General features: G+C 47.3%; 32 protein-coding genes across 32 annotated transcripts in view; 18 read left to right on the top strand and 14 right to left on the bottom strand.

Moving 5' to 3' along the window:
* The window catches only part of RPS9 (40S ribosomal protein), a gene marked incomplete at both ends in the record, with an annotated part of 831 nt that extends 575 nt beyond the window's left edge, over positions 1 to 256 (bottom strand). The window contains 2 exons of the mRNA XM_031147077.1: positions 46 to 64; positions 211 to 256. Coding sequence (XP_031007668.1) covers positions 46 to 64; positions 211 to 256 — 65 coding nt within the window. The remainder of the gene's footprint in view (positions 1 to 45; positions 65 to 210) is intronic.
* An 861-nt stretch (positions 257 to 1,117) lies between these two features.
* RPL21A (60S ribosomal protein) lies at positions 1,118 to 1,818 on the top strand (the record flags this gene model as incomplete). The annotated part of the gene is made up of 4 exons (XM_031147076.1): positions 1,118 to 1,153; positions 1,264 to 1,331; positions 1,386 to 1,433; positions 1,488 to 1,818. The coding sequence occupies 4 exons, from the start codon at positions 1,118 to 1,120 to the stop codon at positions 1,816 to 1,818; spliced, it is 483 nt and encodes a 160-aa protein (XP_031007669.1).
* Positions 1,819 to 2,468: 650 nt separating this feature from the next.
* Positions 2,469 to 3,845, bottom strand: LHYA1_G002097 (uncharacterized protein; the record flags this gene model as incomplete). Its single annotated transcript, XM_031147075.1, has 2 exons — positions 2,469 to 3,374; positions 3,423 to 3,845. 2 exons carry the CDS (start codon positions 3,843 to 3,845, stop codon positions 2,469 to 2,471), a joined length of 1,329 nt encoding a protein of 442 aa, XP_031007666.1.
* Positions 3,846 to 8,109: 4,264 nt separating this feature from the next.
* On the top strand, positions 8,110 to 10,347 carry sec2 (Rab guanine nucleotide exchange factor; the record flags this gene model as incomplete). Its single annotated transcript, XM_031147074.1, has 2 exons — positions 8,110 to 8,796; positions 8,845 to 10,347. 2 exons carry the CDS (start codon positions 8,110 to 8,112, stop codon positions 10,345 to 10,347), a joined length of 2,190 nt encoding a protein of 729 aa, XP_031007667.1.
* Positions 10,348 to 10,981: 634 nt separating this feature from the next.
* SF3A1 (Splicing factor 3A subunit) lies at positions 10,982 to 12,731 on the top strand (the record flags this gene model as incomplete). The annotated part of the gene is given in 5 exon segments (XM_031147073.1): positions 10,982 to 11,075; positions 11,127 to 11,814; positions 11,825 to 11,916; positions 11,965 to 12,342; positions 12,424 to 12,731. The coding sequence occupies 5 exon segments, from the start codon at positions 10,982 to 10,984 to the stop codon at positions 12,729 to 12,731; spliced, it is 1,560 nt and encodes a 519-aa protein (XP_031007664.1).
* Positions 12,732 to 13,683: 952 nt separating this feature from the next.
* On the top strand, positions 13,684 to 16,402 carry LHYA1_G002094 (uncharacterized protein; the record flags this gene model as incomplete). Its single annotated transcript, XM_031147072.1, has 6 exons — positions 13,684 to 14,149; positions 14,272 to 14,942; positions 14,993 to 15,116; positions 15,168 to 15,598; positions 15,645 to 16,236; positions 16,284 to 16,402. 6 exons carry the CDS (start codon positions 13,684 to 13,686, stop codon positions 16,400 to 16,402), a joined length of 2,403 nt encoding a protein of 800 aa, XP_031007665.1.
* An 8,890-nt stretch (positions 16,403 to 25,292) lies between these two features.
* PDAT9_1 (Pisatin demethylase) lies at positions 25,293 to 26,813 on the top strand (the record flags this gene model as incomplete). Its single annotated transcript, XM_031147071.1, has 2 exons — positions 25,293 to 26,251; positions 26,300 to 26,813. 2 exons carry the CDS (start codon positions 25,293 to 25,295, stop codon positions 26,811 to 26,813), a joined length of 1,473 nt encoding a protein of 490 aa, XP_031007662.1.
* A 661-nt stretch (positions 26,814 to 27,474) lies between these two features.
* Positions 27,475 to 28,041, top strand: LHYA1_G002092 (uncharacterized protein; the record flags this gene model as incomplete). The annotated part of the gene is made up of 2 exons (XM_031147070.1): positions 27,475 to 27,777; positions 27,868 to 28,041. The coding sequence occupies 2 exons, from the start codon at positions 27,475 to 27,477 to the stop codon at positions 28,039 to 28,041; spliced, it is 477 nt and encodes a 158-aa protein (XP_031007663.1).
* Positions 28,042 to 32,148: 4,107 nt separating this feature from the next.
* Positions 32,149 to 32,911, bottom strand: LHYA1_G002091 (uncharacterized protein; the record flags this gene model as incomplete). Its single annotated transcript, XM_031147069.1, has 2 exons — positions 32,149 to 32,632; positions 32,688 to 32,911. The coding sequence occupies 2 exons, from the start codon at positions 32,909 to 32,911 to the stop codon at positions 32,149 to 32,151; spliced, it is 708 nt and encodes a 235-aa protein (XP_031007660.1).
* A 3,652-nt stretch (positions 32,912 to 36,563) lies between these two features.
* On the top strand, positions 36,564 to 38,723 carry het-6_4 (Heterokaryon incompatibility protein 6,OR allele; the record flags this gene model as incomplete). Its single annotated transcript, XM_031147068.1, has 2 exons — positions 36,564 to 37,418; positions 37,476 to 38,723. The coding sequence occupies 2 exons, from the start codon at positions 36,564 to 36,566 to the stop codon at positions 38,721 to 38,723; spliced, it is 2,103 nt and encodes a 700-aa protein (XP_031007661.1).
* A 6,849-nt stretch (positions 38,724 to 45,572) lies between these two features.
* Positions 45,573 to 47,693, top strand: trm1 (tRNA (guanine(26)-N(2))-dimethyltransferase; the record flags this gene model as incomplete). Its single annotated transcript, XM_031147067.1, has 1 exon — positions 45,573 to 47,693. The coding sequence occupies one exon, from the start codon at positions 45,573 to 45,575 to the stop codon at positions 47,691 to 47,693; it is 2,121 nt and encodes a 706-aa protein (XP_031007631.1).
* Positions 47,694 to 48,423: 730 nt separating this feature from the next.
* chiB (Endochitinase B) lies at positions 48,424 to 49,848 on the bottom strand (the record flags this gene model as incomplete). The annotated part of the gene is made up of 3 exons (XM_031147066.1): positions 48,424 to 48,739; positions 48,806 to 49,714; positions 49,763 to 49,848. The coding sequence occupies 3 exons, from the start codon at positions 49,846 to 49,848 to the stop codon at positions 48,424 to 48,426; spliced, it is 1,311 nt and encodes a 436-aa protein (XP_031007630.1).
* A 1,211-nt stretch (positions 49,849 to 51,059) lies between these two features.
* Positions 51,060 to 52,438, bottom strand: GCS1 (ADP-ribosylation factor GTPase-activating protein; the record flags this gene model as incomplete). The annotated part of the gene is made up of 5 exons (XM_031147065.1): positions 51,060 to 51,392; positions 51,485 to 51,799; positions 51,850 to 51,952; positions 52,053 to 52,321; positions 52,388 to 52,438. The coding sequence occupies 5 exons, from the start codon at positions 52,436 to 52,438 to the stop codon at positions 51,060 to 51,062; spliced, it is 1,071 nt and encodes a 356-aa protein (XP_031007627.1).
* Positions 52,439 to 53,256: 818 nt separating this feature from the next.
* tcg1 (Single-stranded TG1-3 DNA-binding protein) lies at positions 53,257 to 54,619 on the bottom strand (the record flags this gene model as incomplete). The annotated part of the gene is made up of 4 exons (XM_031147064.1): positions 53,257 to 53,574; positions 53,627 to 53,851; positions 53,900 to 54,194; positions 54,375 to 54,619. 4 exons carry the CDS (start codon positions 54,617 to 54,619, stop codon positions 53,257 to 53,259), a joined length of 1,083 nt encoding a protein of 360 aa, XP_031007626.1.
* A 1,050-nt stretch (positions 54,620 to 55,669) lies between these two features.
* On the top strand, positions 55,670 to 58,006 carry tah18 (NADPH-dependent diflavin oxidoreductase; the record flags this gene model as incomplete). Its single annotated transcript, XM_031147063.1, has 4 exons — positions 55,670 to 55,828; positions 55,903 to 56,078; positions 56,128 to 56,226; positions 56,302 to 58,006. The coding sequence occupies 4 exons, from the start codon at positions 55,670 to 55,672 to the stop codon at positions 58,004 to 58,006; spliced, it is 2,139 nt and encodes a 712-aa protein (XP_031007629.1).
* A 1,322-nt stretch (positions 58,007 to 59,328) lies between these two features.
* On the top strand, positions 59,329 to 61,171 carry CYP72C1 (Cytochrome P450; the record flags this gene model as incomplete). The annotated part of the gene is made up of 3 exons (XM_031147062.1): positions 59,329 to 59,811; positions 59,916 to 60,623; positions 60,677 to 61,171. The coding sequence occupies 3 exons, from the start codon at positions 59,329 to 59,331 to the stop codon at positions 61,169 to 61,171; spliced, it is 1,686 nt and encodes a 561-aa protein (XP_031007628.1).
* A 3,376-nt stretch (positions 61,172 to 64,547) lies between these two features.
* LHYA1_G002083 (uncharacterized protein) lies at positions 64,548 to 64,956 on the bottom strand (the record flags this gene model as incomplete). The annotated part of the gene is made up of 3 exons (XM_031147061.1): positions 64,548 to 64,605; positions 64,687 to 64,754; positions 64,864 to 64,956. 3 exons carry the CDS (start codon positions 64,954 to 64,956, stop codon positions 64,548 to 64,550), a joined length of 219 nt encoding a protein of 72 aa, XP_031007623.1.
* A 2,462-nt stretch (positions 64,957 to 67,418) lies between these two features.
* Positions 67,419 to 69,572, bottom strand: pnbA_0 (Para-nitrobenzyl esterase; the record flags this gene model as incomplete). The annotated part of the gene is made up of 3 exons (XM_031147060.1): positions 67,419 to 68,830; positions 69,146 to 69,400; positions 69,458 to 69,572. The coding sequence occupies 3 exons, from the start codon at positions 69,570 to 69,572 to the stop codon at positions 67,419 to 67,421; spliced, it is 1,782 nt and encodes a 593-aa protein (XP_031007622.1).
* Positions 69,573 to 71,649: 2,077 nt separating this feature from the next.
* On the top strand, positions 71,650 to 72,125 carry LHYA1_G002081 (uncharacterized protein; the record flags this gene model as incomplete). Its single annotated transcript, XM_031147059.1, has 2 exons — positions 71,650 to 72,043; positions 72,091 to 72,125. The coding sequence occupies 2 exons, from the start codon at positions 71,650 to 71,652 to the stop codon at positions 72,123 to 72,125; spliced, it is 429 nt and encodes a 142-aa protein (XP_031007625.1).
* A 160-nt stretch (positions 72,126 to 72,285) lies between these two features.
* LHYA1_G002080 (uncharacterized protein) lies at positions 72,286 to 73,850 on the top strand (the record flags this gene model as incomplete). The annotated part of the gene is made up of 2 exons (XM_031147058.1): positions 72,286 to 73,541; positions 73,586 to 73,850. The coding sequence occupies 2 exons, from the start codon at positions 72,286 to 72,288 to the stop codon at positions 73,848 to 73,850; spliced, it is 1,521 nt and encodes a 506-aa protein (XP_031007624.1).
* Positions 73,851 to 77,568: 3,718 nt separating this feature from the next.
* Positions 77,569 to 78,668, top strand: bacC (Dihydroanticapsin 7-dehydrogenase; the record flags this gene model as incomplete). The annotated part of the gene is made up of 5 exons (XM_031147057.1): positions 77,569 to 77,620; positions 77,699 to 78,059; positions 78,154 to 78,266; positions 78,322 to 78,344; positions 78,423 to 78,668. 5 exons carry the CDS (start codon positions 77,569 to 77,571, stop codon positions 78,666 to 78,668), a joined length of 795 nt encoding a protein of 264 aa, XP_031007678.1.
* A 1,690-nt stretch (positions 78,669 to 80,358) lies between these two features.
* Positions 80,359 to 81,582, bottom strand: sirQ (Short chain dehydrogenase; the record flags this gene model as incomplete). The annotated part of the gene is made up of 2 exons (XM_031147056.1): positions 80,359 to 81,260; positions 81,309 to 81,582. 2 exons carry the CDS (start codon positions 81,580 to 81,582, stop codon positions 80,359 to 80,361), a joined length of 1,176 nt encoding a protein of 391 aa, XP_031007679.1.
* A 3,764-nt stretch (positions 81,583 to 85,346) lies between these two features.
* On the top strand, positions 85,347 to 86,865 carry aldA_1 (Aldehyde dehydrogenase; the record flags this gene model as incomplete). The annotated part of the gene is made up of 2 exons (XM_031147055.1): positions 85,347 to 85,403; positions 85,456 to 86,865. The coding sequence occupies 2 exons, from the start codon at positions 85,347 to 85,349 to the stop codon at positions 86,863 to 86,865; spliced, it is 1,467 nt and encodes a 488-aa protein (XP_031007674.1).
* A 3,189-nt stretch (positions 86,866 to 90,054) lies between these two features.
* Positions 90,055 to 91,296, bottom strand: fsr4_3 (Trans-enoyl reductase; the record flags this gene model as incomplete). Its single annotated transcript, XM_031147054.1, has 3 exons — positions 90,055 to 90,235; positions 90,287 to 91,059; positions 91,117 to 91,296. 3 exons carry the CDS (start codon positions 91,294 to 91,296, stop codon positions 90,055 to 90,057), a joined length of 1,134 nt encoding a protein of 377 aa, XP_031007675.1.
* Positions 91,297 to 95,835: 4,539 nt separating this feature from the next.
* LHYA1_G002075 (uncharacterized protein) lies at positions 95,836 to 96,525 on the bottom strand (the record flags this gene model as incomplete). The annotated part of the gene is given in 2 exon segments (XM_031147053.1): positions 95,836 to 96,448; positions 96,464 to 96,525. The coding sequence occupies 2 exon segments, from the start codon at positions 96,523 to 96,525 to the stop codon at positions 95,836 to 95,838; spliced, it is 675 nt and encodes a 224-aa protein (XP_031007676.1).
* A 2,923-nt stretch (positions 96,526 to 99,448) lies between these two features.
* Positions 99,449 to 100,678, top strand: orsE_1 (Dehydrogenase; the record flags this gene model as incomplete). Its single annotated transcript, XM_031147052.1, has 4 exons — positions 99,449 to 99,598; positions 99,655 to 100,037; positions 100,124 to 100,407; positions 100,464 to 100,678. 4 exons carry the CDS (start codon positions 99,449 to 99,451, stop codon positions 100,676 to 100,678), a joined length of 1,032 nt encoding a protein of 343 aa, XP_031007677.1.
* A 10,731-nt stretch (positions 100,679 to 111,409) lies between these two features.
* On the top strand, positions 111,410 to 112,580 carry TRI4 (Cytochrome P450 monooxygenase; the record flags this gene model as incomplete). The annotated part of the gene is made up of 4 exons (XM_031147051.1): positions 111,410 to 111,626; positions 111,682 to 112,015; positions 112,068 to 112,281; positions 112,371 to 112,580. The coding sequence occupies 4 exons, from the start codon at positions 111,410 to 111,412 to the stop codon at positions 112,578 to 112,580; spliced, it is 975 nt and encodes a 324-aa protein (XP_031007670.1).
* Positions 112,581 to 120,176: 7,596 nt separating this feature from the next.
* On the bottom strand, positions 120,177 to 122,237 carry SED2_0 (Tripeptidyl-peptidase SED2; the record flags this gene model as incomplete). Its single annotated transcript, XM_031147050.1, has 3 exons — positions 120,177 to 120,281; positions 120,314 to 121,911; positions 122,021 to 122,237. The coding sequence occupies 3 exons, from the start codon at positions 122,235 to 122,237 to the stop codon at positions 120,177 to 120,179; spliced, it is 1,920 nt and encodes a 639-aa protein (XP_031007671.1).
* Positions 122,238 to 124,958: 2,721 nt separating this feature from the next.
* YSL4 (putative metal-nicotianamine transporter) lies at positions 124,959 to 126,813 on the top strand (the record flags this gene model as incomplete). Its single annotated transcript, XM_031147049.1, has 7 exons — positions 124,959 to 124,996; positions 125,052 to 125,328; positions 125,388 to 125,649; positions 125,730 to 125,941; positions 125,994 to 126,163; positions 126,216 to 126,394; positions 126,446 to 126,813. The coding sequence occupies 7 exons, from the start codon at positions 124,959 to 124,961 to the stop codon at positions 126,811 to 126,813; spliced, it is 1,506 nt and encodes a 501-aa protein (XP_031007672.1).
* A 1,721-nt stretch (positions 126,814 to 128,534) lies between these two features.
* Positions 128,535 to 129,689, bottom strand: cctO_0 (Cyclochlorotine biosynthesis protein O; the record flags this gene model as incomplete). Its single annotated transcript, XM_031147048.1, has 5 exons — positions 128,535 to 128,812; positions 128,884 to 128,968; positions 129,023 to 129,147; positions 129,206 to 129,334; positions 129,401 to 129,689. 5 exons carry the CDS (start codon positions 129,687 to 129,689, stop codon positions 128,535 to 128,537), a joined length of 906 nt encoding a protein of 301 aa, XP_031007673.1.
* Positions 129,690 to 130,591: 902 nt separating this feature from the next.
* sed3_0 (Tripeptidyl-peptidase sed3) lies at positions 130,592 to 132,710 on the top strand (the record flags this gene model as incomplete). The annotated part of the gene is made up of 3 exons (XM_031147047.1): positions 130,592 to 130,802; positions 130,889 to 132,552; positions 132,633 to 132,710. 3 exons carry the CDS (start codon positions 130,592 to 130,594, stop codon positions 132,708 to 132,710), a joined length of 1,953 nt encoding a protein of 650 aa, XP_031007659.1.
* A 462-nt stretch (positions 132,711 to 133,172) lies between these two features.
* On the bottom strand, positions 133,173 to 134,848 carry vrtL_4 (Efflux pump; the record flags this gene model as incomplete). Its single annotated transcript, XM_031147046.1, has 3 exons — positions 133,173 to 134,168; positions 134,225 to 134,629; positions 134,669 to 134,848. 3 exons carry the CDS (start codon positions 134,846 to 134,848, stop codon positions 133,173 to 133,175), a joined length of 1,581 nt encoding a protein of 526 aa, XP_031007658.1.
* Between the last annotated feature and the right edge of the window lie 3,841 nt (positions 134,849 to 138,689).

The raw sequence follows: 138,689 nt of genomic DNA, 5'->3' as shown, positions 1-138,689 counted from the left end.
ATCAGTGACTTATTCAGAGCGCACTCTGAACATTGGCCAACTTACAGACGAGCAGACTCGAATGCTATAAGGAGTTAGCAAAATGCGCATACAATATGGTCGAGGTCGCAGGCGCGTTGAATTATCTCGAGATCTAGCAGATCTCTTGACAAGCGGAGAACACGGCGCAAAAGCTGAAATCGAGAGCATGATGATTATGGTGATACTTACGTCTTCTAGGGACCTTGTAGGTCTTGGAGTAGGAGCGAGGCGCCATTTTTGCGTTTCGCTTTCGAAGTTGTTGTCGATGAGGTTGGACTGGGCGTGGATTTCTTCAAGTTCCAATTGTGCGGGCTAAGCGATTCTTTTTAGTGCGGAAGTTTTTGAATCACGTGCAATCCCACTTCCTAGCGGCAAGTCCTAGACCAATTATATCTCGACTTCATTCCTTTCTATGTTTCTTATACCTCCAACTTCCTCCACCTCTTATGGAAATCACATCACATCTCAGCATTATTACAACCTGTAATCTAATTGAAATTAATAAAGCCCAGGAAAAGTTTACGGATTTGGGAACAGAAGCTTGTATTTCCCCATCGCAAGTTGGAGTCATGCAATTGATCCTGCACCTATCCCTCACAATCCCATCACCACACAATGACTTTACTATGGTGCTTTTCACCCTGTATACCCTAAGATAATTTCGAATTTGTGTAGAAGATGATTCTTCGCCTGTGAAATTATCAAACTTTTTCCATCACAACCTTTTTAATTCTGTAGTACTTAGAGCAAATGAAGTTCGTGAGGGTGAGTAGCATGCTCAATCTTCAAAGACCTATCTATGCCTGGAAAGGCTGGACAATTTTGGAGTTTTGGATGCACATCAATTTTGTCGCAGCATATAACCCATTTTCAACGCTTTCAAAAATAGAACGAATCGTTTCATCGACTAGTTATCTCAAAATCAAAAACTCAAGCATGTACTAACTGTCCCCAGACACGTGATATTTTGTTCCCTCAGGCATCAATAAAATTCCTTAGCGAGAACTAAGAACTAAATCGCACAGTCAAGCCTCAAAATTTTAGAACATCTCGACAATCGCAAATCTCCCCGTCGACACCAAACCACACCGTCAAAATGGGTCATCCAGCAGGTCTCAGAGCCGGTACTCGGGTACGTTACAATTGCGAATCCCCTCGCGTTGAGCGCATGCTCGTAGCCCTTCTTGCGCCTCCGCTACTCGAAACGATCAGGGACATTGCTAATTGCCAACCCTCTTATAGTATGCCTTCTCACGGCAGTTCCGCCAAAAGGGTATGATCAAGTTGTCTACCTACTTACGCCAATACAAGTGAGCAAAATCCAGCTGGGACGGGTGGTGGAACGAATCCTAACGAATTGATAGAGTCGGAGACATCGTTGATATCAAGGCCAACGGAGCTGTCCAGAAGGGGTCAGTAATACAACCGGAGAATCGTAGGAGTTGAATTGACGTTTGGAATTGTAGAATGCCCCACAAGGTTTACCACGGAAAGACTGGTGTCGTCTACAACGTTACGAAGAGCGCAGTCGGTGTCATCATCTACAAGAAGGTGAAGCACCGTTACATCGAGAAGCGCGTCAACCTCCGAGTCGAGCATGTCTCCCTTTCCCGCTCCCGAGAAGAGTTCGTCCGCCGAGTCAAGCAGAACGCAGAGTTGAAGAAGAAGTCGAAGGCTGAGGGTACCCACGTGCATTTGAAGAGACAACCGTTGATGCCACGCGAGGCGAGAACCATTTCGATGAAGGATAACGTACCGGAGACTGTCTTCCCAATCGCTTACGAGACAACTATCTAAGTGTGCGGACTGCTGGCTTTTGCTTGGGTTTCTTTGCGGGTGGGAATGATGGTCGGAGATTTCAGCGTTGCATGATATATGGTCATTATGCAGTATCTCAGGGAAATGGGAGCTAAATTCTTCGCCAAATCGTCTGTATCGGTGACTGTGACATTTTCAGATAAGAAGGGGTGTCGTGGTCTCTTCAGGCCCTCGCATACAGTTATCTCTCCATTTTGCATCAAGAGCGCCCTCCAAGCGTCCACTACACCATTTCCTTCATGAAGCTTCGAAGAAAAGCTGGCCAAGGGGTAGAAACTTGAGCATTTGGGAATAACCTGCAAGCAGGTTGCATTGCATTTTCTACATCCTTGCTCCAACTTTACCCCCCACTGCATTGCACTTTCTAAACATGATGTTCTAGTATGCTTCCCTCGTTCCAAAAAGCGTCACTTTCTTTGATTTGCATGTGGAAAATTGAGCTGAAATAACTACTAACTTTCTATTTTTCGATATCTATTTGATTATAAAGTTTCAAATGCCCATTGTCATCCTTTCAAGGCCTAGGAGCCCAGTCCCCCTTGACTTTCATATATGCAACAGCAAACAGGCCCCAAGTCTACCACTCAGAAGAAAAACACTATATACAACTCTTTCATCTAATCTACCCCCTACATGGTAGCCATCCCCTGCACAGTATCCGTGACTCCCTGGGGAGCGAAATTCTGAATCACCTTGGCAGCACCCTTCCCCCCACTCACATCGAACACAGTCACTGTTGCAGCCGTACCCCCGGTGGTATTTCCAGGAGCCAGCGCGTAAATGAAGTTGCCTTTGCCCTCGAGATCAATCATTCCCAGACTCCCAGTAGCGCCTGCAGTCGCCGTGACAATGGCCCCAGTAGCAGGATCAATCTCCACCAAATGGTTCACAAGCACGTCAGTCACAAACGCAGTTCCGGTTGCTTCACTAAATGTCGCCCAGCATGTAGCCATCTGCCCATCGATCTTTGTGGAAGCGTCCGTGGAGCCGGTCAGGCCTGCGGAAAGGGAGACGGTCACGGCACCGAACGATGCGTCTGTCATGAATATCTTGTCGTTGCTGCCTGGGAGTAGTGTGACGCCGAAGAGCACGGCTGTTCCGTTGGGCGAGGAGCGCGTCTCTTGTGGGCTCACGCAACCGTTTTGCACGGGGAAAGCGGAAATGAAACCGGTGTTGTTCACCATGGGGTTTCCCTTGACGGTTGTCAGGAGTGCGGTGTTGTCGGCGTTGAAGAAGGTTTGTGAGATGGTGTTGAGGGGTCCGGAGGGAGGAGTAGTTTGTCCGAGTGGGATTGAACGGAGGGCTTTGTCGAGGGGCTTTAGGCCATTGGCAGTGATCGACAGGCAGGCTACCCCGGACTTGGCACCTGAGTTTGCGACGCATGCGATGGCTAGCTTCTGGGAGATAGTGACTGAGACGGGAAACTCGCCCAGGGTTGAGGCTGGAGTACCGATCATGGTAAGTTTTGTTGGGTCCCATGGGTTAATGGAGAACATGGATACGGTGTTGGAACCCGGGTTGACTGCGAGCAGGGTCTGCAGTTGTTAGTGGGGTATGAGAGGGAGAGCAACAGAGAGACTTACGTTTCCTGCGATCTTCAAAGAACCTTGGGAGAACAGTCCATCTGCTCCAGCTGGGTTTCCTGTCGAATCAACACCGGACATTCCTGCTCCTCCCGTGGCAGTTATCGACCCATCGGACAGAGTCCCATCAGCTGCGACTTTCAAGGCAACGACCGAGTTGTTTGCAGCGTTGGAGATAAAGTAGATTGCTTTTGCGCTTGGCATTGGTCCTGGTTGGCCGCCCCAGGGACCCTTTCCAGGTTTGCATCCAGTGTTCCTCTTGAATGCTTGTCTCAAATCAATGCTTCGACCGTCAAGGGAAGCTGTCGTGCCGTCTTCGCTGATCGAGAGCGATCTCCCTGTTGCTCCGAGCGCAACATTTGTAGGTGCCGCTGCGGCGAATTGCAACGCTGCAAGTCCTGCTAGCAAAGATGATAGTTGCATATTGAATTTGGTTGGGGCTGATGTATTAAGTAGATATGAATTAAGTGAAAGATTGGCTTGATGATGCTTTGAGTGTGTAATAGATCGTTGAGTATGCAGAAGATCAACAGAGCGGAATTCCTCCTACCTTTATATAAAACCACCATCTTTGTTGAGGCTATTGACGTGGAACGCCGCGGCAAAATGTCATGTTCCACTTCTTGATAGAGAAGCAAGTGATTCCATCTTGCAATTTTAGCTTACTGTGCCGCACAGAGCATTCACGATGTCGGGTTCCAGATCTGACAGTGGATGAAGCGTCCAGGGGAAAGGATCAGACGAAGCGAGAAGAATCAGATCTGACCAATCGGAGAATTGAGTGAACCCGCAGTTTGGAATCAGAGGAATAGAAAACAGTTAGCGTGGGTTTCATAGTGGGGGATTTTGCCAATAATTGATATATGGAATCATTCGAAATCAAGGAGCCTCTTCAGCGTTTTGGGTTCGTCCCGAATGTCCTTCCGACTTCAAAGGTTGGATCCGCCTTATCACGTGGAGGAGTCTCCAGGTGAAACTACTCAGAAGACTTTGCTATGTGTATCGGCCGATTATTCATCCAAGACTGTTTTTGTCAATGCGCTAGGCGTCAACTGAGCTGAGCCCCTGAGCTTTCTCGGTTACACGCAACTTCCAACAACTAGTACCAGTCCCAGTACCTCCCTTAGGTAGACATCACAACCCTTAACAAAAAAATCCTTCTCTTACTACTATCAATACTTTTGTTCACATAGGAAACATCCCCCACCTACGGTGTTCTCGATCGCTTTACGGAGTGTAACAGAAATATCTCCTCTGTTCCTTCGTGTCAGATCTATCAACCCCCATGAAAATCTGCTTCTCTTCGTCTCTAAGAACAACCAGCTATGAATTTCAATCTCAGCATTCCACCTAAATCTATATCTCACTAACCCCGCCGACACGGAGTTGATTATCGCAGCATGTTCAGCTCGTTTCAATCACCACGGGAACCCCCAACCATACCATCCACATCCCGACATCACATCATTCATCGCTTATGTAGGAAACGACTGCAAAGATACGGGGGGCTTTATTATGATACTGCAAAATAAGAATTCTGTCATAAGAGGTTGTTAGTGGAATAGGATGACTATGCCTCTCTCTTTCCCTCTGTTTGCTTAAAGCCGGCGATCTCATGTATGTAAATACCGCACTTCAGATTTCTATAAAGCGTACTGTGGAAATACAAATAGTAAGATGAGGGTCCGTTATGCCGATGCGATGATGCCGAATATGAAAATGAGTGGAGGGGAAGAAATTCGAGGACTGAGCAAAAGTAGAGCGTCGTGCACTTTAGCCCATATGGAGAATCGACACGCTCACCACGGTATTGAGGGGCCCTACGCGCTTCGTCCTTTTAATTGCTCGTAACAACCATTGCCATATCGATACATTGTAATAAAAATGTGAATTGTTATCTTGATGATGGTATTTAGAGGACGGTAATAACTGGAAAGTCATATTTCTGGGATAAATAGTATAATTTCTAAGATGTTAACATTTTAAGAAATATTTTGCAATTTGATTAGGATAAAAATAATCAAATTGTAAATAAAGCTTTATGCTAGCTTATATAATTGAAAGTGTTTACAAGGCCAGCTAGAAGAAGTTCTTGCTGCCAGAACGCTCTACTAACTTAAAGGCTTCAGAGAGCTCCTGAACCACACCTTTCCCCCACTTGAAAAGCTAGCGTAGGACATATTTTGCCTCCTTACGTATTACAACCATCTGTAGCAGGGCTCAAATCTCACGCTTGCTTCTTACATGCTGTCGAAAATCTGGGTAATCGCCGTTGGCGTATGATCTTCGCATGAGGTCCCCGCCTTTATTTAGGGGCTGGCATCCTTGCAGAGATCGCACCCTTTTGAAGCTGATATATCAGTCTCAAAATGCAGTTTTTCAAGTCATACAGAATGATATGGCTCATCCGATAGGTTACTCAGCGAGCTATCCATCCCACTGGTGCACAAGGACCAGCCTGGAATGAAAGAGACGTTACCCCGCACATCTCTCCCGCATCTTGTCTCGGAATTCGTCTCCAAGAACAGGACATAAGAGACTGAAATCATCTAAAACAGCTTCCTGTGCTCGCAAGCAAAGCTGGCCTGCATCCCATCCATTCCCATCATGCAGAACACACGCAGTGGCGGAAACTTAAGTTAATCGTGACTATTTTCCCTTCCACGCTTTGTATGCCATCAAAGCTTTTCCTCACAAAAAAAGCTACAGAGAAGTGAGTCTGAACTTTCTTCTCTCCACTGACCAGGACTTTATTAATACAGAGAACCAAAACGCATTGGCGGCAGAGATGGTGATAACGGTGGCCCTTTGACAAACTAAGCCAGGAATAAGGGGATACGTGATGTGAGTTCCGCGTCCTCTTTTTTGCGAAGTTTGAAAAATCTAACAATTGGAGTACTTAGGATGATTATAGGAAGGATACAGTACGATAAGTACTAACGGGGAAACAATCAGTTTCTTATCTGGATTCTGTGGGTTGTTAGTGACAGGGAATAGCGAAATGGGAAGAACAATCTGGGAATACGGAGAATTTTGGGATATAAACCCAACTTAACGAAAAGAAATTAAATACATAAGCTGTATACACTATCCGAAGAAGTACATCTGTCTTTGAACTTTCTCGAAACTGTACAAGAATCCGGGGAAATCTTCGCGCTCGCTCAATATTCGAGTAGAAGGTTCAAGGAGAAGGCCCGCATTGGATTTTATGACCATGTGAAACGCAGAAGATGGCCCGAACATATCGCATTCTTGTTACAAACATGGGGATGTAAAAAGATGAGGATGATCCCTTCAAGATCTCTCCAAACTTCCAAAGACACTTACCAGCATGAACGCATTGACAAGCAGCGTGTCCCAGAATAAGGTCGAAAGGCTCGAACACCGGAATGTGTACGAAAATTTGGAGAGTCCTTGACAGCGCGCTCCTCAGATACGAATCTCCCTCTTCTTCCATAGTAGTATCGAGGCAGAATACGAGAATACCGTATCTTTACGAGGGGATATCGAATACGATGCCTTTATTGGAAACTCACTAGTGCTGCAGATACGTAGCCTGATTATCTTGTTTGCGCCTCTTGCCTTATTATTATTCGATAGGGAAGAAAGTGAAGAAAACTATCGTCGGTTTCATCGATGCCGGTACTCTTCTGAAAATACTTTCCCCATGAATGAGAGAAGCTCAACCAGGTTGGCATTCGCCACAACGGTTTTGGCCCCCGCAGCGGATCGCGGCGCCGGTCTAAGTTTACGCGCCGCGAAGCTGCTGTCAAAGCGGGAGATGATGCTCTTCACACAGGCCGATTAGAAGATGGAGCTAGGAAGGAATCATGGATGCACCAATTTGTATCCAGCCTCCTTTCTCAATCAATCAATCTCAGTAATAATAGGCAGGGGAAACTTGGAAGTTGAAAAGTGATAACTCGAAATTAACAGTGAAGGAGGAAGAAGTGAGTGAGAGCGATAAGCCTTCCGTATCCTGGCCTGGGCATGCAGCTTATAGTATTACCGATAGATATCCCTTGCCTCATTGGGAACCGCGGATCTGCGAGATTGTCTTTCTCTCTGTCTTTAATATTGTTTCTCTCTTTATCAGTGCACATGATCTCTCCTCTAAGATCAGTCATTAACCAAACCGCATAGGCGTTCAATTGGTTCAATCTACTGCTCACCTGCTCTTCCGGTCATTCATCAAGTTCAAAGTCCGTGGCGTGGTGTGGCCTGCAGCCGCAGCACTTGGTCCGTATCCTTGTACACCTGGGCACTAGACTAACCCTTTTCACGCCAACTTCTCATCTCAAGCCCATGAGCACGACCACCAGCACCACCAGCCTTAATCCAACTTCAACTTCCCTTCACCAACCCGCCACTGCTGGACGCGGTCAATTCGCAATACTATCCTTCTTCAACGCACTCACCATATCGCGACCGTGACATGATAATGTCTGCTACGCGCTTGTCTTGACTTTTCTAGAGTCGTCCACTCCTTCCGATCAGGCCGTCGTCTTTTTGAAGCCCTTATACCCCATTCTCGTGCCCAGACCCGACTTCATCCAACACCTCCAGGTCTCACTCGTCCCAAGTGAATCGCAGGGAGCATAGAACACAATACACAACAGACCTAGAGTCGATGTCTAGCATGTCCGAGTATGTCCAGCATTCGTATCCGCCTGGCCTTGGTTGAGCCATGGTATATTCAATATGCGCTGACCTGCTCAATTTTAGCTTCATCCAAGTCGCTGGTTGGACACAACACAACCACTCCACCGTCCAACGCTCCTTTCCACAATTACGATCTCATTCGTCCTCGAACAACGTGGCCAAGAGTATACCAAAGTCAGCGAAGCTCGTGCCGAGGTCTATATCTACCGGAAATCTGAAATCAATGGCTGCTGTGGCCAACGCGCCCGGCCTTCCTCCATCGCGAGTTTTAAGCCCTTTTCATGACGACGATGGAACCATGAGTACTCTACCAGACCCTCGAAGCCGCACAATGTCTCCTGCAAACGACCATGGCTCATCCACCCCCACACAACATCCTGATCTAAGTAACGAGGTTGCCACACTCAGCAACAAACTTATAAATGCTATCAATCACCAAACAAACCTAGACGATAGCCTCTCCGAGACCCGAATTCAGCTTGAAGCATCCCAAAAGCGTGTCAGGCAGCTTGAGCTAGAAAATCAGGAGCACGCTGATTTCCTAGCCCGCGGAGTCCTGGTCAGGAGGTCTATTGCAGACGCGGAAAAGAATAAGCTGCTTATACTCCTAGCTGAGGAGAGACGGCAGCGGGCGGAAATTGAAAAAGATAAGAAAGGCATTGAACAGGAACTCGAAAATCTAACTACGGCATTGTTTGAGGAAGCAAATAAGGTAATTGATCCTTTCCCGCAGCCCCCAATCCATTGTTGACATTTTCAGATGGTGATAACTGCTCGAGAGGAGGCACAAAAAGAACACGATTTTTTGCAACACAGAAATGACCAACTCAAGGCTCAATTGACAGACACAGAAGGACTCTTAACATCGCACCAGGAGCAACTCTCTTCACTAAAGCAGGTTATGGAGCAAATGACCGAGGAAGAGGACCAACATACAAATCCGACAGCACCTTCCACACCCGGCTTAAGTAAATTTGACAGCAAGGAAGATATCTCTCGCGAGGCAGACACAGCACAATCGTCTGTCCCCGATGCTGTAGCCCCATCTTATCCGACGAGCTTCACCCATCTCTTACACCCAGTTCTCCGAACCGACCTCTCAGCCTACGAAGACTTCACCTCCTTATTACGAATGTCTAAGAACGTTGTTGGCAGCCGAGCTTCTAGTGGATCCTACGGCAGCATGGGCTTGGGCTTAGGTTTGGGAGCTTATTCTGGGGGGTTGCCAGCAAGTGGCTCCACGCCGTCAATTTCGACTGCTGCTACTCTGGGGTCCTCGCCCGCAACTCCAACGACACCTTCATCTATCATTAGTAACGGCTCCACTAATGGACCGAATTCTTTGACTCCACTAAAAGACACCAAATTCTATAAAAGGACGCTGCCCGAAGATATTGAGCCAACTCTGAGACTAGATACAGCGCCAGGTCTCTCATGGCTAGCTCGACGAACCGTACTGAATGCTATTTGTGAAGGCTCGCTTGTTGTGGAGCCTATGCCAACTTCTACGAGACCGTACGCTTTTGCATGCGCGCTTTGCGGCGAGACCCGCAAAGATCCCACGCATATTAGGAGCCATCGATTCAGAACCAGTGAAAACGAAAACGCCCAGAAATATCCTTTGTGCAAGTATTGCCATGGCCGTTTACGCTCGACATGCGATCTTCTGGGCTTTTTACGGATCATAAAAGACGGCCATTGGAGAGCAGATGACGAGGACGCGGAGAAAGCAGCTTGGGAAGAGTGTGTACGATTAAGAGAGCAAATGTTTTGGTGTCGGATGGGTGGCGGAGTTATTCCTACTCAACATATGCACCAAGAACCACGAAGCCCTCGACGCAGTGGAGACTCCAGAATCGAACAGGAGAAGGAACTGAAAGATGAGGTTGTACGGACAGGCGAGATTCAACCCCGAGACATCACACCTGTGACGGACCAACATCCTGCCAGTTTGGAAAAGTCTACTTTTCAGAGAACCAGCAAGCCTGTTGTCCTGGAGGATAATGCCGAAGGCCTATGGCAAGCTGCGCAGGAAGATGCAGCCGCCCCTACGCTAGTTGTGGAAGCCTCTGTGGAACCGGAACCGGAATCTGTCAAAGAGACAATCAATGATGTGGATGATGAGGCGCCCGCTGAAAAGCATGACGCTATCAGAGATTCGATCAAGTCAACAGCTACGTTGGAAATAACAGACGAACACCTGAAAGAAGGTGTTCAGAGGCTCTCCATCACTATCCCTGGATCCTTCACAGATGAAGCTTAGTCGATTTCAGTCCATTTGTAAGAGTGGGAAGCAACGTGGTCGAAAAAGGAGTTTGATGATTTGTTTATACAAGACCGGTGTGTCTGATTAGTGATGGGGATGGCGTTTGGTGGGATACCTTAGTGGATATAATTACGGCATGGCTGGGGACGGTCGCTCACGCAAAGCTGGGGCACGGAAGGCATAGATTATACAGTGTGTTACGAAGGGGTAACGCGATAATGGATAATTCAGTCCACAACTATCATGCTTCTTGCATGAAGATGGCAGTGATGCAAGTCGGTCGGCATCAACGTAGTGTATAAACATAATACCCGGTTGAAATATAAGATAGTTTGCAAAGAATTTGAAGATGACCATGTCAAAGTGAAGATTATCTACGAGGTTTAAGAGAGCCGTTGATCAAGTGAATGTAACTCTGAAACGGTTTCAATTACCTCCTTTTCGGATGGGACAGTTGAGAGCCATTCACCATTCAGGGGGGCGAAATGACTGACCGAGGCGAGGCGCGGGCCGTGATTGGTTGTATCCGTAAGGCTGGGATGTTAGCTTTTATCGCTGGATATCTTGAAATCGCAACACCACGGCCAGCAACATACTCGAGCTCGAGTCTTCAACCGCCTCTCCACTCAACATGGCCCCATCAGCTACGAATGGCGATCATGTTGCGGCACTCGATGAAATCAAAGCTCCGCCGGGTGTTGTCCTGCCTCCCAAGGAAATCAAAGGTGCGCCACTAATTCATCCATCAATCTGGTATCTGCTAACATCCTCGTCAGCTATTCTCGAAAAGACAGCAGGCTACGTAGCGCGGAATGGAGGAGTCTTCGAAGGCATGTCTTTTGCTTCTGTTTTAGTGAGAACAATTCAGCTAACAACCATAGACCGCATTCGCGAAAAGGAAAAGCACAACCCGAAATTCTCCTTCCTCAGCAACAACGATGCCTACAACGCATTTTACCAATGGCGACTCAGCGAGATAAAGGCCGGACGAACGACTGCTGTTGCAGCTGGACGAGCTGGAGAGGCACCTGCTGAGGCAGAGAAGCCCAAAGGACCCCCTCAACCACCAGATTTCCACTTCTCAGCACGGATGCCAAATATCAACGCGCAAGATTTAGAGGTTGTGAGATTGATGGCATTGTTCGTGGCGAAGAATGGACGGCAGTTTATGACGACTATCTCGCAGAGAGAAGCCGGAAACTATCAATTCGATTTCTTGCGCCCACAGCACAGTCTACACAACTTCTTCCAAAAACTGATCGATCAATATACTGCATTACTACGAGCTGGAGGCATCGATGGCGAGGGTGGGAAGCTACAGCAGGAGAGGATCAAGGAGCTACAAGCGAACGTAAACGACAAGTTTAACGTCCTAGGCCGGGCGAAACAGCGCGCAGAATGGTTCAAGTTCCAAGATGAGGAGAAGGCTAAGAAGGAGGAGGAGATTGAGAATGAGAAGATGTCGTATGCGCAGATTGACTGGCACGATTTCGTCGTCGTCGAAACCGTCGAGTTCACCGAAGCAGACGAGCAACAGAACCTACCACCACCAACCTCGCTCTCAGAGTTGCAATTCGCATCGCTGGACCAGAAAGCCATGATGTCGATCAACAGTCACAACATGCGCATCGAAGAAGCCTTCCCCGGCGAAGACACCGACTACTACAACAATGCCGCCCCCCCCCTCGCAGCCCACACAAATGGGTCCTCCGCCCATCCCCTCGCCGCAGCCGCAATACCAACAAGACGTCCGTATGCAGAACACCGACGACGACGATGACGAGGAAAAACAACGGATCCGCGAACGTACGGAAGCAACACAGCGCGCTCAGCAAGCCAGGGCAGATGCAAAGACCGGGTCGACGCAAATGAAGATCAAGGAGAACTACGAGCCTAGAGCGGCATTGAGGGCTAGGAACAAGCAGAATATGGTCATCTGCCCGAACTGTAGGCAGCAGATGCCGGTTAATGAGTTGGATGAGCACATGCGAAGTACGTATTCCCCATATCTACATGCTGGTAATATATTTCCCCTGGCAGAACAATAACTAACATACCCCTCCCACCTTGTAGTCGAGCTCCTAGACCCCCGCTGGAAGGAGCAAAAAGCCAAAGCCGACTCGCGCTACAGCACGACCAACCTCTCTACGCAAGACGTAGCCAACAACCTCAAGCGGCTAGCATCGCAGCGCAGCGACTTGTTCGACGGCGTAACCGGTCAGCCCGTTTCGGAGGAGGAACAGGCGCGGCGGAAGAGGGCTGAGAAGAGCTATGACGGGACGCCCGTGGAGAAGGGGGATCAGAGGCTGAATATGATGCAGAATGTTAATGTGGAGGAGCAGATTCGGGCTATCCATCAGAAGTTTGGGGATAAGAAGTAGTGAGTGAGTGAGTGACACGGAGGTATTGCATGGCTGGCCTGGCGTTTATTTGGAAGCGAGGGAGGAGTGAATGGAAAACTGTATTTGTATTTTCATAACGGACCATACCTCAGGGGATATATTCAGTGACTATGAATTTGATTTGGGTACCTTTGAGATGTCCAAACCCCGCAATTATGCCCAACCATGAACCCAGTGAAAAGAAACCACGAACACCCTCAATCATCAATTGCCTCACAATCTTTCTTCAAGGCAACCAGATCGTGTCCTCGTCCTTCCTTGTCCTTGTTCGATGGCGTAACCAGACTCCCAGACTCACTCTCAGTCTCAGCAGGACGATTGCGGGGCTTGTCCACCATCACGCATCTAATCACCCGTGCAGAACCCCCCTGCACCTAATCATCCCACAATACTCGCATGCCCTCATCCCATTCGCCCACTCCCACCAGATCCGATAGTCGGTCGCTCAAAACAGCCAAGCGTCCAGCCACCAACTGTACTCGGTGACGGCCCCCGCCAATGAGACGAGTCTAGGTGCGGCTCTGCATCTGTAATGCCAACGAAGCCGAGTACTGCGCCCCGCGAACGAGAACACCGGGCAATAATCGATATGATAAAGAAGTGCGCTCGCTAGATGCCTCACTTTTTTCCTGGTTCTTGCTTCACGTTTACCATCTGATCGAATCTACCAGGTCACGCCTTGCTTGTTTGTTGCCCGCCGTGTGTGCGTGAGTGAGTGCGGGAATTGGATGATTCATAAGGAACGGGCGTGCGATTGCGAGGAAAGATGATGCTCGAGACGACAAGCCGGAGTGCGGGGGTGTGGCCATCCTCGTCGTCTTCCTCGACGCGGAGGAATAGGAAAAGGGACTCCAAAATTGTGTTTCACGCCCAGAACTCGCGGTGCTCTCCCCCACGCAATGTGAGGCCGGGTTCTTCGTCGGCGCAGCAGATGGATTTCTTCAACCCGTCGTCGAATAATGCTGGAAATTTTGGGTACAATCCTCCTATTGTTCACCAAGGGGGTGGAAGTAGAAGCCAGAATGGGTCCGGAAACTCAAATTCGTGGCAGCAATCATCTTCCTTGATCTCTTATACGTTAGCCTCTCATAATGGGGCGAATTCCCCAACTCAAATGTTCGATGGGGCGAATGCGCAATCTCCTCAGAGCGGCTTCTTCCTGCAGCTGTCCGACAGCGATCTTGGCTCCTCGTGGACTGGAGTTACTCATGCGAATGGCGACTTGGAGGATATTCCTACGCTGGATATCCCGTATGAAAGCTATGATGACAGCCTGGGTCTGTCTTCGCCAACTACGGCAGGAACTTCGAGCTCGGAGGGGTTTGTCTTCCCGGTGATAGACTCTACCCTTGGAACGTCGCCTAGTGCGAATCAATTGTTCGATTTGGATCTCTCAGGTAGATAAGCCCGAATTTTTCAGACTCTGTAACTTTCTTTTTGGGTTTGAATGAACCATATATCGTGTCAGGATAAAGAGAATTGTGCACCCGCGCGTTGCTGATTCACCATGTATGTTCAGATGAGTATTTCCAGATTGGACAGCCGTTGAATCCCAATCTTGTTGTACCGGAATCGAATTCCCCGCTGTACGACGAGAACTTTTTCTTCGACAACAATGGGCTCCAGGTTTCCATGGATATGACTATGTATACGCCGGCAGATGCGCAGTGGTCTGCCTCCACGGTGACACAGCCCAAGCAACACAGTGCTTCACCAATCGAATCCTCCGTATTGTCCAACATGCCATGGAACCCCCAACAGGTGGAACGGAGCAAATATCAAGCGGATGTAAATACAGGCAATGGTACTTTTGGGCCACCGCGCGCAACTCCATACGATACATATAGGTCCCGAGAAGAATATCTAGAGACTGGTCCGTCATCGCAAGGATCCGTTGGTCTGGAGCCAGTCAGCCCGCTTGGGGATAGTGACAGTGAAAGCTGGGTGATTACTTCCACTCGAAGCAATTATACTCCATCGCATAGTTCCCCGCGCTCGCATGGGTCGCCTCAATCACACACCTCGTCGCCGCGACACCACTCACATGTTTTTAGCTCCATGCCTGGTATTAGCAAGTCCAAGGTTACGAAAGGTGGTCGCACGCGCGGCCTCACTACACTTGAGAAGAAACAAGCAAGAGAGGTTCGGGATGCCAAGGCATGTTGGGCTTGCCATATATCGAAGACCAAGGTAATTAGATTCGTGGTTTGGATGCTTAACCGTCGTAACTAACGTTCTAGTGCTCCCCATGCTCTCCTGGTAGTCCTTGTGTACAGTGTGCTAGACTTGTCGGAAAGAGGAGATTCTGCAAATTCACTTGTTTTAATGAACCACTTGAGTCGTTATATATCTTCCTTGTCCCTGGTATGAGCTCACTGACTTCAAGCTGTATAATAAAGATACTGACAAAAACAGTGTACCTTAACGGCCACTTGAATCGAACTGACATCGAGGCTTTCGTAGATAGAAATGCAGAGAGCTGGGGAACTAGAAGCATGTTCGTGAGGATGGACTGGGGATATCGCAAACTGCTGACTGCCGAGGTCGTTGCTCTTGAGTTGCGTCAAAACGCGCCAGACATGGGGTTCCATCATACCACGGAGGAATCCACGAGTCCCGACGGGAAGGCGAAATTAGTCCGGAGGCAAAGTCCACCTCTTGGGATCCCACTTACTGCCATGGATGACATGCAACACGAGTACTCTCGATACGTTCAGGATATCGTTCAAAGTGATCTTAAATATTACGTTCCGGAGGCCTACTTTCCTGATGACTCCAAGCTCTTAACGCGCCTCTTAGGTGTCGTATGCGATTTCTATTCCGTGGGTTTGGAAGCTGATGACGAAGTATGTTAAACAACTGACAGGAAAGTGTACTTACTAACAGTTTTAGTGTGAACTTCTCCGTAGCGCCCTTGAAATGCATATAACCACTTCGATAATGGAACGAACTCTCAACCTGGATCCTGATTCCATTGGCAGAGTTCAAAATCAGCTGCAACAGCAATATCCCGAAAAGACTACCGCAAAGTGTGTACAGAAGCAAATCAAATACGCATTTTATCTAGGCCAACAGATACGCATCAACAAAGTGCTGAAGGACTGGGGAAATATGATGTGGACGATCCACAACACGGTTAACAATGACAAGAAATGGGCTACCAGTTTTTGTGTATTCCTAATCCTCACTTTGACGATAGGTAAGATCAACGGCCAGATGTACTATTTCTGCGAAGGTAGAATCGAACACTTTGGGGCCAATCCAAAGTCGGAAAGGGCAAAATGCAACCAGCTTATGCATTTGACGGAGAAGGAGCTGTTCGACCGGTGTAAGGAGATTTTCCATTGGAAATTCAAGACTAGAAAGGGAGGCAAAGAAGCGTGCAATCCAATTCGAGATGGTGTAGATTCATTTCGAACTAAGCCCGTCGATAGCGCGATCAGAAACTTGACTTATGGGTTGCAAAGCGTGGTTCGGGAATATGGTAAGTTAACTTCTGTTGTATACTGATCCTGAGCTCATCCGTTATAGCACCTCAGATAAGATCGCATTGCTCAGTAAAGCCCGAATACCAGGCGGGTCTACTATCACCTTATATGGACCTTGGACGCTTAGCTTGCATCTTCTTGGACGACTTCTTGGATCACTGAAGAGGGATAGTGCATCGTGGTGTATCTGGGCCAGGCGACAAGATCAATGACAACATCGGAGGAATCCGCCGGAAGGGACAGAGGTTTCCGTACCAAAATCCAGTATATCCAGTATGTTTTGAAGACAGACGACCTACTTCCGAGATTGTTCTTAGGATGGCGACGATAGAGGGGGGGAACGAGAGCGAAGAGCAGGTTGGATGGGGGACGCGGCCTGCTCAACAGGAAAATTGCGCCTAAAGCAAGCCTGATCGTGATCGAGAAGCGCACAAAGGCATACTGGGAACAGCCTGGTGCGAGCAGTGCGAGATAAAGACCAATCGGAAAGACTGCGCGGACTTCTTGTTGAGATCCCAGGACGAAAATTTGTCCCGTCTTAATGACCATCCAGGAATTGACAATGTCATCTTCTTGAGGGACCGAACATCTTCGTCTTCACCGCCAAGTAGTACAAATCGGTGAAGAAAGTAGAGGTTGTGGTTGGGTACTGATGCATTCACAGCCTCGCGGCCTCATTCGTGGCGCGGTATTTTGAATTGGTAACAGCGGGCAATGCTTGTGTATCGATGGCAGCCTCGTTTGGGGGAAATCAAAACATACCCCAGTGGTTACTCCCCCCGCTGGAATAAACCCAACAGAACCCAACACCTATCAATTCTACTCGTATGCACCTCCAAGAATACGTCAATTTCGTCGTCTCCGCAGAGCCTCATGATCGCCAAGTCTTTGATCTTCTTTTGACTTGAGGGAGAATATGCGTGGACAGTGAGGCTTATGAGACGCGACTCGCAAGTTGTACCTAATGATAGGAGAGCTTCGCGATGTGGTTTGAGAAGAACTTGCATTCCAATATCTTCGAGGGAATGCGCAGCCGAGGTGTGGTAAGAAAACGGAATTCGCGACGTCAGCTCCTAAAATGGACGGGGTTTCGAAATTCGGCTCTGGAAACAATACGATAACGCTTCTTAGCAGCTCGATTTACTCGCGTTTGGGGAGGCTATCGAGTGGCTTTGTGGCGGGCACTAATAAGCCTTCTAAGTCGTGTCAGACAACGCGGCAATGCTGGCAGCTATACAGAACCGTATGGCTACAGTGAAGTCTCAGAACTTCGGGTGGCTTTGATAGACTCGCAGTATTCGGCATCTCCGTCTTTAGGACCCCAATCCTGATGGGAAGCTGACAGAACACAAGAAACAAGGATAAACTGGCTGTATGTAGCGGATGTGCTGGGCACGAGAAGCCCCCAAGTACTTGCGCAATTTCATGGGGGTTTAGTTGATTTCCCAGAGGAGAGACGTTCCTGCTCAAACCGGAAAAGCGAACCACGGCCCATGAGTCGGGGCTCGATCATTCAACAGAACTGGAAATTTATTGCGATGGTTGTTGGACGGCAAGGCGACTCTAATAATGTTGGGCAACTCATGTCCTGTTCCCTTTGGGACAGTGTTACGGCCTAATGATTGAAATGATGTGATGTGATGTATTGTGAAAGACGACCTTACGAATGCATGACTTGATGAGTCGACGTTTTGTCCTAGGCGGATTTGTCTGGATATTTTCATTAGCAAAGATCTGTACTTAGAAAGAGAGAAAATACATACTATACATGAATGATGAAAGAAGTCAGCCCGATGAAAGTTGGAGTTCAATTTGTGATAAGACGAAATGGCCGCGACCTAGTGGCAGTGTGACGGAAAGGTCTTCAACGGTGGACCACACCAACTACCTAGATACTGTGTTAAGCGCCGAGCAGAGTCGGGGCCTAAAAATGATCTTGTGATTTTTCTTGCATGCGTGTTGGTATGTGAAAGGGTTGTAGGTAATACAGTTAGTGCATCCAAAGTGTAAGCAAGTACGAGTACCTTTAGTAATCAACTCAGGCCTTTGGCTGGAGGACATGGCTCCAAGTCACCACCCTTTTCGTTGGCAGTATCAATACAACAGGACTAGCTATTATTTATTTGGGTCTGGAAGGCGTGGAAGAGAGATCTATGGTAAGGGGTTCGGATGACGACGGAACTGATCGATCTCATGACCGCGGACCGGGGAAGGGGAAGAGACGAACATGTACCGGCGTACCTCTAGGTAGGTACAAGCCAGTAAAGACAGTAACCCAGGTTGGCGGATTGATTGCCGTGCACCGCACCACGATTGAGCGGGTCTCATCGTGTCCAGTGCAGACGTTATCTGCAGGTACAACATGTACGATACAGTAGTTTTCCAACCAACCGGATCTTGCATTGGAGGCTGGGCAGGGTTCGCACAGCCACATTGGCTGGGGATAGCGAACAGGACTCAACAGCTGCGGTTGTGGTTGGTAATTGGTTTCAGGACTTAGTGGAGAGAGAGATGTATGAGTCAAAACCAGCTTTGTATGTGTCTGTATGAGGTCTTTTGGTCTTTTGATCTTTCCTAATATCGTAATAGTAAGTAGTGTAGTGTGCTGGGCGTCGATCGGAAGTAGGAGGGAGGCAAGGCCCGTCGACAGGGCGGACGCTGAATAAAGCCCACGCCCGCTGCACACACACCCAAAGGCGTTGCAACCAAACGGGATTCAGAGAATGGTCCACTCTGAGTCTCCGAAGCCCGACTATTATGATGGTCCGGCGTCAGTGAAACTTATGACATCCCTCCGGCCTGCAAAGGAACAGCTTCCAGTTGGCTCTTTAGCCGTGTTGACGCGGAGACACGCTGTGTGTTGGCCAAAGATTCATCTCGACGTTTGCTGATCAGGTACTTCGTAGTATGCCACGCCCACGCCCGTGACATTCGTTAATACTCCCGTGCCTCCGCACCAGGGAAGACCTTGCTGTTGCCAATGCTCCAATCGTTTGAAGCCTTACCTTTTCCCGCAATTCCTTTGAAATGATTGGCGATGGTGTTGTTGTCCAAGTGTGGCGTCCGTCCGCCTCAGCTAGGTCGATGACCGGATGGGGAAACTTTCCAGAAGCCCGCTAGAACAAAGACAACCAGGACCCATGTTTCCTCTCACACCCACTTCCCAGCGCCAACGCCCAGGTTGAAACGCAGGGGGCGTGGCTTCAAGGTAGGTGATGGGACCGACATAGCTACTGTACAGTATGACTGGAGTGGATGTTGGTTCTAGGCTGGAGGGCTCACCAAACAATACTAGGAAAGCTCCCCCAGGTTCCTGCGTTCGCCTACTGCTGGCCCCTCTAAAGATGTAATGTGGCGAGGCACTTTTTGAGGCTGCTTGAATCAAGCGCTCCACCATTAAGTTCATGACCTTGCCCATCTACAGAAGACCTTGCTTGTATAGCCACTGTTGCTGGTTGCCCGGGCTCTTTCATGACGCTTGGCTCACCGGCACATAGATATGTCTCTATAAGTTACAAAAAGGATGCTTCATCCATCTCTGAAGACCTTTCTCTCTCTATCATACATACCATACACACACACACACACATACGCATACACATACACAGCATATCGTTCCAACTTACCATCTTACCATCTTACCATCTTACCTCACTTCACAAAACACACCCATACAAACAACCCGCATTTCCAACTCCATCCACATCATGTCCACATACACCACCAACACCATCAAGCGCGCTTCGGCTGTCGCCGGTGATTCTGGTCGCGACACTGGTAAGTTTGAACTTTCACATCCTTTCCCATCATTCCCTCAATACTTCTCAGCCTTTCGAATACCTGCTAATAGATCCTCGCAGGCAATGGCCGGACTGCAACTCTCCGATGAACGAGGCAATGGTATGTTCCATCAAGCAAACACCACCCTCGGATGTACGCTGATAGGAATAGCCTCCGGTATCTGAAATCTAATATCATGGTACCGGTCTGTCAGGAATGTCAACCTTGTAAGGTACGTTGTCGAATTTTGTGTTGTTTGTTCCTGCCTGAACAGGGGCGGAGTCGACACTTGTGGTTTCTGGAGGTCGGCAAGGCGGCAGTCCTTTATCTGGTTGATTAGTAATCCCCAGCAGCCTATCTCCACGTGAAATTGGAGCCCCTATCTGCTGTTGCCTTGTTCTGGCATCGCCTGACTTTGTTTTTAGAACCTCTTGGCTAACTCTCTCAAAATAGATTCTTGGAACATGCAACAAATATAGCTCATCGAGTATACACACCGATGACGAACGACCTCGATCCACCTTCGAGATGTCTGCTGTCAGTCTTGCGTACGTCTGCCTAGACCCTACGAACAAACATACTTCGGGGGCCATCACTTGTCTTTGCTCGGGATCATGAACTCGACCTCTGCTGTGGTGGTTTTCGTTGCGGGTGCTGTCATCCCAGTACATCACCAACATCACCTTGTTGCTGTACTGCCCCCCAGCACATACTCACCTTCGGTTGTTATCCTCTGGAAAGGAAACGCCCGACGTGCACCAGGGGTGAGCATATTTTGAAAGTCTTACGGACGGCGAGGAGGAACCGTTTTGTTTTCTGCGAATCATAGATTTTGGGGTTATAGATTGAAATGGTCGACGCAAGTCTGGAGCTTTGTTTTCATTATGGGTTTATGGGTTTACGATAGGATGTTTACCTTTCTTTGGCCTGATTAATCGATTCATTTTCAGACTTGTTTATTTGACATTCTTCTGTTGCTATATTTACAGTATGTATTCGTATTTGAGGGTTCGGAGCAGAGAGGAAGCTTAGCAGAATCAGATTTTGATTATTGTCTTTGTACTATACAATACTGTACCTTATGCTATCTAAATTCTTTCCACCACACCAAGTTTTCTCAGACCTAGACCTTCTCCATCTAAGATATGGAAATAGTTTGTCACATGCCATCTAGAACAGTTTTGAATCTGGCACCGGATGTAGACTACTCTAAAGGTCGCTGGAAGCAGAGGCTTCAGGGCGTTCATCTTTCTGTAAATGGAGCTTCGTCATGAATGAGTACTGTACCGATATTGCCATTGCCTATATTACCAGCGCTTACCCCGCCATCACACAGGGACAGGACAGAGGGCCTTGGTTGAGCTCTGTACTATCGATCCACTTGAAGATCTGCATGGAGGGGGAGGCACGTTCCACCAAAAAAGACGACGGCAGTCGCGACTTCTTTGTCAATTTCTCATGCAATGCGCTTGCTAACTTGCATCTAATGTATCAATGGGCTTCAATATATCATTTGCACCATACCATATAGATGCTACTCATACCAACCACTTCTGCAAACAACCCTTCTATACGTACAGTAAGTACCAGTCACTTCCACCTCTTATATATACAGACCCGATGGTTTTCAAGGAATAAATTGTCGTGAAAACAAAATCCCGTATGACCTTGCTTAGATTTACAATATCATTTTCTTGGTCAACGATTGACTTTATCCCTCCTTCTCGCGATGGCCAAGATCCACCTAGCAAAGAAACAGTTGCCACTTCGGAAACCGAGAGGAAGCAGGAAATCATGGCAGATGGGCTCTCGAAATTGGAGCGGGCATTTTCGAGGCAGGTGCTGTATGTTATTAGGAAAGAACAGATGAAAATTGGGGCTGGGACGTATTTGTGGAGAATGGGGCTATTGAGTGCGTTTCTTTGGATTAAGGACAAGACTAAGATGAAGATTGCGAATTTGAGGGTTCCAACTGATCGGGTGGTTGAGGTTGGGTTCGGCAAGGAGTTTTAGATGTTTTGTTCTTGAGGTAAACTGTTTGTGGGGTATCTTTGGGCAGGTCTTTGGATGATCAGGTGTAAAAGATGTTAGATTTACATATATTTCCATGACATCTGACGCCCCTACCTCATTGGATACCGCACACTGCACATCTCAATCATCACGTAACATTCCTCATCCTGGGGGTATTTCGCGCAACTCAGCAACGCGGTAAGCCATGAGGCAGTGGAGGCAACCGGGGTACAGTATGCAGCTCCTGCCATTGCCTCCTCTCATCGAGCGAAATAGCAATGCACTGATCTAGCTTCTCTAAGATCTGCCGATCCTTCGGATACGTATACTCGACACAACACGTCCTACCTTCGGTCTCATGGCGCTCCAAAAACAAGCGCGTGAAGAACTGCAAGCCTGCTTCCGCATCCTCGTTCTCATTCACATTGACCTCGTCGTCGTCGAATTGCGGGAAGGTGTGCCGGATGGGAGACGTGCCGGAGCGGATCTTGCGCCGGAATTCATCGACGTTTGTGAAGAAGAGGACGAGTTCGCAGGCTTGGAAGAAGCGCGAGTGGGCGACGGATTCGAAGAGGTGGAGAGATTCGCGGAGACGGACCTGGGAGGGGGTTAGCTGGTTTAGCAGGGGGGAGTGAAGGAATGACACGGGATGGCTTAGATGGGAAGGGCAGAGATGGGGTGGCATGGGGTTGGATGGGAAGATGGTTTGGCACGTGAATTGGAATTATACTTGCGATGGATGCATCCTCTTCTAACATTTCGTCGTAGAGGCTGATGTCTGCAAGGAAGAGAACCGCCGCCACGTTATCTAAGAGGTGAATTACTTTTTTCCGTTCGCCTCTAGGTTGGATGTCGATGAGGCGGTAAGGTATAGAGTTGGTTTTGAGCACGAGTTCGCTGACCGTGTGGTGGTGAGGTATGCTGTCGAACTGGAGAATGTCGTCGTTCTTAGGCATATAGTCTTCCCTGATGATTCGGTGCAAATCTTGGAAGAAACTTGATTTGAGTGAGCAGAGCACACACGGTAAAGAAAGGCAGATCGGATATGAATATGGACTACGTGAGTGACGTGACATACTACTCGAAAGTCTTAAAGACGCTTTGTGAATGCTCTTGTAAAGCCTCTTTTACCTCCTCGTCGTTCCAGAGGTTGGTGAAGGTTGGTAAAAGGTGCGTCGGGATGTGGTCTCCGGGCTGCAGTTCGTCCTGCGTGCATAGCAGTACAGCCCATACCTGCTGATGGTTATTTAGGAATTCTGAGACACGCGACATAATAGTAGATTCTTACGTTCGTTTTGACGTTGTGGTATTCCTCCCACTGCTTTTTATCTAGTTTTCGAATCACAAGCTCCAGCTCACGCAGTAGATGGTTCAGTACTGTGTAACGAAATTCCTTTCTAGGCGAAGTGTTGGGATCCAGTTCATAGGCCTTCTTCATCTGCTTGAACGTGTTCTGAATACTTTCCCGGCCACCTCCTTGGGACATTAGAACATGATAAATTTCTCAGGGAAGTCACTACTTACCGAAAAGCACAACCTTTCGCTCTCTCGCATCTCTCTCATGCCACATTTCCAGATTGTTTTCCACTTTTCGATTGACACGAGCCTGGATCTGAGGATCCGTTGGCCAGCTCCGTGGAGGACTATTTTGGTCTGAAGGTACCCCAAGAAATCTCGAATGAGGCAAACAGGTTGTAGCAGTGAACGTCTGGAACGGGGACAAACTAGTAGATGGGTTTTCCCTCAAGGGATATCCATGATAATCAAGAGTATACCAACTTTTGTTGAAGATTTTGGACCGTTTAGTTGGAAGTGGTCGTCGAGAAAAGGATACAAGATCAGTGAGTACGGGTTTCCGAATCCGTGTTGACTGAAAAGTTGGTAGCTCTGTTACTGCACAATCCACTTCTTGTATTGCTGGGCTTTCCACTGTGTTAGCTTTCAAAGCAGGTGTGATTTTCAGTACAGGTAGGTGCCTGCTTACCTTCCCATTTCTACCAAGACAAAATTCAGCAACAAGGAGTATTGCTGTAGGCCCGCTAATATGTTTTCCATTGGACGACCTTCGAAAGCTCTTCGATCATGTATCATTTGGGACTTTTCTTCCTCTCTCGCAACAAAGTGTCGCCTTTCAAAATGCGAATAGGTATCGACACACCGCGTTAAAGCGGCAACAAGTATATCTTGATGGATTAACACTTCGCGAGAGGGGCCGCCTGTTGAGGCTGCCAATAATTGTTTCTGCAAGAGCAACAATGAAGCTGTGATGCAGACGATTTCATCACGAATGGCAACGGCTGTCTTTGGTACATCCTGTTCGCCAAATATCCGTTCTCTAACTGCAGGTGCTTGGCCATTTCGTTGATGGCCCGAAGGTATCGCTTCATAGATCGGGTAGCCGTAACTCGTCACGAACACCAAGAACGGGATAGCGCTATTCCCAAAAGCAATCAGGCCAGCTACGCAGGCATCCACTGTCAAGGTATCCTGAGAGTCCATAGTGGATGTCGACGGGAAAGAGTTATGGGGGTGAAGGACATTGGAGGTTTACACGGTTTCAGTGCAGTGCAGAGCTTCAGGTGACGATACGGTGAAGAGATACTGTATGTAGGTTTGCGGCCTTCCAAAATGAGATTTTGCCTGTTAATGATGCGGCGGCGCCGCCTCACTACCGTACTGTGATCCCTGCATGCGGCGTTACCTTTATTGACGAACACAAAGTGACCAAGAGCCTCGAAAGTATCATATTGAATACTTAGTAAACATCTATTAGAAAAATGATAGTAGCACAATTGCTTATGGTTTTATTGTGCAAAAGCATTGCTTACCTAGGTACTTACTGTAGACCTTGGCACATTCTCTGAGTGGTATAGAACTATAGTTGGCGGAGGTCAAAAGCCACCAATCACCCAGAACAACAATTTGTATATAGACTGCCATTAATTGACATGACATTCCTACGTACACTACCTACCTAGGTACCCATATAGATTCCAACCTCGAAATATAAATACTTAACAAATCATAGATTGATTCAGGGGGCTCGGGTAGCGATAGGGGCTGATAAGATAAGCCCTCCGCAAAACTTCGCATTGAGTCATTACCACTAAAAATGGCTTTCACCCCATTGCCGACACAACAGTCGGTCCTCCCGACTATCGACCATGTCCTACCGACTATTCAATATAAAGCTCATTTCATATACTGTTGAATAAACCTACCACATCAACTGAGCCCATCGTTCCGTCGACTCATCACCATGGGTCTCTTGGATCTCATAATAAGCAGCACGCTCGCTCACCCATTATTGACCTTTCCCATCATAGCAGCCACGCTCCTCTTGTCCCTAGGCATCTACCGTATCTATTTACACCCCATTTCCCCTATACCAGGGCCATTATTGCCCAAAGTCACCTCATTATGGCTTTGGTACCACTCTTACATCGGCGATGAAGCGTCCATCATTCACGCGCTGCACACAAAATATGGCCCTTTGCTGCGCGTCTCACCCAACGAGGTCGATATCAGCGACCACGAAGCTATTCCCGCAATCTACGTCACCAAAGGCGGCTTCCCTAAAGCCGCATGCTATTCTAATTTCGATATTGATGGACACAAGACCATTTTCTCAACTACAGATATGGATTACCGTACGCCGAGAGCGAAGGCTGTTGTCCCACTGTTCTCAACCAAGAGCATCAGGGAAAACGAGGCGGCGCTGTATGGGTGTGTCGATCGTATGGTCGCAAGGATGAAGGAAGAGAAAGAAGCTCGAGGGATTGTGAATGTGTTGAATCTGGCAAGGAGTCTGGCGGTGGATGCTGTGTCGACTCATCTGTTCCGCGAGAACTACAACGGGACTTCCGAGAAGAGTAGCAAGTTGAGCGCAAGTGCATTTGTAGATGCTTTTGTTGCGGTAGGCAGGTTTTTCTACCTTCCAAACTTACTTTTTACGTGGGTGGAGTGGGCGAGCGAGAAGTTTTTCCCAGACGAACATACAAATGAGAGTATGGCGGTGGTTGATCGATTTGTAGAAGGCTTGGTTAATAACACCCCAGCTAAAGGTTCGCTGAATTATCCAGGAAGGCTGATGGAACTGAGACTTTTGGAGCAAACAGAGCTGAAGGCGCAGTGCAAGGATCTTCTTTTTGCTGGAACGGATTCCTCTGGAATGAATTTGGCGACAATCTTCAGGCAGTTAGTTTTGCATCCTGAGGTGTAAGTTTCTCTTTTCTCTTTCAGTGGTTTTATCTGACAATTGGTCAGGTACGAAAGTTTGCGGAAAGAAGTTCTTGACAATACTGGCCCTCAGAGACAAGAAATTCAATCACTTCCATTACTTTCTGCTGTAGTCAGAGAAGGTCTCCGAATCAGCATGGCAAACCCCACTCGCCTCCCGCACGTCGTTCCCGCGGGTGATTGGACCTTCAAAGGAGCCTATTTTCCCGCTGGCACGATTGTTGGCTGCTCAGCAACCGAGCTTCACTTTAACTCAATCATATTCCCAAATCCGCGCTCATTCCAGCCCGAGAGATGGTTCAATGCCACGCAAGAAGCTCAAAAGTCATTCTTTGCCTTTGGAGCCGGTTCAAGATCTTGCATTGCCAAGAATCTTGCAATGACTGAATTATATATGGCAACTGAGCGGCTGGTACTGAGTGACGTGTTGAAAGGAGCGAGAGTTGTGCAAGAGGAAATTGAAATCTACGAATGGTTCAATTCAAAAGTGGAGGGGGAGGAGATCGAACTAGTGTGGGAGAAAAAAGCAGAAAGATCCTGATGAATGAAGAGAGGGATTATGCCCTTACCCTACGCCTGGATGGGCTTGGAGTTAGAGACGTTTCTGGTCCTGCCCGGCTGTGCCTCTTTTCAAAGCGTACCACATGAAGTGAAAGATCTAGGATATCGGAAGGCTTATATAGTATGGTACGTACCCACTTGCGAAAAAGTATCCAGGAGGGAGTCTATTAGCAGCTGAAGATCCTTCTGTGTAGACCTCGAACAACTTTCCAACCCGTCCATCTCATTATTTTTGACTTGTTGTGAGTGAAGATTCTATTCACATATGCCTTCGCTGTATAATTCAGTTATGGTTACATACCTAGGCACGTTAGTCTAGCTTGTCGTACAACCCATCAAGCTATAGCTAGACTAGCGACAACTCATCCCTACCTAGGTACATCCCTGCTGCTCCCAACTTGCAGTTGACTCGCGTAGGGCATCAAACACTTCTCACGTAGTACAACAGGTTCTACTTACACACAATGAAAAACCACACAGCAACAAAACTACACCAGTACCCTCTCTACGAGAAGAGTAACCCTGATCCAAACTTCTCTTTCATCACCTCAATTGCAAAAGAGCAAGACGAAAAATCATCTCTACATACAATCACAAACTAAGTCGACAACCACGCCCTCCCTATCTTGAGCACCTCAAACATGTTTCTCCAAATCCCACTCGCCCTCGCCCTAGCCGCTACCTTTCTCAGTCTGACCATCGCTGCCACCCTCCCCTCATATCTCGTCATCTCCGTCGTCAACTCAACCGGTGTAACCATTGGCAGTCTCACGGGCTACGGAAACTTCTCCCACCCCGGACCCAGCTATCCCTTCCGCAGCGCCCCAAGCAATACCACTGCAGACTATGCATCTCTTCACGGATATTACAGCTGCGATGCCGCAGCAGGCGGGATATTAGCCTGTGGTGATTCATCTGGAGGAGCATCTGAGAGCTTTTTCTCCGTAAGTACCTCCTCATGCTGCGAATGTGAATTTGAATATGAATCCCTTGTTCTCGGTATCGATATAGCTGCTAATTCTCCAATCAACTAGTCTGACAATGGGAACTTGGCCCTCGAAGGTACAGATGGAACATGGTCTGTTTCAGCCCCGGACGATTCTGGGGTTGGCACCGACCAGTTCGGCCATGTCATTGGGATTCCAGTCTACGTTGGTAGCACGGCAGCTATACCCGTCAGCCTTTCAATCAAGGCGGCTACTGGATGATTGATTGGGCAGCACCACCCGTACAATGCTCGCCTAGTAAAGTAAAGGAAGCATTTACAAGTTGTTCTGTTCCTGCATCACATCCCATTCTACTTCTCAGACAATACCTCTGGTTACTAGATAAAATATGGCAGGCACAACACATCTGGGTTACGGAACGGAGTTAGGAGGCTTTACATAAAAACTAAAAGTTCAATGTTTTACTGCAATCGAGAATAAAACACCTTCATTATTGTTATCTACAAAATATCCCACAGCCTCGAGGAATCCTAAGGTCGCTCACCTAGGGCAGACCGAGTGCACTGCGTCAACCCCAGCAAAGTTCTCGGAAGCTCATATCATGCATGCATCGAGAACAGCTGCATAGTGTGACAACTGCATAGTGTCATACCTATAATTCTCCTGAAAGTGCCCAGTAGCTGAGAACGACGGCTCCGATTGCAAGGATCTACTTAGCGACACAGGTACTCACGGGCAACTAGAAAGCATAAGGGGCGAGCCAGTCGTCGTTGAGATTTCAACATCCTTATGCCACTCATTCATTACTGCCGCATAATCGCGCTAGCTGTGTTGTGTCCCCAAACTTGCAGCCATTTAGTTAATAGGCCATCTCGATCCGGACCAATGATAAGCTCCAGTAATAACATGGCGATGGCTATATGGATAGGTAGTCATACCGGGGTCTAGGAAGCAGTGGAACCTAATCTTGATATCTAGTATACTCCACTCCGCACACTCGCAGCCAAGCATTGCCTCTTCCCGGGGATTATCCTTTCTGCACGCTTATTACACTGCATTGCCTTGACTCGGGACCTACGAGCGACGAAATTAAAGAGTCGATATTCAAGCTACGAGAAACGGTAAATTGGTATCACTATTGTAAAACAATCTAGCTACCGAAAAACAGTGCAAAATTAACTAACCCCCACCCCACTCAAGCCCTCTTCTGTTTCTTCTTCCTGGGTGTCCTTTCCTCCAATACACATTTTCTCTTCCTCGCCTCTGCTATCTGGCTCTGCCACCATTTCCGATCCAGCGCCGCCTGCTGACTATCCCACTGCAGCCGCGAGCTATCCCAGAACGCCTGGCGCTTTGCTCGGAATGCTTGCTTCAGCTGTGGAACCAGGGTTTGGGCTAGGGTTGTGTTGTCTGTGGCGTGGGGGTAGGGGACGTCGAGTTTTGCGGCGGCGTGTTGCTGTGGTGGGGTTTGTTAGTATGGGGTGAGTGGGTTGAGGAAGGGAATGGAGGGGAAGGGAAGGGAGGGGAAGAAGGGACATACGAGTTCGATTTCCGACCACGAGTTGAACTTGGGACACCAGCCACCCATGAAAGTATAATCTGGGTCTATATATCTCTCTCGCTTCCTCTTCAAGTTGCCATTTAGGTATGGCTTTAGATCTTCGGGGATCTGGAAATTGGGAACCGTTGGGGAGGAGGGGAGGGAAGGTGGTAGTCGGCTGACTGGCTTTGAAGCGCCCTCAGGCACAGGGTCATACGTGATCTCGAGCCACGCGACCTCCTGAAGCTGGCTATCTGTGGGGATGGGGATGTGTGGGTGCGGTACGAGGGGTTTGGGAACTCCTACATCCTCGAAATCCATTCGATAGGGATGGAAGAAAGGGTTGTTCTTTTTTGGCGGGTCCTTAGAGCGTCCCTCTGCATCTGCGGCCGTGTCCCAGTCGATTTTGATTGTGATGTTGACGTTGGGAACTGCGGGTTTCCCTTTCGAAAAGGGGAGTAGGGGGGAGTATATGCGGTTACTTCCTAAGAGGAGAGCGATGTTGCTTCTGCTAGGATCTCCGCGGCCTAGGACACCCTCGTGGAAATTTCCGTCGTCTTTCAAAATGTAGAGGATCAGGAAGATGGAGTAAAGATCAGCAGTGACTTGAAGCATGAAGTGGTTGACGAATTGGTGTTGAACTAGTAGCTGCTGAGAGATGTTTGAGCGAATCATTGGCTTGGTCGGACGCTTAATTCCATTAATCGTCGAGATATATCCAGTATGAAGCCACTTTTATTAGGCCTCCCAGTCAGCATTACTCATTTGAAAGAACAAACTAGACTACATAAAAATTTGGCTTAGGACATTCAATACTTACTTCAGATATATCCTTTGGGATATGGCGTATTTGGCTATTAAGTCGCATGTAAAGATCGTGGCGAGGATGCTTCGGTATCTTCTTTCCATTTTCATACCGTTTCGTGCCATTCCCTGAAATGACATCTCGGATGAACACCAAGTGCTGTGCCTTTACCCAAGGCCACTAAGAGCCGTCTCCATAGATGTGACACGCAACTGTCTCTATTCTTAGCAGTCAATCTTGATTTGGCAACACCATTGCATCCAAGAGCAATGTCGAACTTACGAGCAATCCAATATGTGTCTGCTTGGTGCCACAGGTCCCGAATGGCATCAGACACCTCGGTGTCAAAGCTGTATTTCGAATGCCCAATCTTCCATGCAATACCTGGGGCACACGGGAGACCTGTTATAAACTCATGCACCTGACCTCTATTCCGATTGCTGTCCAGCTTCCACTTTTCCCCTTTCGACCACGTCGGCGCCTTGGGGAGCTCTGGCAAGAAGTGCTTGTTGATTATATGTCTGGATTCTGCTGGTCTCGTAGACCGCATGTAGTCGACGTTGCTAAACTGCAAACTATCGTTGAATGGAAGAGGTACCTGTGGATAGGGCTGCAGATGGGACGACGATTTTTGGGAGAGTGGGGTAGGGATTTCAAGATCCCAGATCCCATCCGAGTACTTTGGTGGAATCTTGGAGGTTTGGTTTCCGAGCTGGAATGTACCGAGAAAGGATGCCTGGAAAATCTAGGTGAAAATATGGAGTTGATAGATCAAGTCCACAATTTTGGTATTCGTGCCTCTAAAGAAAACTAAAGACAAAGAGAACTCGTTCGATTGAGATGCATAAAGGCCAGAAAAGTAAAGACATGCTGTTTTAAGACTTGATTCAACTGAAAGATTCAAAACCCGGAAAACGTCTGCAAACGGACAAATGTAGATTTCTTTTTATCAAAATAAACAACTTGAATAATCCAAAGCTCCCACCAAACCAGACCGTAATCACGAACATATTATAAGAAAAGAAATTCGACAGATCAAGAACTTCGGTTATTCCATAGCCTTAAAACCAGCGACAAGGAAAACACACTACCCTACACCACACTGCACCGAATCCAGCACTTAGCACCCAGAAACCGCATGAAAACAGCTACACTACCGTAATCTTACATCCGGCGCATTCTCTGCATATACGTCTAGTACCTACCATATCTAGGATATCGCCTGCGTTTTTTTTTCTCTCGTAATTTGTTCATGAAGATACCCGGGAGCCGGGGTTAGAAAACAGAGGTGAGTGGAGGGATATGCCACGACACTAACCCCAAAGACCAAGTCACGTGATAGTGCTCCTGCGTGCAGGGAGATGCCGGGCTGCAGAGTCAAGGTCAAGATAGTGAAGGGATACGGAGGATGGATGAATGGAACCTTGTGGAGAATGAAAGGTCTGGGGGTATAGGAAATATTAGTATGACTTGCTTGAAGTTGATCTGATAATGTCACGTGTAGACTACGTCTCACTCAGCAGAGGCGAAGCAAGTCACTTGAGCAATGCTCGCGTTATCAAGTCACTCGTACCATACTCGCGGTGGACTGGAAGATCACCGGATTATTGGGTGTCAAGCGGAAACAGACATCAAAGTTGTTCTCAAGAGTGTCGCTTTGTGCACTTAGCATGAGGAATGTCACCAGGAGCTCGGTATTCTGGATAACTATTAATAATAATCATCCTTGCGTATGCGCGTCTGGATATCTAAGTGCTGTACTCCTTGGTGAGCCATCCTTCCCGCACTGGGTAGGCTATGCCATGCAACCTAACACCAAAACCGTCCGTCCCTGTATGTCTACACCTGCAAGAGAAGAGAAAGAAAAAGGTAAGCTATCCTTCCCATACCAGGGTAAGCTATTACCGGGCAACGCCTCCGAACACCTTAAGCAAAACCTTGAAAAGAAGGCACCTTCAAGGTAGCTCATGCTCAATACAAATGGTGTCATCCAACCACCAACCACATCCAATCAGCCCATAGCTTAAATGAGCTCAAAGCCATCGTCCTCAATGGCGTCCTGGGCTTGGATCTTGGAAGCCTTCTGCTTTGGGCTCCTCTTTCTTCCCTTGAGAACGGTAGTCTCTCCCTCCCCATCCAAAACCTCATACTCGCCATTCACGATTCGCTCGGTTTGCTCGCTCATCCACTTCTTCTCTGCTATCTCAACTAGATTGCCAAGTGCTACAGAGCCGCTAGGACTGGCCTTGTTGTCAAAGCTGTAGATGACGCCAGCATCGCCGCTCACGTCACGAAGAGCAGTTTGAATGGATGTGTTGGTGTTGTTGGCATGCTGGGGCAAGAGATCGATGAGGGACTTGGAGAGTGTAGAAGTCGTGTAATCGTTGACTTCGAGGGAGGCGTCGACTTTGCGGTCGAGACGGCCAGAGGCAGCGCCAAAGACATATGTAGCATGTGAGGTCGTCCTAGGGTTCTTGTTCGCGTGGCTCTTGTAGTTGCCGTTCGAGCTGGAGAGGAGTTCAATTAGCTTTCTTTCACTGCATGGAGAGAATGGAAACATACTTTTGAGACCATTGTTTATGTGGTCGGACTTTCTCAGACTGGGCCTCACTTCCACTGACCAGCTCGTCGTTGTAAAGGTTCTTGAAGGACACGCCGGCTCCAGGTCGGATGCCGTTGGCCCACTTCGTATTGGCGTCCTTGTCGCGCTTGAATCCTTGAGCAGCAGATCGGATGTCGCGGTGTTGGATAGGAGATGTAGAGTCGGTGGCGGAAGTGGTAGACATATTGGTTGGAGTTGAATCGTAAATTTGTGCGGAATAGAGGATGGATGTTGAGTTGGTAAGAAGCTGTTTGCAGTGGGAGCTCTATTGATATACTCTTCTCTTTGATTTGATGTGAGTCAACGAATGCTCCAATCCGTGAATCTTCTCTGTTTCCGGCGATTCAAAAAGGAATCCAGCCAACTAGTAAGGCGTGTGATAAATTGTGATTGCAATTTCGTGCTTTGGGTATGATTCTATGAAGAGTAGAAGTAGGAGGGAAGTTGTTAATAAGAGACCGAATATCGAAACGAGGGAAGTAGCAAGTTTCGCCGAATGACTCGATTCGCGGGAAATGAGGAAGGCGCAGACCAACACAATCAAGTGGTGGTGAATGGGAAGGTATGGTATGGTAAGAGACGAGCGTGCAGATGCAAGACAAAGAGATATGAAGGTACGAGAGGGAGATGACTGCGTTGGATGGACCCGGCGAATGAGTCGAATGAGTCAGGCGAGGCTGAAGATAAAGAGAGTCGTTTGGGTAATTAGCAAGTGAATGCAATTATCCGTCTATTAAAACAAAGAGAGAGAGAGTATATTGAGGGCTGTTTATGGATGATGCTTTCTCTGGTGTTGTATTACTTGATATGATATGATAGATGGGGAAGAGAAAGGGAAAGGGGAGGGAGGGGACGCGTTGGTTCTTATTTACATAGGTCGGATAACCAGGAACAAGGCAAGGCAGGTTGATACAACCACCAACCGCTTGCGCCCGTGAGCAAGGCCACCAGCCAAGCGGTAATCACACAGCCATTCCCATGGCGGGATTGCCCATGACCTCGGTCATCAGGTCAGATATAAGTAACTAACCTATGAGGCGGGGCACGAGTTTGGTGTGGGAGGGGACGGGAGGGGAAGGGATAGGAGGAAGAGAAGGAGGAAGAGGGAGGGAGATTGCGAGTTAACCGCGGGGATTTGTAGGAAGGGAAGGGAAGGGAAGGGAAGGAAGAGCAAGCACGGGAGAGAGCTTGCGCCGATAAAGCTATGTGATGATGGCGTGCATAACACATGCAGGAGGATAAGAGGAGTGGGTGGCGTGGGGTGGGGTGCCAAGGATTGCGACGCGTGCCTGGCCTGGGTCTGGATTACCAACAGAGATCAACTCAGGATCCAAATCTTGATGGCGCACATACCTAGGTAGGGTATACAGAAACATTACCTTATGGATAACTATTCTCTCAGAAGTTAAGACACATTCCGGATGAAAACAGTCGTCATCACGTGATGATATTATATTCTATTCTAAGACCCCGCTTTGTTTCTTATCGGATAAGCCCTTGCTGGCCGCGCCGGGTCTTGTACTGTATGATTGCTTCAGCTCCTCCCATCATTGCTAACTCAGGCTAGGTTGTTTGGGCGAGCTCAACATGCCGAGTTTATAGAGGTTCCAGAAACAGGACTTTGCATAGATGTTCCAGCTCTCCCGCCAATAACATGTACCCTTAAGCTGGCCCAAGGCATATCCGTAACGTCAGCTCTCAGAATACCGAGTAGTGAAGCGGGCATTACAAGTATGTTGCCGGTACGAAGTAATCAGATAGTTCTGAACGCCGTCCAACTACATCATCTTCTATGAGTGGCTCTTCATCAGTGACAGTAATGGCACGTATGTGGCTTACTTTCACTCGTCGTCTGCCAGGTGTTGGAAATGCATAATGCCGGTTTGAAAAGGGATCTGGGTTCCTCCTAGATTATGCCTGTCTGTTATGTTTTGTATACGTCACATTTGTCACCGAGTACATTGCGGAATACCGGAGAGCGATGAAACCAGTGTTTCTTATGAGATTGCCCGCGGAATCTGTGGAGCTCCGCGTACACGTGACCATATTCACGTATTTGATTTGATATCCTACAGAAGTACTGTAGAAGGAAGGGAACGTTGCGGACTTCGGAGATGAGAACAAAAGCGAACCACTAACAATAGCAAAAGTCGTACTGGCAAAACCTAATTGAACGGGACTGCTTTAGGGAGTCGGCAAGTCACGAGGACCTCCTACACTTGACTTGCACCCCGCCGCCAGACCGAACGCAAAATCTATCTCCAAATGTATCACACCTAAATAGGCAAATAATTACAATCTTGTAGGGTACACCATGAGAATATGATCATGACTACTCGTCGCATAGACCGACCAGGCAACAGCAGCCACCGATGGCACCCCGCATTCAGTGCCATTCACCCTAGTGCTCGCAGCTCTAAATTCATCTTTTACAAACATTTTGCTTTCTTAAATTCTTTGATCTTGAAAGAACCTTTCAAACAACTTTCTAAAGATGACTGACACGGAATTGAAGACCTACTACGGGAATTGCCATTGCGCAGCCTTCAAGTTCAGCATCAAGGTCCCAGAACTGAAGAGTGTTAGAACATGCAACTGTAGTATTTGCTCCCGGGTATGTCTCTCTCTTGCGAGATGAAAGAATGGAATTGACTGACATAAAAAAAAAGAATGCTTACGCATGGATCTTCCCTATCGCCAATGAGAACCTCGTCATCGAAAAGGGAAGCATTGAAGATCTAAGCGTGTATGAATTTGGAGGCAAGGATATGAGTCACTTCGTATGTTTTCCGCTCTATATGCTTTATATATCCTCCACAACATGCATGCTAATGAACTCGCATATATAGTTCTGCAAAAGATGCGGCTCCTCTGTCCTAGGAAAGCGGAAAGCCGCACCCGCTGGCCGCGCACTCGGCATCAACGTACATTCCCAGAAACCAATCTCAATTCCAAGATCTAAAGCTAAATCTATCCCAGGCGCGAATGTTAAGAAACGTGACGGTCTCTTCTCTAGAAGACAACCCCTTCCCAGGAGGTGATCTCGACCCGCCATACACCCTACCCAAATTTCCAGCACACCCCGATCCTGAGCCAGGAGCGCGAATGTACGACGGGAATTGCCATTGTGGGGCGGTGACGATATCAGTGGAGTTCAAACTACTCGCTGACCTCGAAGTTATGTCTTGCAATTGCTCGTTATGCTCACGTGTATGTCCCTCCCCTTTCATCTTCTTCACCTACTCGAAACTAACGCGGCACAGAATGGTGAACTGTACATCTACCCCAACACAAGCAAAGTCACAATCCACACTGGCGCCGACAAACTAATAGAGTATGACTTTTTGAGTAAAGAGAGCTTGCACACCTTTTGTAGTATCTGTGGGGTTAGTGTGTTGGTGCGCGTGTTGGAAGAGGGGGATCCGGTGTGTCCAGTGAATGTGAGGACATTTCACGGAGTTGAGTTGGCGGCGCTGAAGAGGAAACATTATGATGGCTGGGCTCAGGGGAAGGAGTATGTTGTCATGTAGTGGGTGGAGGGAGTTGGGGGAGTGCTGGAGTTGGGGAATTACAAATGATGTTTTCTTTTCGCGAGAACTACAGTAATCCACTCTAATCTTTGATCATCCTGTGCCAATATCAGACCAAGCAACTGAGAATGAATTCCGAAAATGGGTGACTGCTCAGGATTTACACTACACGTGACGGGAGCGGAAAGGGGGCGGGGTATTTACTGTAGCCTAATCTTTCTGCCTCGTCGGGCGATTTCCTTTACTTTTGCTTCTTAACCGCGACATTGATTCTCTTGCAATCGTCTCTATCTAGAAATCATCAATATGAGTACGATACCTCTCTACGAAGACGCTGTCTTCTATGAGCTGGCTGCAGAAATAACTGGAGTGTGTGAGGCAGTCTCTAGAACCTCATCACCAGCCACAGCTGATGCCTTGTTGAGGCACATTATTGGCGCGCCAGATCAACAAAATCTCACCGAGGAAGACACAATACAAGATCCAATACTTCTTGAACTCGAAAATCTCATGATACGAGAGTTTTTCAGCTCGCCTTTCATATACCGACCCCTAAATGGACAAGGTGCCATTCGCCTTCTCACTCTCCACCCTGGAAGCCCGTGTGAACCGCTAAGAGGCACGCTTCAGCATACCATCATCCAAGAAAAGGGGTTTGAAGCAATCTCATACACCTGGGGAGGGGATTCTAAGCCTTGCTTCATCCTTTTAGATGGATGTCAAATGCCAATAACTCAGTCTTTATCCAATGCTTTGATTCGTCTAAGATACCCAGACCGGATTCGAAAGCTCTGGGCAGATGGCGTCTGCATTAACCAAACAGACAACAAGGAGAAGGGTATACAAGTAGCGCTTATGCCCACGATTTACACCTATGCGCGGAAAGTCCTGGTGGACCTTGGAGTAGAAGCAGACGGTAGTGAGATGCTACCAGAATTACTAAAAAGTCTCGGGAAAGTAGATCTTGCTTGCATTCGGGAGATGAAAAAGTCGCCGGAAAACTTCCTCTCTAACGGGCTACCTCAACCCTACGCCGCAGAATGGAGTGCTTTGGTAGCTTTCCTTTGCCGGCCATGGTTCTTGAGAATTTGGGTCATTCAAGAGGTTGTTTACGCCCGTGATATAAGATTTTTCTGTGGCGAGTGGGAGTCAAGATGGGGGGTACTTGCCGACATGGCAGAAAAATTTGATTCTCTTTTAAATACCAATCGTTATCAGTCCTGGACCTTTGATTTCGATAAGGCTCGACATGCGGCCATGAGTCTAATTCTCAAGCTGGGCTTACGTCTAACCCGGTCGGTGGTTGCAGAGAGGTTGGAATTCCTCAGGAGAGATATTGAATTCGCACCCCTGGACGCCCCGAAAGAAAGCCACATCGAATGTCTTGCCCTTGACCTAGTTGCTAAACGAGACTTCATAGTGAAGTCCTGCCGGAAGCACCGAAATTTGTACCCAGCATTGGAACGAACGATTTTTGCTCTTGATGGGGTCAAGTCATCGACAACACCGATCATGAAGCTATTGGGACTGTTCGTTCATAACGAAGCAACCAAGCCACAAGATCGGCTTTATGCATTGATTGGCCTTGCAGAAGATATCAACCTCGAGGAGTTTCCCCCCGATTACGAGGAGACTTCGTACCAGACAAATCTAAGATTCGGCAGAAAACTGGTGGAGAAAGGACAAGGCATGGATCTCCTCTTCCATGCTACCAAAATATCTTTGGAAGTTCAAAACCTAGCTCTTCCTTCTTGGGTACCGGACTGGACTCTACAGCGGTCACTAGGAAGCCATTGGCTGAAGCTCGGGTGGGCGTATAACCAATATTCTGGCGGCTTTGAGAGCCGAGTCGACTCGAAATCCTACGTTTCACTGGTCGACGGAGCGAATAACGTGCTCAAGGTCACAGGATTCCGTGTAGATAAGTTGGAAGCTGTTGTGAAGCTTTATGATGATATCCTCGAGTTTAATCTCTCTAGTTTCCCTGCCGCATCCAACACGTACTTCCAACGAACCGAGGCAATCACGAACGGCGATGTATACTTTACAGGCCAATCATGGCCTGAAGTCCAATGCAGAACGCTCATTGCCGATCATCTCAACAGGACAAAGACTTCTATCCCTGATGCAATACAACAATACAAAGAAGCAAAGAGCATGTTAAACAACGCTACCAATGATCAGAAACTCTCGAGTTTGAACTCGTGGATGGATGTCTGGATCGGTCTGATGCCCGAATATGCGTTCTGCAAAACCACACAAGGTTATGTTGGCCTCGTTCCGCACGCGTCTTCTGATATGGATGAGGTGTTTATGTTTCAGGGATCGGACCTCCCATTTGTGCTACGGCCAATTGGCCCAATCCCAGGATTTTACCGTTTCGTTGGTGGTTGCTACTTGCATGGGTTGATGAAGGATGAGGCATGGAAACTTGAACATACTTTATCAGATATCTTTCTCTTCTAAGCTGGACTAAATGTTGAGAGGGTAACAGCTGCTTCCCGCTTTAAAAAGATGCGGTATACACAGAGCGCTTGGTAGCTCGTCACAAGATGTTCAGCGTTGCTTGCCAGGAGGACCGCCAGTAACAAGTAACGTTACATCGGTACATTGGATTGATTTTTGAAAGCTTTAACTCTACGCCAGCAGGAATCATGATGTGGTCGAGTCCCGAAGAAATGTAGAGTCTGGTATTTTTTAATAACCAATCCCGTCGAAGGCTTCTTAAGAAACGCAATACGAAGTTTCAGACATAAGCCCTTGAGATCAAGGTCTATTATAGTAACCTGTACCCTCCTTGATAAATAAGCACGGCAAGCCCCCCACACCATCGATCCTCCACACTTAACAGCTCAAAACGCTAATCTTGCGTGAGGTCGTGGAGACAGTACTCGCCTGCGTGTAAAACTCAGGTCTGTAAGACCCATCAAGGATTGCAGCTTTCATGGCCCCATCCCCGCTTAATTCCGCAAAAGCCTCATGCACAACTGGAAGCGCTTGCCAAAGACTCGCCGGAGTAAAATTCGCCGGAACAGCGCCGTCTGCAGGCGCCAACGTATAAATGACAGCCTTGGTAAAAGCGAGCTCGTTGATCCCGGCTATGGTTTCGGCACTCGAAGACGCTATCACGTTGAATGCTCCACGGCCGCTGTACGAGTCCGGAATTGCCTCTGTTGTCGAAGGCAGGAAGCTGGCAGCATGACAGGCGTCGATGAGCTGGAAAGTGTCGACACCTGTCCCAGCTATGATGTTGGTGTCGATGCTTTTCCAGTCCACCGAGAAACTCCCATCATCATTAGATCTAGAAAAGGTCAGATCTGGATCTCAAAAGCATTGATCTGTGAAGCGAAAAACTTGGCTTCCGAATAAAGCCGTCAGATATTGGATCATATGACTTACGCTGTCCATGTGCCGCCTCTATTACCATGCCCTCCGTATATAATAATGGCGAGTGATCCAGGCCCACTCAAACCTTGGAACAGTGATGTTATCTGGCTTTCGACAAACGACTGGGCGTTTGAACCTTTGGGGATCGAGATGTCACGAACTGAAGCGCCGTACTGCAGGAAGATGTGTTGCATGGCCGACAATTCAGCCTTCACTTGAGGTACATCTCTATCAGATTCATTGTATTCGTAGTGGATAGTAGCGACCTTGATGGTGTCGTAAGATGGAAGAGCGTCGATGTCGAGACCTGTTAGGGATCCCTTCGGGCGAGGAGGATCGTTGGCCATGACGGACCTTTTTTCTGTGATGTCGGCCCCAAGTACATGATCAAGTACAAATATCGAACATAACAGCAAAGAATACGAAAATAAATGCATGATGATAAGGCTACAGGCGCGATCAGTTCAAAGAATGATCAGGGAAAGATTGAGCAGAAGATGGAAGAGCTACTAGGGGTGGAGGCACAATGGAACTTATATCTTTAAGATATACAGTCTAGTCATCGTCATGCAACGGTACAAGGACACCATCAATCTAATAATACCTCAAGATTGGGGCCGAATTCTTCCCGTGTATAAGGTCCTGGAAAGGAAACCGTCTCGATTCTAATTCGAAGCTGACTGTCTCTCCTAGGATGTCATATTTCCGAATCCTTCCCGAATCGCTTTCCCAAATTCAACAATCACAGACGTGCAAGCTAAGTAACTGCAGAAGATCATTCTTAGAACCGCTGCCGTATGATGACGATCCTTCATGGCTCGAATATGTGGGCTGACCTTACCTACAGCAAAAACATTGCGCTTGTGGCAGAGGAGGGCGAAGCAGCCCGTGTCACTTGCAGTTTATAGCGCCAAAATAAGGTACGACATTGAGAACTTCTCCCGGCGGTGTCCTAGCTAAGAATTCTTAAATCTTAAAATAACCGCAAATCTTATTCAGGCCAACGAACACCCTTTTAGGAGCGATCTTTTGCATTTCCCCTGACTACCCGGACAGATGCTACGGTTTCAGCCTTACGGTTGCACGACCTTGTAATAACGTATTTGCTGGACTATTCCTACTCGGGAGCAAGGCTCGACACTACTGTCGTGCCAACACGGGATAGGAGTGCGTTGAAAATCCTTGATTTATTATTGCTCGAGACCATTGCCTTTTTATATCTCCAAATTCACAAGAGTTATACGTGGGTTATAATTTGAAGAAGCTGATTGATGGAAAGCTCCTCGTACTTGATCGGTGTCCACGAAAGGATTTAGAGAATGGACATTGAAAGCACAAAAAGTGCAAAACAAGATACGAGCTGACTCAGGCAAAAGGACTGCTAATAGCCGAGGATTCAAGTGATACTATCAAGCTTCAATTGCTTTCGGCTCATATTTATAAATTTGGACTCTAATTATAACTGTCGTGTTGAGCAACTTACTACATGTATCTACCACCCCGCTGATGTTTTTATAGAACATACATCTTCCCTACAATTTCTTTTCATTTTCTTGCAGTCGTTTTTGAGCAGTCTTTCAGTCGTTGATCGATACTTTGTCATCTTCCAACAATCATGAAGCTATTACATAGCGGTCGCGTCCTTCTTGGCCTGGTTTACTTCACGAAATTGACCACTTCTGCCGTCATACAAACTTCAAGTTCTTCGCCAAGTCAAAGTACCTCCTCTGAAAGTGGTAAAGTTTCTTCTGAGGCTACCTCTTCCAGCGGTCCCCACACCAAAAAGACACAAACGTCAAGTACATTTTCGGAGAGTACTAAAGCCTCTTCTTCTGGACATGTTTCTTCAAGCAAATCCCACACCGGAAAAGCGACAACAACGGCCAGCTACGAGACAATCACTCTAGCCTCCGGAATTGTAGCCATAGGCGATGATGCGATCTTATTCTTTGGAAGCACGTCGATCACTCCAGGAACGGCACAGCATACAATCGGATCACATACTGTATCATTTGGATCTAGTGGAGCCTTGGATGTGGATGGAACGACTACTGTATTACCGCCGACTGGAGGTTTAAGAAGCAGCTCATCGGCTTTAAGGAGTGGGACCAGCAACACCGCCCCCTCAAGCTCTGACAGCAAGAGCTCTGCTAGCTCGAGAACCTCTCAAATCTCTGCCACAGTCTCGGTCTCCTCTACTTTCTCTACGTCTGTGGGCAAGTGCTTCTCTTCTAGCACGGATGGTGCCAATACGAAATCCGCCACTGTAACAGGAACAAACACAGAGTCTCATTCAACATCTAGCGGCAAGGCTTCAGACACGGAAACTTCCACATCAAATACAGAATCCCAGGCAAGCTCTTATGGAACAGGCTATACTCAATCTGCACCATCTGGAGCAAAGAGCTCGAGTTCCACCCTTCTTCCCGGCGGCGGCTCACTCAGTACCCCCACTCAAACGCCAACACCCTCCGTGGTCATTGCCACAATCAGCGGAGTAACGGAAACGGCATCATTCATCCCTACAATCCTTCCCGCATATACGTCTGTTACAGCGCAGACGACGATTACTACCAGTGACGGTAGCCACGGCCTCATTCCTCTGATTATATTTGCCGGCGGAGCGGCGTGGTTCCCATTCGGGCTCACTCCCCATTTTCCAGTTCCTGCTCCTATTTCGCCGCCGCTGATAGTACCAATTGTACCGCTTCCTATCGGGGGAGGCGGGAGTACTAAGGCTGGTGCTTCTTCTGGTGCCTCTGAGAGTCCGGCTTCTAGCGCAAGTTCGACTTCTAGTTCGACTTCGAGTTCGAGCTCGAGTGCTCTTTGTGCTATAAGAACAGTGCTCAGTATTGCTGCGCCCCCACCGACAGATGCTTCTACCTCGTCGGGGGTCACGACTGGCTCACAAACGGGTCCGAGTACGAACTCTGCGTCCTCACAATCCGTTTCAGGCTCAAAAACGAGCTCAAACCTTCCTACCTCGTCGCAGGTATCAGCAATTTCACAAACGGGCTCGAGGACATCTTCAAGTAATACAGGTCTCAAGACTCAGAGCGCATATCCCATCGCCTCGCCTTCTTGCCAGAAAAATACCGTGTCCAATTATGCAACAGATAAGAAATACGTCCTCAACGAAACGACAACGACGGATATCAACACGCTCCTTTTGCAGTTGCGACAAATGAGCTGTATGAACCAATGCTCCCTGCCCCCTGGACTTCCTGAAGGCGTAGCAGTCGCGACAGTCACCGACTCTGGTTCGGGATGTGAAATGGCAGTCGCCCTCCCCTTCCAAGCAGAAGCCTACCTGTACCGCGCAACCCCAGCGACCGACGTCGAACAACAAGAGTGCTGGGACTCAACACTGAACATTGTGCAAGACTGCGTTCAGAACGGTCCTAACGCCGGGTTCTGGAATGGCGACCACGTCTTCCAATTCTACCAAGCAGGACTGCATCCCATTAACGGCAATGGTGCCAAACACTCCTCACTAAACCCAACATCGACCCTCTTTCCAGCGCCATCAGGCACCGGTATCGGGCTGCCACCCATAATATCCTCTAGTAGCTCCACTTCTGCCCCCACGCCTACCGGTACAGCAGACTCCGTAAAGTGCAAAACGGATATCGGGGTCAAGAACTCCTTCACAGTACGAAAGATGCAGCTCCTCCTTGCCAACAACCAACCCACAGATATCACCGGCCTTTTGAGCATCCTATCCACCGCGCTCTGTGCCTCACAACAAACCGGATCTTGCCAATTACCCTCTTCCATCCCCTCCGGCTCCGGATCAGCACAGTTATCAGACGAGGATTGTTTCCTGACTGTCATGCTCCCAGATGGACTGATTGCGCAAGTGAACGACAACGGCAACCAACAACAGGGCCAATGCCAGCCAGATCTAAATGCCATCATTGAGCAATGTATTGAGCCTGATATTGGAACGGGGGCTCAGAGCTGGTTTTGGGGTACTGCAGATGCAGGGACTAGTTTCGAAATTTATAGTGCAGCTTTGGGACAGGCAGATAGCACAGCTTTATGGCCTGAGGGTAAATCTGTTTCGTTGACGCCTTTGTCAGAGCAGACCTGAGGGTTTTGTTTGTAGGAAATAGGTATTCGTGGCTTATTGAAATGTACATCCGTGTCATTGTCTAAGATTTCTTCATGTCTAAACACCTTTCCTTGGCACGCTCGGTAGAAGAGGCCATTTCAGGATCTCATAAAGATTTTCATTTGTGCAGGCTACATTCAAGGTATCAGGGTGCGCGGAAAAATATACATTTATATAAATTTTAATTGCGTCTTTTTGTAATTTCAGCCCTAAACATGCCATGACAACGAACTTGCGCCAGGGCAGCATATCGCCAAGATCACCAATCAATTTCGCAAAACAAGAGGAATACGAGTAGAACGTCCAGGGAGATGATAGGAATGCTATTTAAGGAAGAGACATCGACCGCAAATAAAAATCTGGGATTGTAAGAGTGACCAAGGCCCTACAAGCATGAGCTCCCAACAATCACTTTGATTCACAAGGCACCAAACTCTTGGTACGTGGTTCCTGTTTCAAAAGTTTGGTTCTTGTCAACGTTTCTTCCATAGCAATATGACTGAGTTTCTGACTCTCCTTAGTGTAAGCATCAGACCTCTGTTTTGTCCTAGCAATCATAATCAGCTTATATAACTGTCGATATTGTTGCTTCCCACTCTACTTTCTAGCCATCAACCCTACGAATCGACAGCCGCAGAAGGAGTAACAAGCCTCCATCTCCCTACCCGATACAAATCATGCCATCTAGCAATAACCAGCTGCGACTAGCACGTCTACTGCGCAACTGGCTACAGGAAGACCTGCGAGGCATTCAACCAAGCAACACCAATATTTTCGGTCCTCTAAACGCAGCAGGACCGAAGCTTCTCGACACGCTAGTTCTCGGCCCTTCTTCAGGGCGCGCTGCGGAGTTTGGTATCGTAGCGGGTAACCCCCCAATATCCTCTATCGAGCTTAATATCACATCCTATAAGAGCCTCGCGACCCGAGACCCTGCTACCTTTAGATACAGCATCGCAGGCGGTGTCTCAACGGTAGCTGATGGCAATGAAACCCTCGGGCCTATGATCTGCGTGGACTGGATCACGAGTGCTTCGGAGGACTTGACATCATTCAGTGAGGCGTTACAGAAACTGAGAGAGGGTACAATCACCTACCGTAACTAATTGGGTGATTAAAGGACGGAGGAGGGAAAAGCTGCTTTGGTTGGAGTTGGAGTGAAAGCTTGCTGTGCCATATAATTGAGAACTTTTCAAGTCACAAACGGCTCTGGGAGCCATTCAACTAGCACTTTAATTGCTAAATCTATGTGAGACTTTCTACTCAGACCTACAAGATGAGAATCAGGCTAGTCTAGCAGGCAAATATGATGCATTTCAAGCTTTCAGGTGTTATAACGTTTAGGAGAGGCAGATGACAGATGTCGGTTTGGGCGTATTTCTCTTGCACATTAAGGTCACGTTCCTCGGCCGAGGAGCATGTTCCAGATGGTAAAACATCTTGAGGTCACGAAAATGCTAGATTGATAATTGCCAGTATCATACGCCTTATATTTCAATGACAAGGATGAGTTAAAACTCTCCTAGGGAATGGAAATGTTGCGTTTGCAGAGAAGTTAGAAGAGCCCATGGAAACAAATCAAGAGATTCAAAAGGGGCTGAAGCGAGGCCGGAGAAGATGTTTTCCCGCTCCGGAGGGTTTATCCAAAAAATATTCAGCCTCGCACCAAAAATGTTAATCTCCAAATCTTCAAAGGAGTCCAACGACGTATGAAACTATTCTCAGCAACCGTCTGTAGGGCTTTTCGAAGACATGTAGTTGTGGCCACGAATTCCTTTCAACTCCACAGGGCTCATTGCATTTCCTCACACACAATGGCCTCGAACCCGCTTCCAGATATCACTGCCACCCCAGCTGCTGATCAGCACATCCTTCATGATGGCAATGAATATTCAACGATCAAGGAAGGACTGGCACACATCCTCATACCTGCGTCTGCGGCGAAAACCCCTCAGACCTCTCCTAAGGGAGAAAACCAAGCTCAATCGGTCTTTTACAATCCCATCCAACAATTCAATCGAGATCTAAGCGTTCTGGCAATCAAGGCATACGGCGAGGAGGTTATTGAGAGGAAGCAGAAGACTGCACAGAAATCTCGACAGAAGCTGCTTGCGAAAAAGAAAGAGAAGCAAGAGAAAAAGCGAAAGCGTGGGGAAGATGGTGTTGGCGAAGCTCCGCGAAAAGCTGGAAAACTCGACGAAACGAATCAAACCCCGAATATCGAATCCGCAAACACGAAAGTAGTAGCCCCACATGAAGTCGATGGCGAGTCGAGTGTCCAGGTCGAAGAGGAACAAAAGGCTATTGAACATCAGTTGTTTGTTGAAGATCCAGCCCAGACGACGCCCCAGGTACCAGATGCTTCAAATACAGCTGAACCTGAGCTGAAAACCCATACTCCTGTTCCAGATACTACGGGTATGACCGAAGAACGTCCCGCCAATACTTCCAAGGCGGCATTCACAATCCTCGATGCGCTTTCAGCGACTGGTCTGCGAGCCCTGAGATATTCTCAAGAGATCCCTTTTACCACTTTGGTTACAGCGAATGACTTATTACCGGATGCTACGAAAATGATCAAGATTAATGCGAAGCACAACAAGTTGGAAGACAAAATCGAAGCTGTGACTGGCAATGCGTTGTCCCACATGTACAATGTGGCACATGGAGAATCGAAGGAGGGAAACAGCCTAGCAAACCCACGGACAAAGTACGATGTGATCGACCTCGATCCATACGGCACAGCTGCACCATTCTTAGACGCTGCGGTTCAGTCTGTCCGGGAAGATGGAGGACTTTTATGTGTTACATGCACGGATGCTGGAGTCTGGGCTTCGAATGGTTATCCTGAGAAAGCCTTTTCTTTATATGGAGGTATCCCTATCAAGGGCATGCAGTCTCACGAAGGTGGACTTCGCCTCATTTTACACGCCATTGCTTCTTCTGCCGCCCGGTATGGTCTAGCCATGGAACCGCTCCTCTCCCTCTCTATCGACTTTTATGCTCGAGTGTTTGTCAGAATCCACAAATCACCAGCAGATGTCAAATTTCTAGCTGGCAAGACCATGGTGGTATATAATTGTGATAGTGGCTGCGGAGCATGGACGACGCAAATGCTGGGCAAGAACAAACTCGCGCCAAACAAGAGCGGCAAAGGTCATTTCTGGAAGCACGTATTTGGAATGGCGCCTGTTGCGAATGAGAATTGCAGTCATTGTGGTATGAAGACTCATATGGCAGGACCTATGTACGCTGGTCCACTCCACTCTCCAGCATTTATTAAGAAGATCTTGGACGGACTACCTAGCGTTTCCAAAGACACATATCAAACTTACGACCGAATCGAAGGTATGCTTACTGTTGCGCTTGAAGAGGATCTCCCAACATTGGATGAAGACCCGAACTCCCCAACGGCAACCGCAAAGACCAACAGATACGACCCTGCGGCTATTGATCACTTCCCGTTTTTCTTCATTCCGTCCGCCCTTGCAAAGGTCATCCATTGTGTTACACCTCATGAGAATGCACTTCGGGGAGCACTAAGACACCTTGGATATCGAGTCACGAGAAGTCATACCAAGGGTGGAACTATCAAAACTGATGCACCGTGGGATGTGATCTGGGAAGTCATGAGAGAGTGGGAAAAGCAGAAGGCACCGATCAAGGAAGGCGCTGTCAGGAAAGAAACTGCCGGCTACAAGATTCTGAAGCTTGGCGAATCAAAGGATACACAGGGGACCGAAAATGGAGGAGCTAATCTTGGCGGAGCGAACAAAGAGCAAGATGAACAGGACTCTTCGAGCTCGAAAAAGAAGCTCGAAGTTGTGTTTGACGAAACGCTAGGGAAGGAGAAAGATGCAAAAAAGGTAGTCAGATATCAGCTGAATCCACGGGAGAATTGGGGGCCAATGAATCGTGCAAAGGGCAAGGGATAAGCAAGAACGAATCTCATGAAGCATTGTCCACAATTTGAACCCTCGATTCTCATGCTGTATGATATGTAGAATCTACTCGTTTAATTCCGACATACTCATCAACACCTGATATTTGAGCAAATAAAACAAGGCACATGGTTAAATAAACACCAGTCTAGGGTCTGATTTGTGAGATGCCCTGCAACTAATTTCTTCATCAACCACCACCACTACCACCACTACCCCAAACCCCGTTATACTGCACAAACACTAGATATCCGTTCCCAATAATCGTACACGTGACAATAGCCCTTGAATCTTACAGCGGAACACACTTCGTTGTGCACATTACTGCAGAGAAAACTGGAACGCTGGAAATGGAAGTGGAGGAAGGTTTGGTATACAAGATAGTGACGAGCGGGACTGGGTTTGACAAAGCAGCATATATAGGTAAAGAAGGCCAGTAGTTACTTATCATATGAAGTCACAACGAGCAACGAGCAACGAGGAACGAGCAACGGGGGAAAGAATTGGATAGCATAGATTGAAGTGAGGTGTTTAGCCTGCTGAGGCGGGGTTGCAGGGACAAGCTAAGATTCATCTCTAGGAAATGTGATTGATGTTCCTTATTTAAATAATATACAATGGCAGAATCCTTGCTAGGTACCTTTACAGAGTCCTTGCATTTCACTTACTATAGAGCTACTTTGCCCAAACTAACTGCAATTTCTTCCTTCTACGCCTGCACCTTCTAATAGGTATCCGCAACCCCTTTCTGCAACGCAAGTACATGGCTCCAATCATGACCATCCTCCCCCGCAGACCACGCCATCACACCACCCAAGCACTTCGCCTTCACAATTTCCGTAAACTTCCTCGCAATCAGCGCAGGCGTATCCCACGTCCAGAACACGTTGTTCTCCCCGTCATAATAATATTCACCTCCCGCTTCTTCGTCCGTGATGCCGTTCGCCATGGCGGTTTTGAATGTGGAGGTGGCGGGGATGCCGGTACAGTTTCCGTAGTCAAGGAGGCAGTTGGGTCCACAGTACTCTGCAGTTGTTCCGCTGTTTTTTCCCTTTGGATTAGTTCTCATGTAATGATTGATGGCTGGGAGACAATGGGCTACTTACCAATATCCGTAAGTGCTGCAACAGGCCCCAGCTGGGCACTTCTGTGACACACTCGCGCCACATAAGCCATCCGTCCCCTCAGTCAAGTTCGTGGGCGCGCTTGCAAAGTTCAAGGACTCGAATGTCATGGTGCCGCTCATACCCAAATCACTACCATCGGTGGCGTTTTCTAAAAGGACGGTTTTGCAGCCGAGACCGTTGGTGCAGTTGAATGCGGGGTCGATCTTCGCATATTTGGCGTAGAATGGGAATCCCAGGTTCGCTTTCTCGGCTGGTAGGGAGAGGACATCAAGATAGTGGGTGATGGTGGCTAGTGAGGTCTTGACGTCTGTGTGATGCTTGGCGACGGTATCACGGCGGTTGAAGAGATCATAAGTCATCACGTTGACGAAGTCAACAGATTCCCATACCGAGGGCGCATGAGAGGGTGTCAAGGCAATCATATCGCGCTCAAGACCTGGCACGGCAATAGAAAGTAGTTTGTCTTCGCCAATAGCGTTTCTGATTGCCGCAAGGAGAAGAGGATAGGTTTCGATTTCGGAAACTTTCCGGTCATTCGTGGTGCCGTTTAGCTTGTAATCTGCTCCATTTCCAGCTGGGTATTCCCAGTCGATATCACATCCATCAAAGCCCCAAGTATTGATCATCGCGGCAACGTTCTTTGCGTATAACCAGCGAGAAGAGTTAGAAGCAGCACCTGCTGAGAAACCCGCTGTGTCTCCCCACCCGCCGAGAGCAACCATAATTTTAACGCCCTCGTCGAATCGAGCTCTCATTGTATCCAGAGGCTCAAAGGGGGTGTAGTTTCCTGCCGGGGAAGTAGTGAAGAGGGAAGAGTTGGCGAAAGCCATGATGACAGTATCAATGCCCGCGGTGACTGTTTTGTTTGGAAGTTCGGCAAGATGATATCTAATTCCTTCAGTCTCTGCATTAAAGTATTATAGGAGGGCAACTTACTGGTCCACATACATCACATATCTGGCACTGGCCAGCTGCAATGTCGAAAGCCCCAAGGTGAGGCTAGAAATAAAGGAGATCTTCATGATGGAAGTAATGTAATATGTATAAACAAATGGTTAAAGTGAGTAAAAGCTAAACGAACGACGGCGAGTAGGGAAAGAACGACGATGAGTAGAGAAAGAACGACTATGAGTAGGGAACGAACGATGGTGAGCAGAGAAATAAAAGTACTTATAAGGAAAGCGTCACCAGCTAGAGCAAATAAAAATAAAGTTTATATCCCAAAACAATTACACAGCGCCCAGAAAGTTTGCAGGACCAGGCCAGGGCCCACTTCCCCCCAAGCGTGAAAGTTTAATCATCCTGACAGTGAAACAACAGATGAAAACTTTTCCCAGAAAGGAGCATAATCGCTTCATCTTTGCCCCGAGTAGCTTCCATGAAGTAGGATGCAAAAGGCTGCGGGGAAGTCGAGCCTCAAACCAACGATCATTGCTACTGTAAACCAAGTGCGCTCTCACGCCTACATGCAAAGACAATCAATCTGTGAGCTACAGCCTACTGTACAAGATACTATTTCCAACGTCAGCTCAAGGGATCTCCTAACCACTCACTGTACCACGCGGTTTAAACCCCTGCTTCTGATATGGACACTGCGCTGCACTGCATGGGTGTCTGGCTTACTCCGTAGATCACCCGACAAGGCAAACAAGCAAACAAACAATCTCCGGCTTCCATGCAGTAAGTTGCTCAGAGTCAGACACACAGCCGGGAATTCCTTAAAACTTAAAAATGCCAAGATACCAAGGATGGGATGAAGATGAAATAAGGTTTCTACGGAGTATTCGGTACCTAAAAGCCGCCGAACGCCTTGCACTACGGACTGAAATATACGAGCGGTCCGAATACAAGAAGCGCCGATACATGCTATACAGATTCTTGACGATTCGGCCTTCCCTGCCGAGACACAGATAAAAGTATAATTAAGTCTACCTCTACCTCCGTACTCAAGATGCGTATATGAAAGGAGCCTATGGATAGAGACCAGCGTTTGTTGCTTACGGATACTGTAGGCCAAGGGAGGCCATATACTTGAATACTGAATAGCAGCTGATTGAAACACTTCTGTATAATTGCATTTACCAAGGCCCGGCCCGCTTCGCTTTCATATACATACTTCGTATAATGTTTATTCCATCCAACTCACGTTTCCATTGCTTATAATACAACGCCCCATCCCAGTCAGTACCCATCAGCATGGGCGTAAAGTCAAAATGCAGTCTCCGTCTACTCCTCACCACTTATCCCAATCATCATCCTTCTTTCCAGGAGGTCCTCCAGGCCCACCATTCCCCTTCTTAACAGCACTCGTCCCAATCGCACTAGGTTTACTCTCTCTTGTGGCCCCAGCGTCGGCAAAACTATCCCAAAAATCCTTCTTGCTCTCATCTAACGGTGCTTGTCTATATTTCCCTCTCCCACCCGCACCAGCACCCGCACCCCCAATATCATTGCCCTCGACAAAGCGATTGAAACCATCTGCTGCCGATTTGGCGCCTGTCTGTGCGCCTCTAGCGACGTTCGCGGCTGTGATGCGTGCTTGGGCTGCTAGATCCGTTTCTGCGATCTAGATATACATAAATTAGTTGCGACTTTTAAAAAAGGTGGGGTAGTGAACGGGAAATGGATTGGGGTTTTGGGAGGGGAAGAGAGAATTACCTTCGCAGCAGTAGGTTGTATATACCCCTCATTAACACTCTTAGCCGTCTTCCCAACCGTCGTCGTAAACCACCCAAAGCCCTTTGTCAGCGCGGCCACAGGATCATTCTGCAGATCATCGAAACCAGGCATCTTGTTTTGCTGCACAGGCTCAGGGGGCGCGCTTCCGAAACCAGAGTATTTCCCTCCTTGGCTGGGATGTAAATCTGCCGGTCTCGAAGCATTGGCTGCGCCGAGCCCAGCGAAGTATTTGTCGTCTACTTTTGCTTTGCCTGATCGTGCGGGTGATTGGGTTCTGCGCCTTGGGGGGTTTGGCTGCCAGAGGAGGCAGAGGAGAAGGTTGTAGAAGATGGAGCGGGTTTGACCGAGGGAACGTAGGGTTTATTTTCTGCTTTTGCTGTGAGCCGGTCTTTGTATTCGTCGCCCACATCGCCGGAGTAGCGCTCTGCGATTGTTGTGTCGTCCCAACTAATTTCATGTCAGCACAATGTCTCTATACTTCTCTCTTGATTCCCAATTGTAATATAGCAATCATGGTATGTAGTAAGCGCATTCAGGGAGCACGAACCTTATCCCAGCCATCTTATTGGTTTCCGCATCATCAAAGAAGTCCCTCCATGTCTTATTCCCACCCTCCCTCATTCGATCTATCTCCTGCGCCTTAAAAGCATCCATCGTAATACTCCGCACAAAACTAATATGCACACCTAATCCTCGATGAACGCCCGCGCAGGAAAGGCAGATGAAGACGCCGAATTTGGGGGATGCCCATTGTGGGGAGGGCGCGCCGCAGTCACAGCAGCGGTCGTTTGAGGATGTCTTTTGGATCTCAAGGAGCTGGAGGTTTTGTTAGTAAAGAGAAGAGGGTATTGGGAGGGATATAGGGAGGCAGAGGAATGGTACTTTTGATCGCGTCTCCGGATCCACCTCCCACATGGCTTTGCTGCTGGCCATACTTATGTTATCCTTCTTTCTCTGTTCCACGTTGGAATAATGGATTGCAGGTTTAGAATTGGGGCAATGTCAAGTTAATTAGGTGAGTGTGTGTCAAGAGGCTGAGGCTACGAAAGGAGGGGGAGTCGTTGTCCTTTGTGGGGCTCTGGCGGGCGGGCGAGGCAATTAAAGTTAAAAGGAGGTTTGAAGTTGCTGACCTTTGACCAATGACGTGCACAGCTACGAACACAGTACTGTACAAGGCTGCACACCATACAGTAACGGTAGGTGGGTAGGCGAGTATCAGATAGATATTTCTTTTTGACTATCTAATACTCTTGGAGCACCTATATTATCACATGCGAAATTCAACCGCAGTCTGTTTGGGGTTCAATGCCAGACTTTTGTAGAGTGCAGTCAATATTATTGCATTTTTCTATCAAAGACAGAATGGTATCACGAATCAAATAACTTTTCCATTCCATTCCCATCCCAAGAGAGCACATCAAGAAAATCTAGTGTACAGCCCGGAGAATGCGCAAGATATGGTAATGAGACATTGGTTTTTGTGAAAAGAGTCATCGAGAACTATGAACCCAGGTTGAAAAGTCTGTCTGTTAAGAAGAGTTCCACCACCGAGCCCATATATTCCACCTAAAAGAAAGTCGTTGAAAGTTGGGCCACTTGCATTGAAAGATCAAAGCAGATCCAGCCTCCATCCCAGAGTGTATCCATATAGCGCCAGACAAGGGTCCAAAAGCAACGTGTTAAAGTAATGCATCTGTGATTGTCTTGCGAAATGTAGCACTCTCATCGTACAAAGGTAATACACACTACACTTAAGCAGTAGTAGTCTCAGCGGCGCCATTGGTACCCTCGACAGCGCCTTCAGCAGCTGGCGCATTGGCATCATCGTCGGTCTTGTCAGGGCTGTCAATTGCGACCTTAACAGCAATTTCGCGGCCCTCAATCTCCTTTCCGTTCATCTCGTTGACAGCCTTCTGCTGCTGCTCCTCGGAAGAAAGAGTAACAAAACCAAAGCCACGGCCTTTACGTGGCTCGTTGCGGGCCTGGAGCTTCTTAACCATGAAGCGGGGAATTGGGCGAAGGGCAATCTTGGCAGAGGATGGTTCGTAAGCTTCGAAGAGTTCCTTGAGCTGTGATCGGGTATCAGTAGTGCATATTGAGGTCTAGAACAGGGGGGTTTACCTTCTCCTCAGAAAGATCATATGGGAGGTTTGCCACCATGACCTTGTTCTTGGATGGGATACCATCAGCAGGTGGGCCACGCTCGCGACGCTCACGTGGAGGACGAGCACCCTTGTTGTCCTTATCGGCCTTCTCTGTGCCCTCCTTGGTGGTGGTATCGGTCAAAGGAAGAACTTCACCGGTGGCTGTGGTACCTGGAAGCTCAGCGCCTTCCTCACCCTTGGACTGAATAAAGTTAGCAGGTGCGACTAAGATCGTGATATAAGCACTTACACCACGAGCAGCGCGTCCTCCACGACCACCCTTTCCACGGCCTCGGCCACGTCCACGGCCAGATTGTCGGCGACGGCCCTCACCGCCAGAAGCATCTCCTCCGCTGGTTGCCTCACCCTTCTCACCGGCTGGCTCAGGCTTGCGAGCAAGTTGGACTGAGACCTTGCGTTCAAGAATCTCGCGGCCTGAAAGCTCAGCGATGGCACGCTCAGCCTCACCTGGGGAGGAGAGGTCAACGAAAGCGTATCCAACGGGGCGGTCGGTGCGTGGGTTCTTAGGGATTGAGGTGGATTCACTGCAGGGACGTAAAATGTCAGCAGCTGTAGACCCAGTCCATGTAAACTGAGATTTGAACACTCGAATGCAATGATATATTACTGGCAGGAGACAATAATAGAGGATTGCAATGTTAAAATGTTCACATGTGATAAGGGGTGGAACTCGAGGTGGTCGAAAGGAAATTGGAGTAACTTACATGAGGTATCCCTTGAAGAATTCGGTCAACTCCCCCTCGGTCGTCGCATACGCGAGGTTACCGATATACAGTCTGCGACCCTCTGCAGCGCTGGCCAGGACTGCTTCATTGTGAGCAGCATTGGTAGACTTGCTGTCGCCACCAGTGGTGGTTTCGGCCGGCTTGTCAGAAGTGAGCGATGTGTTGCCAAGAGCGGCAGTAACGTCGTTGACAGTGTCAGTAACTTTTTCCACGACGGAAGACATGGTTGATGGATTGAGTGGGTGGTTGTTTGACTGAAGGACTTGAGAATGTGTGGAGATTGTCGACGTTTGGCTGAGAGTGTAGTTGGTTGATTGACTCTTGCACAAGTTGGGGGAGTGTGTAAGGGTAGCTTGGTGCCCTAGAGGTCTGGGGGGATTGTTGAGTAGGTTGGGAAGTTGGATGAACTCGATCGGATCTTGTTGTTGATGTGAAGTCGAAGGGAAGGGAAAGGAGGGAAAGGGCTGCGCGCGAAATATTATAATTCCCTTCCTGACAGGGCAGGCACGACAAGGTGTCTAAGCGAGATTAAATAGGTCTAGCTTGACGAGGTCGTGGTTGTGGTTGTGGTCGTGGCGGGCAAAACACGGGAAATGGGGAAATGGGAAATGCCAACTGGAATCCCCGATGAAAAATGTAGAGAAAAGGGGCAAATAATAGAGAAGCACTCGGATATAACACATCGATATAATAGTTAGAGGTAAATAACCATATATTATAATTATTTACATGTATATACAGCATCTAAAGAAGATTCATGAACAAACAATGTTGCCTAGGTAGCCCCTTAACAAGCTTCTACTCCAGCATGAAATTTGGTAACTGACTAACTGCTATACCTGGGGCTATATCACACTAATGTGATGCTTGCTTGCTTGCTTACCTACCTATAAAGGTACTCCGGCTGCAGCCATCCGCCACTCTTGTTCCAGAACCCCTTTTGCTGGAACAAACAGAGTCATTCGCCGGCAAGGCTGTGATTCACAGATTATGGCCTTGTGGGGCATTGCTCATTCAGGGCGAACGAACAATAGGTTGGTATGCAGTTTTCAACCGCCTCACCGTACTTATAATAGCAAACGCAATATTGAAATAGAACCCGGGATAGATAATCCAATATATACTCATTCATTGTTCGTACTGCAAGGTCCTTCCTAGAACTTTCAACAGTTCAACTTACGTGGTAGTCACGTGATGTGGCTGTGGAAAATTGTTGTGATGTCGAGCAGTGATGATGGCGATAAAATCCTTCAAAACACAGCTTTCTGTCAAACATGACGGTCGATGTCCAAGGTCAACGACATAATAGAAAGGCGCTCATACTGTATGGGTCCGAGACTGGCAACAGTCAGGATGTGGCCGAGGAGTTGGGGCGCATGGCAGAGAGACTGCATTTCATAACCAGGGTCAGCGAGATGGATCTCGTCGAAATTGTACGTCGGTCCATTATTCATCTCCTTGTTTTATGCTCAGGGATGTAGCAACGTACTCATTCCTGACAACCCAGAATACCCTTCTAGATTACACTGTTGTTATATTCGCCATTTCTACTACTGGACAAGGCGAGTTCCCGCAGAATGCGAGGAAGTTCTGGAAAAGTCTCTTGAGAAAGCGTTTGCCTCCGGATTGTCTGGGTCACGTGGCTTTTACCACCTTTGGTCTTGGAGACAGCTCTTATCCTCAGTATGTTCTTTTATGAGAGTATATGTTATAGTCGCTGATGAAAAACAAGGTTCAATTTCGCTGCTCGTAAACTTCATAAGCGTCTAGAACAACTAGGAGCAAAGGAGGTTTATCCACGTGGTGAGGCTGATGAACAACATGATCAAGGGTTGGTGATTCTTTCAATTGAATGACTAGTTGTACAAATTACCGTTCGGACAATACTAGTACTAATATGCTACAGAATTGATGGAACCTTCCTCTCCTGGTCTGCTGATATTCGAAAGCACTTGCTCTCTTTATATCCTTTACCAGATGGAGTAACACCTATCCCGCAAGAAGTGCTCCTCCCACCCAAATTGATTCTTGAGCTGCAAGAGAAGGTCCCAGATCCACCACAAGTTTCTACTGCCAGCCAGATCCATCAAGCAAACCAGATTCACCATCCTGCAGTATCGTCACAACCTGCTATCAATAACAGCTCAGGTGAACCACCTGGAGTTCAATCTAAACCAGAAACGCCAGAACCCTCCAAACAGGCAGCAAACCAAAATAAAATGGAACGTACACCATCCCGATCGATTTACGATTTCCCTCTCCCAGTCGAAGAAGAGCCAGTCATATGTAATCAGCTAAGGGAGAAGTTCGATGGCGAACCTCACGATGACCCCGATTCGAGGTTCCCGCCCCCCAAAAGCATTGTTTTGTCCAATTCTTTCAGTGTTATAATGCTTGAGAACAAACGTATGACACCAGAAAATCACTGGCAAGACGTGCGGCAGCTTACATTCGGGGTTTCGGATGAGGAGGCGTATGATCCAGGCGATGTCATCAACATTATGCCCAAGAATTTCCCTGAGGATGTGCAGACTCTGATTGATCTTATGGATTGGAATAAGGTGGCAGACATCCCAGTAACATTCGTCGCATCGCCTCCCGACTTCTACCTTGCAGATAACCTCCTCTCCAAGGCTCCTGGTCTCTTTCCAACCTCTAAAAGCACCCTGCGAGATCTCCTTATACATAACCTCGACATTACTGCCATCCCCAAACGATATTTCTTCGAGCTAATTGCCCACAACACCGATGACCCCATGCACAAGGAACGACTCCTCGAATTTACCAACCCAGCCTTATCAGATGAATTCTACGACTACACCTCCCGCCCTCGTCGCGGCATCCTTGAAGTCCTCCAAGACTTCCCTAGCGTCAAGCTCCCCTGGCAACAAGCCACCCAATTCTTCCCCGTCATGCGCCCTCGAAAATTCAGCATCTCCAGCGGCGGAACCCTAAAAACCTCTTCAACTCCGGGCATGATAAAGTTCCAACTCCTCGTCGCAATCGTCAAATACAAAACCGTCCTCAAAAAAGTGCGCCAGGGCCTATGCTCCCGCTATCTTGCCGCCATGCCTAGTAATACCCCTCTCAAAGTCACGCTCACAGACGGCAGCTTAGGCTTCGAAGCCACTAAAGCATACAAGCCACTCATTCTCATCGGTCCGGGAACGGGTGTAGCTCCCTGCCGTGCTCTGATCTGGGAACGCGCCTCTGAAGCTCTATTCAACACGAAGATTGCAACTGAAGAAACGATACTCTTCTACGGTGGACGCAACAAACGAGCCGATTACTTCTATGCGCATGAATGGAAATTCCACCACTTAGCCCTCTCTCACGTCTTCACAGCTTTTTCGCGTGATCAAAAGGAGAAGATTTACGTACAGGATGTTATTAGGCGGGAGAAGAAGGAGGTCTGGAGGATGATTGCGAAGGGTGGGATTATAGTTGTCTGTGGTAGCTCGGGAAAGATGCCCAAGGCGGTTAGGGAGGCTATCCTGTGGGTTATGCTTGAGGAGGGTGGTGTTGAGAAGTTTCCCAAGGGTAGAGAGGATGTGGAGGCTGAAATGAAGAGGATGGAGAAACGGAAGCATTATGTACAGGAGACTTGGTGAAGTTGCTCCAGCATGGTGAACCTGATCGGACGGATATGATACATGAAATTGGGAGTTTGGGGTAATGTTGGGCTACAGACACATGGATTGTTGGACATGGATACATACAATGCATTCGAGGGTCGTGAGACAGAGTCATGGAATACATGGATAGATACATCTCGTCACCCTGCGTGTGACATAAATCAGCAACTCAACCCAATATTACCCCGATGCCATAGCTAGAAGCATGCACGAATTCGATGAATTGATACAACTGTTTCCTTCATTATTTCAAGCCTACCTAGTTTCAAGCCCCACACGACAGACCAGAAAATTCCCTGCATAGGCCCTCCCCCCAGCACACTAAAACCGAACGAGTACTTCTTCAAGATTCCTATTGCACATCGCAGGAGGGGTCTCTCTTATGACAAGTACAAAATGGACGTCACTTCACTCTTTTCTCACTGGATACTAATGTAACACCTTCAACCCACTCACTCTTTGACGTCCCCATCTGGTGTACGTGTTCTTCTAGAGTTCATGCTCCTAGGAGGCACCTAGTTCCAATAGAAACTAAATATAAATCTTAATCTTATTAAGATTATAATTAGAGAAGCGAGCTAAGGAGTTAATTGCCAGCAGCTAGTACTTTTATCGGAAACTAAATATAAAACGTAACCAAGGAAATAAGCTGGCTATAGAAGCTGGAACTGGAAGCTGAAGCTGGCTATGAAAGCTGGTTATAGAAACTACAGAGACTAGCTAGTCATACGACCTAGCTTATTATATCAACTAGCTTCTTATATAAATAAGAGAATAAGCTTATATTAAGAATTCCTCTTAATTGAAATTCATATTTATACATGATATTATTTCTAGACCCATGGGTCCCCGCGGATACCTATGGATCGGGTCCTATTATTTGTAAGGACCCATGGGTGGGTCTGGTCCCCCATAGGTCGGGTCCTGGGTTCTTATGACCCATGGGGACCCATGGTGAACCCTAAATGCAACACACAGAATGAGTGTCTCTCTCACGAGCTACTAGCTAGTGAGAAGTGATTACCGTTGCTTGATAGAATACTTGTGATACTAACACTAATCCTTCTAGGTCAGCTAGCAAATATGTTCTAGAAAAATAAACATGCTCAAACGCTAACTATAATTACTCAAGGCCGACGAGTAGACCGCAAACCGTCGTGAAGAGCGTATCATCTTTAAATGAGGATGGGTGTACGTCACAAAAAACAAAATAATAATAGTCGTAAGGATCATCGACAGGAAAGTCATGAAAGCCAAGAAAACACTTATTCTGATCATTGAGCATCTCCCCGACAATCATGGCCTTCATTTTGGTTGTAGAAATCGTCGCAATATCCCTGTTTGCGTCGTATTTTTTAAAATTCTATCAAAGTTACAACAAAGCACGTCATATAGGCTTTCCTCTGGTTTTCTCGCCTTTTCATCCATGGGGACTCTTCTGGATGCTGGGCGGAGCGTTTCTTGGCCCCCTCCTCCTGCGGCTACCATTCGGTCTTGGAGAGTTCGTGAATCATATAAAATCCGATGGATACTACCTAACTCGTAATGCTCTTCATCAGAAGCATGGGCCAGCCTTCATCGTCGTCTCTCCAGGTTGTATTCGGATCGTTGTAGGCGATGGGGCAGCGGTCGAAGAGATTCTCACCAAACTGCACAAGGAGTTCCCAAAGTCGGAGCTATATCAAGGACTGAAAGTATTTGGAAATAACTTGGAGACTGCCGAGGGCGATGATTGGCGGCGACACAGGAAGCTTACAGTACCCCCGTTCAATGAGAGAAATGTAAGTAAGTTCATTTAATGGCATCTAAAACCCACTTTTATGTGGATTCTCAAAGAACCTTATTGTCCCCCACTGAGTCGCTTTACATGCTGACATTTTCATAGAGCAATATAGTCTGGAGAGCATCTCTCACACAGGCTCGTGGGATGCTAAAGACCTGGGTTTCTGCAGGAAAATCCGGCATCATCTGTACCGCATCTGATATGATGACCGTAGCATTACATGTGCTCACATCTGCTTGTTTTGGAAGGGACTATTCTTTCCAGCCCTCTGAAAGTAGCGACTCTACCATCATAAAGGGCGAAAAGTTGTCTTTTAAGGTTGCTCTAGAAGCCGTCCTTGACAGTTTCTTGGGCGTCGTCATCTCCTCTGCTTTTCCCAAATCATCTGGGTTACTTGCCAAGTACGTTTCTAAGAAAATAGACACGATGAAGTTCACTGTTGCAGAATTCAAACGCAACTTGAGAGAAATGGTTGACGAGGAGCGAGCGTTCCTAAAAACAACGAGCAAGGAGAAAAATAACCTGATGAGCGCATTGGTGCGTGCATGTGATCTGGAAGTCACGAAAGGAGACGGAAAGAGGAGCTTGACTGAAGAGGAACTCTATGGGAATCTGTTCATCTTTACGTTTGCGGGTCATGATACTACAGCCAACGCACTAATGTACGCAACTGCTCTCCTCGCAGCCAACAAGCACGTGCAATCTTGGATCAAGGAAGAAATACACACCGTCATCGGCAAAAACCTGGACAGCGAAAGTTGGGAATACGAAAAGCTGTTTCCGCGACTGAAGAGATGTCTTGCGGTCATGGTACGGTAATGCCCTACTTTCAGTAGTTGCTCGCTACTAATACAATTCTATAGTATGAGACAACACGCATGTATGGACCCGTAGTCGTCTTACCAAAGTCAACCGGTAGCACGCCCTCAACTATAACAATACGAGGAAAAGAATACACTTTACCCGCACACTCAGATGTTATGCTGAACATGGTAAGCGTCCACCACGCCCCCGAGTTCTGGGGTCCCGACCCATGGTCATTCCGCCCAGAACGCTGGATCATTAAGAACGGCGTAGCAGGCACCGAAGAACTGCTGCAACCGCCTTATGGTAGCTACGTCCCCTGGGCAACCGGGGCTCGAGTTTGTCCTGGCAAGAAGTTCTCACAAGTAGAATTCGTGGCCGTGATTGCGAGTCTATTTCAGCGTCATGGAGTGCAACCGGTGCCGCAGCCAGGAGAGACGATCGAGATAGCTTCGAAGGAACTCTCTGAAGCTATAGAAGGTTCTGAATGTGTTTTGACTCTGAAGATGAGACATCCCGAGAAAGCGAGACTTGCATGGGAAGCGGATGCATGAATTTGGTCCATGATTTTCAGGCGTTGAGTTGACCTTTGATTTGCGGCCGTCGAAAGGGCTCCGCTGGAGCCTCTGAATCGACAGGGGATAATAATTTGTAATCAACACAATAATCAGATTTCTTCTCGCCAGAGAACATTCCCTACAGTACAAGGTAGAAGATATGATCAACCTTGCGGCAGGGCTGCGAGTGTAAAGGGTACTTTTTGAATTGTATAATGACGCCAGTGCAGTGGAAATACAGGTATGTGTAAAAGCAAGGGGTTAGTTTCTTCGCTCGTCTGGGGATTTGTACTTAGCTGGGCATAATTATCATTTCAGTTTACTCACACCTTCCTCACAGTTGCAATAAACTTCCGATTCTTTTGAAGGATGGATCACATGTCAATGACTCGGTATTCTGCCATGCTCAAGGACATCCCCACCCCTGCAACTTATCCACGGGCAAAAATTATGCCGCCTTGCATGCATGCTACATCGACATGTTGGTTTTGACTTGATGATAACACAAGATGTACTAACAGGACGAAGGAATAGAGGTCTTTGCGAGACAAATAAATGTGGTCAAACCGATAGGCAATCTTTCCCCTTAGAAATAAGATTGAGACCTCTGTCGGGAGATCGCTACTAAAATTAAGGAGGAGTGGCTCGTAAATCTGGTTCAATTCCTGATACCTAGCTCCTGGTGGCATGCACCCCCCCTAGCAAGCTTGGTCATCATACACTAAGGGAGCTGAAACAAAAACGCCCCTATGCTAGATAACACATGATGTACACATGATAACAGAACGTACCATTTAATAAGCCATAGAATCTGCCTGCTTAGGCCCAGATACCCCTTTCACCTTTAACAACTGATGAGGCAGCCCTGCTACTAACTGCTTCAATCCAAGACAGCGACTACTAGCATATTATTTCAATTTGTTCACGCAAAAGGCGAGCAATGGGGCACAGTATGGAATTTCACGCAATTGATGATAAATTCATTATCGTTGGGGAGACAAGTGGTTGGTACGATGGCTCAAAATTCGAGGGTGCGAATATGTGGTCAGCAGCCATGACTGGAGATAACGACATTCTCGAAAAGTGCCTGAAAGCCGGTTTAAATGTCAATTACTCTCGATGGGTCAAAGACGACAAAGTTCTTGGCACTGGTGTTAGAAGTATTGCAGACATTGTAACTTGCAGAAACGATGTTAAAGCGATGAGATTGCTCATAGGGCATGCAGTTGACCTATCTGGAACCGTCATTGCCACGTCTTGGTTGAGAATTCGAGCGCAAATTGTTCTACTCCTGAGTGGCGACGACCGAAAATTGGTCGAGAATGACCCATGGACAACGCCATTACATCTCGCCTGTAGATATGGCTATATGGACCTGCTTCGTATCCTTCTAGACGAAGGCCGCGCTGATCCAAACTTAGAGGACTGCCAAAGCCGAACAGGTCTGCATAGGACTATTATCGGGACAGGAACGCTTGATGTCGCAAAGTTATTGCTAGACAGAGGAGCTGCTGTTGACGCAAAGGATAAATCAGGTTTGACGCCCCTGGCACTCGCTGCCCTCCTCAACAAATTGGAACTGGTCGAGATGCTACTTGATCATGGGGCCGCCATTGATGCCACAGACAGTCGGGGCGAGACGGCCTTATATAAAGCTTCGCTACGAAACCATTCTGCTGTCGTAGCCGCACTGGCTGCACGTGGCGCCCAAATAGATTTGCGTAACAGTGATGGCATATCCGCTTTTTTCAAAGCCGCAAGCTCACTAAAGACCGACATCATGGATATTTTGACGGATTGCGGTGGGGACACGGATTCTCGAGACAACAATGGCTGTACAGCACTAGCCCGAGCAACAATGGCAAAAAATATACCGCTGATCACGCATCTGCTTCAGCTTGGGGTTGATATCGATGCGGAAGATAGCGACGGGTGGACACCCCTTTTCGCCGCGATGATCCACAATGATGAACACCCAATTCATCTTCTCCTCACATATGGTTCCAACGTGAGGAAGGCTGATAATCATGACAACACAACTTTACATCAAGCAGCAGTCCTCGGGGCAACTTTCGTGGCCAGACACATACTGGCTGGCCTTCCCCGCAATCATATTAACCATTCGCAAATGAACGTATATGGTGAAACCCCGATGACCATTGCATGCAAACACAACAACAGCCCCATTGTAAAAGTCCTGCTGAAACACGGCGCAAACCCTCATCACGTCGACCCAAACGGGTACCGATCCCTCGACAGAGCCATGTACTGGGGAAGCTATGCATGTATTCGCCTCCTCCTCGAAGCTGGAGCAGGTATAGATAGTCGAACACTTTTCGCTCTCCAGCAAGGGAAGCACGACAACCCGGACGACACCGCAAATTATGACATGATTATCCTCCGCTTGAAGTCTCAGTATTCAATGTCAGACTTACCCACCGCGACGACTCCATCTCGCTTAAATCATCTCTTCGCCCGGACCATGACACGCGACAACCTTCGCGCGCGTATGTGGGAGAAACAAGGAAAGTCTGCATTGGCTTTGGACCGATCTAAAGACGAGAGGAACGAGGAAGTCGAGGAGGTCTTATCATCTGATCCGTTTGAAGCATGCATCCCGAAACCACCGCCTTCACAGATCATTAACAACAACACGATTAAGGAGAACAAGACTCGCAGTTTGGAGAATGGGGTGGAGGCTGCGCTGGATACTACAAATGCGGCTGTAGGCCTCTGAAATGCTGCTTATGATACTGAATGTGCTCCAGGAGGGTGTTTGCAATAGGAAAATGCTGGAGTTAGGGGAGTTGTATTAAATGTATAAGTGATAATAGGCAGACGAGTAGTGGAAGGATTGAAAGATGAAGTCGGCAGTGACGAAGAAGATAAAGCAGTGAATAAGGTAATATGTGTCGAAGAAATGGATGGAGTTTTCGTTAAATAATACCAAGATAGAGGTGCTTGAAAACAATGTGCAGCAAGTTTCAAACAGTTACAAGAAGAAGTTTAAGCAATTACTAAACTGTTATAGTAATAACTTGCCAAAACAATAAGTATACTCAAGACTATATTTGACCAACCACTTGTCACTAGGCTCACATAAAAAGCAACGACATATAATAATAAAGGAGATTACTAAGAAATTGCAAATAGAGAAGCTGCAGAAAAGTCATATTATTGCACATATATTCCCTTTCTCAAGAGAATTCAAGTATACCGAGTACCGCAAATTCACATTAGAATTCAACTGTCCATCCATCCAAACTCCAACATCGAATGCTCTCGTAGTTTCCGCGTTCTTTCAAACACCCCCCCCCCCCCCTTAGGTCCAATCACCTTATGTCGCGCAAACTGGCAGCATAGCAGCCTATCACTAGCAGCAGCAGTTGCACATCCCCTTGCAACATTCAAAAACACAGATAGCTTCAAAGCTACACAAGTGAAGTTATTAGCGAAACCTAATCTAAGGATGCTGAAAACAGGAAAGAAAGTTTAGGGGAAGTGAACTATACCAGTCGCCAACCATTCCACCACCTCGGAGATGCATCTGTGGCTCGGTCTTCATGGTCTCAGTTTGTGTCTAAGTGCGAATGATCAGAATTAGCATCCTAGGTTGCTATAGTAATCTTGATATGACTGGAAACTTGATTCGAAGGACGGTGTGGAAGCAGAAAAAGCGAGATTCCTACCGGTTGCTGAGAGACAATTCCGTTCGTTTGAGGAGTAGTCAATTCAACTGTCTGTAGCTGAGGTTGCTGGGAGATTGGCGTGACTGGAGACATGATGGTGATATGTGTAATATCTATGAGAAGTTTTAAGGTGACGACTCGAGGTTGATACTTCAGACAATATATTCGAGGTATATACGAGTACCCCGCCGCCCCAGCGCTAAAAAGCTTGTTTCTATATAAAGTACCGCCACGTCATTCTGGAGTATGTGTATCTATTATGGACCAATTACAGTATTAAGTCCAACGGCAAAGAATAAAGTTGTCGTCAGGAACGAGATGAATAAGCCAATCGGAGCATTATCTCAGTCTAAGCTTTGCCAAGAAAAAACTTGTTTCGCTTGCTTGCTGATGCAGGACGGACCTATCCTATATCGTATCCTTCCTGATTGTAAGGGATATCTTACGAGTATCCTTGTGCTACATTTTAGGACCCGAAAAATCTTGAAATCTGCGCTGTTACTATTGGTATTTTTACTTGTTATTAGGGGACAATTGTAGAACAAGATCTTATATTCTATTATTAGGCTACACGTAAAGAAATAAAAAGCTTCTGGGTTCCAGAAGCGTATCAGTTTCGCAGGCAACCTGTGACCTGATCATACAGTATATTAACATGTTAGTGACATTCGATAGCACAACGAAATGTCATATCTATCAAAATTCCATTCCCGTTCTAACGGTGCTTGAACCAATTCTGATAATTATAATTTCGTCCATATAGCCAGTTGCTGAGATTGCCTCTATTCATGCTTTCGGATCAAGAATCTACCCCGCATTTACCCCGCACCTGACCTTAGCGAGTGAACCCTGAATTTCAGGGGCATAAAGCTATAACTATAGCGAGCCTTTGGAAGTAGCAATCAGATTTCGCTATGATATATACTATAGCTGCAGCATGTGCTGAAGCCTGGAGACTTTAGTCTTTTACGAAGTTCTTAATGCATGCTCGTATTTTTCTTTTACAAGTCTTCTAGGAATACAGACTAGAGAGGCGGAGCGATTTGACTTCGAGAGCCGTCGAGGGTCCACCTTGTATGAATTCTGTACGCTTTGTAGTGACTTTTCCATAAAAGAAATCTGGCAATGCAAGAGCAGGTAATATATAAGAAGCCTTTCTCGGTAAACTCGATGCAGCTTTCGGTGAACATAACGTATGGTAAACCCCGCTATCGCCTATCTACGAATTAGCTACGGAAGTCCAGCTTCCAGCGCACAGTATGCTGATATCCAATTAAGTTCGTAATAAACATCAGAGCTCCTTCACCCCAAGGCGAATCAACCGTGATAAGCATTCATCCCAATCACATTCCCGCACGGCGCATACCTCGCAACGATGACCTGTCTGCCATCATATCTAACCGCACTCGCCATTCCTACATGTGTCGTTCCAGGCCAGATAACCTGTATCGCATTAAACCAAACCCCATACATGATATAATACCCTACTATGTTTTCCTCCCCAAGGAGAAAGAAGAAGGGAAAATCCACCCACCTGTGTATAATGTCCATAAGACCCAAGTTCACCCCTCCTATCTTCTGCCCATGATACCCCTTCCGCTCCTCAACCCAGGCGTCCACAGCATAGCGGAAAGACTTATGCGAGTAAGGTACACTAGTGCGCATATAGAGATTCTCGCCTTCGCCTCGCCTGCCTTCTATCAAGATATCAGCAGCAACTCCAGCCCTCACTCAAAAAGAGACGTAGAAGTGAAAGTAAAGTGAAGGGAGTATTTACCATGTCTAAATTCTCCCGAAGCCAGAAGATGGTTCGCCCAACTCTGCGCATGAGCTGCTAGATCCTCCGACCACTTGAGATCGGGTCTCCTCCCACCACGTGCAGATCGGCGCGCAGCGTTGTGAGCTGCAAGGGCGTTATGGATTTCTTGTTCGTGGTTGTGAGGACAGGGACGGGGACGGGGACGGTGGGCTGTTGGGGATATGTTTGGTTGGGAAGGGGGTGGTGATAGGAAGCCGTGGATAGCTGCTTTCAAGACGCTTTTGATATCGTGAGGCATTTTCAAGTGAAGACAAAAGTCTCTGAAAGGTGGGAACGGTTTTGGAATTACGAAGCAAAGGAAAGCGAGGCATTTAAGGCCTGATGGTGAAGAAGCTGGATGATTCATTGGAAGGTGCAAAGTTGAATCATCCCCGAAACTTTGGTTTGTGAACGAGACTTTACTGCACCACCCTCCATCTCTAGTCTTGACAATGGTCTGAGGACAACAAAACAGCCTCATAATTTTTGACCGACCCAAACGAGGAAGGAGCTCAACTAAATGGCAACATATATATCATCATATCCCGAAAGCCAAAAATGGCCCCCTTACCAAAGTACCATTCCATATCTTATTCTTCTGGTAGGCCGTCGGGATGGATATAGAAGGCGAGCATTCCAGCTTTCTACCAACACCACTAGGAGTAAATTATGGTTGAGGTGGTGAAAAGGCCAGAATGCAAGAGCTATAAACGAACAACGGGACATTGAGGCACATTTATCCACTCCATCTCGATGCTCACACGTAATAATCAAGCGGCCAGCCCAAAGCCGCGCACTGTTCAACGTCCCGAAAGTCAATTTGCTTACTGCCCCACTGCAGCTGCCTCATCGCCAGAGCACCGGTGGTAGACTTGGTAATCGGGCTCCATTCACCTGCTTGGTCAAGCTCCATAGTCGTATTAATAAATCCTCTTGCTTTCAGAAATGCACGATCCGGGTTCGGGTTGTAAGTTCTCGCAAAGCTGGTCCATGAATCGAGTATGAACTGAGAGAACCGCAGATCATTATCGTCTCTGAGGTGATAACCCATCCTCAAAATATTACCAAAGACATAGTACAGTTCCCCTGAATGGCATTTGAAGTATTCTTGCTCTGGATCACCGTACGGATGGGTCTGTGTGACAGGTGCGTCACAGACGGGTGCATTAGGATCAAAGTTAGGCAGTTGATAGGAACGATTGAACTCGTAGAAATACTGATTTGGTGCAAAGACATCGTTAAATGTTCCAGCATATGCTGCTGCTTGATCGAAGCAGCGGAAAATAGTATCGGTAGCCACACGCGACGTGACGTTGAAGATGTTTAACGTGGTATTGGTTCCTGTGGGTATTGGGAAGAGACTTGTGTTCGTAACCACAGGAACATTAAAGTCGTCTATTGCAATCGCCACATTTAGATTAGTGGTTCGCACGTAGGTCGTGAGTGCAGCGCCATCATCACGTGTAAGTCCATAAAGGAGGTGTGTGTGGGGGAGGGAAGCCTTCTGATTAAGCCGAAGCCCTGGTGTAGTGAGATATGTGCCATCTACAACCGGATATCTCACTCCGCTCCCTAGCTTTGATAGTGCAGTTGCTGGCACATCTCGAAGGCAATCGACCTGTGAATTGGCGGTAGAGCAGTTTGTTGACGCGAGAAGTAATTTTGCACCCGTTGCGGTTTCATTATCGATGGAGAGCCATGCAGAATAAGTTGTGCCGTATCCGCCACCTCCGAGATTACTCATTGGAACTGCGGCTTGGAACTTCCAATTCGCTTTTGGTGATTCAAGTAGTGCCCTGACACTTGCAGCACCAGCGCTTTGCCCGAAAATAGTGATCCGTTTAGGGTCACCGCCAAAATCATGAATATTTGCTCGAACCCAGTCCAGGGCATTAATGGTATCTGCGATACCGTAATTACCCCTAGTGACCCCATCATTCAAGGCCAAGAAGCCAAAAGCTCCCAAACGGTAGTTGATAGTTACGAGAACAACGTCACCTCTCGAAGCAATATTCCCTCCGTCAAACGTTGGATCGTTGCCAGCTCCACTCGCAAACCCCCCGCCATAAATCCAGAACATGACTGGCCTGAGGTTTCGAACCGCAGATCCACCGTTTGCCGGGAGATATGAGGTCCATATATTCAAAAACAAGCAGTCCTCCGAGCCACCTGTAGGAGACTGTATACATTGTGATCCGAATGACAGTGCAGATGCATTATTGCAAGTTCCCTTATACGGTGTCGAGTACGTAAATCGTTTCGGCTGTGGAGCGTATCGAACGCCCAGAAATCGGAAACTCAGTCGGTCTCGAAATCTTGAACAATATCAGCAGATATCAAGCGTGGGGAGTCGTAGATCTTGCCCTGTAAGATATTCGTTGTTGGAGTGGACTTTGACTTGCCACCTCGTAGAGTTATCTTGGGTCGTTATATTCGAAAATGGGGCCGATTGAGTACATAGGGCAGGTAGATGTAAATGTGTACCTGAATCTATTGCTTCAGCTATTTGGCCCTCTCCATCGATCGTCCGAGCCGCAGTCTCAGAGGGCGCAATCCAGTATTTTTGTTCCCGAGAATCTCCGCGGAATGTCAGGTAGTCCAGGTTCAGTTGAATATTCGAAGTCTTCGATTCTGGGGCCCATAACGTCTCTTCCAATTTTGTACATGCTGCAGATGCGGATACTTGAGATCGTGGGGTGAGGAGTATGATTCCAGAGTCTGCAGAGGGACTTTGCGGGCCTAGATGGAAATGGCGATTAGCATTATATTCAGATTATATTGAAAGCTGCAACCCACCAAGGATATCATTGTCTATCAAGATAGTGAGGTCTGAATTAATACCATTTGGGGAAGGTATGCTGCTGGTTAAGTGGACTAGAGTGAGAACGGTGATCACCACTTTGAGTATCATGATGTGGTCCTGCTCTAGCCCGGCCTCAATGAGGGTGCAACCAGAAGAAAGTTGAAGGGGAAATAAGGAGCACAGGAAAGCCTTCAATGACGGACAGGTTATTCTCGACTCAGATCATACCTACATCTAGCCACACAGGAAGAGCAGAGAAATTGATAACCGGGAATAGACCTACCTTCGCGGCCATCGTGAATGAAATACTTGCACCTCTCTTGTTATCTTGCGCGGGGTCCTGCAGCGGAAGAAGAGGGGCTCGGATGTCGAACGACGGAGAAAAGTTTCGGCTGATTTCAAAAGATGGATGTTAAAATGGATTAGGAAATCCGAGGATGAAGTCTATGATAGTTCGAAGAATGGGTACATGGTACATGCACACGCATAATATATTGGTCCGTCGACACCTAATTGCGATGTTGGGCGCTCTTATCGCGGCGTCAAAAAGAAAGCAGAGATATCTTGGATGACAGGTTCACAGACCAGCACTACTGCGCCGTTTGCGCTGCTATCCAGACATTCTCGTAGCCTCGGTCCACCACTGGCTGTGACATGGTCATGGTCAGTATGTGCAAGTACCCGTATGTGAGCTTCGAAACGTGCTGTGGACCTTTGGTTGAGGCCCAAGATGAAAGAAATGACGCTGCCCGGAATTGAGGATGAGGATATTCAGGCTATAAGTGCAAATGAGATTGGCGAGCGATCTAAGCTTTTCAAATTCCGCAGCTGCCACACAAAAGGCAATTGATGGGATGGGATGGAACGAATTTGTGATCGTTCGAGCGCGAGGTACTGTAGGTGTAGGATGGAAACTGTGGAAGAATATTTGTGCCTGGAAAATTATCTGGTGGTGTCACCCCGCTTCAGCTTGCAGTACAGTACAGTACATAACTGGGCAGCTTAAGCCCCAACAGGCAAGAGGGGTACTGTAGAGGGTCACGGTGCCTGCCTTTGCCCGTGCCTGAGACGACTCTTGTCCTTGTCTTTCACTCCGAGGTTCTTTCTTCTCAGCCATCACGGTCATCCCACAATCGAGACACTACACTGTTCAAATACTGCTGTACTGCTTGCTGTAGGTGCACTGCCCTGCACTGCCCCTGTACTGTACCTCGCTAATCCTGTGGCGTTTCTCCGGCATACACACCACACCCCCTGAAGATTGACGAATTCGCGCGTCCTCCCTCATGCACGTCGTGTGTTTCCTTCTAACGAGCCTCTAATATCTCACCCCAGACATCTGCTATTGCGACAACTCCCCGTGAAGCATCATCTCAGTTTCTTGCAAAGGTAATACCTAGCTTAGGTTAACCCACGTTGCTTCTATCGTGCTTCATCATTTCCTAATATTACCGCATTACCACCGAACCACACACGGAGCATTCCCATCCGCCAACCAATGGCTCTTTTTTGTCAGCTGAAAGGCCAAATTCAGGAGAAATTTATGTCATCCTAGGGACCCCGTATGCTCAAGAGAGGAATTCTGAGCCTTGGGCGCTTCCAACAATTCCAGACAGGGCAACGCTCTTGCCGCCTTTGTAGTTGCCCATCTCTACCACAGGTCTTGATATGCAAAACACCGCTCCTCCCGCATCATAATGTATGATTTTCGTACTTGTCGTTTGTTTTCTGGCTCAAGTCGCTTTAACGCGGCCTCATACCCTACTTTTTGATATACACCCGCCTTATTAAAACGTCTTTCAGAAGGCTTCTCTCGTTTCCCTTCGGCCGTCACCTACCGAACCCCAGATTCCTGAGCAACTATACCTGCATGAGCATCACAGGGTTTGCCACGGTTGGAAAGGTAGCCATCGTCCTCAATCTGGAGCACTATCGTCTGATATCCTATTCCCTCTGCCACTGCGTACCGCTAGATGCTGCTCACCCCTGTCAACTCAGCACGTACGCGGCATGCAATATTTCCTCAAAAATAGATACAATCCCATATCAATACATGGCTTCCCCAACTTCATGTTGCACATAAGAATTCATTTAGTCAACCGTCAATGAAGGCTTGGCTCCAGCTGACATTCGTCTCATCCTCTACCTTCGATGAGCCCAACACACCGACTCTTCAGTATACGTGATGTCAAATTCTTCTCGGGACCCCTCCCCAAACTCTGCTTCCGCTGGCGGACGGCATTTCTCAATGTCCACCGACCAGTTTACTGTTGATATGCCATCACCTCGCCTGCAACTTCTCACCAACGGGCACGGGAACGGGAATGGAACCCCAAACTCTCCTCTCAAGTCGCCAACTGCTCGTCGCCTTGCCAATAGCTTTTCTCGGGAAAGCTTGCTCGGCTCGGCTCCAAAAGCCAGGAATTTATCGCAGTCTTCCGAAACCAGAGAATACATGCCCAACGGAAACCAGAGCCAGAACCGGCAAGCTGTTAGTGATGATGGAATTAATCCACTAAAGAGGAGAAGTACTGATGCTGGCATCGACTACCCACGAAGGAGAGCAACAATAGCTGCAAGTAGCCGAACCACGAAAAACACCTACACAAATACTGACATTTGATAGTGCGAGATCTGTCGGTCTCGGAAGTCACGATGTGATGGAACTAAACCCAAGTGCAAGCTCTGCACGGAGCTGGGGGCTGAGTGCATCTATCGAGAACCAGGCATCAAACTTGATGCTGGTGATAAGCTAATCCTGGAGCACCTGACTCGAATCGAAGGACTACTTCAGTCAAGTCTTGTCGGCCAAAGATCTAATATGGCCCTTTCCACTGGGACTCCATCTGTCAACGGTGGGACTACCATGAGCAATGATGAGGTGATGGTGCAAAATGAAAACGGGACCTTTTCAATTCTTCCAGCGCCTGGTCATGGTCTTGGCTGGACGATCCCCACCAACATTTCAACAATGCCAAAGATACATACAAACGCAGCTTTGCATCTGCTTCAGTGGCCTCTTATTTGTGATCTGGTCCAAAGACCCTACGATCCCCAGATACTTCTTTCGCTCGAGATGGCACGTAGTCCTCTGGTGCTGTCCAAAACACCTTGTCTAGACCTTTCCAACACGTCCCCATACATTGAAGCATTTTTCGCCAAGGTCAATGTCTGGTATGCCTGCGTCAATCCATTCAATTGGAGAAGTCACTACCGCATCGCGCTCTCGAATGGTTTTCGTGAGGGACCAGAGAGCTGCATTGTTTTGCTAGTCTTGGCTTTGGGTCAAGCGAGCTGCAGTGGAAGTATCTCCCGACTGCCGAGCAATGAGGATCCCCCTGGACTGACATACTTTGCCGCGGCATGGGGTCTTCTTCCTGCACTGATGATGAGGAGTTCAGTACTCTCAGCACAATGCACCATTCTTGCCTCCGCATACCTCTTCTATCTGGTACGACCTTTGGAAGCCTGGACCCTGCTCAGCAGCACAAGCACGAAGCTGCAACTCCTTCTCAGTGCACCGGGAAGAATTCCAGCGGGTCAAAAGGAACTATGCGAGAGAGTCTACTGGAATTCACTGCTCTTCGAGAGCGACCTACTTGCAGAGCTGGACCTACCTCATTCCGGAATTGTCCAATTCGAGGAGAACGTGGGACTCCCAGGAGGATTCGTACAAGAGGAAGAGGAGGGTGTTGGTCGCGACGAGCTATGGTATTTCCTCGCCGAAATCGCTCTGAGAAGACTTCTCAATCGTGTCAGCCAGCTCATCTACTCGAAAGATTCCATGTCCTCAACTCAGAGTCTCGAGCCGGTCGTTGCAGAACTGGACTTCCAACTAGCGCAATGGTATGAGAGCCTGCCTCAAGCGCTCCAGTTCCCCTACAATCGCTCCTTGCTGCAAGATCCTGTACAGACCGTACTGCGATTGCGATATTTTGCCTGCCGCACAATCATTTATAGACCATATATCCTCGCAGTTTTGGACAACGAGCAAGCAGCAATGGACCCATCAGTGCGGGAGAATTGTCGCAAATGCCTCGAAGCAGCCATCCGGCAGCTGGAGCACATCACGGCGCAGTAAGTCTTAGAGCGCATTAATTCCAAACTTTACTGACATCCAGAAGCCACGCCGGACACGTACCGTATCTATGGCAAGGCGCCCTCTCAATTATATCCCAAACACTCCTCATAATGGGCGCAACCATGTCTCCCTCCCTCTCTGGCATCCTCTCAACGCTCGTTCCGCACCTTGACGCCGTCGACGCCATCATCAATGACGTTGTCGTTGAAATCGAGCGGTACGCGCATCTGGCGCCCAGCCTTGGTCTTGGAGCAGAAATCCTCCGTGAAGCTGAAATGCGTCGAAGAGCGTATCTTGGTGGCTGAAAAGAAGTGTACAAGCCCGAAAAGATGCTTCGTAACCGAATTGGTGATTCTGCAGGATGTAAATGACTTGAAATAGTCTATGCGTGCAGAATAGGAGAATGTCCCATTTTACGTGTACCAAAGGCTAGGGTAAAGCCACGATTGGATTGGCTGTTAACTTAGTGATGGATGAGCGGCGCGAGGTTCCGGATCGTGACATATAGCAAGTCATATTGCATCGACACGATCTGAGAAGGATAAGGAGGAGACATTCTTGGGCAAGCGGTATATCCCGAGGGATCTGCCTTTGTTGACGACCCTCGTCTTCGATTTGAAAGGAAGGGTTGGTCATCACGTGTAACAACAGAGACTCAAGGTATTTGCATTATTCTTCCATTTTAGCAGTGACATTTTGCATCTATTGCTTCTCGAGAAAAGCTTCCATCAAACCTGTGCTATAACACACAACCATCGTCTTTACCACCGCACTCTCCTTCCCGACTGAAGAAACGTACAGTACTACTCCTTTCACATCACTAGATGTCAAGAGTAACAGTGAGCCCGGAACCCCACAACCAATATCTCTCGCCACCAATAAAAGTCACGAGCAGAGCTTAAGACCCGGCATATATCTACCTCCGCCCCACAATGGCTATCTCCCGCCCCCTACATCCACATACCTTACACAATGAGTAAGCTAGGTAGGTAGGTACTGCACCTATAAGGAACTAATCTCAAGACCCTGCACCCATGTTACACGACGTGCATACTCCGTACATATCCGCTTAAGCCGCTTGCTTGTCCATACCCCGCAATCCCATCCTATAAACTCAGGACCCCACCCCACCTCCGTCCGCTTTTCCACCTCTCGCATCCAACTACGTTATAGTACACCCCTTGCACACGAGCTATGATTCACGAGAGAGTGATGTTCAGGAACGGATGGCGTTACGCCGTAATCTCGCATATTCGATGTATCTAGGTAGGTACGTATGGTATATTTTGTTTCTTGGTAGCGAGAGAGGCGGGACATTCAACGTTAGATGTAGTAGTTTATCGTAGGGAGTGGGAGTGGGAGTTTGCTTGTGAGGGTTTGTGAGATGTCAGATTCTTTTTCGTGTACAATGGAGGAGATGGGGTGTTACAGGAAGGGTAGGTAGGTAACCTATTGTTTTTCTATGAGTCTTGAATGGTGGGTGAGTTTTTTTCGTTTTCATGGCTTGCAGAGTATGGATGTTCATCTTCAGTCAGAGCCTGAGGCTTTTCTTATAATAAGAGTTCCAGCTGTTGCGGACCATTCTGAGGCAAATGGAAATGGAGTCTTTGAGTGAGGGAAGGTGCTCAAGTCATGTGATGGGTGTGAAGCGTGACTACCACATAGGGCGATGAAGAGCATCTCTCACAAAGAAAGGTGAATCGACAACAAACTCCAGATCTCTTTTACCGGAAAGAATACTATTTCTACCCAATCGAGACAGAAATAGGTCTCAGCCGACGGATAAAGATACCGTACATCACATGCTGTTCGCTAAGAGGTGACAGAAAAGGGGTTTCATAATCAGCAACAAAAGTAAACATTCACTGGCACAGCACAAACTCTGCCGGTTAGCAACAATTCTAACACGACAGATTTTAATCACCATTAGATCACCAAGACCACTCGGCTAATATTCATACAGCCACTTCGATCGTCGTATCACATCCTTCCTCTTTGGAAAGTTTCTCTTGAGACAACGCCAGCACCACTATTTCGCACAGTATATACTAGGAAAGAAAATCACTCATTGGGCCACCTCGGGAACATCAGGCCTGCCTTTGAGTCCATAGCGTCGCCTTCGTTCGCGCCTTTCAGCACGTCAATACTCACCTCGCCACTACCATTCACACACCAAGGATCTCCCCAGTCGGTCCTGATGGCTCCTCGGATCTATCTTCGTCGGCCTTTTCCTACGCAAAGGGATGGTTGTCCAGTACTCAAGGCTGAGGAAACACCAATACCTCCACCCTACAAATACACTGCCGCAAAACGGGCCAGACCCCACAACTCCGTTCTTTTCACCGGCAGGGTCGTGGGAGCGAAAGGAGGTCCTCCTCATGCTCCAATTTCGATACCTCATCCAGGGGCAACTCCTACGGCTACAGAACCTACCATAGAGCCTTTGGGACCAACAAAAAGCGACACCTCAGTTGCACAAAGGTCCAAGTTCCTTGTTGCCAATCAGGAATACCAGGATCTATTTGTGAGCATGGCAATCGGAGCAAAGAAACCTTCTATCGTCCCCTTGAAGCCTCGATGTCCCCTTCAGGAGGAGATAATAGCAGAGCCTACCTCTGCGACTCCAACGATGATTGAGATGCAGGGAGAAGCTCAGACAGAAACAGCCATACCAATACCAAACGCTGTCACAACCCCGCTGAAATACAAGTTCGCTGCTGCACGTCCGGAATGGCATGATCTCTTCGCCAGCATGAAGGTTGGGACAAAGAACACCCCTCTCAATTCTTCTACGTCTGTGGATCTACCGCCAACCAGAAGAGCAAAGAAGCCCGTTCGAAATTTGTCAAAAGCAATAAGCAAGCCCCTCCCACACCAGAGAACCACGAACACTTCTTTCAACTCTTTCGTGTCCACGGATCTACCGCTAACCAAGAGATTGGAGGAGACTGCTGAAGAATTGTTCAAAGCAACGAGCAAGCAGCCCCAACTGCCACATCAGAGAACCGAAATAACTACTTTTATTCCCGAATCTGATGTTGTAGTCAATAGCAGCGATCTCGGAGCTCAGAATGTTTTGCATATTGAAAAATATCCACCATCAGACCAACGAGGGCAAGATATTGTCCCCCCAAGATCCTCGAAATTTGGGAAAGTGGCTGAAGATATGACAGGAAGTGCAGGAAGTGCCGTCCTAATCCCGAAGAACAGTGTAACTAGTACAAAACCCGCAGACTCAGCAGCTAGTCAAGAGTATCATGATTTGTTCACGAGCATGGCCATTGATCCAAAGAGAATACTCCGCCCAGTTCTGACGACTCCAAAAAAACCATCAGCAAGCATCACACATCTCCGTTCACCAGTTCCTCAATTCCACCTCAACCCACTACATCTACCACCTCACCGAAGACAGGATACTCATCTGCAGAGAGTTCGCCGGGAAGTTCACTACCCCGTCGCCGACCACAAACCACAGATTTGGTTGCTCGTCGCTTGATTAGTGCCGCTTTAGGAATCAACTTATCGATGAAGAAAGACGCGAAGACGAGCGTTATTCAAAACGCAATGAAAATGAAAGGAAGGGGCCAGCGTCTAGCTACTTGGGAGAACTATGCTGCATGCTTGGAAAATTAAGATATGACACGGTACGGGTTGTGAGAAAATCGAAGTTCGAAAGGAGTAACGGTTAATGTCGAGAAGCATATTCAATTGTGTATTGCTGAAAAGCTCTGGCTTAGGCTTGTTAACAATGGATGTATTATACCCCCTCCACCTCCTACCACTACCTCCATCTTTAGCTACTCGTAATTGATATTGCACAATTTGGAAGTGAAGTGCGCTATCACACTGTTACATTGCATGAAGCCCCTGGAAGTCAAGGATTCAATCCCACGTTTGAAGATCCACGTGCTATAGTTACAGTGGATCTATCCTACCAGGTCCTACAATAGTGCACTCAGTGGAGCTCCTATATATCCAAGGTTTCCTGTCAAACCCTCCGTATAAGACAAAGAAGCCACAAAAATGACGGCAACATTATTAAAGGGAACTGCATATATCACAGGCGGTGCTTCTGGTGCGTTTTTTTTTATCATTTTACCTATTTGTATCTGGAATGCGATAGACAGATAGACACTGACATAAAAATCATCAGGAATTGGGAGAGCAACGGCGTTCGGCTTGGCAAGACATGGGATCAAACGTCTTGCGCTTACAGACATCAGCCAGGAGAATTTATTGGCGACTTCTGAAGCTCTCAAATCCCAGTATGCAGACGTGGAAATCGAGTCACTGCAACTTGATGTTCGCGATGTGAAAGCTGTAGACTATAGTATTACACAAGCGGTAAAAAGGTTTGGGAGAATCGACGTTGCGGTTAACGTCGCTGGTATTTCGGGGGCGGGGAAGGCAACGGATGCTACTGATGAGTCGGATTGGACGAGTGTGTTAGATGTCAATCTGAATGGGGTTTGGAGGAGTCAGAGGGCGCAGGTGAGGGCGATGATGAAGCAAGAGTGAGTGTTGAGATTCCATTGAACGAGTTGGGCTGGAAAAGCGAAGGAATTGGTGAATATATGGTTATGGAGGAGCTAACTTGTACGATGGCAGGAACTTGGGGATTCGGAAAGGACGGGGAAGCATCATCAACGTAGCTTCTATGTACGGCTTGATCGCATCGCCGGTTGATATCCCAGCAACCCCATACACATCTTCCAAGCACGGTGAGTTGTCTCTCCCGAAAAGAAAATCTATCTCGTAATCTGATATCGTTCCCAGGAGTCATTGGCCTTACTCGAAGTGTAAGTACCATACAGAATCCTCTCAGACCCGCACCTTTACATCATGGTATTGGCATTTAATAGATCTTGACGCTTTAGGATGCGATAACATATGCCCCTCACGGCATCAGAATCAACGCCATCTGCCCAGGTTACGTAAGAACACCGCTTCTTCAACTAGCCACGGAACGTGGCTCGATGGACCCGGAGATTGCGAAGACGCCTATGGGTCGCTTGGCTGAGGTGGAGGAAATTTCTGATGCGATTGTATTTATGGCGAGCCCGATGGCAAGTTTTATGGCTGGGAGTGCTCTGCTGGTTGATGGTGGCTATTCTGCGAACTAGTGATAGAACTTTAGATGCCTTGAACCGCTTGAATGAAAGGAACATATCATATAAGCACAAGGGAGTATTTGATTTCCAGACTTCAGGAGAAGTCCTTTGGGTTATAGCTCGAAGTTTGAGCCTTATATTGAGAAGATGAAAACTCCTCATTTCAAACAAGCTCTTGATGTTAGTCCGAATACAGAACCTGTGATCAGAGATCGGCCATCTCCTCTTTCGTCGTACCTTTTGCTTTCTTTCCGGTAAAGGTAGTGCCCCAATTATCTTCCAGTATCCCACTTCTACTTAGCAGTCACCGCAAGATCATTGAGTCTTGCATTGCTGCTAATGCAGTTATTCTCAACCATCGGACTTACCCAAGTGCCGTACCGTATATCAAAACAAACTAAACACAATGTCAAGAATTGGAAAAGAAGTAATACGTGCCACAGGGAAAATAGTTCGCCACACAAGAGATTTGGGGACTGAACGCTACATCAAGACTGCGCATTGGCAACAATCGTTGTCTTGACAGTCCTCTCCAAAACAAAACTGGGGTAATGTTCGATAATCAGGGCTGATTAGAGGCCAGCCGCGTAAGAGGCATGACTGAACGATGTGTGGGGATAGATGTTCTCGGTCATAGCCAAAATAGCCGCCTCCATGGAAGAACAAAACTATTGGTTGACGTTCATCCTATACTTTGGTCTGTGACCATGATTCTCGTGTGTAGATATCGAGCTTCAGATCGAGAGTGTTCGTTGGTTGACTTAAATATGAAGGTTTCTCTGGAAGCCACATTCAATAGAACTTCTGTGAGTGCTGCAGTTCGATGGAATTGGAAATAGAAGAAGAGATAAACACATAGATGACAAAATGGCAAACGCGCTGAGACAGTCACATGATAGACATATGGAGAGTAATCCAGATCTGTCAACACATATGCATGCATATCATGCCTTTGTTTCGGGATGATTACAAAACCTGCCCCGGACACTAATCTTGGAAGCCAGAAAGCCTTTGTAGAGAACAAGTATGTGATTTTGTGTCACGTGTCAAGATGTCCTCTGGGCTTGGAGATTTCCTGAGAATTCTGAAGCGGCTGGTCTACTTGGATAGCATCAAGACGTCCAAAGACTGCCGATCGGTCTCTTTGTCGATAAACATATCGGCAAGTCTGCGAGCATCCTAACATATCTCCGGTGCGAAGTAGAGGATGACGAGAGCTTCGACGCGTCCCAACTCCACCCAGTCCCCATTCTACCACCGATGCCTCATTACATGCCCCCGTATGTTTTGATATGAATAGTAGAGGAGTTTTTGAAAGTGACTTGATCGATTTGTGATGTCTTGGAGGGCTGTCGAAACATCGGGCTATGGGTCTGGAGGTGCGAGACAGGCGCGTCATATTCGACTCGAAAGATTCTGCGTATTCACGGGAAAGAGTCAATATTAGCAAATATATGGCAGACGATCTGCGATCCATAGTCTGATTCCTTGGTCACTGTGTGGCTGCAATGCTAGGTACGTTGAACTTTGTTTTATTGTGTAGCTCTGAGCTTCTGTCGCGAGAGGTGGCGTGACGTGGTCGCCAACGCTTACAATAGCACCACCATCTCTATTTCACCGCCATTCCAGTCCCCAAGTCTACTCAATTTCGCGCCCCTTGAGGTACTTCGGGTAGTCTGATCAAAAAGCCATATGTATATTCTTAAGATGGTATGATTTTCGCTGCCTTCATACGATCAAACACCCCTCCCCAAGCCTGCATAGTGTCCCTCTCCTCTTCGAAACCTGTGCTATACATCTTCGTCATGTCATATTGCCTGTCAAATCCAAAGTACGTGAGCAAGTAGTACTCAAACCCCACGATCTTCCAATCCGAATCCGCAAGACCACTCTTCAGTCCGTACTTCTTCTCCATTATCTCCCAAGTGCCAATGTTCTGCTTAATGTATGTCCTAACTTCGTTCGCTGCTCCCTCTACAGGAGGCCCAGTGCCTTTCAACCCAAAATAGGAGCAAATTATAGGCCATTTTGTCTCCCAGGACATAGGCTCCTTTGCATCTGCCACGTTGAAACCTTCTCCCTTCTGAGATATGGGTAGCGTTGTAGACAGATAAAGGGTCTGCCTTGCAATCATGTCACTTGAGCTGTCATTCGATTTCGCTACCCACGCAGCCTCTGATCCGGGGTATGCGACTGTCGAGCCTTTGCCCTCAACTTCCATCCATAGCGAAAGAAACAAACCAATCGAAGTTGCCAAGGAGTAAAAATTCTGGTTTGGCACAAATCCGATGATGATATCCGGTCTAGTATCGCACCAGTTCCACTGTCTGTCTTTGGCGTACTCGGTGATCCAGTCCAGCTGTGCATGGTAGAACAGTTTCTCCGAGTATGGGGGCTTGAGACGTGGGTGTGATTCTTTCAAGGGTACCGGCATATAATCTGCGGGGTGGTTCTCCAGAAGATGACAGCCGTACATTTTCGCGCCTATTTGCAAGACAACAAACTCGAGAGCTGGGCTTAAATGGTCCATGGCCGTAGTAGCGCGCCGAAACATGCTCTCTGCATCTTTGAACTCTTGGTCGAAGTCGGTCGAAGCTTTGTATGCTATGTCTTGTCAGTACGCGTCCATGTCTTCTGTTGGGTATAACCTACCAAGGTAGAAAACATGTGTGACGTTCTTGATTCCATCAACTGAGCTCAAAGCACCCTCGAGGTCCTCTTGGCTACCCTTCAACAGATCGATCCCAGACACCATATTCAGTCGCTCTTCGTCTGGCCAAAGCGAATCACTGTGCTTCAATGGTCGGTTGGTCAAGGCATGGACTTTCTTCCATGTCCCTTTCTTGGGGTAGTCATGGAGAATCTCATTGACGAATGCCCATCCAGACACTCCGCTAGCACCGAATACGAGAGCTGATTTCGACATCTTTCCCTTTTGTCAGGGAGTCAGAGGTACTGAGAGTTGAACAACTGAGGTAAATACGATCAGTCTTGCTGTTTATCTTTTGGTTCGGGAGCTATGTTATTCTTTGCACATATTCATAAGATTACAAGGAAGAATACTTTGTACCACCGCCAGTGCTGTGTCTCCACTTTACAACGAAGCATGTGTAACTAGAGTTACCCCGCTATTCACTTCCATTAAAACTTCCTGCAAATCGTTTTCCGCCGTGGGATTTGTTGACTCCAGACTTGGAGAAAACTAAGACCATTACCAGATCTTTAACCACAACCAGACTACACATTTGACATGCATGTCATCTTCTACTTTTACACTTAATACTTGCGTACAAATCACCCGTAAGGCCTCTTTCAGGTGATCTTGTTCCAAATCGAGCTACCGGAGATTCACTCCAAGTCAGCTTTCTCTAGCATTTGATTGAACCACCAACTTTACATTCACAGTTTAACATGCAGTCAGTTCGATACAATCACGTCCCTCTTGTCTTTGTTCCCCTATGTGAATGCCTTCACACCTGTGGTCTCGCCACTACCTTTACAGTATTTAGACCGCATTATACACGCCCTTTCCCAAACTACAAGAAGTCTCTTCATATTTGTCTACAAATCAAAAGCCAGATACCCCAACCAACCATTATCAAATACTTAACAGATCTTCCAGTGCGCACCGAGTTACCTATTTACCCCAAGTACGAGTATGAAAATTCCTACAACTACTCCCACCTCTTCATCCGCTTCTACGTCCAAGACGCCAACAGAGCAAACACAATATCCCGACAATACATCCACCAGTTCTCTTCCAACCACCACCATGTCTTTCAGGATGCCAGCTCTCGAGGCCTTACCAGAATTCTCTGATGGAGACTTACGCCGGTGGTTCCGTGGCATCATATTACGTTTGAGAGCTAACAATGACATCGGAGGAGTAGTCATCCCGCCACCAGCAGCTGTTATGGTCGAGATTATTGAATTCAGGACATCTGGTACTGCTGCAGCCTTCTTGTCAAGGTCAGCACCTATACAGTCAATTATAAACAAAGACGACATTACAGAGAATGATCTCGACACCATGGTGAATATGCTGTGGAGCCGATTTCCGTCTTCCATAACTACAGAGGCCGAAGAGGAACCAGCAGAGCAGAAGAAGAACCCAGCAAAGGCAAAGCAGACTAGCCTGGGGGAACCGAAGACATCCAAACGCCTGAATGACCCCAGCGAACGAAGAAGCCCCGGAGAACAACTCAGGGCACTTTCACAAGGCGAGAATACGTCCGCAGAAGAATATTACCAGCAAGCCCTTGCAGCTCTCCACGCTTTCAACCTCGAAGACAAGAACTACAACGTTCCCGAAACCGAGCCGGCAGCTGAAAACATGTACGATGGACTATTGCACTCGTTTCTTAGTGTCAACCCGTCGCACTACGTCCACATATGCGTCCTCACCACCTATCTGAGAGGCATTTACGACGAGGAGTTCCGCGAGAGAATTGCCAACTCTGTTGACCTTGAGAACAGCACCCTTGCAGATGTCTATGACTATGTCAAGACGTGTTCTGAGATGTTCGTTTCGCAAGACAGGCTTCAGAAGGAACAGGCTAGGCTTAACAATGGATGCGAACAGCAATAGTGAGGATACGACGAGTTCTTCGAGGCATAGCGTTTGGAAGATAGCCCGGGTTTTTTCTCGACCTAGACCCTGGGTAAGACTTAACCTGGGGTTGAATTCTCTTCTATTGCTAGGAAAGTGAGATGTTATATGACTTAATTGATTTATGAGCACATGGAATTATCATTGGGATTGGCGCGGTGCGATTTTACTGTAGGATTTTGAGAGACCTAGAGAGCTTCTTTTACTTGTTGATTAAATTTGCGTTTCTCTATGGAGATAAGTATCTATTCTAATAGCCTCAATAATCAACACCCTGCATTTTCTAAACGCTCAACCAAATTAAATATGCTTTTAACCGCATTAACATCATTCTCAACTTAGATTTCATTAATAGTTCACGTGGGGAATCTTCTACTAGTAACCAACTTCAAGCAGGATAGGTAAAACTCACTTCAAACCAAGAGCTACAAGGATGGCTATCCTAGCAATGTTGCATAAGCTACAAGCAGATAATCCACTTCCCAGTCCCCGTACATAATCCTTCATAAAATCATCGCTCCCAACCGCCCAAATCTTCCGCGTAACTCTAGGTTGCACTAGCAAGCGAGCAAGCGTCCGAGTACGAGATACGGTACGAAGTACGAAGCAGAAATCTCTCCGAAGCAGACCCGCCCCGGAACAATAAAGACATCCACCCACTTTACTCCGTAGAGTCCGTACGATATTTCGCTGGGATCTTTTTAGGAACTGACTGATGGCTATATGGCTATAAGCTTCACCGTTTCGTAGAAATTATAGGACTTAAGAAATTTCAAGTTTATAGTGGCGGAGGAACAGCGATGTTAGCAAGCTAGCGTTGAGTTAGATCTCTAAAACCGATAATTAATTAGAATCTAATCCAGTATAATTGCGATTTTAATTGTTTATAGACGAGAGGTACAGCTATCAATAGAGACGAGCTAACCCTATCTATCTATCTTAGAGCTCGCCGTTGTACTAGCCAGAGCCTAGAACAATGTATCTCTCTAATCAACTGTTAAGTAGAAGTCCATCAAAAGGGCTAGAATCAGTTGATTTAAGTAATTTTATCCTCAAGTTGCTAGTAAAGGGCGGTGTACACACTAGTATATGCTGCACATGAAGATGCGAAAACGAAGCTATAGCAGGGGCTGCGGCTCCGCACCCGGTTTCTCAACGATCCGAAACGGGTTAGTCAACGGTTGCTTATTATGCGTAGGCGATTAATTACTGTATACGGAGGAAGGAACTATATATTGATAAGCCGCAGAAAAGTCACCCACGTGGTGTTTATAAAAAAGAATAGTGACCAAGCCCCTTATTGCCCCTAAGGTACCCTTGGTGACAAACCTCTGATAAGAAGCGGGGTGGGCTCATACGCCTTAGCGGCTTGCCCCGCCTTTTACGGGTCTAAGACAGGGGTAAATCAGTAGTGTTTTTGAGGTCACCAATCCGCCCTACCTGCAGCCAATCAAATAAATGGCCGCCCTAAAATGCCTATGGTGACAAACTTTTAATATAATATAACAAAACCAGCTAAGACCGCTTCATGAGGGATCCAGCTACGGTCCGTACCGCATGATTGAAGAGCGGCTCAGCCATTCGGAGTGATATCTTCGAGGCTCTAATATAGATAAGGATCTTAGTGCATGCCCACGTTTACGGCGGTGAGCTTTGGCACTAAAGAGTGGGCTGAAAGACACGCTAAGTGCTGTTTTACTAAGTATACAGGGTGCTGTCACTGAATCTGCATTTTGCTCAGTTTGGACAAGGATTCTGACGTGGGTAGAACAAGGTATTGATTGGCTGAATGAAATCCTTTGACACCTTATCTGGAGAGTAAACCCCCAAGGAGTATTTATATACTAGAATCAGGAGGTTCCCGCGAGCCGGAGTCCATATGAACCTGGTGAAGGCGTATAATGTGGAAACATGCATATTACGGAGGATAATACCCTCAGGGATACGGAGGTACAGCATGCTTTCAAGTAGTGCAAGCGTAAACATACCCGCGGGTTAAGAATCAAAGCGTTTTTTTTTATCTTGTCGCGCGTATATCTCTTGCTACCCCTCCCATCAAAGGTCTCCATCACAAACTCAAGATGGCGTTCTCATTTAGCAAGTCGAATCTCCCAAAGCAGCTATTCATCAACAACGAAGTAAGTCCGTGAGGCTCCGAAGAAACTGGGTACGACTAATAGCTTCTTAAAGTATGTTGCTTCGAAGAACAGCAAGAAATTGGAGGTCTTCAACCCAAAAGATGGTTCGCTAGTTGCCAACGATGTCGACCTCGCCGGTGAAACAGATGTCGATGCCGCAGTCAGTGCAGGTGAAAAGGCCTTTCCATCATGGAAGAAGCTTGCACCCACTGCCCGCAGAGACATCATGCTCAAGTTCGCTTCATTGGTCGAACAGCACGGCCAAACTCTCGCTGAACTCTCCCGAATCACCCTGGGTACTCCGTACGAACCGTTCGGCAAGTTTGAGGTTGGTGCTTGCGCCGAGGCCTTCAAATACAATGCTGGCTGGATTGATAAATTTGCCGGAGAGTCATTTCCACAAGACGATGGATTTCTCAAGATTGTGAGGAATGAACCACTTGGCGTCACTGCTGGCATTGTTCCATGGAACGGTCCTCTGGGCACAGTTGGTCTGAAGGCAGCCCCAGCTTTGGCAACTGGAAATTGCTTCATCCTCAAGCCGTCAGAGAAGACACCATTCGCCTCCCTCGCACTGGGACCTCTCATCATCGAAGCCGGTTTCCCACCAGGTGTCTTCCAGGTTCTGTCAGGAGATGGCACGACTGGTGCTCTCATCTCAAGCCACATGAAGATCCGCAAGGTTTCCTTCACGGGCTCCATCCCCACCGGAAAACGCATCCAAGAAGCCGCCGCCAAGTCAAACCTCAAGCGCGTAACCCTCGAACTCGGAGGTAAATCCCCCGCTGTAATCTTCGACGACTGCAACCTCGAAAACGCAATCACCTGGGCCGCCAACGCCATCACCGCCAACACCGGCCAAGTCTGCTTCGCCGCCACACGGATCTATGTGCAAGAAGGCATCTATGACAAATTTGCCGAGGGCTACAAGAAGGCTCTTGAGGAGAGAGCCAAGGCTATTGGAGACCCAGATGCAGCAACGTCAGTCATGGGTCCTCTGGTCGACAAAGCGCAATTCGATCGCGTATCCGGCTTCATCGAGCGCGGCAAGAACGGCCAAGGCACACTCTTGACGGGCGGATCCCGAATCGGCGACAAGGGATTTTTCATCCAGCCCACGGTCTTCACGCACGTTGCAGCAGATGCCGAGATCCACACCGAGGAGATCTTCGGTCCCGTCGCTGTGCTGAACTCCTTCAAGACCGAGGAAGAGATTATCGAGAAATCGAACGATACCAACTTTGGGCTTATGGCTGGCGTGTTCACGCAGGATATCAATAAGGCTTTGAGGGTGGCGAGTGAGTTTGATAGCGGGATGGTGGGCATCAATTGTGTGAGTTTGATGTTGTTGAGTGTGCCGTTTGGCGGTTCTAAGGAGAGTGGCTCGGGACGCGAATGTGGGAAGGATGCGCTGCAGGCTTTTACGGAGAGGAAGACTATTATGATTAACATGACTTACTAGACAGATTCTCAAAACCTAGAATATAAATTGTTCACAAATCCATGAACTAATCTGGACAGTAACAGCAAAGTCAACCCAGTGGCGCCCTTGAAGCTCGGATTCAAGGAAACCACCTCATTCTTCATTGATATTGTAACTGGTTGAATCCAACTCTCCATGTTTCCTTTACTGTCCATTCTTTCTCGCCCTCCCCAACGTCTCTTGGAAATTACAATAGTTATTGCTGCCAAATCTACCACATGCTCGTTGCAAAATGCGATTATTGGACCTTCATTATCTATTGTCTACACCAGCGCCACTTGCGTTTCCTCAACTTGGGTTCTGTGGATGTCAATACTCTTGACGGTTTGCGGTGTTTATAGATCTTTCAATTGAACGTTTTACGAAGCGGATGCAAACAAGATTGTGGCATGAGTTTAATGGCACTGAGGTGTGAATGAGATGGTTTCAGGGTAGGTTAGACGGCATTAAAATCACTTATTGACTGACTGACCATGGAGTCTTAGAGATTGAATGATATATACCATGTATTTCAATAACTACCTCACAGGGAGGTTTAATGCTGTATGAAGAAGGTGGTGGATTTATTTACACAATAAATACAGCTGCTAGCTAAGGTATGCAAGTCTCATGTCTCATAAATCATGATTCATAACACATCATCACTCATACCCATCACTCCCATAGCCCCTAAAACTCTCCCTATGCCGCCTCACCCTCATCCTCGTCCCTGACTTCCCACTCCCCGTCCTACTCAGCCCCTCATCGAACCGACTCCCCGCATCATCACTCCCATACCCCCTACTATCCCTATGTCGGCGACTATGATGACTTCTGACACTCCCACTCCCGCTCCGTCCATGCAACACCCTCTCCGTCCCCTCTTTCCTCTCCTCCATCTTATCCACAGCTGCATTAACCGCCAACCCACCAACAGCAGCCCCAAGTAACGTCATCAGCACATTCGGATCCTCCTTCCCCCTCCCTCCCTTCTGCACCTGATTCGCGGCCAAACCGCCCGCAAGCGCACCAGCCGCCGCGCCCGTAAGCCCCGCACCACTATCCGTAAAGATATCCTTCTTCTCAGCTTTATAGTCGCGGCGTTCCCGGATCCGATCATTGGCCGTCACGTAGCCGTAGTCGCGGGATCGGGGTGAGTGGTGGTAGGAACTGCTGCGACGGGTAACGGGCTTGGGACGGCGCAAGGTGTGGGAGTCGGAGGGAGAGTCGCCGTGCAGACTGCGGCCGCGGGGTCGGCGTTGAGGTGGAAGCTGGACGGGCGGTGGGGGGATGTAGGCAGAGCTTCTGCGGGATCTGGGGTGTTCGTGGCCGATTGGGGGTGGAGGGATGTATTGTGATTTTGGGATTCGTGGGTATTCGAAGTGTTCTGCGTCTTTGCCTCGGCTTCGGGGAGGTGATTGCGGTGGGCTGAACTGGTCTCTTGGGGCGCCCCTCTCCATGTTCTGGGGTGGAGGGGGAGGAGAATAATAGCTAGCGGAGGGTCGGTATTCTCGAGCGCTGCTCATGGGCGGCGGAATGTCATACTGATACCGCGGAGGTGGAGGTTCGGTATATGACCCTGCGATTGATTCAGGAGCTCCACGAGGGATATATTCGCGCCTTGGCTGCGGCGGTTGTTGGCTATGTATCGGAGAATCGACGTACTGCGGGGGTTGGTTGGAGAGAGGGGCACCAGAGCGTCTGGGTGCATCGGCAACCAACTCGTCGTCTGGAGACGGCTCAGCTTCATCATTTGCGCTTGAGGACGAAGAGTCGCCGTAATGCTCTTTGAGATGCCGCTGGGTCTTCTCTTTGCCTCTCTGCCGCTTAGACTTTTTGACGCTGTAGGTATTGGGATGAAAAACGTGTTCGGGCAGCTTGTCGAAATGCTGATCAATGACTTTATTGGCACCGTTGAGGGCTAGACCGATGAATGGGCCAGCCATGGCTGTACGGAGTAAGAAGGAGATGTGGTTGCAGTGGTAGTGGTAGCGCTTGATTAGGAAAGTTCAAAATATTGATATTGCGCTGAGGAAGGGGGTTGGAAGAGTGATATCGAACATGTCATACTGTATGTCTCAAGTCCGCGAGATGTGAGGCTTTTATCTTCTGGCAACAAACATCGTCATAGGAAGCACGGAGTAAGTCGCTCACCGTCTTTTGACAACATCGCCTTTGCCGGCGCTGGTGTGTATTGCATTGCATGGCATTGCTTGACCATGATGGAACGAGCGAATTCAAATGCGTCATTGTGCATGAGCGATGAAGTTTGGCGGAAATCCATGTCGGCACCGGGATCGGGAACTGCCGCACAACTCCAAAAGGAGGCGAGCACGTGATATGAGGGGGGAGAAAGGTGAGCCAGAGGGGACGTCGGAATGGAAATGCGACAGAAAAGGGAAGTAGGGGATACAGGGTCTCTGCGCCTTTGCCGATAAATACAACTCTGTAAGACATCATCCTTGAAGTGGCAAAGTCGTCTCACGTGGGACCTCGGAATGATTATGGATTCACGCTTCACAGAATGCAGCACACAAGGCCTCCTCCTGATGGAAATTCTAACGTGTTGAGTTTCAACTGGATTATTGCACCGTATCTATTCATCTAAGACGTGTCACTTGATGGATTTACCAAATGGTTATATGACAGAGGTATAGTTACACAACCACAACGTACGTACAAGAGAATTCTCCCATCTCGCCACGACAAATCTCGGCATTGATTCGCGTCGCGGGGTAATCGCACGCGTAAAGTGCTTATTCGCCACGCGTCTCTCTTTTTTCGAATACCACGCAAAGATGTCAAGGTGCGGTGGAACAGGTGCGGTGGAACAGGTGCGGTGAAACAGGTGCATGTATCATAGTCGAACTTTTCAAGGGTAGGTGCTGTTGGGTGCAGTCACTTCATTCTCAGGCTTGGTGAAGGAGTTGCTGCTCAATTCTTTGGTCGGAGAACCACGATTAGACTAGTGACCCTTTCACCGGTCTAGCAATTCTTTCCAAACGTTGCGTTGTCTATGCATTTTTTGTTCCTATTCCTACTCAATTTCCCCCAAACTTGTCATTGCATGATGAGTCCAAATTTTGCCATCGCAGGGTCCAACTTCACTTACATTTTCAGCCCGGGCTACCATCCCACCTCGTTATGAAATCAACGCTACATCGTTAGATGCCCGGTGTATCAGAAATTCTATGAGAAGTTAGACATAGTTCGAAAGTAGAACAATGGTTCCCACCGATAAACAAGCTTCTTCGATGACACAGCTCTCTCAGACAACAAAATCGACCCTCGCTCGACTGCCTCAAGCCCTCCCAAAACCTCGACAGGATGGGCTGTCAACTTCCCCTTTTCAAGCAGTAGCGAAATGTATCTATGTAGCATGAGCCTCGACCATCAGCCCATCCATTACCTTTGTACGTACCTGTACATGACATACGCAAACTCGCCATCATACCCTACTTCCTCCAGAGTACGATCCGAACCCCACGGGGACAACCTGCCATAAGCTGTCGAAATAAAAGTCTGTGAGCCCTTGACTTCCTTCATCTCCACAGGTGGCCATGGACTGACTCCCCTCGGCGGATTAATGCTATTGATATGCGCTCTATGCCCATCAAGTGGAACCACCGCCAGGATATGTTCCCAGCTGTCCTTGTTGGAAATAGGATCGAATACATGTAGCACTTCCTGTCCTTTCAAAGCATCCCTGATCTCACCCACAGCACTCCCACGTCGGTAATCCACAATAATATCTGCGGCATTCAAAGATTTCACGAAAGGAATACCCTCTCCCGCAACAGTGATAATCGGATTACAATTCGACAGCTTCGCGAACTTCAACGCAAACGCACCTACAGCAGATGCTCCACCATACACCAGCACCGGGAACCTCGTGCCCTTTGGTACGGGGTTCCACGGCGGCGGGATTCTCAAATGCTGGTACAGAGCCAGTGCGGCAGTCATAGCACACAGTGGAATCGTCGCACCGTCTTCGAACGAAGTGTTGGGCGGCAAGCGGAATGTGGTGCTTGCGGGAGCAATGGCGAATTCGGCGTGCGCGCCGTGTGGATCCCACATTCGATGGAGTGCTGCGACTCGGTCGCCGGCGTGGAATTCGGTGACGGCTGAGCCGGTGCTGTAGATGGTTCCGGAGATGTCATCGCCTTGATTCATCCACTCGCCCGCTTTGGCCGCCTAGACACAGACTGGTCAGGGTTTGTATGGGCAGATTTAGGTGCGCTTGAGTGTTACCTTCCAATCTTTAGGATTTGAGTCCGTTGCAATGACTTTGATTAGGACCTCGTCGTCTTTTGGAACTCTAGAAGGAATAAGTCGCGCGGAATTCGTTGACGGGTGACTAAAAACGTACGGGATTTCAACCTCGCGAATTTCACCGCGAATTGGACTTCCAGTGAGAAATAATTCCTTCATTTCTTTGGTAGCAGGTTTCGATCAAAGGTATTTAGGATTATATCTAGGATCTGTATATGATATCCAGGCTTTCGTTAACGTTTTCACACTGTGAACCAAGTCTCCGTACCTAGGCTTTTGATAGTTTCTGTGCTCTAGATGGAACTTGGCATCGAGTTGAAGAGAGTCTCCTCTTTAATCCTGAATGTGTATTTACACGCTCCCACGTTTGTTTATTCTCTTTATACTACTATTCTCCGAGATCCAACGTAAAGAGACTGACTTGTCATGATGATTGATATGGCGCTAGCTGAAGGGACCAGGGACATGCTTATAGATCATTTCCCCTCACTCCTGGCCGCAACCTGCGAGCCATATGTTAAAGCTACTCGCAAACCTAACCTTATTGGGAGCTGAGGTCTACTATACAACCATTCCGAAAATAAACTCACCCTTTAACCTTTTAATCTCAAAGATTTATTATTTAAGTTTGCCTCTGGAACTGTGGTCGGCAGTAGATGTTTCCGTGCTCGTCTCTCTATCATAATCTACCTTTTCACCTTGACATCTTCTGCAGCGCAAACATAAGAACGAGATGACGAGAGGTTCCCTTAAGAAAAGCTGGACGGCTTACCAAAACGGAGATACGTATCAGGTTAGAGAGCTTTTTGGGCAGCTTAATAGCTCCGAGGTCCAAACCTTATTGGAACGAGCAGTCCTACACAACTCACTAGAACCAGCGAGCTTTTTGCTTGAGCAAGGGGCTGATCTGACGATAATCCCTCTGTTCTTAATTGTTGATAAATGTTCTATCGAAATGCTCCGACTTCTATCTGAGTTTAAGATGAATTCCACTAAAGGCCGGAACAGAATGTTCTGCTGTGAGTTAGAAAGGTCTCCTTTGATTTTGAGCTTAGTCCAAGACCTAACACTTATACCAGATACGCCTGGGAACGTCGAGACGTAATAGACTGGTTGCTTGACCAAGGACTGGATATAAACTTCAGGGGCCATCGAACAGTAAAAGGCGCAGATAGAATGTGCCGCGATAACACTTGTGCTATTCTTAATAAAGCTGCTGCTTCTGGCGATATTGCTCTCTTTAACCACCTTATAGCCCGCGGTGCCAAACACTCTCGGAGCAATGCTCTCCACTTCGCAACTCGTTGCCACGACGCTAATAAGGTAGTTGCTATAATCAGTCATCTTATCAAGAAATACGATCTAGATGTCAATGGCGACACTAGTTGCGGAGGCCTGAATGAATCCCTTGAATTCGAACCTAGTCCTGGATCTCCTTTAAACCACGCAGTCATAGCCTCTAATGCTGCTGCTGCCGATGCCCTGTTAAGGTATGGTGCGAAAATTGGTGTGGCGGAAAAGCTGGCGAACAGCCCTGAAATGAAGGAGGTGTTTAGTAAAAGGAGGTAAACTTTTTGTATTTAGATTTCATTTGACATATGTTACAGGCCGTATACTTGCATAGCTTTTCCATTGCGCCAAACATCCCAAAAAGAGTCAAAACTAAGTTGGGATAATTTAGTGCTATTGTACTATACATATATCCAGGGGAATCGGCACCATACGTGACCGGCCTGTGACAGCATATGCATACTAACTGTCCCAGCTCGAGACAAACAAGTAATAGCGGACACCAACAGATAGATATTCATAGGCTATTATGTCTGGCCGTGCCGCTAAAGTTTGCCAGCCTCCAAGTTCCTTCCTAGCTGGTACTATAGGATGTGACACTGAAGTGTCGTCGGCTAATACAGGAAATTCGCAGGCTATATTATTTGTCTCAGGTGGATCATTTGCATATTCTTTGATGTGTTGTTATTTCTTATATGTCTTTGTGACTTCTCGAGGGACTGGTGGACATTCAGATGTGCCGTATGATAATCCATGGTAGCTTGTTCGGGGGACGAAGACTCAACACCTATACGTGGTATTCCCTGCGAACCTGTGAATGAGCTCCTGCTCGTCCTGAGGATTGAGTGGCGCCGCGCGGCGACCTCGCTATCGCGGCACGTTCGTGGCAGTAACCGTTTATAACCGTGGTCCAACGCTATCATTCTGCAAGTTATATGATGCAACAACTTGTACACATGCCATCAATTGACGTTTCATTATCATTATTATCATTAATTCACCAGGAGCGAAAGGTCAGAAGACAAGTGTTACGACAATGTGCTTGGTCGAAGTTTAAAACAGGATACTAGCGACTTTGCTGTCAAGTGTATATTTGCTGTCAAAGCTATCTTCACAGTCGTTTAAACTGTATGAATATGCTTCTTCTAGGCATAGATGGATAGTTTATTTTTGTTAGAAGCAAGTTTGTAGGATGCTGAAAGGTGGTATTATTATATCAAGATGACATTTACTCAATGATATGTTATGCTTGTTCTCCACCGGCTCGCAACCTCCAATAGAAGGAGGGAACGTTTTCGCTTCGCACATGGTCAATTTTCTTTCTTGCTTGGTGTCGTACGTTATATACGGAAACGCCGTCAGTCTTATATTTGCATAGCAAGTGTGGCTATATCAAGCGAAGTACAAATTCGGCATCAATCCACCAAAGTCAACGCACGGCTCAACCTCTCCCTCATCCGCCCTTCCCTCCTTTATCATTGACAGCATGATACTCAACATCTCAAATTCCTCCTCGTCTTCACGTTTCTTGAACCGAAGTTTATCCAACCTCTGCTCATACGCCTCCTCCAACATCTTCTCATCCCCATTCACGCCCGCCAACCCCCTCGAAAGTCGTGCCGTGGCCCAATCATGCAGATAGTGATCTTGAACTCTGCGCTTGCCCATCAGAATCTCCAGCATCATGTCAATGATTTCGAATTTCGGTCCATCCCTAATACCCCAATACCACAATCTTCTCCTCGCCTCACAGGTTGTCTTCTCGAAAGCCTCCGCATCCACTCCGTCGATATCGATTGCCTGGTGAACTCTTGCCACAGCAACTCTCTCCAACTTCTTCGATCTCTGTCTCTTGGCCTTGTGCGTTGGTGAGAGCATAGACTTGATGCACTTTATCTTCGTCTTGGGCGGGGTCATAAACTTGCGCTCAGCTGCTTTTTCCTCCCTGCGTAAGTGTCGCACGATGTCCAGCATCTCCTCCCGAACCGACCGTTCTTCCGCAGTGAGTCCTACTCTGTGTGTGATTTCCGAGTGGTGTGCTCTCTCTTCGGCTTCGGCTTTAAGTCCTTCCTTGAGCGTCCATAGGTGAATGGTTAGAAGTCGTTCATCAACGCGTTGGCAGGCTTCGCGGAAGACCCGTCGTTCGAAATGGTTCTTTTCCGCCATTGAAGGCTTTCCGTGATATGTTGCTGAAGACATGATGCATTTGAGATGTGAGAGGTCAGGAAACGTGGATTTTGAAGCTGGAGGGGCGTGGGTGGTGTGGTTGGAGAAGGAGGGGGTTGGGTAAAACTCTTGTGCGACGAGTTGCGCTTTTTGGAGTTGATGAATTGGTAATTGTGGGGATAAAACATATAAGGTCTTGTAAACCAATAGGCTGGGCGGTGTCGTGAGATCTTGCGGCGGTGAATGGAGACTTGGTATGTGTGGAAAAGTGAAGGGGCAGAACTGTCGAATATGAATGACGGTATAACTTTCTCAAATTCTATTTAGGTGAGCAATAATGTCCTCCAAACTTGATAGATTATTTGCAACGGTTAATGTTGGAGAACGGGCATTTGAAGGTACGGTGGTTCTGGTTGTGCTGGAATGATCGAGAATGGGCATGCAAGATGAAGTCGTTGGGCCAGGAGGACTTGAAGGAATAGCTTGTCTGTCGCTGCCGACGTTGATGCGCATTCCACTCGATCTTGAGGGTCCGTCTCTACGGTGAGACATGATCTCTGTTGGTTACTTCCTGATGTGTAGCTTCTTGGGTTCGAGTGTCGAGTGTATGAAGTCCATATATGTCAAGGGTTAACTTGTCATGTTTCTTGAAAGAAGTTCGCTTTGAAATAGAAATCATAGGGGGGTCTTGTAGTCATTTTCAAGTGATTATAAAACTTCTGTGATTGTTGATGATTCAGAGAATGCGAATAACGCTCGCTGTAAGGGCTGACACCGCACCAGAAACGTGAATATCCCTGAAGGACACATTGTCGCTTTTGAGGTGACTATTGCCTTCACAAACGACTTGTACTCCAAACAACCGTGCGGGTGAGCTTGAAGGCTTCGGCGCGTTGTCATAATTTTTTTCAACCTTAAACCTGCGTAGGTAGTTTGCTGTTGATGGTATGATCACGTGTGCAACCCCCCCGCCCCTCCCCCCTTTTGAATTTGGATATCTTGCATCAACCCGGAAGAATGAAACAAAAAAAAGTATGTTTTAGATATATACCGCAAGGTAACAGTTAAGCTATCGTACTTGTCCTTCGCGGATACTTTTAATTTGAATCAAGCAAATACATTGGCTTTATTTCATCACGTTAAACAGATAAAATGGGACTTAAAGGCAAGGAGCAGCTTCTCAAAACCTCCGAGGGACTAGATTGAATGCCACGCACGATCGAGCTAACAGTTGCAGACATGTCATACGGCCCAGCGTCTCCTATTAACTAAGAAACTGTGGTTGTTGAAACCCTTCTGACGAGCGCTCTCTCTAAGCTCCTGTTCTCTTCGGAACCCCAGTCGACCATACATAGATTCCATAATCTCTTGACCATACATCGGCCCCAACCAAACCCCATTACAATGGTGATAAAGTCCGCCTTTACCTTTAGCAAGCAGCTCATTGGTAACAAGGTGCCCTCCCCCACTGCACCGATAGCCAACAACGTTCTTCAGCCATTTCATGCCCATCACGCAAGTCGAATGTAGTGAAAGTTGCGACTGCGCCCATTTATCTTGCTCGTGCTTTTCCGCTGATGAGAGGGACTCGATTTGAAGTTGGCGTGTAGCCATCTTGACATCGTAGCTTGTTTTCAGGGTGCTTTGGGATTGGGATTCGGGACCGTCAAGTCTGCTTGGCATCCTAGATCCGACAGCTCGTTTGGGATCATAGGCCTGAAATTGGGGGCCGTCCAGTCTGCTTGGCATCCTGGATCCAAAAACTGGTCTTGACAGTGAGTGTTGATTTCCTTTGGGAAAAGGGCTATCTCTGTTTGTGTGTGGACCGTTGGGGCTTTGTCCAGGAATGCGTTGGCTATTAGTTGCATACTGCTCCGAATTCAAGGCCGAGCGTCTTGAGTTTAGTGGCAGAGCACGTCTGGGATCGTTCATATTGTTCGGTCTTGAGGCAAGATTTCGAATTGTAGTTGGAGGTTGAAGATCCGAATGGTGTTTGGTTGTTCTTATGTTTGAGTAGAGAAGGGTAAGTTGTTGAAATATCGGTTGAAAAAGGGTGGAGGCGGGAGCAATTGGAGATGTTTTATGGACGGCTGAAGGAATGAGATAGCACGGCATTTGAGATTCAAGTGATTGACGGACGGGTTTTTGAATCATGGGAACCCAAACATCGGAGTCGTGAATAAAGAATGTGATGAACATTGTTCCCCCTTGTGAATATCGTCATGCGGAGTTGCCTGGGTGGCCGTGAATACGTTGCGCAATGAATAATCGATGGATGGAATTTGCCAAAATGAAAGACCTGTCACATTATGGGTCGAGGCGCGGTGCTAAAAACTCGCCAAGTAGATGGCCCGTGCTTTTGAGGTTATTCCCAACTTTCGATTTCTATCCATTTTAGCTTCTCTCTTTATAATTATCTTAGCCAATGAAACCTTTATATTGATGTTCTATTGAGCCGTGGCAGAACTATTCTCTCTGAAATTCACGACCAATTAAACTCCCAGCACAAGATTCGACCTATCAATGACACTGGAGAAAATAGCTGACCAATGCCAATGAGTAAGTTTCTTGAGTAATCAACTTGTTGTTAACCCTCACTCCAATGCTGAACACTCGTAGCAGTCATCACTAGGGTCCCAAAATCGTCTAGTTGCGACAACCAGGGATCCAGAGTACCTTCTTCCCTATGATGAAAGTTCACCAAATCCCCGTAAGTCAACTGTCTCTTCCCATATGCTTTCTCACGCTGCACCGCGTATTCTGCCTCCCACTCATCTCTAGTAGAAGCCATCCACAACGCTTTCCCGCATGGAAGGGATAGCCCTCTTAGCAAACTCCCATCGCATTTGTACGAATGTAGAGGCGAGGCTATGTCGAACAAGAGATCAATGAGGAAGAGCACTATCATCGTTCTACGAGGTGTGAGCAACCTGAAGTCAGGGATTTGTCCTTGGAAATTTGTGGACAGCAAATGACGGAAACATTTCTTACCGGCGTAGTGATTCGGCCAAGATCCAATCTTCCCAAGTAGCTCGAAACGATGAATTGTCGTATTTTCTAATAATGCCCTTGACTTTCATAGCTATCTCCTGTTCATCATATTACTTCATTAGTAAAAATTCAATCTCAAAACCGACGCAAAGACTTTACGTACCACCATAGTATAGATTAATGGAATATCAAAATCTGTGACTTTTTCGTTATCTTCTGAGATGCGGAGAAGAAAGTAGACTGTTATAGCTTGAAGAGCAGCGACAGCATCCTGGTCACTGTAATGTGAATACTATAACTCGGTTAGAAGGCCAACAAACAAAAGAAGCTTGTAAATGCAAAATAGTGGGCCAACCTCTGCCAACAGTCTCTCTTGCTCCAGTCTTATAGTTCTCCAAATGAATCCAATATTATCCTGGTTCTTCGCAGAATACCATTTCACGATGGCAGCACAGTTGTTGAGAGGAGCTAGCCCGTACTGGTGAGTGTCGATTTCATTTCCAGATGTATTGCCGCCGTAACCGTAATATGGGTGTATGAAGGGTGGAAGGCTCTGATGAGAAATCATCATATGTGGGTATGACCGCAGGGTACATAGAAGGTAGCTTCTGCTGAGAGAGAGTTGACGTTTCGGGGCTTTTCTGACCGAAAACAGTTTCACTGATTCGGGCATAATTTCGTCAAATCCAGAAGTATTCCAGTCTTCAATGTCTGGAAGGTCCGGGCTCAGCCCGATACCATCTGCTGGTAGTGTGGCTGGAAGAGAATGGAGGAAAGTGAGTTGAGACTCGTTCGGAAAAGTAGATACCGAGTCGATTGATCCAAGAAATTTAGATAATGACAACTCTCCAGTATTGGCTTCTTCGATCGTTGGATCTTCGATATAAGTGGATGTATTATCCACAGGCTCAAAATTCCATATATCACTTTCGAAAGGAAGCACAGTAACGAAATCGGACATTGAGTCTTGACATGGAGTAAAAGGCTTGGTCGTGGTGGAAACTAGTTGCAGGGACGTTTCCGCAGAGTCCAAGTTTGGGCTTATCTGTAAGTGTAGCGGCATCTCCGTCTGCATTGAAGGTATGTCTGAAGTAACCAACGACCCTACTGGTACAGTTTGGCCATAGCCACATGTGATGTTCTTAGCCACGCATCGAGAACATTCTGGGTATATCAAATTGCAGCGTGTCTTCGCTTTCGTACAAGCTACGCATGCTTTTTTTCTTGATCTTACCCGAGTCTTTGCTTTCCGGCAGTAAGAACCATGTCGGAGATATGATTTCCCTGCATTCTCATTATTGGAACGGGACTTTACTAACAGCGAAGAATGCGGGATTTTGTGGGGCTAGTAGCTTACTTACGATTTTCAAAGTTCTTGGCGCAAATTGTACACCTCAGTGTCTGTTCTGCTTCTGCTTGGGCGGATGCTTCCATGTTGAATTGTTTGCATCACTAAAGCCAGGCCGGAAGAGATTCGTTCGTTGCATATGCTGCTTTGAAATATGTGTAGAGTAGGTAAGCATTAAGAGGGATGATGCGAAGGACCACGCAACTCCGTTGCATGCTTACATAAACCCCCACCAATCCGGCACTAAGCGAAAGGGGTTCGCTTGAGAATGCCTCTATCCGATCGAAACTCTCGGCCTTATTTACGATTACCAATATTAGACTGGAAACATCATTTGATAAATATCGATTTTCAATCATATTTGACGTCTTCTGCACCTCTACACGGTACTCCACACCGGGGATTCAATATTGCAAATAAAACCTCCGCCGATATATATAGGGAGATGGAGAACACTACTTTTTGTGCCTCTAAATCCAGAGAACTCAGTCTTCGTTGCTTCAAACTCCTTGAGTCATGACACAAATCACCGACAATAAGGCGGCATGGCTTCCATTCGAGAAAGCACCTTCGATGGAAATTGGACCTGGCCCTACGCCTAATCCTGCTGAGAATGAGGTAGTGATCAAAGTAGCATACGCAGCCGTAAATCCAACCGACTGGATCGTAAGACTCTCCATATTCCGACGAAGTCTATTGCTCATCAGCTTACTCGTATTCAGATGCAAGACCAACCTTACGCCCACCCCCAATATCCTTTCATAATCGGCGTCGACGTCTCTGGAACCATCGCACAACTTGGCTCAGCCGTGACTCGATTCGAAATCGGCCAGCGAGTTATTGGGCACTGTGACAGTCTTCTCACCCTAAAGGCTACCAATGCTGGCTTCCAACACTACACAACCTGTCGCGAGATCCTCGTTTCTGAAGTTCCGAACTCGGTTCCTTTGGCCAACGCCGCTGTTCTTCCGCTCGCAATCGACACTGCGTCTACGGGGCTCTTCAAACATCTCAAGCTCCCCTTCCCGTCCGTCGACCCGAAACCGACTGGGAGGACCATCTTGATTTGGGGTGGTAGTTCCTCGGTTGGCTCTACAGCAATTCAGTAAGCGTAATCTCTACCCTCCATCCATCTGTAATATAGTGTCTCTTCTACATAAAGGACCAACGCTGACTTCGTACCTTCCACAGATTGGCACTCGCTGCTGGACTGACTGTTGCCACAACAGCAGGAGCACACAACAAGGCCTACGTAAAGGAGCTTGGCGCCACCCATGTCTTTGATCACAAAGCCCCAAACGTCATTCAAGACATTTCGAAAGTCCTTAAAACCGGTGATGTGGTCTTTGATGCTATCGCCGTGGAAAGCTCTCAAAAGGCCTGCGCGACAATCCTACACAACATTGGAGGCGGCAAGCTCCCCGTTGTTCTTTGGCCCTTGCCAACCGAATATGACGATGTCGAATTCGCGTTTGGTATGCTCCAAAGTCTTCTTATCCTTCTGGTGACTTTTGCTTACCATAGGACGCAGTTAATGGCCTCGATCCTGGACTTGTCGATCTCGATATCGGGGATGCGGTTTGGCGCAAGTTCCTCCCGCAGGCTTTGGCGGCTGGGAGGTTTCAGGCTAAGCCCGACCCGGAGGTTTTGGAGGGGGGGCTAGAGAAGGTTCAGGAGGGAATTGATATTCTTAGAAAGGGGGTGTCGGCGAAGAAGATTGTGATTGAGATTGCAAAGCACGATTGATGGTAGGATGAAATGTTGCAAACGTCCGTGTCTATAGTTCCACCCCGTCTTACCCCTCGGAATAATACGGAGGAGATTACTTGGTTATTTGCTCAATGTTAAATTTTCTGAAGATGCTCACGTGTAGACTCCCAAAACCCCTTGAACTATGACTTACAATAGAATCGTCAGATTGAGAATGTTGGGGGCGAAAAGATGGTTGTAGCCACTTAGCTGTGATTTTCATATTATATCGAGGTTGTATTTTAGAATCTTTTGAACAGGACGTGATAGTAAATATAGATACAACATGAACGTTAAAGTTGATATACATCGCAATTGGTTTTATTTTCATTATATTTTCTCTTGTTCAACTCGGGCTTACATCTCTCTTCATGAGTAAACTAGCGGATAAAATTTCCACATGAATTATCTATCACAACAACATCGCAACTGCACCCAGAGCAATGGCACACACAGCCCCAAAGCTACCTCCAACTTGTCCTGCCGCGCTGCTGAACTGCACCGGTGTCGCAGTTGGGCTCGAAGTCGCAACGCTACTCGCTACCGGCTTGGTGGACACAGGGTACACAGGTGTCGCAGTCGCACTCGAAGGCGCAGCACTACTTCCCGCCGGCTTGGTGGACACAGGGTACACAGGTGTCGCAGTCGCACTCGAAGGCGCAGCACTACTTCCCGCCGGCTTCTTGAATACAAGGCTCATACTTGGTAATCCAGTTCCAGTTCCCTGCTGGGTCTTCTTGCTCGAAGAGCCGGTTGGGTATGGAGCGGAAAGTGTAGTGGCACGGAGAGGAATGACGGTCACAATGGAAGGGATCGCGCTAACAGCCGCTGAAGTTGAGGCGTAGCTGTAGCTGGAGAGGGAGGGGACGACAAAAACACCCCCAGATTTCGAGGCTGCGCTTTGGGAAATAGATGCGGTTGAGGCTGCGAACTGGACAGTCACGTATGTTGTAGATTCCTTGCCGCTGTACAATGTTGTGGCGGAGGAAGAGAGGCTAGATGCTACCGGGGTGGAAGGAGAGACAACTGGAGCAGATGGCTTTGTGGCAGGTGCAGATGCAACGGGGACAGAAGTAGCAGGTGTAGAAGCAGCAGGTGTAGATGATGCCGGGGTCTGATTTGCAACTGGACAGTATGTCGTGTAGAGAACCACGGTCTCGGTAGTCAATTTTCCGATCTTGGCAGGGCAATTTGTCACCGACGGAGCACACGAAGTAACGGTGTAGACCTTAGTGGTGTATACTGTTGAAGTGGTGTATTGCGTGACTTGAGATGTTGGTGCCGGAGGCGCGGGTGTTCCAGTAGGGCCCGCCGAAGAGACTCCATTGCCTTGTCCAGCCACAGGGCAGACGGTGGTGTAGAGAGCGATGGTTTCGGTGGTCACAGAGCCCAGGCGCGCTGGGCAGTCAGTTACAGTGGCAGCACATGATCTAGGTCCTAATTAGTACTCTATTCTGTATGTCGAGGTCGTGTAATACTTACGTGACTGTGTAGACTGAAGTCGTAAAGACTGTTGATGTGGTCAATGGGATATCTGTAGAAGATACCGGTACTCCGGTCACAGCGGCTGCAGATGAGGATATCGATACTCCACTTGTCGCGGTGCTTCCAGATGGTGATTCGATGCTTGTTGTTACAACGATGCTAGATGAAGCTACTAGTGTACTGGAACTCTCCGAAGAGGTCGAAAGCAATGTTGGCTGAGCTGATATGCTCGAGTTCGTGTACGGAGGCAGGGTCAGGTATGACAGGGATGAAGAGCTTGGCGCCACCGTGCTGCTGCTTAAGCTAGAAGATGACGTCTGGACCGATGATACGGAGCTGCTGCTTGTTGGTACAGCGGGGGAGCTTACACTTGACGACGTCGTCTGGGATGACGAAACAGAGCTGCTGGGTGGTGGTACAACTGCGGAACTGGAACTGCTACTGGCTGATACAACCGACGAGCTGCTGGAGCTGCTGAAGGATGTAACGGAGCTACTTGTTGTCGGTGCGGCCAGGGAGCTGGAGCTCGAGGATGTCGTTTGAGATGATGAAACGGAGCTGCTAGTCGTGGGTACAACTGCGGAGCTTGAGCTGCTGGAAGTTTGTCCAACTGAGGAAGTGCTAGAGCTGCTGGACGATGAAAAGGAGCTTTAAAGGTGGAAAGTTAGTATCATAATTCGTAAATTTGCAGAACGACATTTTAGAAATATCTAAAATCAGAATCTACTGCAAAATTACTTACCTGCTGCTTGTGCTTGAAATCGACGACGACGAGGACGAAGACGAAGGAACCGAGGATGACGTGGTTGGAGCAACGCTGGAAGATGAAGATGAAGATATCGAGGATGATGTAGTCACAACAGAGCTGCTCGATGAAGATGTTGAGGACGAAATTGAGCTAGTGCTGCTCATGGTACTAGACGAAACCGTCGATGTGCACTGTTTCGGTGGAGAAATACCATTTAAGGAATTCTTGATAACATCAAAGTATGGTGTTCCGCAATCACAATCGTTCAGAGCAGATGTGGCTTCCCAAAGCATAACACCTCCGAATTGATCATCCGACTGGAAAGCCGAAATCAGGTTGTTGGCTTCGGTTGCGTTAAGGAAGTCTCCATATCCTGCAGGAGTCGCGCAGCTGGTCGCAGGTCCCGCTTGAAGTCCAAGGTAGATCTTGGCTCCATTGCTAGCTCCACTGTTGATTGTGTTTTTCCACGCCTGGTAATTCAATGTGGTAGCGGAAGACTTGGTTGTTGGATAGTTGGGGTTAGCATTGGCCCAGTTGCGGGCAGTGCAACCAGCTGCATCGTTGTTATAAAACTGAATCCATATAACGTCGAAAGTGGAGGCAAGGATCATGTTGCCCATGTTAGCATCCTGGAAGCCATTTGACGCCAGCAGTGGACATTGAGGGGCACCAGAAATGATATAATCCTTTGCTGGATTCTGTTGGAAATTCTCTCTAAGTCTATCAATGCAAGCAATATAACCGGCTTGTGCGTCTAAATACGGTCAGCGATGTTATTTGATCTGCCTAGAGGTAATTTACCAGAAGATGTGTACTCGATATCAAAGTCGAAACCATCGATATCAATCTGGTATTCGGTTGAGGTATCAGTGTTAGTAGAGCTGCGGTCCAGAGGTCGAAGACCGCCAGCCGCGACCCAATCATCGGTCAATGGTCCGTAAGCACCCCAAAGAAAATCCGCGAGAGCAATTCCCTCGTCTGCTCCTGTGAGCGCATAAGTTGAACTAGCGCCTCCCAGGGAGAGAAGGATCTTCTTGTTTCTTGTTTGTTGACAGTATGGAATGTCTTCTTGGACGGTTGGGCACCGAGTTGGAAGCTGGTTCTCAGCAGGATCGTTTCCTGGACCTTGGTAATAGCTGTCACCGTAGCACTTGTTTCCAAAATTTTCACCTATCAATCCATTGCCCTGGTCCGGGAAGACATTGATGAAGCCAATGGGAATAATGTCGACACTCGATTCATCACAGAAAGTCCTTAAATCTTGTTGATTGGCACCTGAACCCTACTCAAGTATCAGCTAATCCACTACCATATATCTTGTTAGACCTACCCAATACAGTGCCACGTTAGACTTGGAGCTTGCATCATACAACGCGGCCGAGGAAGATATCAAGCAGAAAGCAGCAGTAGCGGCAAAGATGGACTTGGTAGAAAACATTATGATAAAATATGATTAAAAATATTCTGAAAAGATTGTGGTATGATCGAAGCTGGTAACGATTGTGGTGACTGGGTAGTCAGTGGGGAGTCAAAGACAGGACGCAAACAAAAGTCTGCACAGCACGATGGCCGTTGAGGGAAGTGGTAAGGAGAGGTGGAGGTTATTGATGATTTCGATGGAGAGAAGAAGGGAAGAAGAAAGAGGAGAAAGGCGCATAGAAAAAAGCCATCACTTGATGACTCGGGTTAATCAGGGCAGCAGTAGGCTTGCTGTGCCGCCCGCTTTCTCCTGGTGTCTGCTTGCATTTCAAACAGTACATCCGTACCTGCAGGCGTGCGGCAAGTTGAGATGAGAAGATAATTAGGTGTGTATAGCGCGGGGTCCATAACCTTCTTAGCCATTCGGGTTGGTAGAAACTGGAATGGAATATTGCTTTGGACGGGAACTAGCGTTACTTTTCAAACGAGTCCGTTCTGAGGCTTCAGCCGCTGGCTCTAAAGTCTCCACATACGCCGTATTCTGACGCTTTCTACTCGGCAGGACCAGTAACTCCAACAAAATTGGGCCGTGTTAGAATCGACTCCTAGAAGCGAAGGTGAAGTAGTAGTAAGACGGTAGAAAGTCTTCCCATAGGCACTGCATTATCGTTATTGTCTAGCTCATGCTCTCCGAAATCAGGATATTCATTCATTGCGGGTTTTTAGTGCCGGCGTGAGAATCTTCGGAGGAGATGAGAGAGTATCTATCGTATTGCTTCTGGGAGTGAGTGAGTGCACTCTTGACCTTCACTATGTATTTGTAGCTCCTCTGCCTTTTTTGGTTGTTTGTGCCCTCATCGCGACTATGACTGTCTCAGTAATGTGCGACATGTGTGAAAAATGAGCGTGGAAGGGGGGCGGGGAGGGTGGTCAGACATGCCGCTTACTTATGTGTATGGTTCCTGACTAGATCCCAATACAAAAGGTGGCTTCCGTGCGGCCAATGGACTGACAGGCTAAGGCGTTTACGTGCATCGTATTCCGTTTCCGAAGGCTCACGGACCCACGTTTTGACCGAGATCTGGGAATTGCAAATCGCAATAGTGGCCCTACGCGGGCCATGGCGACAGTGGGAAGTCTCAAACTGGATGGGATGAGCAGGATCATCCTCGTTCCTTTGCATGAATCAATCAAGCTTAAATCGTCTACACTTCGACAGCAGTTTGTCGCTTAGAGTAGTCAAGCAACCTCAGTCGCTCTCACAATCCACAAACTTTGGGCCTGATGTTTAACCGCCATTAATTATGAGTAAGTAATTCCTGTAAAATACTCGCAATATTAGGATCAATCGCAATGAGACGGTAGCTAACGTGCCGTTACTACCTAGTCACTCGTGTGATGCCTTCCTGCCTCGGCTCTTCCCAAAGTGGGAGGTCACGCCAGTTACGCCACCTCCTTTTGATCAGAGTTTTGCGGGGTCTTACATAAGCGCTGAGCCAAATTATTTCCGGGCTCCCTCGATGCTCCTTGTGACCCAGAAGTTCCTCTGGCTTTATCGAAGCGCTAATACCCCTCAATGAGAAGTCCTGCCTGATCCTCAACATTATCGCGCTCAATAGGTAACAAGTCCCTCTGCTGGTCAGGATAGTTTGGCTCAAAAGGTGAGCTGAGAACGAATTTCAGGTCAAGCACTCAAGGTACTTGTGAAGCTGTTATATGGAGCACCTTCTACGGTTAATAGCAGCATCAATATCCCCCAAATCAATTTGTGAAGAGATGTTTCATAATTACATTGATTCTATAAGATCGCACAGTATTCATATAAAAATAAGAGCAAAAAGCATGATGCTTCATTAAAGAAGAATACTGAACAATAGCCCCCCTACTCCTCAACTGACATCATGGTACTAGGGTGTTCCGAGGTGGCAAGAGCGCCCATTATTTCAGTGAAGTTGCTCCTGAGCTCGAGAGAAGAGCGTCATACTGCTTTTTATTCATATAGTCTTGAAATTCTGGACGTAGAGCACTGGGGCCGGCAGCTGCCTGGTGCTCTTGCTCTCGAAGAGCCCGAAAATTGTCACCGGATTCGCTGCGACGCATGGACGAAGCCGACCGATCCTTCCTGTTCTTTGTCTTGTGACTTGAGAACATTTCTTTCTGGCGCGCCTTTTCTTTTGCGACAGCGACAGCGGACGCTGCAGCAATTTTGTCTTGCGTTGCGCGTTTACCAGAGTGAGACGACAGAGGCCGATTCTGGAGCCCCTGATCGGAGTCATGAGTAATGATCTCGTTCTTTTCTCTCGAGAGTCGTCGGCGCTTCTGTTTCGCCTTTCTGCGTTCTCTTTTCGCCTGGTTGCGCTCCCTCTTTTTACGTTCGTGCTTTCCAGCTACGTCCAGCTTTGCTTTTCGAGCGATTTCCTCCTGATTTGCCCTTCCTTGGTCTTCTCCCTCCTGACGTTGCTGCGAGCCTTTCTGGACCGTGTTCAAGAGTTTTTCCATCTTCTTTTCCTCTTTGGCCTGATAGACTCGCTTTAGAATTGCCTTCTCGTCTTCTTTCAACGTCGGTTCCAGTTGCAAAGGTCGGTTGTCAGTTGTCCCACTTCCTGCTGAACCGAGGGTGACTGTTCGTGATCTGACCCAAAGCACCTCGCTGTCCTTGGGTACTTGTGGGGTATCCTGTAATACAGATAGCGTTCTGCTCTTAGGGCGAATGGCAGTATTCGATCTCTGAGTACGTTCTCGTGAACATATGTCGTCATCCTCTGCATCCTCTTCAACCTGGGGGTTGCTTAAATCCACCGCAGCCGGCTTGTTGTTAACTTCATCACCGCTAGCCTTTCCCCGTGCAAATCTTCCATTCTTGGCTCGTCGTTGAAGGGAGGGGTTAGGACCATCACCCCTTTCCGCTGCAGTGCGTGCTACCTCAGTCAATTGCCTGAGGCTTTTTGCTTCGGACTCTGGCCCATCAATCTGTGGCGCGAGCAAGTTGGCACGCTGGGTTGCTCTGAATTCGGCGATACGGTCCGGACAAAAACAATCCCGGGCGGGTATCCATTCCAACTCTTCCCAGCCCACCCACTGAACAAGGAACTTGTGTCCACCAGGTCTCCTTTCGTCTGCTATTCTTTCAACATCGTATTTCCCAGGGGCGTAATCTGTTTCGATAGACTCCATGACTTGGTCCTGTACCACCTCATCGCGCACGTCAATATCAGCCTCCCGAACTTCATTATTCCCCCACAAACGCCAATTATTGTTTGGATGGGCCTCGAGATATCGAGGGTTTCCGTGTCGCGGACGAAGTCTATCTTCGTGCCATCGTTCCGCCCAATCCGGCCAACGACGACGAGATCGCACAGACAAACCGTCATTCGTATCTCCAGCAGCTACCCTGCCCAATACATTCATGTTGTATTGAGGTATGGTAGAGCGTGCTCGCAAGTTATGTCCTACAAATCCGTCAGCATCTGATGTTAGTCGTGAGTTCTGGGCATCTTGCCTTCCATTTCGGCGATCACATCACCATCCTCATCCTCATCCTCACTATCGCCAATCACAACTGTATGCATTTGGCTACAGGTCTTCGAAGATGGTCCTGGGCTCTTGCGAGCTTGGCATCTAGGTGTAGGGGAACAAGGTGAAGACCTTAGTGGAGTCTTCGAAGCGGTTCGTGCCAAATCTGGGAGATCGGAGAGGCCTGGCAAGTCGTCCTCAAGATCTTCACCACCTTGCAGGACTTTGTCGAATCCCTGTTCCCACTCCTCCCTCTCAGTCGGAGTCAGGTTTTGTAGCCCCTCCTGGGGAGAAACGGTGTTGTGAGGTTCGATGGGCGGCATCTTTTCGGTCACACGTACTGGAGTCTTGCATTTTCCCTTCTGTACGCGTGCTCGATCCGGCGACTGGCGTCCTGCGAACAGAGTCCGAGGCGTATTAATAGCAATCCATCCGCTGCTTGTATACCCAGAGTAAGGAAGGATTGGCAGTGGGTTTTGAGGCCAGGGGGTAGATGAATATGCCATTTTTCAAGATTCACACGCGTTCACAGAAGTCTCGTGAGCTGTGGAAACACTCGCAGAAATCTCGCCCGTGACGACGTTTTAACTGAAATTAACAGCAAGGCTAAAATCAGGAGGTTTTGACGTAGATCTAGAAGCAAAAGAGGTTTGAGTTTCATTCGTTAAAATGTTTTGTGTGTGAAGAGGTTAGAAGTGAAATTCGCGTTCGTGAATTGAGGGGCAGTGCTCGGATGGTGAAACAAGAAAAAGCAACACCCAAGAGCAAACTTTAGACAAGGAAAAAAATGGTAGATTGCAGATGAAGAAACAAGTAGATAGTTCTGTTCAGGGATCCCATCCAGGATCTCTATTGCAACTAAATTGACCAGCATGCTGGTGCCCATCAACTATGTCCATGGAACGGGTGTATTGATGCCCGCACCAACGAAATTCTGGCATTATAGGCCGATTTCGAGAATGACTCGAGGTATCATTAATGTCTGATGCTTAAACGAAATTTCAACGGGAGAGATCATCGCGTTGCATCAAGTTCCGTAGACGCATTGTGGTGGCTTTCAAGTGGCATTGTGACTCCGATTTGTGAGATGCGTTGTCAACACCTGCTTGCCGTGACTTCACGCCTACTGATGATTCTCATGTGACTGAGAAGCCTTAAAACACGAAGTAACAGTATTTTAAAAGCTGAAGTAGGAGTATTCTGGCATCCCGATCCCAAAAAGAATCAGACAACAGCCCCTCGGAAATCCACATTCACACTGATGTCTCGAATCCAGGCGCCGTGGTGACTGCATTCGCCAAGACCAAAAACTTGTTGGGTGAACCCAGTGTTGTTGTTTATAATGGTAAGCAAGCTGCATAATATTGCCCGAGAAATATATAGAAACATTTACTGATATATGCAGATGCCAAAAGTCGGAGAACTGACCGAAAACCCGCCCGAAGATCCGCTCTTGCTCAAAGTAGAAGATTTTGAGAAGGACTTGGTAATCAATACTACCAGCGCTTTCGTAGCAGGCCAGCAAGCTGTTCTTGCCTTTAAATTGCTCCGGCGCTCCTCTTCAAAGACTAATTTACACGGGACATAACTTGAACGAAACCGTCATTCCGGGGTTGATGGATCTAGGTGCTGGAACAAGTGCGACGGCGCATATTATTCGCACTGCTGCTGCAGCGTACAAAGAGGACAGATTCAAGGACGTGCTGATTGCCTTGGTCTTTGAGGAGATGGAGCGGCTAACGAATGGATGGTAGATTCTATTATGCGAATGAGCGCACTGCTAATGGAGGACCTGCTTGGTCTAACATTAGTGGAGAAGCTCTCGGGAAGCTCTATGTAGAGCTAGCTGAAGGGAAGGAACAGGGACCTTGGCAGCAGACTTTTGTGAGGGGGGACTAACATATGCAAAGTTGATACCTAGGTATGCTCTACTATGTCAAAGGTTATATATATCCTCGCTTAATTGTAGTACCTTTATTACAAGTATATAAGCTTCTATTAGTTTGCAGCTTTATATATTTTACTATATGTATACCTATAGAGTTCTCTGAACTTACTATAGGCTTTCTGCTAGAACTGTACTAGATGTTAGTTCTGCGAGCAGTTCTTTAACGCTATTATCATCGCTGTTACTATAGAGATCGATAATATTAAGAGCCGTCGCTTTCTTCACGGAAATACTAGATATGACTAACATATAGAATATCCTACATTTTTTTCAATTACGCTTTCCTATCTTTCTAGCATTATAAAGCCAGCCTAGTTCGGCCATCATATGTAACTACTCGGGTCATACTCTCACACATGCAGGCTTGCCTACGGCGGAATTGGAACCTTCAAAAGTCTACTCAATAAGGTATATATTTTGAAATCAAGAGGGAAAAAGGGAGTAGGAAGCCATCCTTTCTTATACTAACAAATTCAGATAGGCAGGTTAGGGAATAGGTATGAGTCATTACCCCACCTGTATCCACACAGGGTTGGTAGAGTCAAAAGGCATTCAAACTCGGAAGTTGGAAATTATCCCGCCTATATTCACAAAAGCTAGGTAGTACCAAAGGGCGTTCACACTCGGAAGTGTGAGTAACCTCAATGACGTAGGCTATGTGAATTCTGGAGGGTGGAGGCACATGCTCCCAGCACGTGATGCACCAGCATGTCACTGGCCTGTGACAGCATAAGCATGTTCTTAGGATTATATACACCTAATTCGAAATAAGCTACTAGCCTCAGGCGGCCTTTGCATTTCATATCTCTGATTGCACGACTTTTCACTGAAAAGGCTCTTCGTTCTGCTGTGAAGTTTCGTAGCATAGCATATAGACCATAGTGTGAAGCTTATTGAAATGTGCTATTACAGTATATAATGAACAGAAAAATATAGTATATCTATCAGTTGGTCGATACCTAAGAGTCGGAATACTTCGCTCTCGGATCCCTCTTCGGTATGACTCGTCTAGTGGCTGCCAGTTGCTTGAATGATAATTGGTTAACATTATCTAGTTCCACATAGGCCGACATGCATGAGAGCGACAGTTTGATCACAGCTACGAGGTGAGTCAGCAGCATTGGCAGGATATAACTACCTTCGGAGGCGGATGCACAATATACACACAAAGTATTGTTACATACAGACAAACAGAAGTTGATGCATGAGATGTGCAGGAGGCGGTGCACCTCGGTGAACCCCAGCAGACCAACTCATTCTCGCAGGGCTACTTTTACTCCTCGAATGTTTATTCCCGGGCAGTTTGTTCCTTGAGACGTTTTTATAGCTCGATATTTGAAATGTTGTGCATTACTGGTTAAGCGGTTAATCTGTAGGGGATGCTGTGGCTGTCATATGGACTTGAAGGTGTGGCTGCATTGTAGGATGATGTGGCAGGAGCCGACTACATACTTGTACTCGTTCGTGCTCGTGAAGGCCTCAGGCTTTACATTATCTTCATGCATCGTCCCTCGTCCTCGTCTGACAGTATTCATGCTTTCTTCCGGATTTCTAACCAACTCTACCTGTCATTCCCTCGCGCAGGCTGTGTCCGGACAACCCAAACTTATCCACCATGGTCTTCTTTACTCTCTCAAATCTAATTCTTACCTTCCTTGCCGCTCAGCTGCTTCAACTCCTATACATAGTCGTACATCGTACTATTCTCTCACCATTAGCCAAGATCCCCGGCCCAAGACTCGCGGCGCTAACAAGTTGGTATGAGTGCTACTACGATGTCTTTAGGCCCGGTCAGTACGTTTTCAAGATCAAGCAGCTGCATGAGGAGTACGGTATGTCTCAGGAAGTGCAGGCCCTCCTTCTATATCTAAGACGTTTTCTGCAAAGGCCCTATTATTCGTATCACTCCCCGCGAAGTCTCCGTCTCCGATCTGGCCTTTCTGGATACCATATATGCACCTGGAGCTCATTCCAAACGCAACAAAGACTTGGAGAAAGTTAAAGCACTGGGTATCAATACTTCGACTGGTGGAGCTATTGAGCATGACCTCCATCGTAAGAGACGAGATTCGCTCAATCCCTTCTTCTCAACGAAAAGCGTGATGAAGCTAGCCCCCCAAATCCAAGCAAAGACTGCCCAACTCGAGGATATATTTGCTACTAGTCTGGCGCAAGACAAAATTGTGAATTTATCAGACTTCTACTTTGCCTTTGCAAGCGAGTAAGTTACCCCCTATTGTCTTGTCATGGCCAGTCGTCTGAAACACTATCAGCGTTGTTTCTCAGTACTGCTTCAGTCGCAACCAGAATATCCTTGCCCGCCCACAACAGGCAGCAGTCATGCGAAAGAATGTAGTAACTGTGTTGAGAGGTGTTAAGTTTAACCTCCACTTTGCTTGGGTGCGAAGTTTGATCCGCATGCTTCCGGCTTCTCTATCAGGGCGTTGGGTGCCTCAAGGTATCAAAGACATGTTAAAGTTCAGAATGGTAGGTTCTCCTGTCTTAAGAATATACTGAGTCGTGGATGCAGCGAGTGCTAAGCAGCTTGAATCATAATACTAACTGAGAATACACAGCAAATTCGTCGAGAAATTCAACAGATACTCGAAAAGAAGGACACGGATACTCACGAGTTTCCCCATTCTATATTCTACGAACTCAGAGAAAGCCCAGCACTTCCAGCCTCGGAGAAAACCGTCCAAAGATTTGAAGATGAAGCAACATTGCTTGTCATGGCAGGTCTGCTGCCCAACCAGCGCTCAAACTCAAAAAGTCGTAAGGACTGACGAGAAAAAACCAGATCTTCTGGTCTTTTGATCTAGTTCAATGCCTCGCGTTCGGAACAGCAAAGCTCTCGGTCATTTTCTTCTACCGACGCATATTTTGCGGCCGTGTGTTCAACGTTGTTAGCATTGCAATGGCTGTTGTTGTATCCATCTGGACCGTCGGCTTATTTTTTGCGATTCTCTTTCGCTGCGGAACAAAGTTTTGGGCTCTCTTGTAAAACACGGTCTATCCCTACCGAATATTAAGACGTTTGGGTACATGTAGAGTTGCTGCTAACTTAGAACAGGGCGCCTTTGAAATTTCTCCTTCAGAATTGCTATAATAGTACCCCGATGTTCCAAGCGTTTACAATTTCGGATGTCATAACTGATGTCCTGATACTTCTCATCCCAGTATACTGGATTTCGAAACTACAGATGTCAATAAGGAGGAAGTTGGGGATCTGTGCCATCTCTTTTCTGGGTGCGGTGTATGTTCAGCCAATAATTCTTTTCATGCCTCTGTGTATACTCATATCTCCATAGTATTGTTGGGGCTGGAATTGCTCGCCTTGTAATCTTCCTTCGACAAACCAACAGTGTGTTTTTGCATCCGAAGAATGTCAAGTAAAAACGCGCGCAGTAACTAACTTCAAAATAGACCCCTATCTTAATGCTGATGGTATTGGGCACTTAACGACCGAAATCTGGTGGTCGATGATCGAAATGGGCATTTCCGTCGTTGCAGCTTGCCTGCCTACTCTCAGACCTATATTTGGGAAACTCTCGCCAGAACGCATAGTGCAGAGCATACGAAGCATGTTCTCTCTGCAATCGCTTAATTCTTTGACATCCAGTGCCCGTAAACGCCGAGCAAGATCCGTGGAAGACTCGAGCGAAAACAATTCAAGATACATACAGTTTCCAGACGATCAAGCTTCAATAGAGCATTATCATCAAAATCCCAGCGCCCACATCAATACAGTTGAGTCTATCAGACTGAGAGATCTCGAGGCACAGAAAAGTTTGGGCAGTATGCCAATCCTTGCGACAACTGCAAGGTAAAACACAATCATTAGTTAACTTCGGTATTGTATGGAGATAATTAGAGACCTAGATCGAGTTCTAGGTACGGTAAGATGGTGTTCATCTACGTGTTGCAGCTTTCCAGGAAGAATCCTCAACAATGATCATAATTGCTGTGGTAAGATAGGCTTAGGCTTTGTGTGTCCCCATAACTGCTATAGTAGGAATTAAAAAAGAAAATTTATATAATAACTACTATGCACAGCTATATATAACACTTAGTTAAAGTAGCTAAGTATTTATTCTAATGAACTAGGAAAAGAAAAAGAAAAAAAAAGTTGCTTTTATAATATAAGACCTAGGCTGCGCTTATCATAAGCTTAGATAATAGGTACTAAGTATAAGCGCTGCTGCTATGTATATAAAAGAGCCTTGCTAAGCTGAACTAGCTAAAATAGGAGGCTGGAGATAATCATTTTAGAGCTCTAATATACGTCCGAGCTTAATACAAAGACTTATAGACATATTTCGTATTCAAGACATGAACGTATTATTATGACCGACCTATGCTATCGACGCGTCTTCCTGAGCCTTACACCGCGCCTCTTGGTGGTAATATTTCAGGGTCCAGGTCAAGTAAAAGCAGGAGGAACGCATAGACAGCCCCACTAGCTTTCGGCTGCTTCAGTTCCGCTTTTTGCGTCAATTCAATCAGAAATGACCAAATTTCTGGCATCTGTAAAGGTTTTCTTGTTAAACAAACTATCCAAGATGAGGAATGAAAATGATTCTGAGAAGAATGGTGAGGTAAAACAGAAATAGATATGAACATACTTTCTCGCGCACTACGGTTTTCTTTGCTCTCCAGTCCGGAGAAGCTTCTATATCAGCAATGTAATCCCACATACCTGCACTATTTGCCAAAGCCATAGGAGCTGAGAGCTGCATCTTCTCACTGCAATCTTGACTACTGCCCCGCCGCCCTTCGTCCCACAACAAGTCTTTCCTCCCACACGAGAATTCGTCAAGAAATAACTCCTCGGCCGCTCGTGTAATCTGCTGGTTGTAACCTTGGACTTCTCGATTGCTCCAGGTCTTGGAGCTGGCTTGTAGAGAGGCAATAAGATGGGGTAGGGAACGAGATCGGCTACGAGATTGTGCCCAGTAGAGGACGTTTTCTTCGTGGAAAGAAGCCGTGTAGTACTGTAATAACATGTCGTCGATACTTTCGAATCCAGCACTTTCAATAGCACAGATAACATGTTGGAATCGAGATTCGAGATCGAGTCCGGCGGGATAGGGGAACGACGTTGAGGAGTTGATGGAAGATGAGGGCGTGGGTAGCATGTGAGGAGTTGGGTTGCTATTGTTGTTGTTGAATTGATCAGAGTTTAGAGACCGTAGCTTTTCTACATCTGCACCATTTGTATCCAATGGGCGAGACTGAAGCTGCTGCACTGGTGGCTGGGATGGGTTCATTTCACTTGGTGTATGTGTCGATGGCTGACCCAGCTCAGGCTTCCATGGGAGTCCGAGTTGTTGTTGATCATGTTGCATCAGAGAATCGCCCCTCTGTGGTGGAATTCTACCATCTCTGCAAGTGAGCTCCTGGATATCATGTTGTGGGTCATGGTTTCTGGCCATAAATCCTGGAATTCCTTCAAATGGGGGTTCTGAGTTGTGGATGAAATACTGCTCCAGATCTGGGTTTTGGCTCAGGGCGTCCATTGTCTCCAAATAAACAGGTTGTGAGAGGCCTGTCGTAGTGACATGCCACTGATTCTGAGCCATTGATTTCGGAGATTTGGTCAGAGTAGCTAGTGGAGTAGTTGCAGAATTTTGTCTATCTGCATTATTTTTCTGCGTATTCGTGTTCGTGCTGTTTAGCCCAGCGCTGTTGTTTCTTGATACGGCTACAAATTAATGTCAGCTGTTGATCAGGCTCCGAAAGGTTAGTTACGTTAGTATGGTCTGGATGATAACACGTACTGCTGCGGTGCTTTCGCTGTGCCAACCGATTTCGCTTCTTTTTGAGTTCCGCAAAGTCGTTAAGCACAAGTACATACGGACCTTCGCTGGCAGCGGAAGATGTGTTATATTCTGGCTCATGGGTACCGTTCATTTCCAATGTGCTGTCAAAATCTAGAAGTCCCAGCACGGGCACGCCACAGAAACGGCCCTAGTCGTTAAGTATATGCAGGGAAAGACGTTGTGTCACTTTCCCACTGGTTTCCATTGAGCTCCGTAGTGTTCAAGTAGACATTGCAATAGATGTAATGAAGACTAATAAGCTGTCAAGAAATAAAAGAAGAAAGTGTCCCTCAGCTTATGAGGGGTCAAGCTTTACAAAGCTCAAGTACGGGACGTTCCGTTCTCCGCAGACTTGCGAGCGAACCACTCAGAGGGCCGGTAGGGGTAGGATTCATGCAGGATTCTCGCACGGGCCTTAGACAGAACATTTCCGGAAAGCTTATCCTACTCCACATATACTTCGTCCCAGGCATGATAAACCCCTGGTTGTGCCAGGGGTGATTTTCTATGGCAGCTCCTATTAGAGGAGCCCTGCCTTTACAGAATATTTAGGTATAGCGCGCATAGCAGTGAAGGTATTATGATTCAAACGGTAGAGATAATCACACATGTTATTATTCCTATATTTATTCTATTTATATTATCTACATACTTATTTTAAGCCTCTTGGGTTCTTCCTAGACTGATAGGTTTCCTAGCTTATTTCATGCGACTTAATAAAGTAACTACGTAGTTTCCGGCATACGAGCACGAATACAATACACTGAATACAGGGTCTCGTTGTCGAATACGCATGTCTCTCTCTGCATGTCTGCATGATGTGTATGTAGCCTTTACTTGTATTGTATTTGAGATACGACTATCTCGACTATTCCCCGCCTCAATGGAGGTTAATGAATAATCCTTTGAGCCACCATAAATACAAGGGGATTAAGCCAGTGATAATACTGTGTCTAGGGTACCCTTATCGTGAATAGTGGGGTAGTTGTACGGGACTTGTACGCAAGGGCATTAAGGCCATTAATTTATATAGGATCCTACATTTTATGGAGCCTTTATGTGATTCAACCTTGATATAAGGGGGCGGGATAGCAGGGGTTATGAATGTTCTTGTTCTAGTATACTGTAGGATCGCTCCCCCGCTGCTCCCGTGGGGTTCATCGCATTAGACAATAAGTCTATGATGGTTTAGTAGGCGAGCTCGGCAAGAGATACTTCGTCCCAGGCGTAAATATTCCGCCAAAGAAAACAGGTGCAGGGGAATAACAATGATAGTTTAAACACCTTGCAAATTACGCCCGTAACGAAGTAACTCCGTTTGAGCTCTATGAATGGAGGCTTTAACGCGGGTGAAAGCAATACCAACAGATTTGGTGAGGAATGCCAAAGCGAGTGCATGGATGCGATCGATACTTTTGACCATTCACAGGCCTGAAGATCCCTCCCTTCCTCGCAAGGTCCCTGGCTCGAAACATAACGTAAATAAATATCTACGGAGCGCAAGGTTGCCGAGGTCCCCGTGCTTTACCCATGTCAGATTCCTCGTCAGAATCCTTGTCAAGCAGAAAGATGCAGATTATTTGGGGACAACACCATGTACTGCATATATTCATGACATCACCGATTCACGCGTGAGGCACAGTCAAATTACTTTTACAACTGCGCTTCATTCTAGCAGTTTTCAGACTAAAGTATGAAACTCATACGGGCACTCGTCTGGCCTGTTCTTCATATCCATCGCGATGCCCAGAAGCTTTTGGAAGTCAGGAAACCCAAGTCCCGTCGCCGGGTCCCAGCCTTCTGTGGCGTTCCATGACACGTAGGGGATCACATTTGCACCCGGGATAACCTGATGCCTCTGAATGTTGCTGCCCACACACCCGATACTGCCTCCCAGTGTGATGTCGGTAAGGGCGCGCACGCCATATTTGTACAGCCACGGGTTCATGAAGCCCATTGCAGGCAGACCAGCGCGAAAGCGCGCATCATTTAAGAGGCCAACGAGCGCAGCCCAGGCGGCGTTACCCCGTGTGCCTCCGCTGGGTGCAATGGGTGTACTAGTGAAGTCACCCTGAAAGATAATTAACATGTCAGCTAATAATTTGCGGATTGTGAGGGCGGATTATAAGGAAGAGGATGAGGGAGACCCAATGACTGACTTGATAATCAGGGAGAAAGCCCTGGAGGGATAAGTCAGGCGATGCCCGGCCAGTGGCGCTGAAGAATGGCGTATAGTAACGCAATACCTCGGGGCTGATATGGTGGTTCAAGTATGTGCTAACCGCCTCATTTTGCCAACTCGGCCTCTCAAAATAGTCTGAGAAGCCCCCAGATGAGATGTTCCATGTCATAAGTGGGTTCGTTTGGTTTGTTTCGCCAATGCTTGTAACGTAGGGACAGCTTGCAGGAAATTGAGGAGTGAAACGGGGCGTATTTTGACCGTCGTTACTTAGACAGGCTGTGCCAGGTCCTGCCCCTGCCATAGTTTGGACCACAGTAATGCCGCGGAGGCCAAGCATGCCGATTGCGTTGCAGACATGCTTAGCGTAAGCGCGAGGAATGGTTTGTTCGTCGTCGCTATACGAATGAGTAATTACCTGTGGTAGTTCCGCATTCGTCTTGCCAAGCATTTGTGTATACAGTGCAAGGTATGGTTCGTTGCCATTATCTTCCGGGAGCGGCCCATCCGCGTTTGGGATATATCCTGGCGCCAAACCACCGACGGAGTACTGTATCAGTGGTAGTTGACCGTTGGTCAGGGAAGTATAGGTGAAAGCATCGAGGTCTTCGAGATGCTCGCTCATAGCGCTTGGTTCTTGTGGAGTCAGGCCGCCTTGAATGACTTCGACAGTGAAATTGCGAGAGGGGATTGCGTAAAGTTCTTCGTATGCCTCAAGATCTGTATAGGAGGCAGTCATGTTGAAAAAGGCGCCCCAGGCTATTCTGCTGCCAGAGCTTGAGTTTGCCTCATAGCCGTTGATGTTGTAGATGTTTCGCAAGCATGAAGGAGTCCAGAATGTTTGGCAAGATTCAATTTCTGTTGGTTCTGAGCGAGGAGAAAGTCCATCATTCGACGGCATGGATCTCGAAGATAATCTCTCGCTGTCTTTGTGACTTGGGATGCCACCAAAGTAAGTTGTTGGAGAGACGAAATGAATGTGTTCTTTGACACTATCCGGGATGAAGTAATTCATCGCTCGCACCCTCTGCACCTCATCGTTCGTATAGGTTAGAAAAGTCGTGTTGAGTAGTTCATTCGCATTGCGTGCGCTTGTAGAAAAGCTGACATAATGATTATCAACATGAATATCCCCCCTTGAGATCCCAGCCCCTTCTAACCAAGCTTGAACCTCCCTTTTTGTGTGGTCTGAAGGTTTGAAGAGGGCATCAACTTCGTCACGATCTAAGTATTTGCCGTAACATGAACTGTCTGGATCTGAGATTCGCCTCAGTAGAGTATCTAGACGTGACAGATTCTGCTGCTTCAAGCTAACTTGCAGTCGAAGAGTGTCATCATCGGGAGGACAGCCGACATGCCTCCAGCCTGTAGGGAGAGTATATATTTCTTCGTGAGGCGTGGCGATGCTTTGTGGGAGACATATAAGTGTTAAGGCTAATAGAGTTTTGGAAAACATCGTTATATTGCGGCCACTAAATAATAAGCAGGATGAGAACAATAAAATCGATGGTTGATGTGCAACCAGACGAGAGCTGTCGTTTCAAGCCAGTTTGTCGCTTGAGAAACCGTTATCTAGAGAATATACCTCACCCACACTTGAGTCTGACCTCAATTACATTACATTATCAACATGATCGCTTTAGGACATGTCACTTCGAAGCGGACATAAGCATTTTCAACGCTAATGCAGCTTTACGAGCTAGAGGCCGTATGTACAATGTGTTGTCAGATATGAAGAAGCAACGATGATTTTCCACTTCAAATTTCGGTGTGCACGGTCGTAAACAACATGTGCATGGATATGACGGTGCACATGTACTTCGTAAGGTAGGTATAATTTACGTAGGTAGCTTTCCCCGGATGCATCTCTCCGTACGCTATACTTAGTAAACCCCAGGTGAGATATGCTGCATGCTGCATACCACTAGTGCAATGTCATGAGGCTGGATCTGGCTAAGAACCACCAGGGGGCGTCAGAATTCTGTGCACACCCCTGATTTTTAGCGAAGATAAATTAAAAATACACCAAATTCCACTAATCGTCCACTTCGAATGCGACGACGTCTATCACGTGCAACGATAAGTGGACGATTACTTTATAACTTAATAAATACAATAAATTTATACTATAAATATATAATAAAATAATATGTCAATTCCTCAAACTAAATGGATTAAATTATATATAAAAAATTAGTCTTAATTCTAAATCAACCAGGTCTGAGAGGGTGCTACGCTATCATGGATTCTTCATAAAACTTATATGCAATCTATGCCTACTGTTTATAGATTACAATTCCCTCATCTGCCCATTCTTAATGTCCGCTTAAGGTATCTGGTGCATAGGGTCTTTCGAAACCCATAAGCACCTACGCCCAGATCTACTTGTCGAATGGCCTCATGTACCAAGGTCTTGTTTCTCTGTACTGACGGTCCAAAGCTAATGACTTTAACATCGGGAACCACTGGTACTTTATCAGCTCACCCTATGTATCGTTATAAATAGGGATCAACTTACAGGCGTGCCCAAACCCGTCGCCGCATCCCAACCTTCTTTCGCGGGGAAACCGGCAGTATTACAACCCGGATTTGAGCCCGCTCTCACATCAGTTAATCCTTTGAACCCTCCTGAATAGAGCCATGGATTGAGCCAACCAAGTACAGGCTTCCCTTCCGCTAATAACGCGTCGTTGATCAGTGAGAAAATAGCGGCTGCGGCTGGAGAGGAGGCGCTCGTGCCGTCTATGATACGCGAAGTACCATTCCATACTGTTATATAATGATAGCCCCTCACTGCAATATCGGGATACCCTCGTCCGTTCCTGTTGTAAAGTCCACCGTGCATGTCACCCAGACCAGCCAGATATCCATCGACGGCCTCTTTCTGATATGCCGGGCGTGGGAAATAGTTGCTGAACCCACCACCCCCAATAAAATCCGTCCGAGCGTCAAATCCTGCAATTTCCGGACCCAGACCCCGCGTTGCACCAACGGCGGTAACATAAGGACAGGATGCCGGAAAAGTGGGCAGGAACATAGGTTTGCTAGAGTTGTCATTGCTAAAGCACATTTCATCTGCTCCAACGCCCTCATCACCGCTGGCGAAGAGAACTGATACGCCGCGAGCCCCCAGCTGAGCAAAGCCTTGACAGACGCGTCTGGCGTACCAGTATGGCACCGTTTGCTCCTCGTCCGCGTACGATGTTGTTATAACTTGTGGTAAATCAGGCTGTGCTAGCACGTATTGTAGCCACTCGAGATACGGCTCATTCTGGTTATGAGTTGTAAATTTGCTATTTTGGAAAGGTGCCTTCCCACCGACGTTGTATGTTGTTAAAGGAATTGGATATGCAAGACCAATGACTGTTTCGGCGTTCAGATTCCCCTCTAGACCAATTGTACCCATTTGTGCTACTTGGTCCTGTGTGACTGGGGCCTGTTGATTTGATCCATTTGCTATCAACACTGTGTTGATTTGGTAAGCTGCTCCCACCGCATCAGATCGGTATTTTCCCAGGAATATCTCAATGTCGGATTGGTTGTTAACCTGGTCAAGATAGTTGACTATTCCAATGTGGTTATTCCCGGTCAACTGTGGAGTGTAGTCAAGTGTGCCATACAATGTACGGAGACAAAGTGGCGAAGTCGCAAGTCGGTTGCATGCCTGCAATGTAGAGGGATTTGATGGCATGTCTTTGATGTTTGGAATTTCCATGTGACCCATCTGCGTCCGATCAATCTTTTCCAGTTCTTTATAGGTGGGCAAGCCATCACCCTCAAGATCTGTGGGCGACACCAGAGAACGTGCCATAACACGTTTTGATTGTTGTCTGGTGCGAAGGAAGGCATTTGTTGGATGCACGGCATTAATGTGGACGTGTAAATGTTTTGGGAGAGACCATTGTGCAGATCGAAGCACTGTTGATCCATCTTCTGCATGACGATATATGTGATATTGAGTATCGAGCAGACTCTCTGCAAGGTAAACCGGGATTTGAACATTTATCCAGTCTTGTGCCGGGCTGTATCTCAATTCGTGGATGCCAAAGTCCAACAGCCACTCCCGCACTTGGTCAGTCGTCTCTTTAGCGGGTTTGACAAATTCGTCGATTTCCGCTGATGAGAGATGTTTTCCATACCGCCGGTGAGATGGATCAGAGACTTTGCACATCGATTCGGTTAGTGAACAGGCCTCGATGCTTCTTTAGAGAAAGGGGGGAAATACCTTGATAGAGGTGTTTTTCAAGTTCATCAAATCGGCCATGGTTCAACCCAATTTGCAGATGAATCCTGTCCTGAGCCGGTGCTCGCCTTACTTTTTCCCACCCCAAAGGTATAGGATGACTGTCTTTCACTGCATAGGGTGATCGGATGCTCAATGGTGACGCAGTCGTCTCTGACAGACTCGTGAATAGAGCGAGTGCCAGTATAATAAGGCCCATCTTGTTGAAGGTCCAAATATTGACACATTGTAGGGGATCACGAAATCGAAGCCATGGTGTAAGTAACGAGAAATGAAGGGATCAATTTTTAACCCGCGAAAACCATAAAATTCCCCCAAAGCACTCTCGAATTATGAAGTCAAGTCTGTTCACCGTCACGTGGCATAAAAGTAATATGCAGTAGGTACCTACCTAGATAGCAACTTTGCTAAGCGAGGTGACTGGGCCCAGTGGTGTACTAATGCATGGTCACTCAATCCACCGCAGGGTTTGTGATCAGCCTTGATCCTTTGTCAAGGCTCCTAACAGATACTACAGACAATGCGTTGTCACCCGGGTTCAATAAGGAAACCCGGACTACAATTTTCCCTTCTAGGTATACTCGTTTACATTTCCAAGATAAGCCCTCATTGAACATGATTATTTACCGATTTTTTCAGACACAAGACTGCCTTTAAATGGCACGAAGTAAGTTTGTTCATCTTTCGATCAGAAGCATTCTGCTTTGCTGCACCATTCTCTAGTCAAAGTAATCACTTTTTGTTCCCTTTCCGCGCGATGAAGGCCCTCATCACTTCTCTATTCTTTTCCTACTTGGGTACCTTCTGGATTTACGGCGTAAAGGCAGAACCGGTGCAATATTGCAAGTTTGGATCCCCGGATGAAACAATCGATTTTTGTATGGGGGCATTGATGCACCAAAATGTTTCAACCAACATGCATGACATGTTCCTCACATTGCACATCCGTCGTTACGGGGGATCTGCCTTGGGATGGACGGCAATTGGGGCTGGTGCCGTCATGGAGGGTTCTCTCATGTTCATCATCTATGGGGATCCTCTCAGTAACGAGCAGCCCATTGTTAGTATTCGGACTGCGGATGGTCATCACCAGCCCACCCTCCTGGCGAAGACGGATTTGGCAGATGGGATGGATCTTCGAGTCATAAGGTCAGCATGGCTACCGGATGGCAACCCCGGGTTCGATCTCAGTACGGCGTCTCAAGTCGCCAAAATCTCTATAATATGCTACTCCTGTTCTCGATGGCCTGGAGCGGATATATCAGCAACATCTCAATCTCAACCATGGATATGGGCCTGGAATGCTAAGCAGGAATTTGATGTTTTCTCATTCGACGCGCATCTCAAAATGCACAAGCATCACGCTGGTGCGGGTGGCTGGGGAAACTTCTATCTCGATATGAGCCGTTCTATCAGTTTAGACCAGTTTCCTCCTTCAATACCACCTATCAGACCCAATATAGCAACTGTTGGAGCCTCGGATACACCTATGCTGCTCTCCAGCCACATCACTGCAATGACAATCGGCACAGGGTCTTACTTCCACGGCATTCTGCTGGCCACAGTTTTCCTGCTTTTTCTCCCAGCGGGGGTCATTGGCCTACGGTCTGGCTCGCCAAAGTCGTTTGCACTTCACTGGATTATCCAACTTTGCGCGTCCGTGCTTTTCTTTCTGGGTCTCACGCTGGGACTGCTCAAAAGGAGCAAAATCAATACGGCCCATCAATGGATTGGAATTGCTATATTCTCTTCCATCGGCATCCAAGGTTTACTGGGGTGGTGGCATCATAGGGTGTTTGTGCGGTTGCACAAACGTACCTGGGTATCGTATGTCCACATATGGCTTGGGAGACTAGTCATGATTGCTGGGTGTAGTAACATCCTTAGTGGGTTATTTCTTCGTGGGTACATGACTTCTAGTGCGATAGTCGTGCTCTCGATTGTGGTCATGTGCTTGCAGGCTATGGGGTTGAGTGGGTGGATATACTGCGTGCAGCGGAAGAGCAAGGCAGAGTATACGCCTAATAATGTTGCGTGGGCGAAAGTGGATGAAGATTCATTTGCTTTGACGAACAGCGACGATGAGGATATGGATGGCGATGATAAAGCAGAGGAAGATACAAGCGAAGAAAAGACTCCCTTCACGCGCAGGTCAGCCAGCTTTGACGGCAGATAAGATGTCTCAAAATTTAGTATTGTAGACCTAATTAGAGGGTTCAAAACAATGAGTTTATTTACCAAGCATAAATACAAAATCAACACAGAAGTGCAAATCGGCTCTCGCATGACGCTAAAGTATCAATGTAATATTACGTGTACGATCCGAACTACGCACAGCTCTAGTTTATCTTCTGCATGGGCTATACAACCTTCGCAACATGAGTTACATAACTTCAAGACACTTGCGGGACAAAAATAATTATCACATAAGATGTCACAAAGACAGGTTGAAAACTGTAACTGGCAATTGCAAAAACAGGTGCCCGGTGTAGTATAGGGGCTCGCCACTAAAACTGGTGGATGTTTAGCGAAGCTACTATTCCCACATCTCACATGACCCTCGGTAAAAGGAGTATAAATACAGCCTAATGCGCTGTCACTTCCGCTTCTGGCCGTTGTTCTTTATTTGGCTATAGCTTCTTTGACAATGCAGCTACCCTAGCCTTGAAATCAGTGAAGCAGCGAACGACATGGAGAGCCGAAACAGACCTCGAAAGCCTGAGGCTCGGTAAGATCTAAAGATGTTAAGGTGGAGTCGCGGATTTTGCGCCTAATCCCATGATTCCTGTCACATTCTGCAAAGTTTAAGACGCAGTTGTTACAGTCATTTTCCCTGTCTCTTTGACTGGCGCCCTATCTCTCTACTTCTGCTGCTCGGAAACTTATTTTTCTTCAGCTCGTTATGAATACTAGCTCAGAAATGGCACGTACATCATTATCAAATGCCTTGGACAATAAGTACGCATTGAAACTTCTATTTCAAGGTCATTGAGACTGCTAATGCCAAGAACAGGACACCTGAGAGATTACATCATCCTAGAAGCTCATCCGTCCAAAGTTACGAGGAATACCAAACCCAAAATACCGAAGACCTTGACGAAAACGAAACAGTTACAGATGGCTACAAAGAGGATCCTTTCAAACCGCTAGATAACATCTGTGAAGACAATGAGAATATCTTGACAATTCGAGCCGTCGCCGTTGGTGTCGTGTGTGGGTCTTTAGTCAACGCCTCAAATATCTACCTGGGCCTGAAATCCGGATGGACGGCGTCGGCGAATCTCTTCGCAGTACGTCTTACTCCATAAACTATAATAAAATCTTGTATATAATGACCACAAACCAGTAGTCTATCGTCGGCTTCGCGCTCCTGAAATCATGTCCCGAATTTCTAAAACATGTCCCATTCCTCGCTAGGGATTTCGGGCCTCGAGAAAACAATATTGTGCAAACAGCAGCAACGGCAGCTGGTGGCATGAGCACTGTATACATCTCGACGTTTCCCGCTATGTATCAGCTCGGCTTGATGACGAGCCCTGGGGAGGACTTCTGGAGGCTGGTGTCACTGACTGCAGCTGGAGGTCTTTTTGGTCTTTTCTGTGCTACACCTTGTAAGTTGTGACCAATGCTGTAATAACATGTAGTACTTCACATCCTTTCAAGTAAAATTAATTTATGATACGTTAAATAGTACGGAAATTCTTCATCATCTCAGTTGCTCGGGATTTGCACCTCGTCTTCCCGACCCCGTCTGCGACTGCAATCACGATTAGAAACATGCATCAAGCCGTCGGTGGTGGTAAATCCTCAATTCCACGGCGGAAGATGAAAGTTCTCTGCATTGCGTTTGGATTCGCTCTCGTGCATCGTGTCATGTCTCCGTACGCACCTGGCATTCTGTGGGTTAGTCACGATTCTTACCTGGAACCAAAATTTGGCTAACCCCGATCTCCAGGATTGGCACCCTTTTACTTGGTATCATGCTTTTGTACCATCCGATGCCACCGCCCTTGGTCTTGAAAGCTGGGGGTGGTATGTGGAGTGGACTCCCGCCTTCATTGGCACTGGCATGCTTGTCGGTACCAACGTTGCCACATATCACTTTATCGGTGCTCTGCTTGCTTGGTAAGTTAGCTGCGCTCACCGTATCCCGAAATCCGGACGCTGATGATGAAAGGGGTATTGCAGGTCCCCTTCTTGTCTCCTACGGCTTTGCGTTTGGCACAGAAATGAATGGGACAGGACTTGCGTCGTACATCACGATTTCTGATGAGTTCAGCAACGCTGGCCATCCTAGTCCAAGATACTGGCTTCTGTGGCCAGGGATTACTTGTATGATTGCAGTTTCTTTAACAGGTATGTAAATATTTATATCTTCACGAGTCTAGGGCTAATGCTAGTTTGAAGAACTTGCCTGCCAATGGCGCGTTTTCTGGTATTCTGGGAAACTCATGTGGTGCAATCTTTCACACCTGATCTCACTTGCCTCTATGTTAATCAGAGGTAAGCGGGAGTTACCATTGGAGAATATAGCAAAACCAGACGCCATTGAAGATCCCACTTCAGCCGAAGATCAAATCAAAACCTGGATGTGGCTTCCAGGGCTTCTCGTCACCATCATTTTGGCTTGCATGGTGATGAAATTTCAATATAGCATGCCTGTCCGTGAGACATTCATCGCCTTATTTATGGCATTCTTATTTTCTTTCCTAGCGGTTCAATCCACAGGCGCCACAGGTAAGACGCAAGCCCCTACATTTTGGGTGGATGTTTGACTAACCAACCATGATATAGACATCACGCCCCTGGCTGCAGGTGCGACGTCCTCTCAGTGAGTCAAATCCCCGTACAAAGAAGCTATATTACCTGTGTAAGCTCCAGAGCTGAAAGCTGTGTCAGGAGCTAAATGAATGAGTTCTCTAATGTGGAATCCTAACTCCTGAGGCAGCTCTTAGCTCTTTTTCTCCCTACCAAAATCTAAGTTCTCTCGGGCTAATTATTCGATAGAGTCATCCTTGGCGCAGATACATCTTCCCAAGGCTGGCCCATGGCGAAAGCTCAGAGGCTTAGTCTCCTTGGTGGAGCAATCTCCTCCATGGGCGCAAGCCAAGCCGCAGGTACATTCCACTTACTCCATATCCAGCCTAATAACTAACACCTACACAGACCTGACCGGCGATTTCCGCGTTGGCTTTCTACTACGCACATCACCCAAGAAACAACTGGCAGCTCAACTGATCGGTACCATCTTCTCTTCTTTCATTGCCCCAGGAATTTATACTTTATTCGTTTTCGCATACCCTTGCATTAATGATACAAATGCAACGCAATGTGCATTCCAGGTCCCGTCCGCTTCAGCGTGGCGTGCCATTGCAGTCGCCTCAACCGATCCCGCCTCCAACATCCCTCCTTCCAGTTTGGTATTCTCCATAATCCTGGGTGCCACAGGTATTGTCAGTGTGCTAATCCGTCATTTTTTCTGGACCGGAAAGTGGGGCTGGATGAGAGCGTATCATCCAAGCATGATGGTCGTTTCTCTAGCTTTTATTATTCCTGCTACAATCTATGCGACAGCCATGCTTATTGGAGCGCTATTGGCATGGTACTGGTTGAAAGTGAGTCCTAGGACGTTCGAGATGTTTGGGTTTGTAGTGGCAGCGGGATGGATTGCAGGGGAGGGGATTGGTGGGGTTATTAATGCAGGGCTGCAGGTTCTTGGGTTGTCAGGGGACGTTTTTGGTACAATGGTCGGTTGTCCAGCAAACGTATGTTAGTGAGTATTCGGGGGTAAGTATTTGGGGGCATATTATGAGGTGTGGAAAGACATTTCTGACCGAAGTGCTTTGTTCCCACTCGGACATGTTTCAGTCAGAAGCTCGGCATAAATAAAATTTGAAGCCAAGATGCATAACCTACTAGACTGGGGAAAAGCCAACTTCTGCTATTGCAATGTCCTCGCATTACAAACCACCTAAGGCTAAGAGTCTTGATTAGTCTTCCTTTCATATAATCTAGAGGGCTGATTCAAGGGCAAAAAATATGGCCATATACAAAACGAGTTCATTGAGGCACTGCACACGATATAGCTAATCATAAGTGTGGCGTGTTTCAACGTCACAATAAATACTTATTAAAAGGCTGTTAATTGGTACGGATATCATAATGATTCTATTTCCAGATGTTATATGCTCTTCACGACCCCTCTTAACAATCATATGATATTTGTATAATACATATCATTTGAGAATTTTGGAATGTTATCGCCCCATATAAATAGGATACATCAATGCGTTGAATTAATAAACATTTCCTGGAAATATGTAAGATCGGTAGAAGCGCGTCTGGAACGTCACCATCTTTTCCTGGTACGTTATAGACTAATAATAACTCTTAAAAATCAAAACATATATCTATAACAGGACAAGTGACTACGCAGGCCGTACAAGTTTCGAGTCCTCAAAAAATATGATATTGACGGGTCCCGACAAGCCAACTTCTAACCGTGCATATGGCTATCACTTCCGGTTGCAGCTCCAATATTATCTCCTTTGCCTGCGGGAAATGACTGACCCAGTGTAGGATGTACCAACCATCCCGGCTTGAGCATGTCGACACTCCTTTCCTTAGTCCAGGTTTCCAGTTTGTCCCAATTCACGCATTGGTGCGTCGTGGCATTGGCGACCGGGATTCGGTCGTGAGGACTCCACTGAAATGTGATTATCCCAACGTCTCCATGGCATATTGCTGCTTGACGAAGAAAATCGAGACAATGTTCTATGTTAAAAGGTGTAAGCCATTATTTCGGAGAAAGAAGATCATATTCTGGCGATGAATGTTAGGCTTACCGTTGTGTAGTCTGTTCATCTCGCGCTGGGTATCATCGAGACCTTTCCAGTAGATATCCTCGTACATGTATTGGTGAAGTCGTTTCTGCCGATGTATTAGTGAGTTGATTAAGAGACTCAGTATATAAGGTATTCTTACAATACAGTGGAGCTCATGGTATACGTTTAAAGTACCAATGAAACCATCATCTTCAGGAATCCGGACACTTATGTCCTGACGGCCAAGGGCCTCAATCACCTCTTTTTCAATGCGGATGTTCTCATCTGTTAAGCGTCAGTATCTTTTCACGATATCAATATAGAAGGGACTATATAAGCGTACCATTCAGGAGATCATGCCATGCTTTATCAACAGCTGGGCTTGGTCGACCTGAATACTTGCTCTTCTCTTGAATCCTGTCTCCAAGGACAAACGTCTTGGACTGCCACTCAACCGCCTTGCCAGCAGGAGCTAAGATTTGTCAGCATGAAAATCTCAATCAACGAATGATAGGCACATTTCTCATTGGTGGCTTACAGTGGCTCAAGTCAGGCCCAGTAGATGAATTGGAGGCTAGCTTAGCCGCCACAAAATACATAACCACAGAGTATAGCGCAAGGATCACGACTTGCATAATAATCATAGTTTTATGGCGACGCCAGATGGACGGCTTTGGCCCAAGAATGTCCTGGTGCTTTTCGAGCAGGCCATCTTTAGAATCATCGTCCGAAGAAGAGCCCCGAACAGAAGAGTACTGGTCGGCCGGATACCCTTTGATCTGCTTCATGGTTTTCTCCTGTATGAATTTCAAGTAGTGGTAACCCATTTTCAGAAGGTTGTAAAGAGAGAGGAGAAAACAAAGTGATGGGTAAAAGGGTGTAAAGAATGGGAAATAAAATGAATACTAGACTAAAACTCCTTACTGTACGCTTGGAGAATGTGTACTGATCCCACGGCAAAGCAACAGTGACATTGCAGCTAATATTTCAAGAACCCTCGTCTGTTCACTTTCGATTGCACTAGCCCCATCCCCGAGCTTTGAACATCCAGATCTATTGATAAGTGAGCACTGTCACCGAAAATGCTCAAGAGATCCTTCATTGCGAGGCAGCAGACTAAAGCGGATAATTACAGTACAGCAGCAAGCGCGGTCAAGGTTCAATTAGAGATATATGTCATATTTGTCAGCTGTCCTGTCATACCCGCCCCCCTTTTAAGGTTAATTCGTTCGCAGTAGGTAGCGAGGGGCAAAAGCTTAAACTTGGATGCAGGGGGGTGGTGGGGGAATAAACTTACTTGCCTTAGTAGCGCCTGACAGTGCATTCCGTGCCGTAATTGCATCCTAAAATAGACGAATTGCATCTGCAACCTACTTCCGTACAATGTACTGTACCGTAAAACCTGCATTCTCAACCCCTCACCTACCCCAAGTATGACACCGCGCCGCTGGCGTAGCAGACATTCCTTGCGCCCCATCATGTTGCGTAGATTGCATGAGTATTGCACGTGTTGCAATTTTGCTTCTGACATTTCTTATGTGCAGATAATTAGCGTGTGTCTACCCGCGGGTTAGCTTTGGTTCTCTCTCGGTGTAACACAATTGGAAACTGTATGACTTGGATTATAGCTCGTAAAATAACAAGTGACTGACTCATTGCGGCTCTGCTGAGAGAAATAGAATGATGAGCTCAAAATTAACAGGTCTTCACGTATCTTGCAATTGGCAAAATGATGCACAACTGGCTCTCCACTCCCTTGTTTTTAGCAGCACTCTGCTTTTCACTTTGTGCCCATAGTACGCCTTATTCTATCAAGGAGCGTCATCCGGTACCTGATGGTTGGGATCTCCTACGCCGAGCTCCTCTGCATGGGAAGATAAAACTCCATATTGGCTTGAAGCAGGGCCGATTTCACGAACTCGAACGTCATCTGATTGAAGGTGAGTTACGGTCCATCCAGCAGTTGTTCTAGACCGCTGGTGGCTTATTTATTCTTCTTTGGCTAATCCGTTCGTCCTACACCCAGTGTCAGACCCATCACACAACCGCTACGGCCAGTATCTTACAGCCGATGAAGTCAATGACTTGATTGCACCTTCAAAAGATACCCTTTCGTTGGTCCAGGAATGGATCGAAGAGTGTGGTATTGGCGCCCATAAGATCGTCTTCAGTATTGCTTCGGACTGGATAACTTTGGATTTATCCATCGGTGATGCAGAGAGGTTACTCCAGACAGAATACTCCGAATTCTGGCATGCAGAAAGCAAAACATTAGCTGTTCGCGCTTCAGAGTGGTCATTGCCGGAGCATTTACATTCTCATGTCGAATCAGTTCAGCCAACAAGCTCTTTCTTTCATGCAGCGGGGTTGGCAGCTAAGATAGACTTTCCACGGTCACTGTATGTCGACAAGGAAGAAGGAGCCGGCAACCCGGATATCAAGGACTTGAACCAGCTTGCAGAAACTCTCTCGGGTGAGCTGTCAGAGTCTCTTGATCTTGACGATTTGCCCAGCGACCTCAAAGCTAGCCAAGCATGCAACACCAGTGCCGTAACACCACTGTGCATACGTGCTCTTTACGGGACTTTGACCTACGAGGCACAGGCACCAGACCAGAATGCCATGGCAATAGTCAATTACGGAGGCGAGTTTAACAATCGGTCGGATATTGACCTATTTCTCAAGGCATTTCGGCCGGATGCTGCACGAGCCGGCGCCGCTTTCACTTTCCAGGAAGACAACATAGCTGGGGCTATAAATCAGCAAACCCCTGCGACTGCCTCACAACTCTCTGAGAAGATGGGACGAGAAGGAAATTTAGATGCGCAGGCCCTCCTCGGTATCGCTTTCCCCACAGCCATGATCAGCTATTCAATTGGCGGCGAAGCACCAGCCTTCGAGCCCGATAAATACACACCAACCAATACCAATGAGCCATTCCTGACTTGGCTCCACCATGCCCTCGCACAAAAAGAACTCCCTCAAGTAATCTCCACTTCTTATGGAGATATTGAACAGACTGTGCCTTATACCTACGCTAAACGTGTGTGCGAAGGGTTCGCCCAACTCGGCGCACGGGGCGTAACCGTTATTTTCGGCGCTGGCGATTCCGGAGTTGGAAAGGATGGGTACTGTCGTTCGAATAATGGGTCTGATAGCTATGAGTTCTTGACAAGTTTCCCGGCGAGCTGCCCATACGGTACATCTGTAGGAGCGACACGCAACATAGAGCCCGAAGAGGTGGCACATAATGAGCGCAATGGATTCGTCAGTGGTGGCGGCTTTTCACGGTATTTTCCACGCCCCGCTTACCAAAACGCCCATGGAGTCGTGAGCTCGTATTTGTCGCGCCTCGGGGACAATACATATACTGGTCTTTATAACCGCGAAGGTCGTGCATATCCCGATGTCGCGACGCAAGGGTACCGGCGGGTTATAGTATGGAATGGTGAGAAATTCCTTGTCGATGGGACGAGTGCCAGCGCGCCTACATTCGCGGCTGTGATTGCGTTGGTAAATGATGCACTTATTGCTGAGGGGAAGCCTGTGCTTGGGTTTCTGAATCCCTGGTTATATCAGAAAGGCTTCGAAGCTTTTACGGATGTTACTAAAGGGAGTAACAAGGGGTGTGGAACGGATGGCTATTTTGCAGCAGCAGGATGGGATCCTGCTAGTGGCTTTGGGACGCCTGTGAGTTAAACCCTTTCTTTATTTATTGCGATCTCTGAGATGAGTATTTCCCGAACTGACTCTTTTCGTTCTTGCAATAGTGGTTTCCGCGGCTGAAAGAATTGGCATTAGAGCGTAAATTTCGTAGCCAGCGACCTTGGTATTGGCCATACTTATGATTAATACTATTTTATTCTTTCTCACCTCACGAGATGACATTACTTAAATGAGACATAACTTTAAAAAGTGAGATTGGCAGACGCCGTTACATACTAGCGCTTCTTCTCGAGCAAGTGTAAATCCTACCGCTTGCATACAGTAAACCCATCAGTTTCCAAAAGCGTTATGTGTAAATAGCTTACCCCACGCCTTGTATTACCATAGAATATTAGTGCGGGAAAAATGCTTCTCGAGTTATTTTGAAGAATTTTCAATTTTTTTAATTTTAATATCAGCATAGGGAAGTTATTGATTTATTGGTCACAATGTCTTCTCCATTCTGCAAGAAGAAGTGTGCTATGTGCATGTCAAAAAAATCTGTAGTTTCCACAGGGAGTCGAACTCAACAAACTTCGACTCTTCTACTCTAGCTATCTCGTCGCTTCGCTCCCAAAACAGACCTTTCAAAACCCGATCTCACCTCACCACTGGGGCTTTCCCATAGCTCTAATTTTAGCCCCGAACTTCCACAAAATCAATGGTGCTAGAGACCCAAAAACCATCGCAATCAGCGCGAGCGTAGAATTTGCCCATCCCCACCCCAGAGCAGTATACATGGCCGGTGCAAATATCGGGAACGCGAAGCCGGCAATCATGCGCAAGAGCTGACTCGCAGCCATGGCAGACGCGGTGTATTTGCCAAAGGAGTCCAGGACGTAGGCTAGTATTAGTCCAGTATTGAGGAAAAAGCCACAGCCAAAAATCGCGGCTCCAATGTCTGGCATGATCCAGTGAATATGTGCTTCAGCTGACCAACCATACCAGAATAGGCCAATAGGCATAAGGAGACCACTGGGGACCATGAGAGGGACTCGGTACTCAGGAGCGGTCTCTCCACCAGCCTTCTCCGTCAGATGTGCCCAGATGCGATCCATGACCTCTGCCTCGATGGTGTTGGCAACCAAGTAGCCCAACGCAAGAGCGATATAGTGCAGTCCACTTTGCAACGTGGTTTGATGATATACATCGGTGTAAAGCGAGGAAAAGGTAGAAAGGACGAAGTATAAGATTCCGAAGTTATAAGCTAAGAATAAAGATATTACCATAAGAATTGGTTGGGTAGCAAGGAGCCTAGCCGGACGATTGATGCTTAACCACAACTTTTGAGTGACCTTCTGATTTGGGCCTTCGTATTCCGTGTGGTAGTGCTGGCCTGTCGCTTTGCTAAGCTCCCTGGCTTTGTCACCCAAGATCTTTGCCGCGGACGTTTCGGGGAAAACGAAAAATCCCAAAATCATCAAGCATCCGGAGAAAATAGCTGCGACCCAGAAAATCCAACGCCAGCCGATGGTTTGCGTGATAATACCGCCAATGAGAGGACCCATAGCAGGGCCCAGCAGTGGTAAGAATGAAACAATAGCACAAGCTTTACCACGTTCTTCTGGTGACCATACATCATCTACAACGGGATAAGACATCTGTCGGAGGTCAATTGTCTGATTTATCCTAGGGATAAGAAGTGCTAGAGACCTACCACGAAATCTACACTACCCCCAAACCCAGACAAAAGTCTGGAAGCGACCAAAAGACCTTTGTTGTGAGAAAACCCAGAAACAATACTCCACACACTATAAAACGTGCCGCATAGAATCCACACCGGTCTTCGCCCATAGACCTCTGCAAAGGGCGCCAAAATCATAGGACCAAATGCAAATGCCAGCACGAAGACCGAAAGCGTTATCTGTGCAGTGGCTTCTGACATGCCCAAGTCGTGACCAATGGCGGGGAGTGCAGGTGCGAGCATACTGCCAGACATCATAGTTATAAAACCTCCACAAGATACCAGGATCGTAACGCTCCATTTCAGCGGTGAAGACCAATTCTGAGGATTTGATTTGTCTTCAGGGCCATCATATGTGACCTGTGCCGAATGCGTAAGCTGAGATTTCCATGCTTTATGTGAGATGTACGCTCTTACCATGAATGGGTTTGCTTGTTCATTTACGGACCCGTCGGCGCTGGAATCGCCAGCAGCTACACAAGCGTGTTTTTCCTCGTCGACCACATTAAAAGGAACATGTGTGGCAGATGCTCCATCTAGAAGAACTTTCTCCTGATCACATGCATGAGGTTCAGTTGAAGTATTGCCTTGTGCCATGGCTCGGTGAAAATATAGGTGGCGGCGAGGAGGGCGGAAGGTACGAAATGATTGAGCAATGAAAACAACAAAAGGCGTTTATATGAATTTATTATTACCCCGTACAAAGTTCCCTGCTGAACAGTCTAATATGCGGCTACGGAGTTCGGATATCTGCAAACCTGGTCGCCGATCACAACTAACCAAGGCAGTCACGGAGTTCGCTTGTATGAAGTAGAAATCCTACTGTAGATGTCAGGTCAATACCATAGCGAACCTGAACAATTTGACTGTGCATAATATATCGTCACCTTATTAGGAAGTTAATATGCATTCAATAGGTTCAAAGCTTACCTATATTAGATTAGCTTACTTAAGCCTCAGATACGGTCTACTATGTAATACGGAAAAGCCCAACTAGATAGAGTATGTTGCGATGTTTCTCTAGCACGCAACTATTCATCCTTATGATTTTTTGTTTTGTAATATTACAATAATTGATTGACTTTTGGAACTGCAAAATTGTCATATGTTACCCACTTTGAATCCTAATCCTATACATGATACAAAAAAGATGCTCTCATGATCTTTTAGAAGCAAAAGAATGCATTAGTAAAAGCGGGTGAATCGACTAAGTCCATTTTGAAGTTCTCGGGATAATTGCAGTTGTTATTAGGAGGTTCAAATCAAAGAGACGAATAGCAGCATCTGCAAGAAATGGATCTATTAAATTAATTAAAGCGTATATGAGTATGCGGTAAATGGAGGCAGTAGATTTCACTTGAGAAGCTAGTTTATGGGTTCTGTAGCACTGTATTTGTAACAATAACCCCACTAATTCTTTGTAGAGGGCATTACAAAAAGATCATTCATATCCTTCTTCTCATTCCATGAGACCCTTACCTTCCCCTTCATTGTAAACTGGTCCTGTTTTGTGTGGTGGTTAGATAAAGCTAATGCAAGATTCCAATGGATTCTAAAGTTAAACTTACCCAGTGTAGGGTGAACGAGAAAACCAGGCTTGAACATATCAATCGTGCGATTGTTCGTCCAGTCGGTCAATGCATCAAAGTCAATGCACTGATGAGAGGTTGCTGCGGCATATGGCTTGCGGCTACCTTGGCCCCATTTATATGTCACTATGCCAACGTCGCCATGGCAGATTGCAGATTTGCGTAAGTGATTTAAGCAATGTTCTGTCACCACATTAGCTTCTTCATCTCACAATCAAAAAAATATATATATTTTAAGGTGAAAGTAAGGCTGCGATGGGAATGAGGTTTACCGGAATGTAGCCTATTTTCCTCTCGCTGTGCATCGTCAAGGTTCGGATAATAGTGCTCTTGGTACATGTACGTATGCATCCATTTCTAAAAAGCAAAAGCTTATCAGCTGAAAATCCCTACAACACAGCAGTGGCATACACACGACACAATGAATCTCATGATAAATGTTCAATGTTCCAGCGTACCCCGAACCATCAGGAAGCTGCACAGCGTCTTCTTCACGGTTGAATGCCTTCAGATCTCTAAGAGATAAGCGAACATTCATATCTATAGTGATGGAGGCATAAGTTTTAAATATTTAAAAGAGGGGTTCGAATATGGCATACTCCCTAGAAGATTTTCCCACGCTTCCTCGAGTTCGGGTCGTGGATATCCCGAATACGGACCTTCATGACCGTCGCCAGAATGAAACTGATGTAGCTGCCATCGTAATACTTCATTCGCAGGCGCTGTATCAATCAATATCAACGTCTCGAAAGGAGTGGGGAGCATACAGTATAGTAGGTTACGACTTTGTTGCACGGTCTTCGTCCTCGAATCTAAAGCAAGTGTAGCCAATATCGTATAGGTGAGAAAGATAGCTAAGTGAATGCAGAATGCAAAGAGGTTTCGGACCCAGAAAGAACGGCGATGAGATTTTTGAGATGCCTCATCCATGAGTGTCTCTTTTTCTGAGAAGTCGTCGGGTTGGTGATAGGGAGCACTACCATTCGCTGTCTCGGAAGATGCTCTGGCCGAAGAACCAACCACGCTGTATTCTTGTGACATGATCGATCAAATCGCTTCGAGAGTTTAGAGATGATCTCGAGGTTTCGGCTGGTAAAGAAAGAACAGTGCGAGAAGATACGGAGAAAGAATGTTCCTATCCTCCCGTTCAAAGATTTCCAATATGGAGTGGGGAATAACAAGTGGTGAAAGTGGTCTAACTTACTTTCGATCATGGATGGAGTATTCCATATGGGACGTAGCTATCTCCAAGCGTCTCTGCGGCACTGCTGTACAGGCGTAGGAAACCAAACTTTGGAGGCCATCTTCATCCCGGCTGTCGAGATCGGCTGTAGCGTGCACGGACTTATGACGATGCGGTACGCTAGCCAGGGTTGGGTTAGGGTATCATGCAGGGTCACTCGCTAACCGTCCCGCCCGCCTCCGCATTTTTTAGTTTCCTTCCTTCGCACTCTGTACCCCGTACCTCACCTCCTCATTGACAGCGCGTCGTCCTATGTAGTGTCAACCACGACTGCACGACTGCACGACTTCGATATCTCTCTGATCGGGTTAGCCCGCCCGTCTTCCTTGTCACGTGCTTCCCTCGACTACAGAACCAGAATTAGAGTCGGAGCCGGAGCCGCACTGCGAGGAGAACGATGTCATGTTGACTAGGCCCCAAAGGGCTATACTGCTATGTTGATGTAAATCTCTATCAATCCTTCATTGTATCCAGAGAATCGCTAACCAACGTATAGGTACAGTCACTGCTGTAGCACCTAATCACTCTGGGGTCAAGATCAACGAATAGTTGCTACAATCCACGGAATTCTTGACTACCCCTGAACTTGCCTTCAATTGTATCCCCCCAGAATCGAGATGCCAAGTCACACAACTAAGGTTATTCCAAACCTCAATGGGGCTAGCCATATCCAAATATTGAGCTTCTGATTTGCAATCAATAGCCAGGCTACCATGTCGGCTTTGCTCTTTGTTTTACCCTTGCCGACTCGAAAGGCATCTAGCCTGAAGCCGGCATTCCATGGTTGTATATTCTTGGTTGCCGAAGAAAGGTCTACGAGGTCAACACAATGTAGTTCAGTCTCTCCCAGATCGATCCCTTCAAAGACTTCTATGACCATGCAGATCCGGTAGCGTCGACTGAAGAAGTTCAGCAATCCTATAGCCCGGTGAATTGGTCATGTCAGTATGAAGGATTTAGTTGCTGCATCTCTACAAACAAGCCCTTGAGAAGTTTGACCATACACAATGTCGACCTTCTGACCGGGGTTCGAAACTATGGCCATTTACATTGGCATCGTTGGCGGTAGACTCCATATCGTCATCTCGAGCAATGTATGCACCGTCATACACAACTTGAAAGGGTAAACAGCTCTAGAGTTGGAGGAGAAGTTCTGAATAGATCAAACGCTGGGCAAAACAATATAAGAAGAGATACTCTAGAAGTCATCTATTCTCTCCAGCTCCAACTCCAACTCCCACTCCAACTCCAACTCCAGTTCCAACTCCAATTCCAACTCCAACTCCAACTTCAATCTCAAGTCCAACTTCAATTCCGTTGTACGCCTAATAAATATGCGTTCATCATCTTTGGCCGTCCTTGTCGTGGCTTTGGCCAGCTTTGGAGCTGCTGCTCCATTGGCAGGTAGGATGAGAACCCATCCATTTCTTCTTTTGGCTTAACTAAATCATTACTAGATGGACTCGTGACCCGTGCCGACGCCGACACTGCCTCCAAATATGTCGTGGATAAGCGGGCTGATGCCGACACTGCCTCTAAATACGTCGTTGACAAGCGCGAGCCTGCTGATGCCGATACTGCCTCCAAATACGTCGTGGATAAGCGG

The sequence above is a fragment of the Lachnellula hyalina genome (genome assembly GCF_007821495.1).
Source record: "Lachnellula hyalina strain CBS 185.66 chromosome Unknown contig00025, whole genome shotgun sequence".
Taxonomy (NCBI): Eukaryota; Fungi; Ascomycota; class Leotiomycetes; order Helotiales; family Lachnaceae; genus Lachnellula; species Lachnellula hyalina.
The sequence above is the reverse complement of the archived record's forward strand: the minus strand, read 5'-3'. Positions and strand labels throughout refer to the sequence as shown.